The sequence below is a fragment of the Amblyomma maculatum genome, chromosome 5, assembly GCF_055883805.1.
Source record: "Amblyomma maculatum isolate TAMU_Amacu chromosome 5, ASM5588380v1, whole genome shotgun sequence".
Taxonomy (NCBI): domain Eukaryota; kingdom Metazoa; phylum Arthropoda; class Arachnida; order Ixodida; family Ixodidae; genus Amblyomma; species Amblyomma maculatum.
This window is the reverse complement of record NC_139348.1, coordinates 56,920,038-57,064,216: the sequence shown is the minus strand read 5'-3', so window position 1 is coordinate 57,064,216 and position 144,179 is coordinate 56,920,038. Positions and strand designations below refer to the sequence as shown.

Here is a 144,179-nt window from a genome sequence, read left to right as displayed (position 1 = left end):
TTCAATGAATGCCGTGAGTTCTTCAGGCTCCATGGTCATACCCTCACTTAATACAGAAATAAAAGTTAGGACAATTCACCAGACTTCTTCAACAGCTGCAGAGCTAACGGCTCTTGGTGTTGCAATTAGGCATATCAGTCAGCAGAGTCCCCAGCGGTGGTTTATTTCAACAGACTGAAAAGCAGCCCTGCAAGCAATAAAAGCGGCTCTTCACCGTGGAGCTCATGAACAACTCGTTGCGGAAATGCGACAAATTCATCATAGTGCAGATAATGGAGGACATGACATCATATTCCAGTGGCTTCCAGGACACAGCGGCATAGCGGGCAATCTTCGGGCGGACGAAGTCACACGAAAAGCCCACCAAGACGGTGATTGTGTGTTGATTCCCTTTTCCAGGGCAAACGCAGCGGGCAGGCTTCGCGCACTTGCGCGGGAACACACACTCTCCGTGTCGAATTCTGGCCAGTTTGCGAACTGCCGCTTAAAATCCCTGGACCCTGACCTGAAGCTCCGCCTTCCACCTGGCATACCCCGACGCGAAGAAACTTTTCTGTACCGCCTGTGGGTGTAGCATTCACAGGCGGTATAGCATTCACAAACTCGTATTCTTTTATGATAGGCATGGCATACAGCCCTACATGTACAAACCTAGGATGCGACGAGTCTATAGGCCACATTCTTTGTGAGTGCCCGATATACAGTGAGGAAAGGAAGTGTCTGTGTCGTTCGCTGGAGCATTTAGATTGACGCCCATTGAGTGAAACTAAGATTTTAGGTCCCCGGCCACGGCGATCGTCTGCGGCGAAGGCCTCCCAGGCACTGCCCCGCTTTATGAGAAGCACAGGTCTAATCGAAAGACTATGCGTTTGCTATGACATGACTGTAACGTGATGTGATGTGGCGTGTCTGGTATGTGACTGCATTAACTTCAACTATCCATCTCTCACAACTTTTATATCCACTCATAACCCTCCCCCAGTGCAGGGTAGCAAACCGGTTGCTTTTACTGATTAACCTCCCTGCCTTTCCTCCTCATCTTCCTCCCTCAAGGAATAACACTGGTTGTCAACAGCGTCAGCGCAGATACCTCACCCGATCTCACAGTCACCGAAAACATTAGCGATGCCGACTGGCCCACACGAGAAAGACACCAGGGAGCTACCTATACATAATTTTACAACATTTGAGGCATTTCATAAACTGCACCACAAGTGCACGGGCATCACCGACGGATAGGTTCAGACGCTGACAAGAGCAAACTGCCCCAGTCAGACCAACAACCTAAAGGAATGGACTGGTGTACTTAAGGAAGATGTCAAGATCACCATGGGCAAGGCGTCGACAGAGCAGCCGCCCCAGACGAATTACAGCGAACTCATCCACAAGTGGGAAGCGCCTGCCAGCCTCCTAAAACATTAGAAGCCACAAAACCATTCTATGCAAGCTTAAAGCGCATTCTTTGTGTTGAGCGATAAATTATAAATGTGGTCCCGGTCGGATTCATTGAAAATAGAACAGCTTTCTCCGTCCGCGCGACGCTTGCCGCCGCGTTTATTCTTTTCGGCTTCAGTTCATTTTTGAGAAAATAGCCTCCACCTCAGTGTCATTGACAGCCTCTCCTCTAAGCGATTTCTCAGATTTTCGTGGGTGGAAGTTTTATTGACGCGCGGAGAAATAAATTGCATTTGTGTATTCTGGTCTAGGGCTCGTTTCATAGAAAATCTCTCCAGAAAACACTGTGTTCTGAGCAACGACGCCGTAGCATCTCCCCGCGCTTTCGGCAAAATTATGGTGCAGCGTATGTGTGGGAAGTTTACGTCACCTGTCCGTTTAGGTGAACATTTCATGCTCGCGAAGAATCGACTTCAAATTCCATGCCGTCAGTGTGAAACTGCACAGCATGTGCGAGACGAATGCTGTCCTAACACTGGAGAGTGCTTAAGGCCGTCAACAATTATCACGGTCAGCCCAGGGGGTCATTCTATAGGTCGACTCCTCGAAGATGAGACTGAGGAGTGTGTGTGTGCGCTTGGCGCGTGTTCGGGGCCCGAATCTCTGGCAGTGGTCGCTGTGTGCTAGTGCCAAGTTCTGTGTGAGGGCTCCAGTGTTTACGTGGTGTGAACGCCTCCTGCCGCGTAACAATTCTTTCCAGATAAATGTGGTGAACAAAATTAATAGAGCCGGTTCAATTGCGCGAACACATTGATATACGATGCAAAGTGTGTATGCCGTTTTTACAAAATAAATACACTCTACCGCGGGACGACGGCTGCGAAATAGACCATCAGCTATACTGCTCAGCATGCCATTGAATCTAGCTTGGGCCGTATTAGTGGTTAGAACGTGAATGCAGTTCGGTGGCGTGGCGGCCTTAGTACTCAACGATGTTGTTCTACATTGGTCTACGTAGTATGTTTCGCCAGATTTGACAATTTATCTCGCAGGCTAATGTCGAAAGTCTAGTCTGCAAACATTTGCAACGCTAATATACTCGACTTTCTCAGCTATAAGAGGTGCAAAAATTATTCCTTTTTTTGTTTAAGGGACATCGTTCCTGCTGATTGAAGATTTATATTATGACAACTCATCATTATCGCTGCAACATGATAAGTTAGATAGAGCGCTGTAGTACTGAACCTCTGGCTGTTCTAGACTCGCCTACTCTGCCATGTGCTCTCTGCATAAGACAAGGATTCATGGTTGTCTTTGATTTGTACTGTAGGGCATGCCATAGCTTTGCTAACATTATTCTAGTCGGTAGATTATAGCTACAAGATTTTAGTACAGATCTTTTGCAAATCTTGCCCAGCACGCACAGGCACAAATACAGCTTGTGCCTGTTCTTACACATGCATTGACCTCGATGACTGCAAAACGCGTTAGTTTGTGGTTATCTCATGAAGGGCCACCTTTTGTTCCCTGCATGTCATGCCATTACAATTATTGCTACAAAATGGACACTCCACAAAATTGCCAAAGCCTAGTGTGTCTGTAACATTCACATTAAGTGCTTTAACAAGGATTTTTTTTTTTCAGGTTTTCCCTATACAAGTTGCCAAAACCAGGCTGACAAGCAGATATTACATGTCACTGAATGGCAAGCAAATGGTATAACGCGACAACCTTGCTAGGCTGAACACATGAACATTCCTGAATGCTAGCATCTACAGCACACCCAATAACCCAGTGAAAGAAACTCTGAATCCAAGATATAAAAAAGAAAAGGTTTTCTTTTCTAGAACATGAATTCTATATAAAAAGGGTATTTACAAAACTCTTGATACTGCTGCTAGACAGGCTACAAAAGCAATGCTTGTTAATTTTGTCTATATTAGAAGTTAATTTTAAACACCTTAATGTGCCTAATCTTTAGCAGATGGTAGCAGCAACGTATAGGTTTTAATTGCACATGGTTTGTAAAAAAAGTGCTTTTGTTCATGAAATCATCTTCATAGTACATTTTCCAAGTGTTCGTTTAGATTGATCTCTAACATATATCCGTGAGCGGAGACAGCCTTCGGGACCTCATCTGAGAGATTTTCTAAGACAAACTACGCCGATTCTTGCCATCATCCCAAAATCCCCAGGTGGCGACGCTCACAGACGTCGTCTGCCAAGAACTCCAACAGGCACTTGTCGTTCCTCAAGCGCCGGCTCCGATGGCTCCAGTGCAAGAAGTAGGAGCAATGAATTATGCTGCGGCATTACGTCATCCTGCACCCTGACGCGACCTGCCAAGCCCTAGTCGCTACCATCCTGCTCACAAAAGCCGCCCCTTAGCCACCGGTCACCAAGCCTACCAATGACCCTGAAGCTCTAGGAAGTGCGACGCCTGGAGGACTACAAACAACCGACCACGTTGCATTTGCGATTATAGTCATCCCCGCCTTACTTTCGTCGAAAAGCGTTTCGATGCCGCCTTATAAACCCCGCGTTCCTGCACGCACACACTGTCTCGAGACTAGCCACCGCGCACATCGGTGCTCTAGTGCCACTGCTAACTGCTTGAAGTGGACTTCATTTATCTCATCGCCACCCTCTGTACACGAGTGCACGCAGCCCTGGTGCCACGACATTCGGACAAAAAAACATGCGTTTTCTCCCCTATTTGGCCCTACTATATTCAGAAAAATAAGGACTGTGCTAAGAACGCCTACGAGCAGCGCGTCAACGTTCGTTAGGTTACACAGCTGGCTCCTCCGCAGCCCTCCATAAACTACGGCTATCCTCCTGTTCCAGAGAACGAGTGCTATTCCCCCCCTGGCTTCCACGCAGTAGTAGCGCAGTAACCTCCCTAGCTTCAGCAGAGTCGTGTGCTCTCCACAGTCACTCGTTTCCTAGGCGTCTTCTCCCCCGTCCTTTCGAAAAATGCTTTCACACCCTCCAGCTCCCTGCGGCTAGTTTGCAAGTGGCCATTCGCCCCCTGAAACATGATGTCAGCAGTATCGATCGCCGCCTGGATGCTCTGGAGGCTCGCATGGAGCAGCTGCTCAATACGATCGACTCCAAATTCTCAAACACAGGGAATATCAGGACTGTCGCAACAACCAGTCTGACCTTGACCGCCGCCTCCAACAGCATGATGCGGCTAACACCCACATTGGTGCCAAATTCAATAGCCTGAATACTCACGTAAAAATTCAGTTCGTCATTATCATCACCATCAGCAGCAGCCTGCCTATACCCACTGCGGGGCCAAGGCCTCTCTCTCCCTTATTCCTCTAATTAACCGGGTCCTGTGGTAGCTGCATCCACTTGACTTCTGCGAACTTCTTAACCTCATCCGCCCACCTAACCTCCCCCACCCCATGCTATGCTTTCCGTCCCTTGAAATCCAGGTTTTTACCCAAAAAACAGTCGGTTATCCTCCTTTTGCACTACATGTCTGCATCCATTGACCCCTGCGAACTTCTTAGCCTCATCCGCCCACCTAACTTTCTGCCGCCTCCTGCTATGCTTTCTTTCCCTTGGAATCCAGGTTGTTACCCTAAGCGACCATCGGTTATCCTCTCTTCGCACTATATGTCCTGCCCATTCCCATTTCTTCTTAATTTCTACTAGAATGTAAGTAGTTTGAGTTATTTCTCTGACCACCCTTCATGCTTTCTATCTGCTAATGTTACCCTACCCTTTTTTGTTCCGTAGCCTTCTGCGTTTTCCTCAGCTTAAGAGGACCCTCTTCGTTAGCCTCGTTTGGCATAAACGCATCGTTAATTGGTCTTCACCTTTCAGACTTCCCTGCAAACCATCACAGATTCTCTTCCCTCTACCGCAAATAAAAGCGATGGCTTCCCACACCGCAATCAAATTAGATATCAACTTGGAGCACCTCAATATAATTCGAGGGAACTGTCGGAATCTTAATACAAACTCCACTCTATTACACCAGTATCTTACTCTCCCCTATCTGCCCCACGTTCTTCTACAAGGTACTCGCTGCTCCGCTAACATTCCTAGCTACCGGGCATTTCACTGTATATCATCTAACCCCCTATCACTCATTACCATTCGTCGTGACTCCTCGGTAGCAGCCCTTGATATTCCCTCATCCCTCCAATCCTACCTAGTGGGCACCTTTTACTATCGTCCTCAGGCTCACCTCAGCCTGGCACTGTTGTCCTTCTACAACCTTCCCACTCACGCCACACATTCGATGGCCTAAGAAAATTTCTTCAAACATTGCCTCTCTTACAGCTGTACTTCTTTTTGCAGACTTTAATGCTTTAGGACCTTACGTGACGGTCCCTACTCCACTCTATAGTCCAGTAAGCTCACCTGACTCTCCTCAACACCCTTGAAGAACCCACTTGCGAGGGCACATACTCCTAGTGCCACACAACCCCTGATCTCACTTGCTGCTATGGTTCTGTATCCCCTCATTAGTCAGCCACTGCCAATACACTTCTTTGTAAGCGCTACATTATTTCCATCTCCCGCCCTCTTCGGATATCCACCCACAAGCAGCACGTCCGACATAGCGACTGGCACGCCTTTCGCTGCCTCCTCTTCTCTGCCTCCTTCACGCCCTAAGAGGAGTGTACTAATGCCCTTCTCCAAGGGACTTCCTCCTTTACTAGCACGGAGACCGCTGCATATCTCACATCTGACCCGGACCCTCACCTTATCAGGCTATAGAAGCGTCGGAAAAAGTTTCTCCGAAAAGCCAGACTACAACTACGCAACCTCCAATTGCAGACCTCCTGTTCAAAGTTGCGAGACGATATCGAGGCATAGGGGGCTATGCTTGAGGATTCTTGATGAAATACCCTATGGAGCAATCTTGACACGGCGCTCCAATAAAAATCAACCAGGGGTCTTTTCGGACCCTCCTTCGTACATTCCTTGCCTCTGTCCCGACTTTCGCTAAAGCCCTCCAGATGAGGTTTCGCAACAGTTGCAGATCTTTTTTCCTAACCCTTTTTTCCTTCTTTTATCCGGAATATAAAGGCTGGGTAATCAATGACCTACATGACCCTTTTACACTGCGCGAGCTTCAAGCTGCACTTGCGAACGCCACTCGGTGTCACCCGCTAATATTTAGAGGCTATTATTGATGCGCCCTTAATGGAGCGAATACTCCCAGACACCCTAACAGTGAATGGGAGTAGCTTTTCGGTCGCAAAGGAGATGCCCTCGACTTCTGTGGTAAGCTCAGCCGGAATTCAACTAACTTGTAGAGACAGAAGGGAGTGGCCGTTTGGTGTCCAGCTTTCGCCGGCTCAAGCCAGAGTAAGTGTTAGAAGTAGCAAACAAAATAAACTTTATACACATCAAGAGACGATACTGAGGAATACACGAGAATACTAAAAATACATAGACGAGAAGTTCACAGCCAACCAACGCTAAGCACGCCAAAAAGAGGTATTCAATAGCATGGAGGTTTTACAACGCAGAACAATACACGAAATTGTTAACCGAGCGCTGCTGCTGACCGACGTCTAGTGGCCGCCAAGTAAGACTAGCGCCGCTCCCTAACAGGTCTGTGGACTTGCCAGAAGCGGGTAATCCCCGGGAGTCTAGCTGTAGCACTTGTGAACACGTCACAATACTAGCTAAACATTGACTAACTGACATAAGCGACGCGACGTTCATAAAATATTCCCCTTATGCCAACCTTTTCCAGTGCCTTTTTTCATGCCCGGTTCCATTGAAATTGTTTTTTCTCACCCCTTCCCATACTATCTGAACACAGAAGTACTGCATTGGTGCCCAGGGCGAAGACGAACAGCGCCTGCTTATCCAGCAGGCCATCGATGTATTAGGCGCTAAAGTGTCGCGCTTTAATAAAGTGTTTATTACTTCTGCTTCCATTGTTTTGGGGCCGGACACATCCTTCTTCACTGTCCGTAGAGGCATATCGGCCTGTGTGGTCTTGCCATCGACACCCCTCGACCGCGTCTTGGCGAGCGACCACAAGAAGTCGATGACTTCCTGCAATGGAGAAAGCATGCGTCGTCAAGTCTTCTGTCGCGCTCACCCTAGCCGTTCTGATCCCGCTTTGCGTGGTCGGCCCAGAGCTACGTGCGAGGAAGGTCCACTAGTCCGAGCAGGGGAAACTAAATAGAATAACCTTTCTCGGTGAGGTTGCTTCACGGCAAAACCTCCTCCAGATACTACCATGTTACCTCCAGATACTACCTCAAGAAAACTACCTCCAGGTACTACCATGAGCTTAATATTGCCCCCTATATAATCCATTTCAAACCGCTTCTTCCCTGGCACCATCCAAGCTTGGAATGAGCTTCCTGGCTCACTTGGCTCTCTTCCTTTGCAATATTGTGCTGACACCATCGCACACTCACTATTTCACACAGTTAAGTTCCCTCTAGCCGTTATTAGTGTTGTTGCTCTGTTTAGATTCAGTGTTGTTACTGCTCTACTGATCGTATTGTATAATTATTTTATTTATATCATGTTCACCTCCCACTCCTGCTACAGCTTCGGATGGAGCTGCAGTATGTAAAAATAAATAAATAAAATACCTTCCGCATCCTATGAGCAGTGACACCAACGCGCGAGGTAACGACCAGACCAAGTTGACTTTGCTGCCCAGCAAAGTGATGACGGTGTACCGCGGCCGCGACCAGAGCACAAGGCGATGCAGAGATCAAACACTGAAGCCAACCTGCAATACCAGAATGCGAACAAGCGACCTTGAGGTTGCTGTCGATGGTCGCAAAGTCACTGCGCTAGTAGACAGCGGAGCTGACTATTCAGTCATTAGTGCACTGTTTGCGTCCCAGCTCAGGAAAATAACGACTGCTTGAGATGGCCCGCTGATCCGCACCGCTGGGCGCAGCATTATTCCGCCGTCCGGGAGACGCACTGCAAGAGTAACAGTGAATGGATTGAGGTATCCTGCAGCAGTGTTCTCGCGACGTCATTCTGGGCATGAGTATCGAGAAATAATTGACCTTCGCTCAAATCTTATCAAGTTCTGCACGGACAACGCAATACCTTCCACGACGATGTCGACTCATCACATCGCTCTAAATGTTCTCATCGAAGACTTGAGCATGCTGCCCCAACCAGCTGTCATCACCTGCGTGGGCAACGCAGAGACTGAAATCGCCGAAAGCACCACCGCAGCAAGCACCCAGTTGATTTCTTCGTAACATCAGTTGCAAAGCAAGAAGTGTCACCCATATCCGAGGAGGACAGACTACGTTGTTGGTGAAGACATTCACCAACGTATACCGGCATCTTAACAAGGGCACGACCATCACTTTCCTCGACGAAGACGATACGCCCAAACTATCTTAGGAGCCCAGGTTCGACATCAACATAGCACTACCCGAAGACAGGCAACATCTGATTAGCCGTCTTCTTCAAAGCTACAGCGAGTGCTTTTCTTCACCATCGAAGGTGTGACAAACTCCGTTAGCAAAGCACAGCGTTATGACAAACGAGAACGACCGGCCTCTTAGTCAAACCCCTAACGTGTATCGCCACGCGAACGCAAAGCCATCCGCGATCAAGTTTAGGAAAAAGCTTCGCGGAGATGTAATTCAGCCATCGAACAGCCTCTGCACGGCAGCAGTCGTCCTGGTGGAGAAGAAAGACGGCACATTTCTGTTCTGCGTTGATTACCGCCGTTTGAACAACGTCACGAAGAAGAATGTCTGCCCTCTCCCTCGCATCGATGAGAATCTAGACTGTCTCTGCAACGCTACTTATTTCTCGTCCATGGCAAATTGAAGTCGATGAAAGAAACCGCGAGAAGACGGCGTTCATAACATCAGACGACCACTTACAACTAAACAATGCCTTTTGGCTTGTGCTCCGAAGCAGCCGCGTTTCAACGGATAATGGACAATGTCCTGGCTGGCCTAAGGTGGCTGATTTTTGATGATACTTGGATGATGTCAATGTGTTCTTATCAAACTTTGAAGGCCACCTGAAAAGGCTGCGGAAAGTTCTGAATGCCATGAAGTCATTACTATTGGCATTAAAATCAAGAAATTGTCTCTACGCTTACAAATAGCTGTTACTCCTGGGCCATATACAGGGCAAGGATGGCGTTCGCCAGACCCGCAAAAAAACTGCTGCGATTGTCCAGTTTCCGCGCCCTACCGAAAAGAAAGCAGTGAGCAGATTCCTTGGGCTGCGTGCTTGCGATCACCATCTGTCAGGATCTTTTCGTGCGCCGGCGAACTGTTGAGGCAACCTACAGAGGCGGATGTGCGTTTCAAATGAGAAGCTTCGCAGGCGGAAGCGTTCAAGGAACTTAGGCGGCGCATTCAGACCCCTCCTGTCTTCGGGCACTTCAACAAAAATGACGAAACAGAAATAGATACAGACGCAAGCAGCGTTGGCCTAGACGCAGTCCTCACTCAGGGAACTGAAAAACAAGACAGAGATATAGCGTAGCCCAGCCGTTCGCTGTATAAAGCCGAAGGGAATTACTCGACAACCCAGAAAGAGTGCCTCGCGATCATCTGTGTAACTTCAAACTTCCGTCCGTACTTATACTGCCGACAAATCAAGGTGATAAGCGATAACTACGGGCTCTGCTGTCTGGCCAATTTAAAATACCTCTCTAGCCACCTTGTCCATTGGAGCCTACATCTTCAAGAGTTCGACATTACAGTTCAGTTCAGTCGTTCAGTTATGTCCGACTCTTCGTGACCCTATGGACCATGTCACGGCACTCTTTCCGGTCTCTCACTATCTTCCTAACATCACATAACTTCATCTGCAGTGCCTCGAGGATGCCATCTAACCATCGCGTTTGCTGCCTAGCCCTTCTCCGGCGACCCTCAACCTTTCCCAACATCAAATCTTTCTCCAGCGACTCCTCTCTTCTCATCAGATGACCAAAGTAGCTGAGCTTTAACTTTAGAATTTGACCCTCCAATGAGAAGTCATGTTTTATGGTCGACAATATCGACTGATTTGATCTTCTGGCAGTCCAAGGAACTCTCAAGAGTCTTCGCCAGTACAACAATTCAAACGCGTCAATTCTTCGGCGGTCAGCCTTTTTCACAGTCCAACTCTCGCATCCATACATCACAACTGGAAAGACCATAGCACGAGTTATGCGGATCTTGGTTGGAATTACAGTTGTCTACAAGTCCGGCCGCAAGAACTCCGATGCAGACTGCTTGTTATTATATATGTTTGTATTTTGTTTACCTTTCTGTTTATGTTCTAAGCTTAAGGTCGATGCATATATATAGAGTCGATCCCGCAAACCATTCAAATCTATTTTTGTTCTTTTTTCGCCACCCGCTAGTGTCTGGCTTTATCACTCTGATTCTGCACGGGTATCAATTTTGTGGTCTTAATATAATAATGCTCGTTGTCGCGAGACGCAGCTTTATCAGAATTTTTTTCGGGCAAGATGCTCCGAAATGTTTCTCGAAAATTCCGGCCACTCTCGTATATTTCTGCAATGTTCAAGGTGGTGCTATTCACAGTTCGCGGTTTTATCTCGATCGTTCTTTTCAGCCTTCAAATAGAGCGCTGACGCGTGAAACCGGCATTTTTTGATTGCCGGCCGCTTAGCACGATTTTTATCACCTCCCCCGAATCGCTTAGTTCTCTTGCGGGTGCAATTGTCAGCCCAATAAATAGTTATTTTCAGTGCTTCTACACCTGTGTGTCCATTTGTGATCACGGCATTGTCAACGCCACATGACAATATTTAGAAAAAAAACACGTTTTAGAGTTGATGCGGCAATTACATCACAGAGGCGTGGATCCAGCAGTTTGTTCAAGTTTGCCCGGGCAATCATGTGGCCCCAAAGCTTAAGGCGAGCAGAGCGTTTTTGTTTTCCAACAATAACTACAAAAAGTATTTGCTCTTTCTCCCGAAGGCGCGAGTGTATTCGGAAAACTAAAAAAAGATACAACAACAGACAAGAAGAATAAGCTTTATTATCCAAGGAAAAAGGCGATCTTCCCGCCCCCCGCTACGCAGTTAAGGAAGCTTGTGCCACCGCCTCAGATGCAGGCTGAGAGGTCTTGGGTTCCAGAAGCCTCGTCAGCCAGTTGCAGCTCAGGGTCTGAGCGGCGCAGCAGGGTCTCCCAAGTATCTCTACCGCTTATATTGTGCGTCCCCACGGATGAACACGGGCGTTTGCATAATATGTGATCGAGGGTCTCTCTCGCCCCACAAACATTACATTTGTTGCCCCTGGCCTTTTTGAACATGTGGTTTGCCATAACCGGGTACGGATACGTATAAGTTTCTAGCCGCCTCTGTGCGACTGCTTGTCTGTTGTTTAATTTCTGGTGTGGTTGGGGTACCAGTCTACGATAGCGCTGCGTGATCAGCCCATATTTTATCATGCGCTCTCAGCTCTCTAGGCCATCGAGGGGCCCTGTAGCGGCTCTATAGTAGACATCTTGTGCCAGCTCGTGGTCCGCGCTGGCACAAGATGAGCATTAAGGCGAGATCCTTACCTCGCTAAAATTTTGTATCGCACATTTGCTATCACTGATGACAAACTTCACTTCCGTTCTGGCGGAAGCTAACGCGACCGCAATAGCCTCGGTTACTTCCATTCTCCACTCGCGCAAAGTGGCACCTGTTACGGAATTGCCTCGGCCGCTGACGACTGCTGACACCATGAAACCGTCACCAATAGACACCGCGTCTACATAGGCCACCGCATGTTTCGAAGTTCCGCCGAATCTAATTTTTAACGTTTGGACTCGGTTTTTTTCTCCTTTTGTTATTTTTGGAATATATGCTTTTTGTAGGAGCGGATATTCAGATTTTGAATGACTTCCCTATCTATCTTCCTCTTTCGCGTGGGACCCCTATCTGGATTTATTACACCTATGGTCAAAATGACTCCTCCTATCGTCGTGGTGCTACGTCCGTCATTGTGAGAGGTTCGCTCTGCTTCCGTCAGTTTTTACTATGTAGTGTGTAACTCTAGTGCAATGAGTTTCGCTGTTGATGTGCGCATGGGCAGCCCCAGTATTTTTTTGCGGATTTTCACATTAGAGACTCAATCTGTTCTTTTTCCGCAGGTTTAAAATCTAGATAGGGCGTTGCACAGCTCGCCCGGCTTACGATGTACCCCTGTACTAGCTTAATCAAATTTCTTTCATCTACCTCTCGGCGCCTGCTGGGCACTTGTCTAATTAGAATCTGGGTCTGCAGTGCGTGATTCTCTAGTCTTTTGGCAGTCTCGCCATTTTATTCTTGTGACTGGGGAATGAGGCGCAAGATTCTGATTTGCTCGACTGTCGAACCTCCTTACCAGGCCCTTTAATTTTGATCTCCGACGATGCCCTCCAAGCACGCTAACACTCTCTCGACCGTGTAATGGACTTTAAAGTCGGTAGAAGCCTGGAGCAGTTTTCGGGCATCCGAATCACTTTCTCCGCTGACCGAAAGAGGGGTATCGTCCGCATATAGAATAAATTTTAATCACTCGAGCTGAATTGCTCAGAGATCTCCCTCCAGCCAAGTTGAATAGCAGGGTATTAATATAAACAGCGCGAACACGAAGACAAGGGACAAGATATAAGAAAGCCACAGTACAAGCGCTGTACTGGGGCTTTCTTCGTGTTCACGCTGTTTATATTAATAATGAATAAGTACCAACTCGCCCAACAAAGTATCTTGAATAGTAGGTGTCACTGCATTGATGCCTCTGGCGTACCTTACTCCTCAGCTCAATTACGGGGGATTCCAGCGTTTATAACTTTATGCAGGCAGTTCTTGCCGTGAGGAAGTCACTGATGTACCGATATGTTCTGACGCCTGCAATAATCTTGTTCTGCCCTTTCAGAACCTCCTGATGCTTCACGTTGTCGATATCCGTCGTGAGGTCCAGCCCCGAAATTGCTTTCGCATCTTCAGACCTTCAGTCTGTTATGTCATGTTCGATTCGGAGCCTGACGCCCTGAGTACACAAGTGAGATCCGCACGTGACCATCTCATATTTCCACAGATCACTCTGCTCCACGAAGCTGATCAGTCTGGTTTAGCCGACGTTCTCCATGAATTTTCCCACGTATGAAGCTAAGAAAGTTGGTCGCAATTTCGTTAATAGAGGAGGCTTCCCTCTATAATGTTTGCCATCGTTCACTGTTGTGGGAGCTTCCCTTTTCTATAAATACCTGCATGTACACAGTTTCTCCAGTATTGCTGCACGTACTACGTTCTTGAGCAATGTGTTCGTTACTGTGTCAGAGCCACGAGCCGACTTCGTATTGAATCTTATAATCTTCACTCTCACTTCCGCTTCTGGTAAGGGCGCGTCCTGCGCCTACTTAGGCGCTCTATTATAGCCAAGAAGTGGAGATCGCGAAGTTTCTCCCACGTATGTGTCAATTATTGTCTTCATGTAATTAAGATCGTTTCATTCGAACGAGCGTGCCTCGTTTTACCAATCATACCAGATTTCGTCTTAGAGTTGCCGGGGTATAACAAGTGCCGGAGGAGTGCCCACATCTTGTAATGTTCATGGTCCCCTCCATTTCGTCCCACTTCTTGTTGCAAATGTTGTTCGCATAATTGGGAAGTATAATGTTCGATAACCCTAATATGTCTCGCAATCCTCCTTCTGAGTTTACATTTCCATTTCTTCTTTTTGAGACAACTCTTAGTGCTTTGCTTAGCTTCCCTCATATTCAAAAGACGGCTGTCCGCAATCTTTCGGGCGTTATCCCCTTCAAAGGTTTTTGTCGCCTCTATGGCGTTCGATATGAGCACCTCCGCCCATTTCTCGATGTTTCTGATGGGCTCCATTTCTTGAGTCATCCCGATACCTATAAGTTTATCCCACTCAACGACGGCCGGTGCGCGAGCGCGGATACATTTATGTAGTTTTCACACCCAAAAGTTTAATCCAAAATATGCCATTCTACACCTTTTAGGTTTTTCGAGAATATAAGATCTGGAGATCTGTCCTTAGTACCGCTAATGCTCAGCCTCGTTGGACTCTCGAGGTCCGTGCGCAATGTGATCCCTGGGTCTTGCGCATCCTCCCACAGCTGTCGGCCGTTTGGGCATTAGTACTGGCACCCCCATTCCTGCCGATGTGCAATAAAGCCTCCAACTATCAAGAGTGGCTCGTTGCTTAAAATTTTTAGGGGCTTGCTAAGCTGAGCCCTGAATCACGCCTTCTTTTGCCTGGGTGGGCTTTATAAATTTAGGAGGATTAGACTAGGTTCCTTTTCTTTTCCGCCTAAAATTTCGTCAAATTCTTGCATTCTCTCCACTCTAAATTGTGTTCAATTCCTGTGATATTTCTTTTAACGACCGTCGTGACCAAGCATTGTTACCCTCTGCTACTTTGAAATGCATGATAGCCTGAAACTGCGGGCCCCCAGTTTCTTGGAGAGCGATCGCCAAGGGAGTTTGACATGATAACGAAAGTTACTGTTTCAGATTCGACCGCTTATACCGGAAGCCGCGACCGTTCCACTGCCAGGTGTAAACAGATTCATTAAAGAGAGAATTTGCTCACTGACCGAGACCACATTGAACGTATAGAGTAAATACATTATGAATGTGCTTGTGGCGTGTTGACGCTATAATAGTTGTTCAAGCTTTATGGTTATTTATGAAACATAATGAGGGCGGGGGGGGGGGGGGGGGGGTTATAGGTTTATTCCGCGCCCTATAAAAGGCCATGCCAAATCGCTTTTCTATCTGAATATCATTTCACATAAGGCTCCGATTACTCCAGGTCCTTCCCGAAGAAATCAACGTGTTTGTTTTCATGACGTATTCAAGACAAAGCTGCAAAGGATCGATACAGGATTAAAATACCAACTGACGAATGCAAAACTATGCACTTAATACCACAACAGACAGAATGAACAAGCGCCGCATTGAAAGACTCAATTTTGGAAGTGTTCACAGCCACCGGTTCATATAAAACCAAATTGCACGTCTGCTATATCCACGCTCAATCATGTTTAAAACCACGTCGTGTTGGTAGCATTCAATTTGAAATGATATCGCAAGAGGGCGCGGCTAAAACAAAAGCACCGCGAGGTTGGTCGTGTCCCTTATCCGACGTATTCAGTGTAATCAGCGCGTCCTCAGTGCTAAATGCTTCATTACCGAGTTCAACGCGATTTGGGGTGGTAACTGAAGCAAGTGATTTTTTATTCTCACACTGTACAGTCTGCGCTTAGTGAAAAGCAATACAAAATATTGCCGGGTATTGCACTACCTCCTAATGCGAAATTTGAGCATAGCTCATTACCTGCTTCAGCTTTTCAGTAGATTGAGGCAAAGAAATCGAGCACATGTATGTACAATTAGAGAGAACTTTTTTTTCACACTTATTCTATATCAACTAGTCCTCCTCTGCGAGGGACAGCTACTGGGCCTTATTCTTTCTGCAAACTACTTAACGTTAATTAGTTTCGTCGGAGGCGAAACAAAAAAGCTATCGTGTGCTGTACAATGTCGGTGCACGTTAAAGATCCCCTGGTGGTTAAAATTACAATGGAGCCCTCCACTAAGGCACCGCTTTCATTCCGCTTTGCCTCCCATTTTCTTCCTTTATAGCACGGTAAAAGTGTCCACAGAACAGGTGTGGCAGATATTGCGCATGTTCATTTCTGTGAACAAATATTATTGTTAATGGCCTAAATTATGTACCTGAATAAAAACATCAAGCATTTCGTCACTTGCACAATTTTCCCTTAGCGCCTGTCCTGTATCTTCTTCTCTTGTGTGTGTCTTCTCGTGCGCTTTACCTTTAGTGAAGTTACTCTGTACTATGGTGCCATATTTTTCCGATATACCTATTACCTTCCCTTTTACAGCGCCGACAAAATCCTGTCCACGCTAATTGCGCCTCGGCTGGAGAGATGTTTGCGAAGGACAAAGGCGTCTCCGCGAATCGCTGGAACGGGCACTAAAGAGCGGCGCTCTAAAATTCCGTGAGCATTGTTGAAACTACACTGCAGAAAAGTAAGAGCCTAAGCGTTGTTTGTGCGAGCGGTGCGTCACGTTTGCTCTCATTATTATTATCAACTTAATGCACTGTCACTATCATTGCTAATGTCATCATTGTCATTATCACTAATTGCAGCGTCATTATCATCATCCTCACGGTAGACAAGGGGAAACATGATGTGCGTTTGACGATCCCGGGCGTTGCTCAGTTGGTTAAAGCGCTTGACTGGGTATCCAAGAGATGAAGGTCAGATTTCTGGCAATTTCGTTAAAGGTAACCAGGATTTCACGGGTACTGCCCCGGTCTGTTGCTGGCCCTGCTCGATTGACGTGCGCTTGAGCTGTGTTATGGGCAGCTTCATTCTCAGGGTTGCGCGCATGAGCAGGTACCCATAGGATTTCAATTAATCTGGGTAAAGGTTTAATAGAATGAAGAAGTTTGGAAGAAACTACTCCAGTATCCGCACCCACACCAAACACTCTCTAAACTCGAGCAGGTGACCTGGCACAACTCCACTCGCGTACTTTTCTACCTCCAACGTATCTTGCGCATATCAACTCCAGCCTTTTTTCTCCTGTATGAATCCTCTGAGGGGCACCCGAAGCAGAAGTACACCACATCCTCCTCATTTGCTTTTAGCTCCAGCCACCCAGCAATTGGCAGCTAACAGACATATAGGGATGGGAGATCGCGGTGTCCGGCTCGGACCAAGCTGCACAATAAGAGCTAGTGGCCTGGTTTCTAAGAGTCGCTGAGAGTCATAAGCTTCCGATCGCCCTCGAGCCGACCTAAGAATATTGTTACGATGTAATAAGAAGGGGTGTTTATTTACAGTGCTGATGCAGCGGAACAAGATGAAGCCTTCTAGCGCCCGCAAACCAACGCTTCCTCCTCCTCTTCTGCCACACCATCACAATCCTTCATCGTCGTCAGTAGCGTGACATTTCCCTCCTACTCAGACGAAGCCCTCTGGGCGTTTTCGTGAGTCGTGCGAGGCTGACACGGCTTCAAGCGGGCAACATGACATAGTTCGGTTTTGGCAGACCGGCGACCCGATGCTGTCAGGCGGGCTATTGCGTAAGTTAAATCACTAATGCGTTTGACAACCACATATGGGCCGTCATAGTAGGCCAAGAGTTTTTCATGTAGGCCACGTCGCCGAATTGGACGCCTTAGCCAGACTAAATCACCTACTGAGTACATGACCCGCCGGTGATTGGCATCGTATCGCACTTTAGAACGTTCTTGTGAAGCACCAGACCGTAATCGGGCGATTCTTCGAGCTTCTTTGGCGAGACAGAGGGTCTCAGCCAGGCAGGGCTCTTCACGGCTTGTGAAGGGCAGGATAGTACCTAGCGAGTAGCGTGGCGGTCTGGCAAAGAGCAGGAAAAATGGACTGTACCCGGTCGTCTCATGCGTGGCGGTATTAAATGCATACGTGATGAAGGGCAGTATGGTGTCCCAGTTCTTATGCCCTGCGTCCACATACATGGCTAGCATGTTGATAAGCGTTCTGTTGACGCGCTCAGTCAAGCCATTTGTCTAGGGATGGTATGGCGTCGAGTGTCGGAAAGTTACGGCGCGTAAACGCATGAGCTCTTCAACAGCATCAGCAGTGAATTGTCGGCCCTGATCAGTGATGACAATTCGTGGTGGGCCGTGTCGTAAAATGACTGAGTGCAGCAAAAAAAAACGACACCTGATGCGCCGTAGCAGATAGAAGAGCGGCGGTTTCACAGTAACGTGTGAGGTAGTCCACGCAGATTACAACCCAGCGATTTCCATCCACGAACTTGGGAAACGGACGTACGAGGTCAATGCTGGCAACGTATTGTTCAATCGTCGAGCGCATTCTGGCCAGTAAAATCTTTCTTGAGCACGGTGCAGTGTTCGAACCGATAACAAATGCCCAGAAGTTGGATCACCATGCATAATACGCAATACGTCCGTGCACAACGTCTTGGGAACTACGAGTAGGTATCGCTGGCCGACAGGCGAATAACTTTTTTTCCATAGGAGGCCATCATGCAGACAAAAACGGCTTGTAAGTACGCTAGCTTGGGCAAAGAGAGGCTCCAGACTGCTATCATTTTGCTGTTTCGTTTTGGCAACAATCGTATCGGGGAACGCTGGCTCGAGGGTCGATATTGTCATGTAGTGGTGACGAGGTCGTTGACACAAATGAAGGGGTCGATGATTGTACTAAAGAAACTCTTTATTGGGCTGACTTGCGCTCGCAAAAGAACAAAACAACTCGGCGGCGGCGATAGCAACAAACGTGCTCGTCGGTCGTCGGACAAAGAATGCTCGTCAAACTCGGCAACGCTCAATTTAAAGGCTGCACAGAACAATCTAGATAACATCGCAAACTGCTACCAGCACGGGCTGGAAAATTGTGGAAAGACACCCGAGTGGCTGGAACCTTCGAGACAGATCTCGGTGCATCTTGCGCTACAACAAAACTGATAAAGGTGTGACTCGCGACATCGAGCATTAACAAACAAAGATTACGGAACTGATACGCGGTGCAGAATCAAAGTGATAAGCGTGCATGCCGGCTGCTGTTAAAAAACAACAAATACTGTTTTGAAGGTTTCGCGGCATTACTCCCCCTTAAAAAAACATCGCCTCGATGTTCCAGAACAAAGAAACTTAAACATAAACACTGCAAAGTTTAAACACCACAGATTCTTTAACGCGCGTAATATGGCTTCAGTCGCACAACATGTACAATTTCTGGGCGTGCGCGTCGCCGTTGTGATGCTGACGTTCCGTCGGAAATGACTTCATAGTCCAGTGGTCCGACGCGGCGAAGGAATTTGTACGGCCCAAAGTATCGACGCAACAACTTTTCACCTAATCCGCGACGGCGGATTGGTGTCCAAACCCCCACTTGGTCTCCTGGATTGTACTCTGCGTGGTGTCGTCGTAAATTGTATCGTCTGCTGTCGGTGCGCTGTTGGTCCTTAATACGCAGCCGTGCGAGTCGTCGGGCTTCCTCTGCACGCTGCAGGTAGGCGGCGACGTCAAGGTTGTCCTCGTTGGTTACGTGCGACAGCATTGCGTCGAGCGTCGTCGTGGGCTCCCTGCCATACACAAGCTTAAACGGGGTCGCTCTAGTCGTCTCCTGGACTGCCGTGTTATACGCGAAGATCACGTACGGCAAGATGGCGTCCCAGGTCTTGTGTTCAGCGTCGACGTACATGGCGATCATGTCCGCGATCGTTTTGTTCAGGCGCTCCGTAAGGCCATTGGTCTGTGGATGGTACGCAGTTGTTCGTCGATGGCTTGTGTGACTGTATTCCAGGATGGCTTGCGTCAACTCTGCCTTAAACGCCGTTCCCCTGTCCGTGATGAGAACTTCTGGGGCGCCGTGTCGCAAGAGAATTTGCTCGACAAAAAATTTGGCGACTTCTGCCTCGGTACCATTTCGTAGTGCTCTTGCTTTGGCGTAACGGGTAGGGTAGTCAGTGGCCACGATGATCCACTTGTTACCCATAGACGAAGATGGAAAGGGGCCGAGGAGATCCATCCCAATTTGTTGAAAGGGCAGGATTGGGGGCGGAATCGGGTTTAGTAGTCCTGCTGGTCTGATCGGCGGCGTCTTGCGTCGTTGGCACTCACGACACGTCTTCACGTAGTGGGCAACTTCGGCAGACAGTCGCGGCCAGTAATACTTCTCCTGGATTCGACGCAACGTGCGCGCAAATCCGAGGTGGCCTGCTGTGGGCTCGTCGTGCAACGCCTGCAGAATTTCTTGCCGAAGCGTTTTAGGCACTACGAGAAGCTGCGCGGTCTTGTTGGGTGCAAAGTTCTTCGCGAGGAGGCCATTGCTTAACGTGAAGGATGATAAATGTCGCCTGAACACACCAGGAGGGGAAGTGGTCTTTGCTTCCAAGTAATCGGCTAGCGCTTTCAGCTCAGGGTCTGATCGCTGTTTTTCTGCGAAACTGCTGGCGCTTACTGGTCCCAAAAAGGCGTCATCGTCATCGGCCTTCGGGGGAGAATCGACGGGAGCGCGGGATAAGCAGTCTGCGTCGGAATGCTTCCGGCCCGACTTATAGACTACAGTCATGTCAAATTCTTGAAGTCGTAGGCTCCATCTGGCAAGGCGGCCGAAAGGATCTTTCAAATTAGCCAGCCAGTAGAGCGCGTGATGGTCGCTTACCACCTTGAATGGTCGGCCGTATAGGTATGGACGAAACTTAGAAGTAGCCCAGATGATCGCAAGACACTCCTTCTCGGTCGTCGAGTAAAATTACTTCGCCTTTTGGGAGAGACCTGCTAGCGTAGGCGATTACTTTTTCCTGTCTGGCAGTCTTCTGGACGAGAATGGCTCCTAGGCCTACACTGCTCGCGTCGGTGTGAATTTCGGTCTCGGCGTTTTCATCAAAGTGGCCAAGTACAGGAGGGCATTGCAGGCGGCGCTTAAGTTCGTCGAAGGCTTCTCCTTGCGGCGCTTCCCATTTAAAAGGTACGTCAGCCTTTGTAAGCTGCGTCAATGGTTCGGCGATCCGCGAAAAGTTTCTGACAAATCGTCGATGATAAGCGCACAGCCCAAGGAATCGGCGCACAGCTTTCTTGTCGGCAGGCGGTGGGAATTGTGCGATTGCAGCTGTTTTCTCCGGGCCTGGGCGAATACCGTCCTTGCTAACGATGTGACCTAGGAATCGGAGTTCTTCGTAGGCGAAATGACACTTCTCTGCTTTTAGCGTTAGCCCCGATGACTTGATGGCTTCCAGCACTGTCTGTAGTCGTTTTAGGTGGTCTTCAAAGTTTGACGAGAAGGCAACAACGTCGTCCAAATATACCAAACAAATTTGCCACTTCAAGCCTGCCAGGACTGTGTCTATTACTCGTTGAAACGTGGCTGGTTCGAAGCAGAGGCCAAATGGCATCACCTTAAATTCATAAAGGCCGTCCGGTGTGATGAATGCGGTCTTCTCGCGATCTCTTTCGTCGACCTCAATTTGCCAATATCCGCTCTTCAGGTCCATCGATGAGAAGTACCTTGCATTGCAGAGCCGGTCGAGAGTGTCGTCGATGCGGGGAAGCGGGTAGACATCCTCCTTCGTTATGCTTTTCAAGCGGCGGTAATCAACGCAGAAGCGAAGTGTGCTGTCTTTCTTCTTGACCAAAACGACTGGTGCCGCCCAGTGGCTGTTCGGTGGCTGGATTACGTCATCACGCAGCATTTCCTCAACTTGATCGCAAATGGCCTGGCGTTCTCGCGGCGATACACGATAAGGGCTTTGGCGCAGAGGTCGGGCGTGTTCGTCCGTTATTATGCGATGCTTGGCCAGTGGTGTTTGTCGTACCTTCGATGACGATGAGAAGTACTCCCCGTAGCTTCGAAGGAGACTGAGAATCTGGTCTTTCCTGTTGTGGGTCAATGCCGGGTTGATGTTAAATGTGGGCTGACGGAATAGGTCCGGTGCGTCTTCCAGCGTTTGGTCGTGGAGGGAGAATACATCTTTAAGGTCCGCTAATTCGTCGAGAAAGGCGATCGTCGTGCCCTTGTTGAGATGCCGGTATTCTTCGGTGAAGTTTGTTACCAGAACCTGAGCTTGACCTCTCCGGAATTTCGTGATGCCTCTTGCGATGCCGACACCTCGTTCTAAGAGCAATTGGATATTTTCTTCGACGATGCCTTCAGTGGTTTCGATGTTGGCGCTACCTACGCAGACTGCGATACTTGATCGGGGCGGGACGTTCAATTCTTCGTCGAGGACGTTAAGAGGCATGTGTTGCATCGACGTCGTCGTAGCAGGAATGGCTTTGTCTGCAGAGAGCTTGATGAGCTTGGATCGCAGGTCGATGATAGCCCTATGTTCATTTAGGAAGTCCATGCCTAAAATCACGTCGCGGGAGCACTGCTGCAAGACCACAAAGCTGGTGGGGTAAGTACGCCCATTTACGGTTATTCTTGCAGTGCATCGTCCCGATGGAGTAATCAGGTTGCCACCTGCTGTGCGAATCAGCAGGCCATCCCAAGCGGTGGTAACTTTTCTTAGCTGAGAGGCTAACGGTCCACTAATGACTGAATTGTCAGCTCCGGTGTCTACTAGGGCAGTGACTCTGCGACCGTCGACATCAACTACAAGGTCACTTGTTCGCGTCCTCGCATTGCATGTGGGCCTTAGTGTCCGATCTCGGCTCCGTCGTTTCTTCAGGTCATGGCCGGGGCATACCGTTGTTACTTCGCTGGGCGGCGGTGTCTGCTTGCACTCTGGTCGTGTTGTCGTCGATGTCGTCGTGTGGAGCGGAGATGAAATGGTTGCGTCATCGTTAGTGGTCGTCGGCGGCGGAGGATCTTCGTCTTTTCGCCGTTGAGCAACCTCACCTCCAAAGGTTGCTGCCTTTAGTTTTCCCTACGGGGGCTTGGGGACCTTCCGCGCACACTACCATCATAGTTACGTCCTGGCGACGCTAAGCGGGCTCTGTACGGCGATGGAGACCTGAATCGACGGCTTGGTGGCGCAATCTCACCGCTACGCAGATAGTTGTCGATTTCTTGCGGTCGTTCACCTGGGCGTGGTCGTGGAGCATCGACTGCAAATCCGCGGATACCGATTCGTCGGTACGGGCAGTGCCGCAGAATGTGGCCGGCCTCACCGCAGTGGAAGCATAATGGCCGGTTGTTCGCTGTCCTCCATGCGTCGCACTTCCTGGGGCTTGTTGGTCGTTGGTAGGCTTGGCGGGCGGGAGCCAAGGGGCGGTTTTCAGGAACAGGCCGGTAGCGGCGAGGGCTCGGAAAGTCATCACGTCAGGGCGGAGGGCGACGTAATGCACCAGCGTAGTTCATCGCTGTTGCCTCTTGTGCTGGAACAGTCGCAGCCGTCGCTTCAGGAATGCCCAGTGCCTGCTGGACTTCTTCACGGACGACGTCCGCGAGCGTCGCCACCTGGGGTTGTTGATGATGGCTGCATTCGGCGGAGCTTCTCTCGCACGATCTCTTGGATGAGGTCACGAAGGTTCTCTCCACTTGCAGATGCGCTGGGGTAGTGGCTTGAGTAGTCTGGCTGAAGTAGCCGCTCGTAGTGGCGCATCCGGGTGTACAACGTCTTCTCGATGGCAGACGCTTCCGTTTCAAATTCCGCCACTGTTTTTGGCGGATTTCGGACAAAATTTCCAAAAAGCGATTCTTTGACGCCTCACATTAAAAGTTTGACTCTCTCACCTTCAGTCATGTTAGGGTCGGCGCGGCGAAAGAGGCGCTTCATCGCCTCAACGTGCGCCAGGACAGACTCGTTAGGAAGTTGCAGTCTGGACCGAAGGAGGGCCTGAGCTCTTTCTTTTCGGACGATGCTTGAAAAGGGAGTCAGAAACGCTTTCTTGAAAGTCTCCCAATCCTTCATAGTTGCCTCATGATTTTCGAACCAAACTCGGGCATGTCCTTGATGAACAAAGTAGACTTGCCTAAGTTTTGCGGCGTCATTCCAGCCGTTGAAATCTGCCACACGGTCGAAAAGGTCCATCCAATCTCTCGCACCTTCATCCGGTAGTCCATGGAAGCAGGGGGGCTCCCGGGGTTGGACGAAAATAACCGGTGCTGTAGGCTGGGCCATTGTCAGCGTCGATGCCTTCCGAGATCGAATGGGGTCAAGCAGCAGACCGTGTTCGGGTTGTAGGCCTTGAAGTCGGCGGCTGGCTCGGTGACCTGTAGTCTGGTCTTCCAGGGCGACAGGAACACGGCTTGGGTCTTCGCTTGAAGGATCAAAGGCAGCACCTCCACCAGATGTCACGTAGTGGTGACGAGGTCGACGACAAAAATGAAGGGGGTCGATGATTTTACTAAAGAAACTCTTTATTGGGCTCACTTGCGCCCGCAAAAGAACTAAACAACTCGGCGGCGGCGATAGCAACAAACGTGCTCGTCGGTCGTCGGACAAAGAATGCTCGTCACACTCGGCAACGCTCAATTTAAAGGCTGCACAGAACAATCTAGATAACGTCGAAAACTGCTACCAGCACGGGCTGGAACATTGTGGAAAGACACCCGAGTGGCCGGAACCTTCGAGACAGATCTCGGTGCATTCTGCGCTGCAACAAAACTGATAAAGGTGTGACTCGCGACATCGAGCATTAACAAACAAAGATTACGGAACTGATACGCGGTCCAGAATCAGAGTGATAAGCGTGTATGCGGGCTGCTGTTAAAAAACAACAAATACTGTTTTGAAGGTTTCGCTGCAATATATAATTGTCGAAATCGTCGCTTTCAGGTCCAGTCGTGGGTATTGGCATCCTAGAAAGACAATCTGCGTCTACATGACAACTCCCGCTTTTGTACACCACGGCAAAGTCATATTCCAGTAACCGGAGGGCCCAGCGTGCGAGGCGACCACATGTGTCTCGAAGGTTCCGCAGCCAACAGAGTGAATGATGGTCAGTTACGATAGTAAACGAGCGTCCGTACAAATATGAACGGAAACGCTACACAGCGAAAACTACAGCCAGGCATTCCTGTTCGGTAACTGTCTAGTTTCGCTCCGGCTTGCTCAGGGTACGACTTGCGTACGCAATAACATGCTCTCGTTCATCGTGCCGTTGGACAAGGACTGCACCGAGACCGATTCCACTAGCGTCCATGTGTACTTCTGTCATTGCAGTAGGATCGAAGTGGCGTAGGATGGGCTTCGATATTGAAAGAAACTTCAGTTGACGGAATGACGCGTCGCAGTCTGGTGTCCAGTCAAAAGTAGAGTTTTTGTGGAGAAGGCACGTCAATTGGTAAGCAACGTCAGCAAAGCGATGTATAAAGCGTGTAAAATACGAACACAACCCTAGAAAACTGCGCAACTCCTTCACTGTCTGCGGGGGTTTAAAAGACTCAACAGCGGCAGTTTTCTGGGGATCCGGCATTACACCATCACCATTGACAAGGTGTCCTAGCATCCGCGCTAGGCGCTCTTCAAAGCGGCACTTTTTCGAGTTTAGAACTAGGGCGGCGTTGTGCAGACAATTCAAGACACGTACTAGACGGTCATTGCGTTCTTGAAGGGATTTCCCAAATATGACGACCTCGTCCAGATAGCAAAGACAAATGTCCCATTTTAAGCCGCCAAAACTGTGTCCATAAAGCTTTCAAATGTGGCTGGCGCATTACAAAGCCCGAATGGCATAACATTAAACTCATAAAGGCCATGTAGCGTTACGAAGGCTGTTTTTTTCTTATCCGCAGGGTCCATTGGAATTTGCCAGTAGCCAGATCTGAGATCAAGACAAGAAAAATAGGACGCACCAGAGAGGCAGTCGAGGTCATCTCATCGTCTATGCGAGGAAGATGGTAGACGTCCTTTTTCGTAACAGAATTTAGCCGCCGATAATCGACACAGAATCGCCATGAACCGTCTTTCTTGCGTACAAGAATAACAGGGGTAGCCCAGGGGCTAGATGACTCCTGTGTCACCTTCTTTCGTAGTATGTCCTTCACTTGCTCCTGAATGACTTTGCGCTCAGATGGGAACACTTACAGTGCTGATGTAGCGGAACAAGAGGAAGCCTACTAGCGCCCAGAAACCAACGCTTCTTCCTTCTCTTTACCATACCATCACAATCCTTCATCGTAGTCAGCAGCGTGACAATATAGACAATAATAAGGGTCAAGAATGCATGATCGTTTTCACCCCCACCTCCGTTCCCCATGGAGATAGTGTTTTATATATTTTATTTATTTATGGAGGTGGTTCCGAGGGAGAAGCAAACGGCGACGCCGCTATACTCAGGAACGGGCTTCAAAGAGGTGCTCTCTAAAATGCAATGAACAATTATTCGAATGCGCGCCAAAGGGCGAGCGCTGGAACTGTCTGTTTGCTATCCCCGACCAAGGTGGCGCCACCGTCGGCGCAAGAAAGACGTCGAGAGGAGGAGCGCCGGCACAGAAGGAGGAGAGGAGATATCGCTACTTTTAGTGCATTCAGGGTTTTAGGAGGAGACTCGCTGCGCGCGCTCTCTACCGGTCTCCCACGCTGCTTGTAGGAAACGTCAGGGCGTCCTCGCTTCCACGAAGCCTATCCGGAGCTTCCTTGGGGTCGCGCCATCGCTAGCGCACTGATCATCTAGCATTTCGCAACAACCGCCCCTGGTGCATGTAGGTGACCGATGGTTCCTTAATATAATGGCGTGAATTCCTCATGGTAAAGGATAGTAATGAAAAGAATTTAAGTTTTTTGGGCTATTACACGGCAGAGTCAATAATATTGTTTGCCGGATTCCCCTGAAGACTCTCGCTCACAATATTTACTTTGTGACCAGTCAATTGATCAATAATTTATTTGCGCCTTTAATACCCATACCCGTTAATATAACATATTTTTAATGGGGCACATTGTATACAAAACGGTAGGCATAAGACCTGCTTTATCCAAGGCGTACGCGCGAGCCTGTGAGGGCTATGAAGAGATGTTCAGCTGGAGATGCTCGATTCTGATCTCACCCTCTGTTATGAAAGGTAAATGCAATCCGTCTTTTGCGCGAGTTTTCTGCGCATGCGCGAACTCGTAGCGGCGACCGATGGAAACGTATTAGACGGCGTCGACGGCATTTCTCGGCGCCGCCAGTACACGGGGGCTGGCGCCACCGGGCGGCACGGTGACCGTCACAGGCTTTGCAAAAGGATGCCAACCACATCTGCCGCGTACGGTTGCCACTTTCTAGGCGTGCCGGCATGCAAGACGCGGTTTTTCAGGTTTCCTTTGGCGAGCCGCGACCAACAACGACGGGAAGCTTGAATTAGGGCCACCGTAAGTCAAGATATGAATGGCCGATCTTAGCAACCGACTGCGTACTCTCGACTGTGCGAAAAACACTTTGTTACAGGTATGTATGCGTCTAAAGGAAATGTGCATGACGAAAAGTATCTACTGGAGTTTGCACCGAGCCTCTAACGCACCAGTGATAGCCGCAATGAGCAATTTGTTCAGCGCGTGCTTGCTTTATGTGCGACGGAGCCTGATGGCGATGTATTTTGTCGTTTGTTTTCTTAATATGCAAAGGGGCCGGGTAGCGCAGATATCACAGGTGGCTGCTAAACCGCAATATTTAGCATGTTTTAGCATGTTAAAAAAAATGGACGTTCGTTGTGATGCACCGCCGTTCGCGAGCCGAGTGGTTGAGCTGGTCATGAGGCTCGCGAACGGCAGTGGATTACAACAAACGCCGTATTTTTTTTTCTTGTTAGTCAGGTGGCAATCATGATAAAACATGCTAAATATTACGGCTTAGCTCACACAGCCACTTGTGATGTTTAAGCTACCTAGCCTTTTCACACATAAAAAAACAGAAATGACAAAATACATTGCCATCAGGACTCGCCGCAACTAAATCAAACGCGCACCGAAGAAATCCTCATTCCAGCTATCACTGGTGCATTACAGGCTTGATGCAAACTCCAGTAGGTACTTTTCATCATGCATGTTTTCTTTAGTTGCACAGATACCTGTAGTATCTGTGTTGTTTCCGCTCGGAGCATATGACGCACTTGGCACACTTGCACGACGCACAGTATTTTTTTGCACGACGCACGACGCACAGTAAAGGCTCGCCTTCGTGCTCGCCGAAGCATTCGAATTTTTCTTGCTTTGGTGTACGGAATCAGATGCACCTCGTTACGGAGCTTGATAATCGTCCTCTTCGTCCAACCGTTTGCAACGGCAAAGAAAACGCCCGGCACAATTGAGTCTCCTGAAGGGTTCATGCTTGTTCACTTGCTGAGTGGATCGCGCTGGACATAGAACAGCGTTGGTTCGTGACCGAGATGCGCGTCCGATATGTGGAGATATGCATGTGTCACCTAGTCGTTGATTCGGCAGAAATCGCGGCGGAGGCAGATAGGTTGTGGATTGTTTCACAACAGAATGGCCATTCTCTGTGCACCGAGAACTTTTTCACCACTGCGACCACATCTCGACTGATGGCAAAAATCGGCTTGCCAGAAAAATGCCGCTAAAAATGCGTTGCCAGAAAAATGCCGCGCGTTTCTGCAGGTGTGCATTCCGGCTGGGACAATGGCCTTTTCAGGGGAGTGTATAAGTGCCTCTCTGTCAAGCTTCGTAGTTGAAATCTTATAGCTGCACGCATTGAGATGACGCGATGAGGAAGCGACGCCCATTGCGCCATGCCGGCGCCGCGGTGACCGCATTGTGCTCGGTAACTCAAGACACCCCGCGCATATGCGCCACTCGTAAGTCACAGAACACGATTCCACCTACCCCTGCAGCATCAAAAAACCCCTGGCTGCTTTGACCTTTCAGATCCCTCTCTATCTCTCTCTCTCTGCTCTGCGCTCTCCTGTCTGCCAAGAACATGCACGCTGAGAGCGTCTCATTCTGCCACGTCCAACACGGCCCGCGCTACACGTTCTCACAATACGAAGACAGTATATGTGTGCGTTATGAGCGGATTGTGAAAACGCTGTAGCATTCCCCCGTACTGCGTGAACATGATATACTGCAGTCACTCTCACTACTTTCCGCCCCGAAGCCAAAAAAACGGGAGCTTTCGCTTTCTACCTGCGTTGGCGTGGCCATTTCGTACGGTGCTCTTTCGCGTCGTCTGCTACACTGCCGTCCTATGTGTTTCTCGCCCTCTCCAACATGATGGCACCACATCCTCCCGCAAAAGACGAATTGGTAGCGCCCAACCGCTCAGCCATGTCTCGTGGTTTGATTATGACAAAATCCCGATGACCAGTCCGTGCTCCGTCATGTCTAATATCAACAGCCGAGGGAGGCGCATGGTTTTTCACTCACAATACCAACACCATTTTTTTAAAGAACTAGGGCTAACCCTGTACCGTTAAAGTACGATGATTGAAGACTTCAGAAACACTACAGATGCATAAGCTACAGGCTAAAGGCACACTGCGCTGCTTTATAAACATCCTAAATTCGAACAAAGTATCCGCAAAGGAAGAAAAAAATTCAAAAATACTTTTGCGGTGCTTTGCCAAATAATTTTGTTACCTTCTCCGCCGGAAAAAGCTATTTACACGCTCAGCTCCCCGGTTACTGTTTAGAGCATATAAAACTGGAACAAAATCGGGAAGGTAGCGGCATTGCAATTGAATGAAAATTTTATTCGTATTCAGTTCAGTTCAGGCGTTCAGTCGTGTCCGACTCTTCGTGACCCTATGGACCATGTCACGCCACGCTTTCCGGTCTCTCACTATCTTCTTAACATCACATAGCTTCATCTGCAATGCCTCGAGAATGCCATCTAACCATCGCGTTCGCTGCCTACCCCTTCTCCGGCGACCCTCAACCTTTCCCAACATCAAATCTTTCTCCAGCGACTCCTCTCTTCTCATCAGATGACCAAAGTAGCTGAGCTTTAACTTTAGAATTTGACGCTCCAATGAGCAGTCAGGGTTTATGGTCGACAATATCGACTGATTTGATCTTCTGGCAGTCCAAGGAACTCTTAAGAGTCTTCGCCAGCACCACAATTCAAACGCGTCAATTCTTCGGCGGTCAGCCTTTTTCACAGTCCAACTCTCGCATCCATACATCACAACAGGAAAGACCATAGCACGGGTTATACGGATCTTGGTTGGCAGACTAATGTCTCTGCTCTTTACTAGGCGGTCAAGGCTAACCATTGCTCTCTTTCCCAGAAGCAGGCGTCTCCTAATTTCATGGCTGCAGTCTCCTTCCGAGGTAATCTTGGCGCCCAAGAACAGAAAATCTGTCACAGCTTCCACTTCTTGTCCATTGATGCTCCAGGACTTGATAGGGCAAGAGGCCATGATCTTCGTCTTTTTAATGTTCAGTTTAAGCCCAAACTTCTCACTCTCTTCTTGTACGCGCATCAGTAGTCTCTTGAGTTCCACTTCACTTTCTGCCATTAAAGTGGTATCATCCACATATCTAAGGTTGTTGATACGTTTTCCAGCAATCTTCACTCCAGCTGATGACTCGTCCAGACCGGCCTTCCTCATGATGCACTCTGCATATAGGTTAAATAGGCAGGGCGACAGTATGCAGCCTTGCCTCACCCCTTTCTCAATCGGAAACCAATCAGTAAGACCATGCCCAGTTCTGACTGTGGCCTCTTGCCCTTAAAGGTTCCTGAGGAGACAGATGAGGTGAATTGGAACTCCCATCTCTTGGAGAGCTTGCCACAATCTGCTGTGATCTACGCAGTCAAACGCTTTCGCATAATCAATAAAGCAGAAGTAAATGGGTTTCTGGAACTCTCTTGCTTTTTCCATGATCCAGCGAAGGTTGGCAATTTGGTCTCTAGTTCCTCTGCCCTTGCGAAACCCAGCTTGCACGTCCGGAAGCTCCCGATCCACATACTGCTGCAGCCTACCTTGCAGGATTTTTAACATCACCTTGCTAGCATGCGAAATAAGCGCAATCGTACGGTAGTTGGAACAATCTTTGGCACTGCCTTTCTTTGGAATGGGGATGTAAACTGACCTTCTCCAATCCTGTGGCCATTGCAGGGTTGTCCAAATCTTTTGACATAATGTATGCAGTGTGTTAACAGCGTCGTGGTTGAGGTTTTGAAGCAACTCAGCTGGAATACCATCAATTCCGCTAGCTTTGTTCTTAGCAAGGCTGGCTAAGGCCCATTCAACTTCACTCTTCAGGATGCCCGGCTCGACATCAGTAATCACAACTGTCCTATGTTGGGTTTGCACATCCGGGTCCTTCTTGTACAGTTCTTCTGTGTATTCCTGCCACCTCTTCTTTATCTCTGAGGCTTAAGTGAGGTCCTTGCCTCGTTTGTCCTTTATCACGCCCAGCTTAGCACAGCAGATTCCTTTGATATCCTTGATTGTCTTATACAGAGCTCTTGTGTTCCTTAATTGGCTGTTGTCCTCAACTGCTTGACACTGTATGTTCAGGAAGGCATTCTTATCTCTCCTTGCTATTTTCTGAAAATCTGCATTGAGAACCTTGTATCTTTCTCTTTCCCCCATACCTTTTGCCATCCTCCTTTCCTCAGCTATTTGCAAAGCCTCTTCAGATAACCAGTTTGCTTTTTTGCATTTCTTTTGCTTTGGAACTACCTTAGTAGCAACTTCTTGTATTATATCACGAACATCAGTCCACATCTCTTCGGGCTCTTTGTCTTCTAGATCTAATTCTTGAAGTCGATTCCTCACTTCCACAGCATATTCTAATGTAATCTGATCCAGATCATACCTGAAAGGCCTTCTAGTGTTCTGCGTTTTCCTCAATCGAAGCTTAATTTTGGCAACAAGAAGCTGATGATCGGTGCCACAATCGGCCCCAGGCCTTGTTTTTACTGCTTGTATAGCGCTTCTCCATCTCTGCCGGCAAATACTATAATCGATCTGATTCCTGTACAGACCGTCCGGTGAAATCCATGTGTACAGGCGCCTCTTGTGCTGTTGAAAATGAGTATTCGCTATGGTCAGGTTGTTTTCTTGACGGAACTCTACTAGCTTCTGCCCAGCTTCATTTGGCTCACCAAGACCGAACTTGCCTGTAATTCCGGATATTTCTTCACTCCCGACCTTAGCATTCCAGTCTCCTATGAGAAAAACGACGTCTGATGATGGGGTGCGGTCTAAAAGGCATTGTAGGTCCGCATAAAATCTCTCAACGTCAGCTTCTTCAGCAGCAGTGGTCGGTGCATAGACTTGGATAACTGTTATGTTGAAAGGGTGACCTTTGATCCGAAGTGAAATCATTCGGTATTAAAAAAGGCCCATAAGTCACGCCTGGCACGCATCCAGAAAACGTTATTTTTCCCTGGCGATAGAACTTACCTCACTACATTCGATATTGCCAGCCTTCTGGACCAGCAATTACAAACGCACGATTATGAGGCGCACGAAGCAGGGAAGGAAGTGAGCGCCCTGATCGAGCAATATTAGGAAGTTGCCAAGAAACTGCTGCCGCTGGAATAGATTGCATAGGCTGAAATTAACTGCCCCGCGATGGCACGTCTATGCAGGAACGACAAGATCATTTTCTTTTGTACAAATTTGTAGTTTGTTCTTGAATACTTAGTAAATTTCAACGCTCTTGGTGTACTTCACCAGCGTAAGGTGCTGCCTTCAGTGTTTCAAAAGGAAAACCCACTCTGAAAACCTGCAGCTCTAAAAGGCCTGTTCGTTTATTGTACAATGATACTTCCGGTAACGACAAAAATTGCTCATGTTATTTTTAATTGGGTACATCAATTTATTTCATTATCAAAAAACAATTGAGTTCAGCATATCATTTTTTAATCATAACGGGTGTAGCATATTACCAGGCACTGAGAAAAAGCATTGCATAAAAAAGTTATGATCCGCACGGTAATCCACAATTCATAGGTAGGCCTTGGTTCGCAATATTTCCGTTCTTTCATCATTCCTTTTTGCATGTGCTTCTTTCGGCGATGCTCTTCCTGAATAGGTCAGCCAAAGGTATGTCGATGATGCATGTGATTTCGCCGCCCCTCTTCATTTGAGAAAGCTTAGGAAGAAAAGAGCAATAAATATGTTTTTAGTATTTTTTGAAGCATTTCAGTTTTTTTTCCAAGGCGAATATTTGATATGTGCAGGGGAATTTTCGATACAAAATTCTATTGAATACCGTAAGTACTAAGTTTCAAAGACAAGCATATATGGTTTTTAGTCAATGTATTTCAAAAGCAACAAACAAAATGTTATTATGCAAGCAGCAATTACAGAGTGGTTGATAGAATAAAGGAAGCAGGGAAATAATCATCCAGCAGAAACTGTGAAATCAACCGGTGTTTTTTACATATCCTAATATTTCTATAATCAGAGTTTTCTGAGTTTTAAAGCATAACGATATATAAACATGTTCCACATCATGCGGCCAATAATATCTGCCTTGAAACCACCAAAGTTTCCAAGGACTGCGAGTCCAAATGTTCAACGCGTGCAGTAAAATAGATTTTTTTTTAAAGCAGCTTGGTTATATAATATGTCTTGCTAAATACGAAGCTTTGATGGTGCACTACATTGAGCTAAGAAGAAAAATATTAGGTCCTGCCAGCTCCACCATCCATAATCTGGTATATGCAGCTTTTTCATGCCTTAAGCTAGTGGCGTCGTACAATGCCTAATAATTGAAATATTTCTCAAGTTAGATGGAGCAGAGAGTGGAGAGTGAGCTGTTAATTTGCGATTTCTATCTGAGCAGTTTTATCAGGCTGAGCAAAAACATTATTTATTACAATTGCCTTAAAGTTCAGCAAATTCGGTGCACAACATTTGCAACATTTGCACAAGGGCACAACCTTTCCTTGGGTACGAACACAAAGCGAAACCTCAATTTAGAGTGTGTTGATAAAGCAGACTAAACATTTTTATTTATCTTTGTATATTGTAAATGCATTAGCCATGAATGGTATTGTAAAATGTAAAATGCCGTGTGCTATAGCTGCGTCTGATTTCAGAGCGAGTAAGCAAGCAATTGATCCGAAAGAAGACATTTTTGTTGTGCGTGTAGCGTTGCAGTTGTCACTACGTTTACTTTAAGAAGGCGCAAGACGAAGAAATAGGAGCCCTTTCCACTGACATATATCCTTGCAGTAAGAAGGTTTCAGCAGCATTAATTTTTTTATCCATCTGTGGTTTCGCGTCTAGCAAATTATGTACGTACAGTTACAATTAACTATAAAGTTTTTGTTAGGCACCCGAGTTGTTCATTTAATAATGCTGCTTACTTAAAATTGGTTTATCCCTTGAGGCGAAAGTTCAGGTGATGAGACGGGTCAACGTGCATTATGCACTAGAGACTTTTAGCACAACAAAGACACCCTACCGAAGACATGCAATGGATTACCGGGTGCTTGGACCAGGTGTGAATACGAGTGCACAGGAGTGGTCTGGTAACCGGTATACTCCTATGCTGGTACCTCCGTGCTCTGCCCTGTTACTACATGTTACTCACGAATTATTGACATCAAACTTTTTTGAAGTGAAAGCTTCCAGAGCGTCGTGCAGCGAGTGTCGCCGTTGCACACCGAGTAACGTCAACGTCATGTGCGGAGCAAGTAGCCGGAGCTGGGCGTCTCCGCAAATGACGGCGCGCCAACGCGGCGTTCTCGCTTCATCTTGTGTTGCTGCGTCACGTCTAGTTTTAACACCTGGTCCTTTTTCTCACATCTCGCAAATTTTATTCCTACAGGCAGATATTTTGACAAATACACACCATTGTCTGACAATGCTGTACAATCTTCTAGTTCCCTGTCTACCCTTTCTCTCCACCGCCAACTACCCTTAAAAATGCCTACGATAGTCTCCCTGTACTCTCGATACGTCTATGGTTGCTTTGAGGTACGAAAACTGCCTTCGAGGAGTCACAAGCTGGGAGCAGTGCTTGGGCTGCGTTTTCTTTACACTCGCAGATATCCATCTAAGAGCTCAGTAAACCGTGCCTGCCCATGGTAGGTGAACCTCCGTTCTGTAAGCTAGGCTATCAATATGAGTTTAACCTGGCTTAACATCACAGCATACTCAAGTGAAACAAAGGTCTCTCTTGCATAACGTGGCTTAGCTGGGAAGAACCACATGGGAAGAAGCACAATATTGGTCGAGAGCTCTTAAATCACACATGAAGCGGTGAATTTGAAAGCTAAGTGAATTTTGCTGGACACAAATATATTTGAGGTGACGTGCAAACTGATCCCGAAAGCATTGGGTGATACTTCAGGGGCGTGATGTCTTGATGCATAATTCTAATTTTAGCGTTAATTTGTGGGTATCATGAGGTCTTTCATATATTGTGTTTCACTGAACGAGATTTGATACAGCACCGTAATGGGCCTTAGTGTGCTTGAAGCACCGTCTTCGAAAAATTGACAGAATATGCCTAAATTATCGCTTTTGTCCTTAAGGGCAGACAGAGTGTACTTGCCTTCAAGTGGCGAGCGTATCTGAACGAGATCAGCCAGCCAAGCAACAATCATGAGGCTATAATGCTGATTGATCATGCCCATTAAAGCGAATTATAAGAATTCCCCAAAATTTTACCACCTGTGCTGCCTGCCACGATTTACACGTTCAATGTGGAGACTTTCTGCCTGCTAATTCAGAATACACCATAATAGCCTCTACTGAGCCTTTATCATACGCATCGTTTACCATAGGCACGTTCCTGCACTACAAGAGCCATTACGTTCGCTAGCACCACGCTGGCACATCCGTAATCCTTCGCAGAAAAGTCAATATTATGCACTTAAGCAACATTGTTTTCTTTAAATTATCGCGGGAGCGGTGACTGCATGGCACAGCTGCGCTAAGGCGAAACAGTGTAGTACTCTGGGGAGGAAACTGGCATATGCGCCTCTCATGCTGCTGGAGCCAACGCCGTCTGTGTGGCTGTTGTGCGAAGCAGCCCCGCGAAGCAGTGCTTACGGTCTGACTTCACAGGAGGAGGATCTCTAGTCTTATGAGCACTGGTGGAAAAGAATATAAAGATAAATTAGCCTGCTTGACATGTAGTTTTAGAGGAAGCTTAAAATTTACTTTTTCCACCTTAGATTTTAGAAAATATATGTTAATTGTTTTTTATAAAAACTCACTGGAATATAACCGAAAAAACAAGGAAGAATTGTTCTCAAAAACACTGACGAGAAAAATGACGTCAGCCTGTTTCTTATTCTTAAGAGTCCTTATACAATCAAGCAAGGGGGTTTCAGACCCCTGTAGATTCTAGTGGGCGGTCTCAAACCCCCCTCCCCTCCAGAGACTTTCCTGACTTTAGGCCCTACCGCGAAGCAAGCTTTATGCTCCAGCACGCTTGTTTCATTTTCTATATGGGAGTTGGTTTCACCTTGATTCATTTCCTCATGGGAGTTCGCAGTGAAGTCCCACACAGCTGTGAGCGCCAGCTGCGCACATCAGTTCCGATGCCTGAGCTGAGGCAGACCTGGGTGCACTTCGTGCATCTTCTATGCTGGACTCATAGAATCTGGGAGAAAACAGGTACAAAGTGCCCAGAATGCGAAATCTCCCCGGTCACCGACGCGGCGCTTTCCGGTAAAGCTGATACCGGGTTCTCGCGGAGGGGGGGGGGGGGGGGTTATAATGGTGGCTGGACTTCAAAGGTTACCTCGGGGAATTGGCCTTATCGGCCAGTCGCGCGGCTTAGGCGTCCTTGCAGGACGCCGAGGAAAGGGGAGCCTAGTAGTTGTCCAAATATGATGAAACACCTGCCGAGTTAAGGGAGTAACGGTTAGTAAGCCCTAAATTATTTGACTGAGCTCGGTTCGTGGTTGATTTTCCCAGCAGCCAGGCCATGAACACTCGCCCCTCAGTATGTGTTGAGTAAGCTCAGACGAGTAAATAAAGGCAGGAGGATGGTTGGTAAGCTCAACTGATGTCCATTGGTTGAACCGCGGTGCCTGCGCAAGCCCGCGCCTGAATTGGCAGCATCATCGAAAATTTAACTTGGAGCTGGAACCCGTGAAAGCACTTGGGGGGCTAAGTAGCCGCCGGGGCGAGCGATCCCACTGAATTGACTGAACTAACAACCCGGCCCCGCGGTTGGTGCGGGATATGAAAACGGGTGTATTCTAGAGGGGCCCCAGATTCACCGCCTCAACGTTAGGTTTTCACCTGACCCTGCGTCGGTGCCCGGGCGTGCCTGGTGAGTTAGTGGCATTCCCGCAAGTCGAGGCCGCACATACAAAGGATCTTGGGGCTCTACCTCTCCTGGCCAGACATGCCCTAAGGGGAGCCAAGAAATATCAGAAAGTGATGGCAAAAACTCGCTGTCCCCAGTTTCCGTCCAACTATCGTATCCATCCCTAACTCCCATTGCCCATTCTCCTATAAAATTCCGTTACATCTCTGGGGAGATCAGGGGAGTCTACTCGGGCCCATATGCCTGGCTTTGGGTCACTGTAGTTGGCTCCCCTTTTTTATTTATTATTTGTATATTAAAACTTTTGTCCGATGGACCTGCTCATTTATATCGCCAATTCAGGAGCTTTCTCTACCCGCGATGCATTAGCGGTGCGGGAGAAGTCTGACTTTAAACTCCATATTGCTTCGTGTCTCATAAAGAATACAAGACACTGGAGGCGTACAGAAAAATTCATAAAAGACAAATGGGGTGAGCCGCAGGGCCCCATATACTAAGCTGTGTCATAACGACATTGTTTAGAGAAAAACATAAGTGCAATACAAAATCTAAATATGAAATGTACTTTGTAAAGGGAAATCAGTTATTACTGTCTGAAGAAAGCAATATTCTCTGAATGCAAATGTAGTGTAGAAAACACTTCCCTCAATATGGCAAAAATAATTACTTATGCCACAAGAAATAGCCAGCGGTTCTGGGCGAAATAAACAACCAAAATGCAATTTCACTCATTCAGCAAAAATCATAAAATACAATAAAAAACAATGAGGTGGTAAAAATGAAAATATTTTTTGTGATATCAAGCAAGGAAAGACAGATATTTTTCATTAACAAGGAACACTACTAAAACAACGAGGCTGGTAAACTTCCAGGGCTGGAGGATGAGGGACTCATCCCGAAAGCAGTTCTTTTAACTATATCAATAGGCTGATATGTAGGGTCCTCTACAATTATTTTCCTTAAGTAACGATGGAAGCTGATTTGTAGGACGTGGTAAACTGCTAATCGGCAACCAGTCGTCTTTAAGATATCAACCGCCCTGTATGAAGCCGTAAAAGTTGTGGTCGAAACTCCTTCAGACCCGATACATAGGAGCCGCTTATCGCCAGGGTTGTTCCGCACTACTCAAAACAGTCTAGCTGAAGACGCTCATTCCAGGGGGATAATTTTTGACGAGCCCTTTTTTCTGGCCTGTTCCATTATCTCTTTCGTCTAGGGCAGCAGCACCTTCCAGTCGATGTTCGCACAATACTTCTAAAAGAACCACCGAGTGTGTCTCCTCGTGTTCTCAATTATACTCCACAGCATCTATTATGCATAGCGTCTGTTCATTAATATTTTCAAGCCTTTCTTCTAGGAAAACCACTAAAATATAGTTCATGTCTGGATGCTGAAATAGCGAAATTTCGTGCCACAGAGCTCACTTCTTTCCAATCCAGAAAAACAAATATTTGATAGGTACTGTTTGGGCCTGAGCATTCACATGGGGCATGTACTGCACTTCCCTTCGTGCCGATACTAAGCCACACGGTTTTGTTTTAGGTAAATATCCACGTATATAATAAGACGCTGTTCATTCGCATACATGACGGCAGATAAACCTCTTACGAATCGCATGTGGTACTAATCGCGCTCAGTTTTCGTCTTGATCAATCATGGGTTACTTCGCGCGACCGCAAAAAAGAAATCACAAAACTGCAGACCTTAACTGAGCTCAGAAATAGCCTAACCGAAGCAACATTACAGCATGAAGGAAATATGCAGAAAAAACTGCACATAAATGTTGCGCGCAAAACATAGCTAGAAAAAACAAGCACCGCAAGGGTAAACATATCCCGACACAAACACAATTTATTTGGGAAAAGTTAGCGTTATACAACCCCACTTTAAGAGCTATCCTTGAAATCCTTCAGCCAGTCATTGTATTGTTTGCATGCACTTACCATGCGGTTGAGAGAAGAGAAGCAGAATACTCCTTTGTGTCGGGTAACGTACCACTTGCTGTGGTCCTCACGACTTGAGAACACAGCGGATCCTTTAGCTGTTTTCACGCCAATAACAGTGACGTCAGTGACACTGTAGGTCTTCGAACAGTGCTTAGTTTGGGCACCGCCAGCGCCGTTTTGCCACGACTGGACAACGATGCTGTCGTTCATCTGGCGACCGAGCTCTTCGGTGTAAATATCTGAAATGGGCGATTTTGCAACATTGTCTGTTGTCTTCATCTACACAACTTAGCCCAAACACAGCCCACGGCATCAGCACTGTTTTGTGTATATGCCGTGCGTACCAGCTAAATTGATTAAATTTTTTCAAATAAAAGAAGCATCCCGCTAAAGCGGAAAAAATCCGAAGCTGCGGGAATTGCCTCACAGAAGCCTGAAGTATTAAAATACTTTTTTCTACAAAATATATGACTAATAACTATGTGGGGAAGTAGACAATAGACATATATTCTACGAAAGTTGCGGCTTACTGATAAATAGAGGACAATATGGTGTTTCTCATCATACACACGCTTTTAATTATTTTTATTGTGATCATTACAGCATATCAGACATCTATACTACAGATATTCAGCGCACAAGAAGGCTACACTCTCAGACACAATAACCATTCTTCTGAGCACTGCTTCCCGCAATGGTACTTGACCGAGCTTTATTATCCCGCGACACCACACCACCTTCTAGATAAAATCTTTCGAAATACGTTTCTAATACATATTTTTTAAAGAAACATCCTGTCTATTTTCGAGAAATCTTGTTATCTCATTTCTTTATCTCAAACTGCTCTCTTCAAAAAATATTTTTCTTGTTTTGAAAATGAATACATTACAGTAAACCGTAAGCGGGCTGCTGCTATCTACAGCAGATTTTGGCCTCAATACCCATTTTTATTCCTACTTGAGAAGAGCGTATTGCCGGGCTAGTTGGTGATCCATTGGGTAAAAAATTGCGCAAAAAAAAACACAAAGGACAAAGAAGAACACACACGTCTTATGTGTTCTTCTTTGTCCTTTGTGTTTTTTTTTGCGCAATTTTTTACCCAATTATTCCTACTTGCAGTGCAATTGTGAAAGCTGCAACACGTGCTTGAAGTCCGGAATATAACATATATAAAAATATTAAGACAAACAATATATCTTCATGATCAAGCAAGAAAATATTGCCAGGGGGCGCTCGGAGTGAAAGACGACGTTGAAGTGAATCGGCTCCGGACTCGCAGGCCGTACCTAAACCTTGGACCGTGTAATTCTACCTTTACCGGCTCTGTTAACCTAGCCCCAGTCGCCAAGACCGTGACAAATCTGGAGGAGGTCAGGTCTGATGTCCCGTACCCCTACGCTAAGCAGGAGTGCTGGTCATATATTCGAGGAAACGCCCGTTCACCGCACTAGCCGCAGGCAACGAGGCCTACCACCTGAGTTTTCCCCCTCGGGCATGACTACCAGTAGCCACGGCGTCGTCGCAATGCCTGGCGTGACCCCCACCTACGTGACGTTGCAAAACCCCCGCGTCCCAAAGACCTTTCACGGGGAAACATATGAAGACGTCGACGACTGGTTGCAGCACTACGAAAGGGTAGCTACATTCAACCTCTGGGATGACGCCGCACGGCTTCGAAATAATGTATATTTCAGCCTCGAGGATGGCGCTCGGACGTGGTTCGAGAACCATGAAGAGCAGCTGTCGTCTTGGAGCGAGTTCAAACGTCATCTTGCGGCAACTTACGGAAGCTCAGATCGCCACGAACGGGCCGAACGCGCTCTACACACTCGGATCCAAATGTCTAACGAAACCGTCGCGGCGTTTATCGAAGACATGACGCGCCTGTTTAAGCGTGCGGATCCTACGATGTACGAGGACAAAAAGCTGCGCTACCTCATGCGTGGCGTCAAAGAGCAGCTTTTCGCTGGCCTGGTGCGCAACCCGCCGAAAACTGTTGCAGAATTCTTTGCGGAAACATCCACTATAGAGAAAGTGCTTCACCAGCGAGCTTCGGCACGGGATCACACCATCCACGCCGCCTCCGTCTCTGCTGAATTCCCATCGCATAGCATGGACACATCGGCGCTACGGGAGCTCATACGTTCCGTTGTGCGCGACGAACTCCGACTGATGTATGGCACACCTCAACCAGCTCCTTCCTCCAGTGCCAGCGTTGTCCGCGACGAGGTGCAACAAGCGCTCCGGCCTCCATTTCCAATCGGTGAACCTCGCCCTACTCCTCCTCTTACACCACCAGAGTGTCACCGCCCTACATACTCCCAGGTGCTGCAATCCTCTCCGCCCTCGTCGCCGTCCCTGATTCCTCCGAACGTAGCTGGGCCGAAAACAGCAGCCCCCGTGATCCAGTACGTCACAGATTCTCGACCGCCTACACGGAAAGCAGACGAGTGGCGTACCCCCGACCGACGGCCGTTATGCTTCCACTGCGGCGATCCGGGTCATGTCTATCGGCGCTGTCCCTACCGTCGACTAGGTCTCAAAGGGTTTTCCGCTGATTCTCCGCCGCCTCGCTACGGCGAACGGCCTCGAGCCGTTGAAGATTTCGTCAATGATCAGCGCCGGATCGTTCCGTCTCGTCTGCGACCATCTAGATCAACGTCACCCAGGTCTCGCCCGTCGCCATCTGCTACGAGTTCCTCATGGGCAGCGCAGGGCCGCTCGCCCAGTCCCCAGAGGGAAAACTGAAACCAGCGACCTTCGGGGGTAGGCTCGCTGGACATCGCGGCGCGGGAGACACCCTATTGATGCGGACACGGAAAGACTACGCATCGACATTGGAAAAGTCCGCGGTTACCAATCATAACGCCACATCGACGCCACCACGACGCACCTGCAACAACGACGAATTGCCGGTGGAACCGACGACGAAACGACGCACCCGAAACGACGACGAATTGCCGCTGGAACAAACGACGCAACCACGCACCCGCAACAACGACGAATTGCCGGTGGGACATATGACGCAACAACGCACCCGCAACGACCACGAAATGCCGGTGGAACGGACGCTGCAACAACGCACCTGCAACGACGACGAATTGCAGGTGAAGCAGACCGCGTACACCGACGCAGAGCACTCAAAGACTCAGAAGCCTGACATTCGCGAGCACATTTCGTTGGACATACCCGTAGTACTGGATGGTCGCCATGTTCTAGCTCTGTTGGATACTGGCGCTGATTATTCTATTTTGAGCAGCCAGTTTGCCGCAGTTCTCAAGAAGGTTTTGACTCCGTGGGCTGGTACAAACGTTCGCACCGCGGGCGGTCATCTGATTACTCCTCTGGGCATGTGCACGGCCAGAGTTCAAATTCAAGAATCAACATTTGTGGTAAGCTGCCTTGTTCTGAAAAGCTGTTCGCGTGACCTGATTCTGGGCGTAGATTTTCTTCGTGAATATGGCGCAATTATTGACCTCCGAAATTCTAAGGTGTCGTTTTCTACTGAGAAAGCAGTGGTCCTCAGCGGTGCAAAGCGACCACTCAATGAGCTTCGAGTTTATGAGGACAGTGTCACTCTTCCACCCCGAACAAGCACCTTCATTAATGTCAAATGCAATGCCCTTAACGATGGTGACGCAATAGCCGAAACTAACGTATCGTTACTGTTGACACAAGGGGTCTGCGTGGCCCGCAGTTTGATACATCTTCACCGTGGTCAGTCCAAGGTACTTGTTACAAATGTTTCGCACGAGTATCGGCACCTTTTTCGTGACACTTCCGTAGCTATCGCCGAACGCATCTCTGATGTCTCCGAGTGCTTGTCCACAGAAACGGTGCCACCGCCCACATCCCTCGACAATCTCGATGTCAGCTCAGAGCTATCGGTCAGCCAGCGTGACCAGCTGTTTTCATTGTTACTTGAATTCAAAGAGTGTTTTGCATCGTCGTCAAAAGTGAATCAAACTCCCATCGTCAAGCACCAGAGCGTGACGTTCGATAATGTGCGCCCAATCCGCCAGCACCCCTACCGCGTCTCTTCGACCGAGCGCGAAGTTATTAGGTCACAAGTTAAGGAAATGCTCGAAGATGAGGTTATCCAGCCTTCCAATAGCCCGTGGTCCTCCCCGGTCGTTCTAGTTAAAAAGAAAGACGGCACGTTACGTTTTTGCGTCGATTACCGCAAACTGAACGCCGTAACCAAGAAGGATGTCTACCCCTTGCCGCGGATTGACGACTCTCTCGACCGCCTTCGGCGTGCAAAGTATTTTTCGTCCATCGATTTAAAAAGTGGCTACTGGCAGATTGAGGTCGATGAGCGAGATCGTGAGAAAACGGCCTTCGTCACACCCGACGGCCATTACGAATTTAAAGTTCTACCTTTCGGCCTGTGTTCCGTGCCGGCCACATTTCAGCGGATGATGGACACTGTCCTCGCCGGCCTTAAATGGCAGTGTTGTCTAGTCTACCTAGATGACGTGGTGGTCTTCGCAGAATCATTTGCACAACATCTTCAGCGCCTGCGGTCAGCACTCGAAGGCCTTCGATCCGCTAACTTGACACTTAAGCCACAGAAATGCCACTTTGGCTACCGAGAGCTTAAATTTCTCGGCCATGTCGTCAGCGCCGCCGGCGTGAAGCCCGACCCTGACAAGATTACTGCTGTCGCGGAATTTCCGATTCCACGGGACAAGAAAGCTGTTCGCCGATTTCTCGGCTTGTGCAGTTACTACCGGCGTTTTATCGATAACTTCGCTGATCTCGCTGAACCGCTGACTGAGCTCACCCGGGGAGACACCCCTTTTGTTTGGACTCACGAACAAGAAGCTGCTTTTGCCGAGCTGCGTCTCCGTCTCCAATCGCCGCCTGTTCTAGCCCATTTCGATGAGCAGGGGGAGACAGAAATACACACCGACGCCAGTAACAGTGGTCTTGGGGCGGTTCTCGTGCAACGTCAAGAGGGTGTTGAACGAGTCATCGCCTATGCCAGCCGTACTTTATCCCGCGCCGAGATGAACTATTCAACTACTGAAAAGGAATGCCTCGCCATTATTTGGGCTGCTGCGAAATTTCGCCCCTACCTTTATAGTCGCCCATTTAAAGTTGTCACTGACCACCATTCTTTGTGTTGGCTGGCCAACCTGCGTGACCCATGCGGCCGCCTGGCGCGATGGAGCCTTCGCCCACAGGAGTTCGATCTCACTATTGTTTATAAGTCCGGACATAAGCATGAATATGCTTACACGCTCTCCCGCGCGCCTGTCGAGCTCGCTTCACCAGACACAAATGACACTGGCAGTTTCCTCGGAGCTGTTGATGCTTCAGATATGTCACATCAGCAGCGTGCCGATCCAGATTTACGAGCACTGCTTGATTATTTAGAAGGTCAGCCAGCCACCATACCTAAGTGCTTTTCTCGGAGCCTCTCAACTTTCTGCCTGAGAGGTGGTGTGCTTTATAATCAGAACTCTAGATCCAAGTCGAGAACCTACCTCCTCGTCGTACCCACAGCTCTGAGAGAGGAAATCCTTTCCGCGTGCCACGATGAGCCAACATCTGGCCATTTGGGCTATTCTCGCACACTTGCTAGGATACGACAGACATTCTACTGGCCCAACCTTGCCACTGTTGTTAAGCACTATGTCAAGAGCTGTCGGCAATGTCAGCGTCGGAAGGTTCCGCAATCAAAGCCTGCGGGCCTCCTCATGCCCATAATACCACCACGAGCACCATTTGATCAAGTCGGCATGGACCTTCTCGGTCCTTTCCCTCGATCCTCTGGTGGCAACCGTTGGATAATCATCGCCACAGACTATCTGACTCGCTATGCCGAGACCAAAGCGTTACCTAGTGGTACAGCGTCTGAAGTTGCCCATTTCTTTGTACACCAGATCATACTACGGCACGGTGCTCCTACCTGTATTATTACTGATAGAGGGACTGCCTTTACTTCAAAAATGATGGCCGAAGTCTTTCATCTCAGCGGTACGGCGCATCGAAAAGGTACTGCTTACCATCCGCAGACCAATGGGCTGACGGAAAGTCTTAATAAGACCATCGCGGATATGCTGGCGATGTACGTCGACGCCAAGCACAAGACTTGGGATGCGATCGTACCATATGTGACGTTCGCATACAATACGGCAGTCCAAGAGACTACACGTTTCACGCCGTTTCGCCTCGTTTACGGCAGGGAGGTTCGGACGATGCTGGACGCAATGCTCCCTTACCAAACAGATACCGAACTTTGTTCTGACGCCGAGCAGTTTGCCCAAGATGCTGAGCAAGCACTCCAGCACGCGTCCACATCACCCAACAACAGGACAGGGATCCACGCCGGTACAACCTCCGCCACAGACAAGCTTCCTACAACACCGGGGACCAGGTGTGGGTGTGGACTCCTGTTCGACGCTGCGGCCTTTCAGACAAGCTAATTTGCCGCTACTTCGGACCGTATAAAATCGTGCGACGCATCAGTAACGTCAATTACGAGGTGCTCCCGGATAGATCAGAGCACACAGGCCGTCGGCTACCTCGTCCAGAGACAGTTCATGTCTTGCGATTGAAGCCGTACTTTGCACGGCGACTGACAAACTACATCTACAAACTTTTTTTTTGAGTGGGGAGGTTGCTTTCGTACGCTTGTGTGCACGTGTAACTGTGTGCGTTACGCTTAAGGAGGGAGGAATGCCAGGGGGCGCTCGGAGTGAAAGACGACTTTGAAGTGAATCGGTTCCGGACTCGCAGGCCGTACCTAAACCTTGGACCGTGTAATTCTACCTTTACCGGCTCTGTTAACCTAGGCCCAGTCGCCAAGACCGTGACAATATACTATAACTGTCCAGGATATATCCCAGAAGTAAGAATAGCAAAGCAGTTAGGGGGTCATGCATATGGGTAAAACATCGAATATAGACTTTTTGTGGCGTGAACAGCTCAGTAGGATAAGGTGGGGGGGGGGGGGGGGCTGACTAGTTTGAAGCGCTATTTTGGTCATACGATTGGAAAAGTAATTTCCCAAAATAGGGAGAATAAATTGCTCCGCTATAATGGGCTGTCACATAGGGAAATGAAGGGTGCTGACATTTTTACTGGTATGCTTTTATCTATTTAAAAAGAATGAACGTTTGGCGAATATAACAATAATCTTCGTCTCTTTCAGTTCCATGCCAAACGCTTTGAGAAGAATGCGATTTTGGCACATTACCAGTGAAGTGTTCTCTGCCGAGGTAACCAGTGAAGAAGCGCCGCTGAAAACTCCAATTTAGGTGTATGATGCAGCCACAATGTATATATTGTTTATTGCTAGCGGTGTTGCTCTTTTTGCTAACTTGGCGAAGCACTTACAAAGAACTTTGCACTATATTTGGAAGAAGCATACATATAAACATTTCGACCCGTGATTATAGAACACCATACGTCAGCAAACAACATGTATTTGCTCCTGAAAACGAGTGGTGCATCTTATTATTGGACTGCGCCCAGAATGAAATTCACACCGAATGATCGAAAATACTTTAGCACTCTTGTCAACTGACTTGTATGACTAGAATAGTAATTAAACCATGTTCTTGTAGCGAATGCAGCTGTCCAGAACCTCGGTATCCTTTCAAATTAGCTGATGTTATCAGTAATTGCATCCTATATGGGAGGTATTATAATGTTACGCAAGCGTGGTAATGCTGAGATCAGCGAGTGAAGAGAGTGATATTGTACTTAAATTACCAGTTTATTGCGCTGTGTTGCACTGGCAAAAAAGTTAAGCAACTCAGCAGCTACAAGAACAGCAACAGCGTACTCGTTTGCCGTCGAAGTAGAAAAGACCGTTCACCTCGGCAATGCTCAATTTAAAGTCTGCAAAGCAGCATCTAAATAAACGCGCTAAAGATGACCAGAACAACCTATAGTCGTTTTGGAAACTGACCTAAGCCACTAGAAGGGTTCGAAATATATCTAAGTGCATCTTGCGCGAAAAACAAACGATAAAGCCCCATCTCGGTAGCACGGAGCCTCAAAAAGATCGTTCCGCGCGTTCCAGTAACGGTGATAATGCCAACTGCTGGTGGATGTTGAAAATAACAACCAATATAAAGTTTTCAATGCTTCTCGGCACTACTCCTTCTTAAAATTGATCGACCCGATGCTTCGCAAAACGAGCAGAAGGTAAACGCCAACTTTAGAAATTAAAACGTCAAGAGCATTTAACGAGCGTAATAATACTTCAGGCGCTCAACAAGCATGATTTTCAGGCGCATCCGGTTCCGCTCAAATATGGTCGTACCGCCGGCGATGACATCAAAGTTCAGTTTCCCGTGGCGTTTAAGGACTTTGCGGGCCAAATTACCACATTAAAAGCATTTCACTCAGTCCATAACGGTGAATCGGCGTCGAAAACCGGCTTGGTCTCACGACTTGTACTCAGCATCGCGTCATCAAAATTACAGCATGAGGAGTCGGTTTTTCTTAAATTTTCTCTTTGTCCTATAACACATCGAGCAAACAGACAATACAAATTAGACTCATATTTAATAACCTCAGGTCGCATGTTAAATCGCACCTCAGCCTATTTCAAAGCAGCTACGCGAGAAGGGCTGTGGGTTTGATAAACTTAAGATAGCAATATTAAAGAGTGGCTTCAAAAACACTCGTGAGCGTGAGCAACGAGATTCATACTTTATTTTTAAGCTGAAGACAGTGTAAAAGGGCATAACCTCAAGCCATGGCCTTCTATAATCTCCTCTAGGAGTAGAGAATTACAAAACACTAAGCCCCATTGCCTGTATCGTCCGAAGTCATGCCCGATTTTGCCCTTTTTATGCCAAGTTCGGGAAAATACTCCGACCCCCTTTACGCTCATGTTAATGTCTTCCAAAGGATGCAACCTGCCACCCTCATTCCCCTGATTTTTTTTCTTTTTGACAATTTCCCTTTTCTGGCCGCTCTATTATCTAAGGCTCCTTACAAAAAACGGCACATCAGGGTTTCTTTTTATTCTTAATTTTGATGGGGTCACTCTCCCTTCCCCCTGCCCTCTAGATCGGTTGGAAGTGACAACGCTCTTTATTCTTCGACTGATGTAGTTTCGATGAAGCACGCTCTGCAGACCACCTCCGCTGAGCGCGACAGGCCTGTCCATCAGCAAGCACACCGTAGCAAGCAAAAGAGGAATGACTACCGGACCTTTTACATCCCTAATGCTTATGTTTTCACGGTTTGCATTTTCTATGCATTTATGAACCTATCTCCGTCTTATCTTTGCGCTCGCCCAACTACTATAAAAGAGGGAAGTTGCAGCGAAAACAATCCACCCTTAAAGAAAATCGGTATTAGGTCGAACCGTCGTGTCAAAGAAAAATGTTTTCTTTCCTTCTATGAATAGTGTACCTCGCTTCGTACAATTTTAAATATACACTATACATATTAAGTATACATATTTTAAGGAAGACAACGAAAACACAGCTCCACGACATCGATATCGCCATCGCTTGTGTCCGACGTCCATCCCTCGCGCTGAAGCTACTGAAGCTGTGCACTGTGGCTGGGAATTCTACACTGTTGTGTTCGAAGTACTAGCAGCGTTAGACGTCGGACCAAGTCATAAAATCCTATTTTCACTTGGTGGAGGTACGTGCGAGGTTCCCAGTACTCTTCTCTCCCTGGAAACTGCAGCCGAACGCTGATCGATCCAATGACAGTGCCTACCCCATTGTACCCAGCTCCACCCGTCACCTGCACTGGTATCCTGCGTCAACGGGACTTCGCTACCTTGAGTGTTGGCAACGATGACGAATTCGACGATTAGCGGTCCGCCTACGAACGGATCAGCTGTCGCAATAACTGGGACGACAATCGCTACATTAACAACATCATCTTTTACTTGAACGACGTAGCCAATCTAGTTTCCAAACTACGTGTCAGACGCTACCCACTCGCTTAAATTTAGGACCATATGCTCTGAGGTCTTTGGCTCCCCGCCCCCCCCCCCCCCCCCGCCACTCGCATACTCCGCGCGGAACAACACTTCGGTTGAGAGGGCAACTGACCTGTGAACTGTTAACGATTACGCTCAGGGCATTGTTGACTCGTGTCGCCGCGTTTTACCTACCTTGACGAGGCCGCAAAAAAACGTCATGTCCTTAGAGGAATCGATGGCGGGCCTTCAACATGCTCATCGCAAAAGGTCCCAATCTGGTAAAGGAAGTCTACGAGCTCTACCAAAGCTACGACGGCCTCCTCAAGGAGCACGTTTTGATTCGCCGCACGCCTGACACGTCCGTCACTGAACTGGCCGCGGAGCGTGAGCTACCTGGACTCTATGCTGAAATAAAGGCTTTTGTACGTGAGCTGGTCGCGCGAAAACAGTCTCTGCTGCCATCCGTGACACAGTCACCTAATGAGTTTGCTCCAGAGATTCACCGTGCAACCCAACCACATGTCTCAGAAACCGTTCCTAATTGCGGTCTCAATCATCTCCAGTTGCAACGTCACTGCCGTTCACTGCGCCTACAATTCCTTTTTCTGGCTTTGCGCCACTGAGGTACGCTCCAGCATTCGCGCAGGCCCCTGATCAGGTAGTGCGTCGCACATATGCCGAAGTTACTTCAAGTCCACCTCCAACGGCTTTATATGCCTATGCTTTGCCCCTATGAGGGAAGCAAAAATAGCTTTTGCTCCTTCTTTGCCTTAGAACTCATCCCCAAGGGGCACTTTATACGACGGACCTATTTGGTATGCCTGTGGCATTCATGTACACAATGCACGTTACTGCCAGCACCGTTTTTCTATGGCCTTTTGGAGCGCGTCCTGCGCCACCTTATTTTTCCTCCATGTTTTCAGTACTACCGCATTTCCTTACAGTAAAACTTGATCGTCCGCACGTCCTCTCTCGTCGTTCACCTTCACCACATAGCCGCTTCGTTTCGCCAATGTGCGGACAACCCGTTATCGAGCCAGACAACTATCCGCCCTAGATCGCAAGGCCCAAACTGCGTATTTAAAGAACTTTAAAGTTCTGTTCTTCCTCCCGTCAGTAATACTGCTGCCATCGTTGAAGGCGCCGTATTCTTGTGATTCTCGATACAAGTGCCGCTGTATCATTCACCAGCTAAAAACTCTACAACACCCTCCAACATGTAAGAACGCCTCTCGCGGAATTATCGCTTTGTAACGCATCCGTTCACATTATACAGCCGACAGCTGTCTGTTTTGTTCACGTAGTCATTGTTGGAGACTTGTACCTGATCGAATTCGTCATACTCCCTAAGTGTTCTCATGACGTAGTTATCAGCTGAGATTTCCTGTCATTGACTGCGCTGGTCCTGAACTAGAGCTCCTTGAACCTAGTGATGCACATTCTGATGCCCTGCTCCACGAGACATGTCCTAGTTCTGCGCCCAAACGCCTCGTCGCTTACAGCACAATATTCCCACCCATTAGTGCTGTTCTGGCTCCCCTCACTGCCTCTTCTGCCACCAACGCCACAAACCTCCTTGTGCCCTCCAGCGTTGTCTGCCGATGCCTCCACGTACCGTTGTCGTTTGCCGTTCTTGACACGAACAGCGGCTCAAGCACACTCATGACTGTTGTACATCTCGCGTCCCTCGCTATACTGTTTCAAAGGAATTGCATTGGCCGCATCGAGCCCGTGGACCTTCTGTTCGCCTTGGATGATTTCTCATTCCCTGTTTGCCAAGTTGACGTTTTTACTTCAAATCTTGCAGACTGCTATTCACTGCAGCGGTAACGTTTTGGCCGTTCTTTGGACAGTACTCTAGAGCCACGCCTCCACGAGCACTTTCTTGACATTTTACACCAATTCCCCTCCTCATTCGTCACCCCACTATCTTCCTTGGGCCGCACGACATTCGTATCCCATCTCATCGACATTGGCGCTCATCCACCTCTACCTCAGAGGGCCATATCTTGTGTTTCCGACGATGCGCTGTGTTACTGCTGAACAATTCGGTGGTTATTGCATCTACTGCACAAAATACCTAAAAATCAATTCTGAAATTGAATTCTCCACAGAATAAAGAAGGAGCTTTTGCTGCGATTATTGAATGTAATTTATCTGTATCATAATAGGTACTACTGTTAAACATCCCCTTATAATTATAAACTACCTGCCTGTCTGATCCTTTCCATCACAAGGCGGGCCTGGAGTTTCGATTCAATCCTGCTTCTTAGGGACTGTGCTGCTGACTTTAATATACGCTGACACACCATGGCCATTTCTTCGGCCAATCGCTCGGTTGTGAGGTTTGGATTTTCGAGTGCCTCTCATGAAGATATATTTCTATCGTGGCAGGCGGTCGTTTAGGGAACGTTCCATGTACCCTGCATGCCAGCGTTCGCGCGCGAGCAGACGAGAGTAGGAGTTTTGAAACCGCTTTGGTACCTGCGACAAGCCCCCTTTTCTTATCTTCTACACTAGCTCACTTGCAAAGTCCTATTGTTTACAGATTTAGTTATCAGGCTCTGGTTAGTCGGTGGAAAAAGTGTTTTTTTTTTATTGCGAAACAATACTAAGTCAGGCCTAACCACTGGTCGCTGTGTGCCGTGTTGATGTACGTGTACGTGTATGTGTCCGTCTCCGTGTTTGTGATTCCCGAGCCAGCGTTGCAACAGACAAGAGCTGCCAACTCGGGTCGCTCCTTTCATATGAGAGGCTGATATCAGAACTAGCCTGTCACAACCATTCGCATTCTCGTTACTCCTATGACACGCTGACATATGTCCATACAGCCTGGTCAAAGCGTGGCTTTATATGTAGGCTGGTAGCTTACGCTCTCTCGTCATAACCTTAAAGGATGAGTTTAAGTGTCCCAAATAATGTAGCACCTTACACTGATAGGGGGTGATAGGGGAATAATGTAGCAGACAAAAGAAGCTGCCACCGTTGCTTTCACAATTTAACTAGAATGAACCAGTGCTAAACAAAAAAATTGTATGCCTGTAGTATTGCGGAAATTTTACGCAAACCATTAACTTCTGCGGTGCTTCTCGAAGGTTGCCGTGAGCCTGTGATGATGAACGAAAACTTTGGCCTTTCGTTCGTTTTAACTATCATACGTAATCATGATCGTCGCGAGCCTGATGACTTGAACTGCAGGGCAAGGCCTTCCTCATAGCCTGTTTAAAGACCAAGGATGGCCCATAATAACACTCGCAAGAAAATTTAAATGTCAAGTGAGAATAGCATTGTTGGTGAACTAAAGCAAGAAGGGGACAAACACTGTATGAGGCAGGTGTCTAGGCGCAGTTATACAAAACCACTGATTACTTCGCCTTTATTTTGTAGAACGCGCCAGACCCTCCAGGGCCACGTTTGCTTGAAAATCGATATCTTAATTGAAAATATAACTTGCTCGTTTTCCTCTTCCTCCATTCTGTGTTTCACTCAAATTTCAATCACCTTTACCTTTTAAAGTGAGAGCGCTTTTAATCCCAAATCAGAGTATAACAGGTTTTAAAGCAAAGAGATAAGACAAAACATGAGTTATGAACCTCACCTTTTGGCCAATTTGGAGGCTTTGCGATGGCCATGACAAGTTTTCTCTTGTTCGTCAGCAAGAAATCCACTCTGAGGTCTTTTGGGGTTCTCGATGGGTACTCCTTGTGAAGTAGTTTCCAGAACTCCGGAAACTTTTTTGCCCAGTCAGGGGTATTTGTCTGGTAAACATTAGCCGCTTGCACAAAGAGGTGAATGGCTGCAAGGCAGTAGATATTAGAGTAAACTAATCGGCTAGGTTCATGGAAAACCGTGTTGGCTATTGCTTGCCACTAAAGCGAAATTTAGATAATACCGCACGAATCACAGTGTGAGCCATGTGCCTGCCATGCCTTCTCCATTGACATCAAAGATCTATTTTTACTTTGCCTAACAAGCTCATCATTGAGTGCATTGAACATTCCATTGACAAATATAGCTTCATCGCGTTTCAAAATACCGCAGGGTCACAGTTGGGGTTTTTTTTTAGAACTTTTAAACTTTTATCGTAGATCAACCTAAATAAAGTTTGACACCACACTTGCAAAAGCAAGGTATATGTATCGGGTCCTGCATTGTCCGGTTCTCAGTGACCTTCTGCTAGCTCATTTCGATCGCCATCTTATCGCCTCCCTGATGGAGAGCAATATTATTAAGGTTTTTCGTTATGCAGCTGATTTTTATTTGCTTTATAGACTGTGACTCGTAGGTGATTCAATGTGTTAGCGGTAATGTACTGGCTGCGTTCGAATCGACAATGAACCCTCCTGGTTTCTAGATATTAGGTTCCACTTTAACAATGATGGTATCTGCTGGTGGTATGAACCACGCGCCAACAAACCACTTCTGTCGTTCACTTCCTCCCACTTGAAGCTCGTTAAACGAGCTATTGCAATGTCGTGCCTCAAAAGCGCTCTCGGTAAAACTTGCCCGCATCTTATATCAGCTGCGGTTGACCGTCAAGCCATAAACGGCAGAACGCTGGGTACCCTCTCCACCTTCCGGTTTTATTGCTGAAGGCCTCCTGAAAAAGATGCGCAGTAGGACACAAACGTGCGATGCCCGCGCATAGGGTAGGCAAAAGATAGCAGTGACACCATACATACACACACCGTCGCATATTCTGCCCAGTGTTACGACCTGAAAGTCCTGTTCTCTGCTAATCACAAGCTGTCCTAGCTTTGCAGGATAACTGATCCGAAGGCAACCCAGCAGCGTGGCTTTGGCAAAAACACAGGCGGCCTTTTGTTGAACGCGCACTAGGTGTAGCTTACCAAGTTTCCTTAAGTTGTCGAGAAACGTATGTTGGGCAAACTGGGAGATGCGTGAACAAAAGGTTACAAGAGCATGCCAGGAACGTCAATAATGCGCGCAAGGGAAACGATTTTGAAGGTTTCCTCTTGTAACACTGTCTTACCTGCCAGGACTGTTCACCTGCACTAGATAACACCTCGGTAACTAGAAAAATTAAACAGCGCATCTCAAAAGAAATCACAAAATGTGAACAGATATGTAGTCAGGAAAGGGCTGTATCAGCACCGCCTCTATCACCCTTTCCAAAAAGCGCTGAGCTATTTGCGCATGCGTGAGCGATAGCCATTGGCTGTTCAAAATGTATACAAGCGTGCATTCGTCTAAAATAAAAACTTATGTAAGTTCAGCGCCCGTCCTTGTCATCTCGTCCTGTCCTCGTATTTTTGCGCTGCTATTTTCTAAAAGGCAGGTATAAGCTTAAAAAGGTGTTTAGGAAAATATCTAAAATATCAGTGTGCAAGACATCACGGCTAATTACATATTACTCTACCAATTTACTTTACGGTTGCATTTCTAGCCAAGGGGTCTCTGTTGTGAGTTCTTCTCCTCAATCTAAAGACCTTAGCACAAATGCTACAATTGTAATACCGGTAGCAACGGGGACCCCGAGGGAACTAGGTCCGAGATTATCGTTTTTTCGTTTTCTATTTCTGATGCCATAGCGGAACATTTGTGTAGCGGGTTCAATTGATGCCATCTGGGCCGAAAGGGCCCTTGTTGCCCTTAAAAATGGATGAATGAAAGGTATAATTTTTCTAGTCTTTTATAGGATCAAAACACACATAATAATCGACGTTTGATCTACAACAAACAGATAATCTTACAGACCAAAAGATATGTAGTAGATCACGATCAATGCAATTAGAGTGCAGTGCGTTTCTCAAAAAAATGTGTAGCATGTGTGTAGTTTAGTGCCAGAGAACGGGTATTATTTCAACGTGGATGGAAAAAATTAACTTAAAAGCGGATGTTACTAAGGAGAGAGTTTAGAGTGCTATCTGACCGTTTAAAATTGCAATAATTGGCTGCTAACATCAACGTTCTAAGTGCATCACATCGCCATATACGCAGGGGTCTGTGATCATTGCATAATTGGTCATGGATTAAGCGTCGGTCTGCTTGAGATTGCATATGCCAAGAGCTTTCATCACAAGCATCATACGACGCTCAACTAAGGCAACTTATTAGCTGAGCCTGTGTTTAAAAGCCCGGGCCTATGGTCTGATTCAAGGCTTTTGCCTGAGCTGTTTATTTCACGGCTTACAAAAACAGCGTTAAAGAACGTGAGCAAACGAGCACACAGCACAGTACACACGCTGAGTATCAAATCTAATTTTTCGTAAAACATTCACTGTAACTATCACTCACACTGGATCACGTGGGTAAGTGGGAGGATCCGACCATCATCCTGGGCGTAGTCAGGCTGATGTTCTGGCTGGGTGGTTTGGACAGACAAAACCTACCAATGTTTTTCTACAAGTTTAGGATAAGAGTAAACCCAAATGTATCATCCAGTGTATTCTATTATTAATACCGTCTTCTCATTCTTACTTGAAAAAACTTTTTTTATCCTTCATTCAGAGCGCGAGAGTCCTCTAGGGGCACGCACATATCGCGGCTACCGATTGCGATTAGGCAACGTATGAAGTATATAAGAAAGCATTAGTGTACTCTGTTTATGAATTTCTATACCGAGGCAGACTTTACTTACTTTTAATCAGTGAAGTTCATGTGAACTGGCTTTTCATTGTTAGAGGTTATCACAACAGGGCTGCGAATATTTAGTGCAAAAGTTAGTGCTAAAGCTCACTTACCAATTATGTCGGCAAACTTCACATTTGTCGAGATGCAGAAAAAAAGCTGCCCATTCTCTCGCCCGCTTTTCGGATACTCGTAACCATTATCAATATTTTCTATGAATCTGGGCACACTGTGCTGGAGCCAAACTGTGCCAATTTTGTCCCCGATTCCAGCCATCAAAATTCCTGTACCAGAAAAAAGGACATATTTCGCTGTTTAAAGCCATAAAGTACATTCTCGCAAAACTATCCTCGGCAGCACGTCAAATATTTGCCTACATCAGAGAATAAATATACCAACTTCTGGTAAAAAAGAAATTATCCATAAAGTTGCACTCTCTAATCACAGCTTTCTATTTATAGCAACGCATATATAAGTGTTTCCTTCACTGCAAGCCTGCGCGGAGAGTTATGTGCTCTCTATACTAAATGATGGTGTACTCCCAAACCTCGGTCCACATTGGTGCCTCTCTCTTTTGCAGTGTTTTGGGCTGCACAAAATGTGTCCCTAAAAAGCGCAAGGTTTGGTTTGGAATGCACACAGTCAGATTCGCCTTTGTATCTACTTCATCCTACCTCTATGCTGAGAAAGCAACATTGCTATAAAGTCAACTCAGTATATCTCTCTGCGTAAGCGTATTGCTGCAAAAGTGGATTGCTGAGTCATTTTTCTAAAGGTACCGTCTTTGCCAAAAGTAACCAGGCTGCTCCGAAGGCTGGCGGCGCAAGCACGCGGCCGTGTGGCGGCGTTGCGCTTGCTGTAGCTTATCGGTGCTCGTCAGCTTCGAAGGTACAATAGCTAACGTAACTTAGCACCCTCACTCTCGCCTGTTGGATGAGAAAAACTAGGCGCTGCGGCTTCAGGCGTGCGAAGCCTGGTTGTGCCCAGCGAGGGCGCTCAGTATAGCGACGGGCTATCCGCTCTGCTCGGCAACTGCGGAAAACAGAAAAGCAGGTGATAGTAGACACGGTGCGCTCTTGTTCGTTTCTAGGACGAATATGTGCTAGGTTTGCCAGACAGTGTCGCCCTGAAATAAGGGTTCCGCGAGCGAGAAAGCAATCATGTGCATATAATGGGTAAGCGTGAGGAAGGTTTCATTTTAGTTCTTTACTTAAACCAAAACTTACCTACAAGCAAACGCAAAAATTGGCTGCAATCAATCATTGCACGTATTTTTAAACAGCTACCCCGACGGGCTGACACAATTTCCAGAGAGATAAGGTGACTTGAAAGGGTTCACAAGCTTTCCCTAGATACGACCCGTAATGTGGCATTACGCAAGGCACCTTGAAGAAAGCATATTGAAATTTTGAGGCGCGCTCCAAAGGCGTATCAAACACACAGGAAAGCGCAATTCTGCTGGTACGTTTCAGTAGCGGATTACAGAACACAAGCACGTATAATTATACAGCGAGAAACGCGACATATTATCTGCTTCAGGGCAGTTGCCATGAAGAGCGAATAGCCTCGTCGCTATACTGAGCGCCCTCGCTGGGCTCTACCAAGCTTCGCACACGTGAAACCGCAACCGACACATCATACGCGCATAGTTTTTATCATCCAAAGGGTGAGAGTGAGGGTGCGAACTTACGTCAGCTATTGTACCCTCGGAGCTGACAAGCACCGACAAGCCACAGCGAGCGCAACGCCGCCACACGGCCGCGCGCTTGCTCCGCCAGCCTTCGGAGCAGCCTGGTTACTTTTGGCAAAGATCGTACAATATTATTGCAGGCAAACAATACTACATATTATAAACATAAAAGAATAATATAGCAGAACGACCTCATATTTTCATCAAAATAACTTATTCCTTGACTGTCAGCATGGCTTTAGAAAGCTTAAATCTACAGAAGCGGCACAGGATGAACTATAATAAAAGCATTTAGACACAACAATCTATCCGTGGGTATTTTCATTGATTTTATTAAGGCGTTTGATCTCACCGATCTTAAAGTTTTTCTTTTCAAAAATAGATATGAACTATGTGGTGTAGCATTATATATACTAAAGTGATGCCTATGCCAAGAACTTCAGGACGTGAATATAAATGCAGCAACTTCTGCCATTCCTGTATAATCTGGACTTTCTGAAGCAAGTATCCTTGCTCCGTTATTGAGGAATACGCATGTTGTATCATCACGAGTCACTAGTGCTACCGAAGCAGACGGGAAAAAAACAAACAAAAAATGCATTTATTGAGATTATAATTGTCCTGAAGTGAATTTGTTGTAAATAAATCAGATAAACAGCCAAATTAATTTTATACGTTCCAAAGGGTGGGACATTAGAAAAAGCTTTTATTATTATATACAATAATCAGCCTGCAAAGTTTGTCGAGCCTGTTAAAACACTGGGTTTACCGTCTTCCTTCACTTTAATTTGGAATGCTATTATGAAACAGATTAGGTCACAATTTGCCGCAGCTCTTGGCCATATATGCACAATTAAAGCACTTTCTTCAAGTAATGGATAAATATTACTTTTAATGCAATAATACTTCCCATTTTGAATAATTTATTACTGTTTAGAAACCAACACATTTAAGAAATCTTCACAAATTGATGTGCCTTCAGTAAACCGCAAAGCGATGTATTGGAAATATGCCTTTCACTTCTCCAAGCAAACAATTTTTCATATTATATGACATTCTTCCTATATTCGTGTTATAATATTGCAAAGTTTAGATATGCTATAAATCTTACTAATGCCCCCCCCCCCCCCCCCCGCCCCCAATAATAAGCAGCTCGCTTGCAGAACTTAAAGAAAACACACGTCGTTGTGACAAAAGACAGAGACATTTTGTTTACACCAATACCAAGAGCATATTATATACTCTTTTCGCTGTACTGTGCAAGGTAAGCTAGGACAATTTAAATATATTTTGTGCATCAGGGCTTGTTATTTGTGATTACAGTTGAGACTAGGTTTTTCTTTCTGAACTTCATTTGTTGTTTTCTTTGCTGTTTTTTGCGTCACTTTCATTGTTTTGCCAACAAATTTGTTGTATTGCTTAGTCGTTTTTTATTATATTGTGACGTGCATAATTGACATACTAATTGTTCGTTCTTGCGCATTTTCAACTTGAATCTTGCATTTCTTATGTGGTAATTTGATAGGCGACATAAATGTAGATTTTTCCATAAAATCTTGTGACATGTTTAGAACCAGCTTTTTTCACCATTAAACTATGTAATGGGGTGCGACCGTCTTTATCCTACTGTGCTGCAACTTATCAAAAGGAGCGTCAACCTTTTCGTCAAGCTGTTTGCAACAGCCTTTAGTCCCGACTCCTCCTTTGTAGGAAACGAAAACAAACTTCCACTTCAACTTCAAATATGCCAAGTACAGCTTCGGGGGTTAGAGACTCAATAGATTAATGAGTGCTTCCTTGTTATTGTCTATCTTTGCCAGCTTCATTACGTCTTTCCTTGCCATTTTTACGATAGACGATTTTTACGTCATTTTTACAATAGACAAGCTTGATTCGTCACTACAATCGGTTCATCTCTCCCTAAAAAAAAAGCAGGGCACGTTGCCTTTTTTTTCGATACCCCCCCCCCCCCCCCCCTCCAACAAAGAAACATTCTTGCTTGCCTTCTTGTTTGCTGTACAAGCTGTAGTAGACATCCACTACAGAAAAGAAAGCAAGCTTGATGGGCACTGGCATTGCATCAATGAATATGGCCCCTCCGAAAACAAGCAAAACAGCCGGTTCTACACGGAGCGTTGGCCTCTTCTCGCGTTGCAACTTCCGCCACTGCGGGCAGGCGGAGAATGCTAAGGAGAGAAGGGAGGTCACATGATCGTGGCGCGCTGCTCTCGACACGCAAAGAGCGTTCCCGTGGGAGTTGCACCCACGCTCGGCGTGCTCCTGTACTCCTCTGTACTGCTCGGCGCCTCTGATCTCGTCCTCCCAACCGAATGCGCCATTATTTTCAAAAATCTTATTTCGTACTGCCTTCTTCAGGGATTTCAACTCCCTATCGGCACTGCTGCCTAACTTAAATATCGATTATGCTCGTGAGGTTGCTTGAATTAGTTATATTTATAAATTATAACGAGCTTTATTGTAGAGCGAGCTCACTTTGTAGAGCTAGGTCAAGGTAGGCGCTTGCAGGTCCAGGCTCGAACAGCTGGTGCTCTCGTCTTGTGCCGGCGCACTGGAGTCCAGTCATCTTCTTTACGATCACGGATAAGAGGAAGCCCCAGGATAAGAGGCAGCCATTCTGGCAGCTTAAAGGGACACAATACGCCAGGGTCGTAGCAGGGTTTTAACCGAGACATGTACAGTGTCACACCCACATTGTCGAATGCCTGGCAAAGGCGTGACGTTCTCAAGATTGTAGTTGACCGGTGAGGTGCCCTCAAGATAAGGTCCTTGTTACTTCAATACCAGCTTGAAGGAGAGGTCAGGCGATGTAGAAGGCACGCGTAGTCAAACATGGGCTTGCGGGAGAAAGCTGTCGGCGGCGTGAGCGGCGTCAAAGCGATTATTATGTCGGACCTTGTCGAAAGACGTGCACGAACCGGCGAGCTTCCTGTACTCCTCAGCGTATATAGAGGCGTCAGACATGGTGATGGCTTCAGAAGAATTGGACCGGTAAGGAAGTATGGTGTCGATTGGTGAGAATGGCAAAAGTCCATATGATAGAAAAAGGCAAGAATATCGTTGTGGTCTGCATAGCGGTATTGTATGGATACATGAAGGATGGGTAGCAATGTGTCCCTCTTGGAATGGTCGGCACCCACGTACATTGAAAACGTGTCGCATAGGGCTCAGTCGAAGGTTTCAGCAAGACCATTAGCGTGAAGGTGGTAGGCCGCAGTAGTGCGATGTGCGATGTTACATTGCTGAAGGAGGGACGAAACCACTTCAAGTAAAACTAAATGACCACGATCGCTCAGCAGTTCCAGCGGTGCTTCGTGACGAAGGATGAAGTGGTGTAAGATGCATGCGGTAACGTCGCGTGCCGTAGCAGTAGGCAGAGCGGCGGTTTCAGAGTAGGGGATCAGATGATCTATTGCGACAATGACGCAGCGGCTGATGGCTGTAGTGTAGGGAACCGGTCCTGAAAGATCAATGCCTAGTCGGTCGAAAGGCCTGGACGGAGAAGGAAAAGGCTTCATGTGGCTGGTGGAATGATGATCGCCAAGCTTGCGGCGTTGACACTTAAGGCATGAGTGGACGAACTTGCAGATGCAAGTGTACATTCCGCGCCAGTAGTGACACAGGTGAAGCCTAGTATAAGTCTTAAATGATCCAGCGTGAGCGGCTTGCAGGTCAATGAGAAAGGAAGCCCAGATTTCTGAACGCAAGTGTCGAGGAATGGCAAGCATTGATTTGTGGCCAGAAGAAAGATAATTTCGCAAAGTCATGAGAATCCGCCCTTCAGAGCCACGAAGAACAAATCCAAAAACAAGTTATCCGTCAAGCCCAGGTCGCCGCAGGAAGCCAACTGATTCCAGAGGACGTCAAGGGGGGAAATAGACGGTGAAAAGGGGAACTCCGTCTCACCCGATCATCCATACTCTCTGAAAGGTGAAAATAAAGTGTTTTATCTCTCTCTCTCTCGGCGGTATAAGAGGCCATCGCGAATTATAAAATGAGCAGCCTAACAGCGAATTGCACGAGACATCGAAATGGGCGAACGGTCTGAAAGGAAAACTAGAAGGGACGCAATCCAGGGATCTGAGCACCTCGACGGTCATTTTCGTCAAATAAAAGAAACTGTAGTCGATAGAAAGCGAGAAGGGATGCCAACCAGTGACCTCTGATCTGCTCGACTGCCATATTGGTGGAAGTAAAGGAATTGCAGTCGACAGGGAAATTGCAAACACTTTCAAGGGGTGCCAGCATGAACGAGACAACGCCTGCCGATGCTCCGCCCATCCACGTCACTCGTGCCAGCGACACTGGGGAGCCACGTCACGTGGCTTTGAGCCTGGTCATCCACATTGCATGGACAGCTGGTCTGCATGAAGTGATGGAGCGGAGTTCGCGATTATAAATCGCTGACGCTGCCGCAGACAACCTATCGCACCTACGACAGCTGCTTCTTTTCCGTCTACGCGATTGAATTCTGGCTGAAGAACACTCGCGACGAACAATCCAGACGAGGAAGACGAAGCTGTGTCAGCTGAAGCGTCGGCGTTTGGTACAAATAAATTCTAGAGCACTATAATCACGTACAAGTGGACCCGGCCACACCTGCTTTTACTAGCACAGTAATATCCGGAATGCCTGTCAAAAGGGACGAAATGTTGGATGTTCTTTGCATGCTTTCAAACGAAGAAAAGTTAAGAGTGACGCTGAAGCATTCAGCTAAAGGAGGACTCATCACTGGCGCGAGCGCAATGGCAGCTGCTGTCCTCATGGGACCGGTTGGTTTAGCTGTTGGTGGTTATGCTTCCTTCCAGATCGATACACTACCGAATATTATATTCTTTAAGCCGCAATGCCCGGTGAGTGAGTCGGCCAGTGGGACCTTTAAGGGAGGACAGCCAACAGAGGCAATGTTGGTTCGTAACGACTCGAAGGGTCGGCCGTATACTTAAGGGCGGAATTTCCGTATCGCCCAAACTATGATTAGGTACTCTTTTTCACTGTCTGAGTATTTTAGCTCCGGATTCGTCAAGGTGAGGCTCGAGTAGGCGGCAGCATGCATCAACAACAAATCCGGGTTTATGTTGTGCTAGAATAGCACCGATACTTGTGCCACGGGCATAAGTGTGGATATCAGTGGGAGCATCAAGGTGAAAATGCCACAATATGAGCTGTGAGGTAGGCAGTCGGCACAGTGTACTGAACGCTCCGTCACATGCAGAACACCGGCTGGAGGGGTCGTTGATTTCCGAAGGGGGATTTTCAATTGGACGATGAACGAAGCAAAATTGCGGATGAAGCGTTGGAAGTATGAACAGAAGCAGTTCGTCCTGGATGGTTTCAGAAGCGCAGTGACAGCCCGAAGATTAGCTGGGTCGGATAGCACACAGTCTTTAGAAACAACACGGCCCAAAATTGTCAATTGGCGAGCAGCAATGTGACATTTCTTAAAATTTATTTGGATGCCAACTGCAGTAATGCATTCCAAGACACGTTTCAATCGAGCGAGATACGTCGTGAAATCCGGCGAGGAAACAAGTTTGTACAAGTAGCACAAGCAGGTCTTCTATTTCAGGCCGCGCAATATGGTGTCTGTCATGCGCCGACATTTAAAGGCATTTGACGGCAGCACGGTCAGCATCGGCCAGCTGGACTTGCCAGTACCCGGAACGGAGGTCCAAAGATGAGAAAACGTTCTTGCAAACAGTCAAGGGTGCCGTCAATTAGAGTCAAGGGATAGACGCCCCTGCGGGTGGTTTTATTCAAGTGCCGATAGTCAACGGAAAAGGGGATGGAGCCGTCTTTTTTGGTGACAAGTACGACAGGGAAGGCTCAAGGGTTGTGCGAAGGTTTAATGACTCCATGCACACGCATGTCGACCACTTGCTCGTCGATGATTTGACAATCGGTCGCGGAAACGCGGTAAGGTCTTTGGCGCAGGGGCAACTTGGTACCGGTGTCGATCCGATGGGTAACAACCGATGTACATCATAAACTATGATGTGACAAATTAAAGAAGTTGTACTGTGATAGCACTTCAGCCATCGACATGCACCAGTGCGTTGTGCGACAAAGACAAAGAAGAAGTACGCTGGACTCGCCGTTGCAAGGTCCTTTCCTCACAGCTCTCCATCTGAGCGTCAATAAACGCCCTATTACAATTGGTGGAGGTGCCGGAAAAGATCCCATCCAAACTGCAACTGCGAAGCCGTACACTACCCTCTACAACCGCCATGCAAGACGAGTCCACTTCTACGCTGCCGGCCGTTCCACCCACGATCATGTGTTCTGGTGTCGTGCGCCAACGTGACCCTTGCCTCTTCAGTGGCACGGCCGACCAAGATGTCGATGACTGGCTGTCATCGTATGAAAGAGTAAGCAGCTACAACAAGTGGGATGACTCATACAAGCTCAGTAACGTCATATTCTATCTGACGGACGTGGCGAACCTCTGGTTTCGCAACCATGAGGCTGACCTGTCATCTTGGTCGACATTTAAAAAGAATTTCGCGGAAGTGTTCGGCCGCCCGGCAGTGCGTAAGCTTCGTGCCGAACAACGTTTGCACGATCGTGTTCAGCGCGCTGATGAGACCTTTACCAGCTACATAGAAGACGTCGTTGATCTCTGCAAACGAGTCGACCCGGCCATGCCGGAAGCGAACAAAATCCGCTACATCCTCGAGGGTATTTCTGAGGACGCCTTCTAGATGCTGGTAGCGAAAGATCCCACCAGCGTTAGTGAACTCGTGCAGCTTTGCCAGAGCTACGACGAGCTCCGCAAGCGGCGTGCTTCTAGGCGCCGCTCCAGTGTGTGCGACGAAGGCGTATCCGCATTAGCCCTGGGTGGTTCGCCAACTTCTGAAGGGAGCCCGCTGAATCAACAGATCAAAGATTTTATTCGTGAAGAGGTCGCACGTCAAATCTCACTCCTTCCCCATTTTCAAGACTCGGGCCGCCTCGTTCCTGAACTGGCTCCATCTTTGGCCCCTACTATACGCCGTGTCGTGCAAGAACACGTCGCTGATGTCTTGCCGTCCAACCCCGTGCTGCCGCCTGTGACGGCACCTCTCACGTATGCCCAAGTAACGGCTAGGCCACCACCTTCGCCCACGTCTGGCTCCTATGTGCAGGTCCCTGCCTACCGTTCACCGCCGCATGCTGAGCCTTCGTTCCAAGCCCCACCCTCAAGGTTCCGCCCACATCCTATGAAACCTTGGCGTACTACGGAAAACCTTCCGATTTGCTATGCCTGCGGTCGGCCGGGCCATGTTGCACGCCTTTGTCGCCAGCGCCTCCAACCTTCACAGCATGACATTCGACTTTACCCGTACGATACCGACTCACGCTCGCAAATGATTCCGCCCGGTTCTCAATTTGTCTCACAAGATCGCCAAACCTATGCCACTCGTCGATCATATTCTCCTCGGCGCCGATCGCTTTCTCCAATGCTGCGACGTTCTACTAGCACCGTTGAGGGAAACTAACAGTCGCAGTTCCGGGGGCAAGAACTGCGCTTATTTCGAATTCCTCAAGTCCTCCGTGTCGTCCCGCTAATGTTATCAAAGTTTCTGTAGAAGGCGCCACAGTTCTCGCTCTCGTCGATACCGGTGCAGCCGTCTCCGTCATCAGTGAAGCGCTCTGCCGTCGAATTCGCAAAGTGACCACTCCGATTTCCGACTTTTCGCTCCGCACCGCCTCATCACAGCGCATTCACCCCTCCGCATCTTGCACAGCCCGTGTGCTCATTCAAGACGTCTTGTACCCCATCGAGTTTGTTGTTCTGCCGAACTGCTCGCATGATATCATCCTCGGATACGATTTTCTATCGACTCATCAAGCCGTTATTGACTGTGCTCGTGCGCAAATTGCCTTCGCCCCACTCTGTGATGCCCCCTTCTGTGATACCCCTCCCCGCACTGCAAAACTTCTCGTCGCCCATGACACCGACATTCCTCCGTTCTCTGCTGCCCTCGTACCACTGTCTTGTGAGTGGGTAACTCCTTTGACTGCAATTTTTACACCTTGCGAAGCCGCCTCCCGTCATCCCTGCCTCCTTTTTCCGTTCGCAGTTCTCGAAGTTCAAGACGGCAAGAGTGCACTTTACGCCTCGAACCCATTTTCTTGCCCAGCAGTCCTGCTCCGTAGCGAATGCATTGGACATCTTGAAGAGCTTGATCCCGGTCATATCACCACTCTTGCTGACTCAACCCCCTCCTTCGACGTTAGTCTGTGCTCTTACGATGTTGCGACCGCTTCGGCGCCCTCCGACGTTTTCCAACATGCTATTGATGCTGATCTTCCACTTGCGCAACGTGATCAACTTGTCGCCCTCTTGCAGAACTTCGCTTCTTCATTCGACCTTCCTCAAACTGACTTGGGCCGCACGTCTGTCGTAGAGCACACCATCGACACCATCGACACCGGCAAAACCGCACCTTTGCGCCAGCGCCCCTATCGTGTGTCGGCTTCGGAGCGCCAAGTTATTGCTGATCATGTGGACGACATGCTCCGTCGTGGTGTCATTCGGCCATCCCACAGTCCCTGGGCGTCTCCAGTTGTGTTGGTACCTAAGAAAGATGGCTCCTTCCGGTTTTGTGTCGACTACCGCCGGCTCAACAAGATCACGCGCAAGGACGTCTATCCTCTGCCACGCATCGATGACGCACTGGACTGCTTGCAGGGCGCCGAGTTTTTCTCCTCGTTGGATTTACGATCTGGCTACTGGCAGGTGCCAATGGATGACGCTGACCGCTCTAAAACTGCCTTCATCACACCAGATGGATTATATGAATTCAACGTCATGCCCTTTGGGCTTTGCAACACCCCGGCCACATTTGAACGCCTCATGGACACTGTGCTTCGTGGATTCAAGTGGCGAACCTGTCTTTGCTATCTCGATGATATCGTAGTCTTTTCTACCGATTTTCGATCCCACCTGCTCCGACTGAGGACGTTCTCACTTGTCTCGCTTCCGCCGGCCTCCAACTGAATCTGAAGAAGTGCCGCTTTGCTGCTCGCCGACTAACTATTCTAGGTCATGTCGTTTCTAAAGATGGCATTCTTCCCGATCCCACCAAACTTCGTGCAGTTGCCGAATTCCCACGCCCAAAATCACTGAAGCAGCTACGAAGTTTCATCGGCCTGTGCTCCTACTTTCGCCGCTTCATCTTAAATTTCGCCTCTATTATTGCTCCTCTCGTCCAGCTCCTCTCCGGCAGCTCCGACCTCTCCGCTTGGACACCTGCTTGTGATGATGCCTTCAACACTTTACGCCGTCTTTTGGTTTCGCCTCCCATCCTCCGCCACTTCGACCCGAATGCGCCAACTGAGATTCACACTGACGCTAGCGGTATTGGAATAGGCGCCGTCCTCACCCAACGCAAAGCTGGTATCCGAGACTATGTGGTGGCGTACGCAAGCCGCACCTTGACCAAGGCAGAGTCAAATTATTCTGTTACGGAAAGAGAATGCTTGGCCATTATTTGGGCCATCGGCAAATTCCGTCCGTATGTCTATGGTCGACCATTTTATGTGGTCACTGATCATCACGCTCTGTGCTGGCTGGCGTCCCTCAAGGACCCGTCCGGCCGCCTTGCTCGCTGGGCTCTTCGCCTCCAAGAGTATGACATTCGTGTCATATATCGCTCAGGCCTCAAGCACACTGACGCGGACGCTCTTTCACGCTCACCGCTGCCTCCCTCTTCGTTGTCTGATGAGATCTGCGCCTACGATTTGTCTTCGCTTGCCACTATCGACATGGCCACGGAACAGCGGCGCGACCCGTGGATATCTACACTTCTGGACTTTCTTTCAAGTCACTCTCCAGGTCGTTTGTCTCGGGCGCTTGCCCGCCAAGCTCACCATTTTTCAATTCGTGACGGGCTGCTCTATCGCCGCAATTATCTTCACGACTGAAGGAAGTGGCTTTTAGTCATCCCCCGTCATCTCCGCGCCGAAATTTGTGCTGCTTTCCATACTGATCCCCAGTGCGCCCACGGCGGAGTGTTGAAAATCTACACGCGCTTGCGTCTACGCTTCTTCTGGCGTGGAATGTACCGCTTTGTCCGCCATTTTGTCCGCTCTTGCCAGTCTTGCCAACGCCGAAAAACTCCTCTCAAGTCTCCTGCTTCATTGGAGCCGTTGCCCTGTCCTGCCCGTCCGTTTGATCGTGTCGGCATAGATCTATACGGTCCCCTTCCTACAACTTCAGCTGGCAACCGCTGGATTATCGTGGCAGTGGATCATCTGACCCGCTACACTGAGACATCATCACTGCCCTCTGCTTCCGCACGCGACGTGGCTGCCTTTATTCTGAAAAACCTGGTTCTTCGCCATGGTGCCCCTCGCGAACTGCTCAGTGACCGCGGACGCGTTTTCTTATCAGACGCTCTTGAGGCTCTCCTGAAAGAATGCCGCATCATATACCGCACCGCTACCTCGTACCACCCTCAGACGAATGGACTGACAGAACGTTTCAACCGCACTCTCGGTGACATGCTGGCTATGTACGTGAAGACCGACCATTCCAATTGGGACCAAGTTCTACCGTTTGTTACATACGCATATAACACCGCGGCACAGACCACTACTGGATTCTCTCCATTGTTTTTCCTTTACGGGCGCGAGCCACCCTGTACCATGGACACACTTTTTCCCTACCGCCCTGACCTTTCCGAATCTTCCCCGCTATCCGATGCCGTCACACACGCAGAAGAATGCCGTCAGCTCGCCCGCTCTCTCACAACAGAAAATCAGTGGCAACAAAAATACCTCCGTGATACCGGCGAAGCTTCGCCATATCTCCTGAACTCTCTGGTGTGGCTCTGGGTGCCCTCCACAATCCCTGGCCTTTCAAAGAAATTTCTTGCTCGCTACCACGGGCCATACAGGGTCCTCCAGCAAACATCTGCAGTCAACTACGTAGTTGAGCCCGTCACGCCCTCTGCGGACTTGCGTCGCCGTGGTCGTGAAACAGTTCACGTGAACCGATTGAAGCCATTCTATGACCCCGCTGTGCTTTCCGCGCCATAAGTCGCCAGGATGGCTCCTTTTTTTTACCCGGGGGAAAAATGTACTGTGATAGCACTTCAGCCATCGACATGCACCAGTGCGCTGTGCGACAAAGACAAAGAAGTACGCTGGACTCGCCGTTGCAAGGTCCTTTCCTCACAGCTCTCCATCTGAGCGTCAATAAACGCCCTATTACAAAGTGAATGTGTCAAGCAGGGAAAGAACCTGTGTCCGTTGAGTGGCGCGAGCTTATTTTCAGTAGAGATGGCGAATATGTCTATTAGAGATGGATCAGCAGAGGCAGAAATAAACGCAGCAACCGGCATGTGGCAAGGGGTATCATCGCAGGTGTCGCATTCCAGCATCGAGGCAAAAAGCTTTACGTGTCCTAGACAGTCACCACGAAGGAAATAGAACGGGCAATTGAAATGTTTGATGGCGGCAATTGTGCTGCAGCCAGCTTGAACAGTAAGCACGGCAAACGCAGGGGTGGACAGTGGCGATGCGTGAAACTGTTGGAAGGCGTGAAGATGACAGACACGTCAGAAAGAGAGCTAGATAAAAGAGACGCAAGGCGGCAAAACATTAAAGAATTGAAATATTTTCAGCCACAGTGGCCTTGGCTCACGTAGTAGAGGTGTCCGTCGTCGTGGCACAACAGAGGGGAAGCACCTCTGCTTCAGCATGACTACAGTTGATAGCGGCCTGATGCTGAAATAGAAAGTCCCAGCCCAAGATGACGCCGTCAGAGCGTGATGAAAGGATGACGAATTAAATGATGTAGAGAGCGCCCTAAATACGAACCCTTGCTACGAACTCGCAGTGTAGATACGCTGAAAATTAACGGTACGAAGCGAAAAACCATATAGCAGCGTTGTCACTTTGTGCATCTGGTGGCGCCGTTTTTCGCTAAGCGCGGACACAGCAGCACCGGTGTCAACTAGGGCAAGAGCATCGATGCCCTCCACGGATATATCTCATAATTAGGGGGTGAAAATCGAGGGCTTATATCTTCCGTCGAAAACGCTATTCTTGCCTCAGCAACTGCGATCACTAGTTCTCTTGCGGCGGGGTTGAACGATGGTGCATGGGAGACACCGAGCGGCGACGCGGAGGTGGAGAGCGGCGACGAACCGATGGATGGTATTCGGAGTCTAGGGGCTCGGTAGTCGGGCTCCGGTTAAATGCCGAGGAGGGTCTTAAGCGTATGTTCGATGGTCATCTTCGTCAAACGAGGTCATGACGCGGCGACGGCAGTTACGCATCACGTGTCCAGCGATGCCACAGGAGTAGCAAATCAGCAAGTTTGTCTAGTATTGGCCATGGTTAGAAACGTTGGGGGCGCGGCCGGGCAGCAGGAGCGGGAATGACTCGAGAGGGAGATGAAAAACGAGTAAAAACTGATGGTGGCTGTCGGCCTATTTAAGCGCACGTAAGCGGCCCTGCAACAGGATGCATAGCAACAGGAGGCGCTGCAGCGGAAGGCACTGCTACGGGAGGCAGGTGACCAGCTGACGGCATGACCTTGGATATTTACTCCCGGATCATGCGTTGAAGTGCCAATGGCGGTGGGGAAATTTCTTTCCCAGCGGATGCAGATGAGCGACCAAAATGGCCACTTAAACGACGGCCGCTATTCCTTAATGAGCGGCGGCGTTTTCAGCCAGCTGGATGAACTTTATCTGTGTCCTCGGGTCGGGGCTGAACAGTAGGTCCTCCCAGTGATCAGAGTAGCGTATGAAGTGACTCCAGGGTAGTGACTGTGGGCGTTTCGAGATCATATGATTTGGATTGGCTTTGCAATCAAAGTTTTTGAATTTGTCTGAAAAGAGTCTTTCTGTATAGGCAACATACCTGGTGATTTAGATAGGTGTTAGTCCTAGATAGGTGTTGGCCTGGCGTTTGCAGAACGTTTTGCAGGGCGAATCTAAGGCCGGCAAAAGTGTAATGCTGCCGGATTTCTCTATAAGCAAACAATCTGTCCTTGCCCTACTTTAGAGTTGGTCGGCTGCATGACCCAGCTCGGCGGGACAGCTATTGAGCTATATTGTGAGCCGCCTCATTACCAGCAATGGAGGCGTTAACTGGATACCCGCTGCTTGTGGGGAGATTCTTTCCAACGTGTAATTGCGTATCGCCAGTTTTGAATAGCTAACTATGGTTTCTGACGAAGATCCCGCAATGGCTAGAACAATGGCTGCTTCGTCTCCAACATGTTTTGGTTGAGTACGCTGAAGGCTTCGCCTTCAGAAAATGGGTCCGCGAGCCATGGTCTCGCCCGACGAGTGACAATTAGTCCCAGTCTCTTTTCAAAACACTGTTTTATTTCCGGATAAACGCAAAAGCATTCAATAAAAGGGACAAACAAAAGAAACGCCACTGCGCTGGAGACATGATGCTGTCGTGACGCTGGGACTAAGTTGACCCGGCCTTCACTTGGTAGCATGCAGAGACTCGGGATTGATGAAGGATTGAATCTTCGAAGTTGGTAAAATATATACAAGCAGGTTTAATGGCACTTTGAGAAAACTTATTTACATGATTATTTACATTAAAAAGAAGGGTATATTAACAAAATGGCAAGCGTAAAGAGCTCATAGCGAGAAGCGTCTGGATGAGCCGTTTACCCAGGACTCAGAGCGTCATTTCGTGCTCTGCAAGGTCCTTAAAACCCCCTATGTCCAGCCCCTCTCTGAAGATGCTGACCAACCAGTTCCAGGGCACGCCCCTCAGATATCGGCATCCAATCGAACACATCACTGCATTGATGGTCTGATGCACTGACTGGTCCGGCATTGTTTCGTTGGGCGTGGTCACTTGTTGGCGGGAAGAGCTTGGGAACGGCGAGGAGGTACATTTATATTCTTCAGCAAAGATCCGGTATGCTGGTTCCGGTAAGTGGATTTCCTTCTCAGAAACCCAATTGCACGTGCGCGCCACATACTGCTCCCAGAATTGTCCCTTTCCTACAATTGCAAATCTTTCCTGCATTCCCGGGAAATCCTCTAATGGCCGTAATCCACTAGCTCCTTTCTTGTCCTGTACGTCAGCGGACGTGTCACTGTGTGGTCTCCTTTGGACAGTAGGCATTCCTCACTGGACAATAGCGCTTCTCGACGGGAAGGGTGAACAATTGAACGAAAGCACTTCCGGCTATTTCCCGCAGGGGGACATCTCTTTGTATTTTTCTAGACGTTTCCTTGACAGGGCCAATTTGGCATTTGCAGGGTCTCCACAAAGCAAAACAGGCTTACACAAAAGGATTCATGGAAACAGGCTCACTTAGCGCCATTGTACCAACAGCACATATCCACAGCACTTATCCATGCCCACAGGCGAACAATAGAACACGCAAGTGCGGATGATGCACGGTCATAACGGCCTCCTCCCCCGCCAGAAGAGTCACAGAGGGCAGCAGTCGCAGCTGCTGCATGAAGAGACGACTTAATGGCCTGCACATGAATGCTTGAAGCTCGATGCTGCTTGTCGCGTTGTCTTGATTGTCGTAGGCCAAATTGCTTGAGCTGTCTGAAACTCAACCACATGTCCAAGCAAGCACTCGGCTCCCGTCTGAAGAGACCAGGTGAAAAGAAAACTGCCATCGTTGTCCGAGAAAAGCCCACACTCAAGACGTTCAGGACCTACGTATGCCTGGAAAAACAAACGTGCTGCTTTACATAGTCGCACATATAAAAGCACACGAAAAAAAGACCTGATTATCAATTTGGATACATGGTGAGGAACACCTCGGACCGATTAGAAACAGCGGCTAAGCGCGTCCGCATTCCCATTTAACTTCCCCCTTTTGCATCTTTTTTCAAAATTGTACTGCTGTAAAATGAAGCTCCACCTCAGAAGGCGACTGTTCTTCGATGTCGCAGTTTGCAGCCAAGCCAGGGGACAATGGTCCGTCTCTACGGTGAATTTGGCCCCTCCAAGGTAGCACTGCAATTTTTGAATGGCCCATACAATGTAAGCGCATTCTTTCTCTGACGCGCAATAAGCCCTCTCTCTAGAACTCAGTTTTCTGCTCAGGTAGAGCACGGGGTGCTCATTACCGTCGTCATCTCTCTGGCAGAGAACAGCACCTAGCCCTCGATCACTGGCATCGCACTGGACCGTGAATTCTCTGTCATAGTCTGGAGCTCGCAATACCGGATGGCCAATCAGCACAGCCTTCAGGTTTACGAAGGAGGCTTCCTTTTGTTCGTCCCAGACTACATTTGTCGGTTCTGTCTTGCGGAGAGCGTCGGTCAGAGGGCTGGCTAAAGCTGAATAGTTAGGGATGTAGTGATTGTAGTATCCAGTCAGATCCAGAAATGCCTGAATTTCCGTCTTCGTGCTCGGCCGCAGGTAGTCTCCTACCGCAGAAATCTTAATCTCGCTGGGTTTCCTGAAACCTTGACCTACATTGTGACTCAAGTAGTCCACGGTCGCCCTTGCCAGGCAACATTTCTCGGCTTTTACGGTTAGTCCAGCTTGACGCAAAAGGCTCAGTACAGCTCTTAGATGTACCATATGCTCCGCCCATGAGTCGGAAAAAACCGCAATGTCATCTAAATAAGGCACCGCGAATGTTTCACACCCCTTTAAAACCCTATCCACGAGTCGGGAAAAACAAAATGGAGCATTTTTGAGCCCGAAACTCATCATTGTTGGCTGGTAGCTGCCCGTCGGAGTGACGAAAGCCGCGTATCTGCTGGCGCGTTCAGTGAGCGGTACTTGCCAGTATCCTCGAGTAAGGTCCAGCGTAGTCACATATGCCGCTCTACTGACCTGTTCTACTCTCTCCTCAATATTCGGAATAGGATACACTTGATCCCTGGTGAGAGAATTTAGCTTTCGGTAGCCTACCACAGGCCTAGGGTCTTTACCTGGAGCTTCTACTAAGATCATAGGCGAAGCATAATCGCTTTCCGAGGGTTTTATTACTCCCAATTCCAGCATGCGAGTTACTTCCCTATCCAGAATTTCTCTTTGCCTTGGAGAGAATCGGTAGCACCTTGATCGCACTGGCACGTCTGAAGTCAGCTCAATATCGTGCTCAGTCAAATCAGTCCTGCCTGGCCTGTCCACGAAGCAGGCCTCAAACGCTGTTATTATCTCGCCCAGATCGGACAGCTGGGAAGTCTTTAGTTCTCCTATCTGCTCCGTCTTTTTGAGAAGCTCCTGTATCTTGGGAGCATTGGCTAGCTCCATAGCTAAGTCCTCTCGGGTTCCACTTAGAAGTCTCGTGAGATTACTAGACACTGGCGGCAAGAGGTTACTCTCAAGAACGTCCTCATTCCGTGTCTTATCAAGCTAACTTTCAAGTTCACTTATCTGAGATGCCTCGCTCTCAAAGTTTTCTGACCTGCTATCTTCCGCATCGACCACTGTTTTAACTGCAGTTTCCTCCACTGTGGAATTTTCTGGTATGAGCAGTGTAGCTAGTTCTCGTGCCTTTGAACGTGTTAAGGCTTGCACAACTCTGTCTCTTAAAAGGATGCCCCTCTTTCGCAGTAACATGTCCGATTTGTTGGAAAACAAATACGGATAGCACTTAGGAAGCTTTCCTGAAACGGCAGCCTCGGTTGTTAACTCGCCGAAAGGGCCCTCGATGACCACGTTCGCGATTGGCAAGCACACACTCTGTTCCTCCACTACCTGGCGGATCCATGCACACTGTCCTGTATAGTCGGAAGGCGACACATACGCCGGATGGACAACATCCACCGTTGCGGCCGAATCGCGCAGTACCTTGCAAGGCTTCCCGTTGACTACTAGGTCATGCAGGTAGGGTTCCAAAAGCTGCATATTTTCATCGCAGTCACTGACATACGAGAAAGCAACTTTTTCTTTCCGGCAGTTGACGGCAATGTGACCCTGCTCATTACACCTAAAGCATGTGAGCGGCTTCCTAGCCCCGAGCTTGTTCTTTGTGTTCTGCGGGTTGGTCACTTCCCCACATTTCTCACTGCCGTCCTTTCTAGGGAGTTTGCCTGAAGAAACCTTCCTTTTTTCTTTTCCAACTCTAGCAAAGTGCCTTTCCTGACAGTTATTCACACTCAACTTGGGATTGCAGGGCCTATCCACTGCTGGGTTGCTGAATTGTCGGCGCGAAGCATACTCCTCAATGAGTTCGGCAGCTTCAGTTGCCGACTTAATTTTGCCTCGGTCCTATAACCAATTTCTTTCTTTTTCTGGGAGGCAGTTATAAAACTGCTCCAAAAGAATTCGCTCGACTACAGCGCCCCTATCACTGCAGGAATCAGTGCTCTTTAGCCACTCGTCCAAATTGACTCTTAAATCGTATAGGAATTCAGGGTAACTCTCGTCCCTGGACCTAGTAGCGTTCCGAAAACGTTGTCTGAACGCCTCGGCGCTAAGCCTATACTTTCTCAGAAGGCAAGCCTTGACCTTTTTGTAGTTGTCCGCGCCCTCCTTGCTTAGCCGCGCGACAACCTCCGCTGCCTCGCAGGGCAGAACCGTCAATAATCTCTGAGACCAAGTGTCTCGCTGGGAGGACAGTTTTTTGCAGGTTCGCTCAAAGTTAGCCAAATACAGACTGATATCCCCTGATATCACATATGGCTGCATGTACTTTGACATCTTGAAGTCTGCCTCCTTGTTGAGAAGAGGTACCGCTGGCCGGGGACAATTGCCCGACCTCTTGCTCAACTCTAGTTCTAATTTCCGGAGCTCAATTTCTAGCTCCAGCCTTTTTGCTTCTCTTTCAATTTCAATTTCACGCTCACGCCTCTTTTCCTCTTTTTCCCGCTCTTTCTGCTGTCTGAGCTGTTCCTATTTTTGACCGATGAGGTTCCATGCTTCACTGAGCTCCTCATCATCGGTTCCCAGATCAGTGATTGCTTTTATAATCAAGGGTTTTCGTGCCAAACCACTTGTATCAATTCCCAATTCCTCACACAATTGCAACAGTTCCGGTTTCTGCAGCTTTTCTAGGTCCATGATCGCTCCGAGTGTCGACTACTTCCAAAACAACTGTGCAAACTACCAAACCTAAAGGCGTTTCAACACTCTTTACCAGTTCTAAAATCTAACCCTGTTCTAGAACCTGGTCCACATCAGAAGAAAAGCCAAGCACTCACCCACACCTGCGATCGATGTTCCGAGCTGCTCTCTTGTTGGCCGATTGTTTCTCCTGCTTGTTGCTTGAGATGCCACCTCGGATCACCAGATGTTGTGGCTTGTAACTTCAGATGCCACCTCCGATCACCAGATGTTGTGGCTTGTAGATTTTGATCCACCTTCAATCACCAGATGTTGTAGCTTGTAGATCCAGATCCCACCTCCAATCACCAGATGTTGTGGCTTGTAGATTCAGATCCTAACGCTGGTCACCAGTTGTCGCGACGCTGGGACTAGGTTGACCCGGCCTTCACTTGGTATCATGCAGAGACTCGGGGTTGATGAAGGATTGAATCTTCGAAGTTGGTAAAATATATACAAGCAGGTTTAATGGCACTTTGAGAAAACTTATTTACATGATTATTTACATGAAAAAGAAGGGTATAATAACAAAATGGCAAGCGTAAAGAGTTCATAGCGAGAAGCGTCTGGATGAGCCGTTTACCCCGGGCTCAGAGCGTCATTTCGTGCTCTGCAACGTCCTTAAAACCCCCTATGTCCAGCCCCTCTCTGAAGATGCTGACCAACCAGTTCCAGGGCACGCCCCTTAGATATCGGCATCCAATAGAACACATCACTGCATTGATGGTCTGATGCACTGACTGGTCCGGCATTGTTTCGTTGGGCGTGGTCACTTGTTGGCGGGAAGAGCTTGGGAACGGCGAGGAGGTACATTTCTATTCTTCAGCAAAGATCCGGTATGCTGGTTCCGGTAAGTGGATTTCCTTCTCAGAAACCCAAGTGCACGTGCGCGCCACATACTGCTCCCAGCATTGTCCCTTTCCGACAATTACAAATCCTTCCTGCATTCCCGGGAAATCCTCTAATGGCCGTAATTACCTAGCTCCTTTCTTGTCCTGTATGTCAGCGGACGTGTCACTCTGTCGTCTCCTTTGGACAGTAGGCATTCCTCACTGGACAATAGCGCTTCTCGACGGGAAGGGTGAACAATTGAACGAAAGCACTTCCGGCTATTTCCCGCAGGGGGACGTTTCTTTGTATTTTTCTAGACGTTCCCTTGACAGGGCCAATTTGGCATTTGCAGGGTCTCCACAAAGCAAAACAGGCTTACACAAAAGGATTCATGGAAACAGGCTCACTTAGCGCCATTGTACCAACAGCACATATCCACAGCACATATCCACAGCACTTATCCATGCCCACAGGCGAACAATAGAGCGCGCAAGTGCGGATGATGCACGGTCATAACAATGCAAACGAGCACGACAATACACTGCCAAGGATAAAACCGAACGAGGGTCAGGGTTTCACCGCGGCACACAAAACACACTGCGCCGGGAACAGGGCGAGCGATGGCACCAATGCACTAGCTGTGGCACACGCGACATTGCTCCTCGCGTGGCAACAATTGACGCGAATACGCCTAGGGCAATTCTACAGGCACCCCTTCCATTTTCCTGTCGCCGCTCTTCTTTCCGTCGTCCGTGCACACCCCGCTGGCTCGTGACGCTCGCTGGCCGCCCCGCGCTAGCCCCTCCCGGGGGCAAAATGCCCCGCGCCTTGCTTCCGACGCGTTTATCTACCCTCGTCTCTTCGCCGCTAGCATCCCGCCTCCAAGGTTAGCTGCTCGATCATGCACACTCGCTCTGCCCTCGGAAACACGATACAAATAGGAAAACGCGCGCACAGTTTAAAACACTTGAAGGGGCTGCGGAGCCCCACAACATATAGTGCCCTCAGATACGCCTATATCATGTTCTCTGTTAACCCGAGCTACCATCTTTGCATGCAAGGAATCCGCTGCATCGATTTACAATACATATATATATCAGTAAAAAAAGTTTGGACAAAGATTTGGCTCTCTCTGCGCGAGGTTCAGCGTGTAAATCTGGCTGCATGATCATCGGTGGGATGACCAAGAGCTCTCGTATATGTTTGGGAAGGTCAATTATCAGTCCTCCTTTTCGTTCGTAATATATGCTTAGTGTGAGCAGAATCTATCTGCCTGTTGATGCGCCTGATAACAGTTCGTATTGCGAGTTTGTGATCGTGACCTCACTTAGCTTGTTATAAGCACCGAGGCCGGAGGCTCTCTCTGTCGCTTTGTGAACGGGAAGCTACAGTGTTTGCTTGACGCATTTTCTTATCACGGCCTCCACTTTTTCCTTTGTGAGCTGACTTTAGATGAGAGAGAATATAGAGGCTATGCGACTGACCACAAAGGCTTGTACTAAGCGGAGAGTATTTTATTCTCTCAAGCCGGACTGGCGGTTGCTAATGCGGCGGATGAGTAGCATAATTTTCTTCGAGGATCCTTGAAGCATTTGAATTGCATCACCATTGAATTCGCGTTTTTTAAGTTTAAGCCCAGGATTTTAATTTTGGGTACTTGAGGAATAGGGACTCAACGAATATGAGTTTGGTGGTGGTGTTTGCGCAATTAATCTAGTTTTGCGGAATGCGATAATTTCAGATTTAGCCGGGACTTAGCCCCTGGGGTCTAAATAATTCACTACGATATCAATGACACGCTGTAGTCTCCCCTCGATCTTGGTATTAATGAACTCTTCGGTCCACAAGTTGTCATTCTCATAGAGGCTGCGATGGAGCTGAGAAACCTGCGCTAAATGGTGTGGAAGTTTGAGCATTGCGATGAAGAGAAAGGGCGAGAAGATCGATTCCTGTGGGGTGCTTTTTTTGCAGACGGTAAAGTCATCCGAGTGGAGATCTCTTACTCGAAAGAAGGCCTTTCTACCTGAGAGAAAGTCTTTTCTATAGTTGTGTGTAGTGGCTCTGACCCCGAGTTCGTGGAGGTTCGTTAAGATGGAATCATGTCCCACATTATCAAAAGGCTTTTCTAGGTCTAGTGAGAAAATGATTTTGCTGTCCCACCTTCTCGCATCAATTATTATGTGTTTTAGCTGAAGCATTACGTCCTGAGCGGAAAGTTTGGCTTTATCCAAACATGTTGGGAGGGGGGGGGGCGGTTACAGCTCTTCCTCCTCCGTAAATCTGTTGAGGCGGATCTAAACATGTTCCATGAGCTCACCTACACAAGATGTGAGTGAAATTGGCCTAAGATTTTCAAGGCTGAGGGGTTTTCCTGGTTTTGAAATTAGAATTATCTCTGCCGTTTTCTATGTATGTGGCATTGAGTTCCCTGACCCCGATTTCAGCATGTACTTAGTTAGGGAGCATAGAGTATCTTCGTCCAGGTTACGAAGTATATTATTCTTTACCATATCTGGGCCGGAGGCGGAATCGCAGTTTAAAATGGCAATTGCTGCTCTTACCTCAGACAGAGTATAGGGCAGTCGAGCTGCGGGTTTTCCACACCGATATAATCTGGGAAGGCTGCACTGGAGCATGGTCACTATATCTGTCTTTCAGTTCAAGAAAAAGACCTTCTTAGTGCCTGCATATGCATGTAAGAGATTTTGTTCGCTCGGTCTTTGAGAGGTAGGGTCATGTAGGGTCAAGTAGATGACAGAGCGAATTTGAGGCCTTAGAGACTCCGATATTGCAGTCTATGTGGCTACATATGAAGTGTCGGTGTGAGATTGTGAGATCTCATGTCGGGTTCGAAACAGAGGGAAGCAGTTGCAGTTGCCTGGCGACCTCCTCACGGACGAACCGCTGGATCTGGATCATAAGAAAGCTCGTTGACTGCTGTCTTCACGTCGATGTTGTTAAGAGTCTTGACCTCTGGGCGGAGGGCAACCGAGATAAGACGTCCTCGAAGCAGCTCATCATACCTCTAGCACAGATTGAGAATCTCGCTGACGGAGGTTGGTCTCTTTGCCGCAAGTATGAGAACGGCGTCGTTTTCAATGCCTCGAGCACATGATGTAGGGGGTCAAACTCAGTTATTGATGCACTGCTGCGCTTGCATAGCTCGAGGGCGTCTTCTATATGACTCCTGAAGTTTTCACTGACGTGCTGAGAGCGAAAGCAAAGACGGTGCTCAGTGCGAAGCTTGCCCACGGCCGGCCGCCCGAAGATATCAATAAGGGCGATCTTGAATGCGGACCAGGTGGCGAAATCTGATTCGTGATTTTTGAACCAGTGTTTCGCAACATCTCTCAAGTAGAAGGTAACATTTGCCAACTTCATGCTATCGTCCACCGGTTGTGAGCGCTCATCCGGGCGTAAGAGGCCAGCCAGTCCTCCACATCGTGGTTGTCCATAATACTGAAAATCGAAGGATCCCGTTGACGAAGCTCACAGGCAGGTTGCTGGTGGCGGTGGAGAAGCGGTTGGTTGGACGGCATCATAGGGCATCCTGGTACCAAGGGTAAAACTGCATAGCTCTAGAATTAGTCCTCGCATACTCTACCAAAATTATAGCGAGCTTGATTGTAGGGCGAGGTCAAAGTAAACGCTTGCAGGTTTTGGCTCGAGGAACTGGTGATCGCCAGGCCATCTTATTTACAGTATATATATATATATATATATATATATATATATATATATATATATATATATATATATATATATATATATATATATATATATATATATATATATATATATATATATATATATATATGTGTGTGAAGGAAAGAAGCCAACAGTCGGCGAGGCCACGGAAAGCGTTGGGGATGGTACTTTATGTCTTTTTTTTAATGTTTACTTGGATAATCACAGAAATTAGTAATGTAATCTCTTTAGGGGAAATATAATTAAACACAAAGTAGAAGGAAAAACAACGTGCCGATGGTGGGAACCGAACCCACGACCTCCGAATATGGCGTCCGGAGCTCTTCCAACTGAGCTACATCGGCCGCTGTCCCCCCTGCTACTTGCTTGGGTGTTTATGTTGTCTGTATACGAACCTTAAGTGTGTTCACCAGCGCCACCCTCAGCCATAGCGGCGGACGTGGAACGTCCTTTGTTACCGCCAGCGTCACGTGGCACGTGTTCAAGAGCGAGGGCGAAAGCTGTGCTAGAACCCTTTTACGCTCCTATGGCTTCAAGACTGCCAGAACCGAGACCCCCGTAAGCTACAAGCAGATCAATTGAGGGGAAATGAGGGTGCTCGTTATAATACATGAAGGAAAGAAGCCAACAGTCGGCGAGGCCAAGGAAAGCGTTGGAGATGGTACTTTAAGTCTTTTTTTTTAATGTTTACTTGGATAATCACAAAAATTAGTAATGTAATCTGTTTAGGGGAAATATAACTAAAAAACAAAGTAAACAAAAACAAACCGAACCAACGACCTCCGAATATCGCATCCGGTGCTCTTCCAACTGAGCTACATCGGTCTCTGTCCCCCCTGCTACTTGCTTGGGTGTTTATGTTGTCTGTATACGAGCCTTGAGAGTGTTCATATATATATATACATACATATATAAAATTTTTACTGGGGACCAGCCTTCATGATGAAGCTGATGAAGGCTGATCCTCAGTTGAAGCGTCAGTAAAACCTTTTCATGTTTTTAGGCATGTGTCACTTTTCTTTATAGGCCTATAACTTCTGGCTCATAGTGCTTTTTTGAACGGCTATATATATAGGGCGTAATATATAAAATGTACCAGTGCGTAGCTCCAGAATTGGTCTTCGCATATGCCACCAAGACAATAACGAGGTTTATTGTAGGGCGAGCTGGCTTTCTAGGGTTAGGTCAGGGTAGGTCCCTGCGATCCTGGCCCGAACAGCTTGTGCTCGCGACTAGTGCCGCAAATGGCATGAACGTTGTCAACACGTTTTTACTTATTACGTTTTTAAATATCTCAGTTCCTTGCGTCGCCCAAGTGTGAGGGTCACAGCTTTGAATCAGATAATGGCATACTATTGTGAAAAGCGAAAAAAAACTTATTTTCTAATGCACTACAGCATAGGAAATTATGAATTTAAATCTTTGTTAAGGCTTGAATGGCAAAAACGTATGTCTGAGCACCTTATTTTAATTCTTTTTCACATAACCTAAGCAACTCCTTATTTTCTAGCTCAGAGTTTTGCGAAGCAGAATAATCTCCATATTTGAATATAATGATGAATGCTCATTTCAAATCCTACTGCAGTAGAGCTAAAGATGCAAAATTACAATCCTTTATATCTGGTAGCTTCATACATAAATAAAACGAGTTGGTATGATGATAGGTTTGTTTCATAATCACTAACTTAATCTCAAGATAGAGTAAACAATTATTTTGCGAAGTTTATTGCCTCAGGGCATAAAAGGAATGTTATGATGGATGAAGGGTGTGGTCAAATAAATGAAAAAAGGTTGGCTGATGCAATGAAATCGAGGAGTGAACGATAATGCGGTCCCAGTGTCCAAACAGCATATGACAGCGGATTATGGGGGGAGAGGCCAGCTGCCACCAGGTGCCGAATCCGCGTTGGCTTCAACGCTGGGCAACCCACAGTAGGTGATGGATGTCAGCTTCTATATTTCTAGACTTGCAGATGGGGCACCCAGGGTGTGGATATAAATACCGAAATTTTACCACTTTCGGATCACCGCTGGAGTTCAGGCCACCCCAACTCTAATCCTCCGAAGCGCCACCTCCTCTGCACGGGTTAGACCGCGGGGGAGGCTTACCGTACACGGAGGTATAAGAGCACGTGTACGGCGCCGGAGGTGCTCCTTTCTTGTTAAAAGCAGGGTGACATTGTCCAATTTTATGAGGTTTGGCGATGTCGAGGTTGAGTTTGAAAGGCGGGTGGTAGAATCCACTTGGCTTTGAGCACTTAAAAGGTCACGCGGGGTCTATTCAATACGAATTGGATTTGGTATGCGAGCCGCTAGACTGTGTATGTTCTGGCAGATCTCCGGGCTACTATTAGCGCGTCTAAGTTGCTTTGTCACCTGGAGGGCATCTGTACGTATGCTAATACGGGCCGTGGGAAGCATGGGAATGGCGGTCACAGAGCGAAGCGCCTCTTGCACTGCAAGCAGTTCCGCACAGAAAGAAGATGGAGGTTCCTGTAATTGAAATGTTGACGTCTTGTTGAATGAAGATTTGCTAGGACAGTAAACTGCTGTTATCACTTCACAGGCTTTGATGCTTGCGTCGACGTAAATTATAATGCAACCATGTGGCAAGCGGGCGCCTTGTTCCATAATTCGGTCGCGAAGTGACGACGCCGTTTCCCCTGTTCTTGGTCGGCGTAAACCAGTTGGCTTGTTATCGCTCAGCTGTACAAAACGCCAAGGAGGAAGAACTGGCAGTGGCGGTAGTAGTAGTGAATGTGTCGTAGCATAAGCCTTCAGAGCGCACGTTGCGTGAGAGAGTGTGGCCTTAAGCTTGCGTGCATCACGTCGTTGCTGCACCAGTTCATCAATTGTGTTTTGTTGTGCGTTTTCTTGGAGCGCCACGATTGGTGTAATGCGAGGGAGGCAGGTGATGACCCTCATTTCCTCTCGATTTATAGCCTCAAGTCTATCCCATTGTGCCCTTGTCAAATGCTGGAATTGGGCTTGATAAACAAGGCGCGGTTGCACAACTGCCCGGACCAACTGTCTAGCAACATCTGAGCGAGCGACGCCCATTTTTGGAGCAATGCGTCTAATCAGACCCAGTGTCTGTAACGCCTGTTTTTTAGCGCCAGACAGCCATGCAGTTCCAGTTCCTGACTCATGAATTGTTAAGCCCAATATTTTTACTGTTGAACTTTCCTGAAGTGGGATTCCGGATAGATGTAGACGAATAGGTGTTGCCGATAGTTTACGGCGGCCCCAGCGGTTGGCGACTGATATGAACGTAGTTTTACTGGCGGAAAGTTCAAGGCCAATGGAAGATGCATATGTGAACGTAATATCTAAAGCTGATTGCAGGGCCGATGATTGAGTCAGTAGGTCGTTGTGAGTGCTCCACACCGTGATGTCATCAGCGTATATTAAGAATTTGACATCAGAAATTTTATGTAACCGCCATGCAAGTGAGATAAACGCAATATTAAATAATGCTGGGGTACGCTGCGAAGAGGGACAAATGATCCTATGGCCTCGCTACTGAGGCGTATTGGAAATTGTCTACTTTCAAGGAAAGATTTTACAAAATTGCGTACTCTGAGCGGTAAATGAAGCATGTCAATAAAGTCCAGAATGGCAGCATGACTGATATTATCGTAAGCCTTTTCTACATCCATGGCGAGGACGGTGCGTACATTGTGGCGGCGTGTTGATGATAATACTGAGGACGCCAAGACAAGTGATTTGCTGATATGCAAAGAACAACTTTTCCATGCTCGCAATCCACATAGCATCTGTCTTTGATTCTTATTTCTTTAAACAGTATATATTTTTTGGATGCAGATCATTGGGGGTTTTTTAGTACATTTCATTGTACAGTAGTTGCAAATATGATTTATATCCTCAAATGATGCTACAGAACTCATAGATAGAATATGTACCCGGGGCACTGCTATTTGTTAGATCTTTTAAGGTTTTTACTTTTTCTAATTCCATCTTTTTGCGGATCACAGGTTTGTAATATAACACGTCAAACACCAAACATACGGCTATGATATGGGTTGCTCGAAATATTGTCAGGCATGCGCACAGAAGAGGAGAAGGAAGTGCAAAAAGAGGCTCTCCGCAATAGAGAAAGAAGAAGAAGAAGCTCACCATCTGTTACTTAGCACATCAGGCTAAGGTGCAGAATCGCTCTGTAAATAAACCCTAACAATTTATACACTAACTAAATATCAGCTCCACTGATGGACGATGCGTAGGTGGAACGAGGTTCTTCATTCTTACCTTTAGTATGGCCTCCTCTTGTTCCCTTAAAGCCCTCCGGAAGTTGATCGTTGTAGGCCGCATATGCGACGTCCTAAGGAGGTAAATGCTTAGAATGAGATAAATCACATGTTTAAGCTCAATGTGGAATTAGTAGCATAGGAAATAACCAAAATGTATTGGATATTGTGTATTACGTAACTGAACATTTAGAAGATTGATTTAATTTATTAATGAAGGAAACGAACCTAAGCACATTTATGCACTGTAATGAAGACTTGAGTGAATATTTTGTTCTAGTGAAATAAGTTTTAACCGAGCTGTCATAAATCAGAGAGAGAGAGAGAGGAAACTTTTAATGAGCATAATAATCAGTAAAATTCGCAGGAGCTGGGTGGTCGGTGCCCCTTGTCCAGGGCTACGCTGGCAGCAGCTGACTTGCGGACTAGCTGGATAATCCAGGCTTGCTGGTCAGGGCCGCCTCCCACTGCTCGTGTGTCGGGCATGGCACTATTAACGTTGGGTCAGGTTTGTCCTGGCATTCCCAAGAGATGTGATAGTGTGGGGCTTGCACCGCACCAAGGACAGTGACTCGTGTATTTTGTTGGGCTTATCTTATCTAAAATTTGAAGATTAGGGAATGTGTTTGTTTGTATTTTTCTCCAGTCTATAACGTCCGAGGAAGGAAGTTGTTTGTGTGGTGGTGAGAAAATTCTTCTTTCTAACCGTAGGTGTTCCAGCCTGTCGCCGTAGGGTCCTAGGAGAGGGGTGAGGTAGGGATGGGGATCTGCCCGGTTTGTGAGAGCTCGGGCTAGATCATTCGCTACCTCATTTCCTTCTAGGCCTTCGTGTCCAGGTGTCCATGTAATTGTGTGCGTCTGGGAGATGGAACGTAATGTTGCACACGCTTTTTTGTGAGGTTTTCCTGCCAGGTAGTCCCTGCAGGCTGGTTGGGAGTCCGTCACTACGTGTGAGGACGTGTGATGGTGACGGCTATTGCCAGTGATTCCGCTTCCGCATAGATCCTTGGCATAGATCGAAGCCTAAATAATTGGCCTCTTCTTGTGGTCAACTGCAGCTATTGTGAACTTGCCAGGTTCGCCGTAAGCCCCTATGTCCACGTAGACAACTTCCGCGTCTTTAGACAATTGTATTTCCAATGATTTGACTCTGGCTTTCCTTCGACCCTTCTGTAACTCATGGTGCATGTGCTTGGGTATCGGGTTCACATAGATGTTGTTTCTTGTGGATGTCGGAATTTGTGATTTGATCTCAGAAGTTCTTAGTGCCTGGCATAGCCCTAGTTTTGACAGGATTTCCCTACCCGCCTGCACTGTTATTAGGCGTTGTTTCTGACTCTCTAGAACAGCCTCCTTGACCTCCTCGTTGTTGTGCACTCCGAGTGCCCAAAGAAGTTCCGTTGATGTTGTTGGCGGGCGGTTTAGGGCTGTTTTATAGGCTCCGTTTATGATAGTGTCAATGGCCCTTTTATCAGTGAATCTAATTTCATGATATGGGAGCCCGTAGGTAATCCTGCTAACGACTAGGGTTTGTACAAGGCGGAGGGTGTCCTCCCCCCTCATCCCTTTCCGGTTACAGGTCACCCTTCTAATCATTCTGGAAATTTGGTTGACTGGTTTTGAGTGTTTTGATTGTATAATCCACTTTCAAATTGCTTTGCAACCACAGCCCCAAAACTCCGATCTTGTCCTTCTCTTGAATTATCTGGTCTCCTAGAGAGAGCTGAATTTTTCCTGGGGACTTGTAATTTCTTCTGTGTAGCCTGATAAGTTCGGATTTTTCTGGGGAGCATTGAAGACCGCTCTCCCCGGCAAATTCCTCGGCTAGGTCTATAGCGGCTTGCAGACCTTCTTCTTTTTGCGCCAAGGATCCCTGAGTAGTCCAGATGGTGATGTCGCCCGCGTATAAAGTGAAGCCAATATCAGTGAGGGTCAACAGTGTTTTTGCTAAATTTATCATTGCTATGTTAAATAGGATTGGAGAGATTATACAACCCTGCGGTGTACCTTTGTTCGGCATGGATACTTTTGGTGATCGGATCTCTCCAATTCCTATGGTGGCTGTGCGATCTGAGAGGAAAGCCTTCACGTATTTGAAGATTTTCTCCCCGCAGTTGATATTGTTTAATTCGTGCAATATGGTTTGGTGGCCAATGTTGTCGAATGCTCCTTTGAGATCTAGTGCCAGAATGAAATTTTCGCCTTTTCGGGGTATGGTGTTGATGACTTCTTCCCTAATCCGGAGGAAAGCATCTTGCGTGCAGAGTCCCTTGCGGAAGCCCAGCATGCAGGAAGGAAAGATGTTGTTTTCGTCGATGTGATTTTGGAGCCTTAGGTGGACTACTTTTTCATAGAGTTTTCCCAGGGAAGAAGTGAGGGAGATAGGACGGAGACTCTCCACAGCCGGTGGCTTTCCAGCCTTTGGTATGGTGATGATGTCCGCGTGTCTCCAAGCTGATGGGACCTGTCCCTTCTCCCACAGTTCTTCGTTGATGTACTTCGTTAGGTCTTGCAGATGTTCGGTGCTTAAGTTCCTAATCATGGCGTAGGTGACTTTGTCTCCTCCAGGGGCAGTGTTTCTAGTAAATGTACGGGCGGCTGAGTAGACCTCCGCCAGTGTTATGGGGGAGTCAAGGGAGAGGTTTGGTTGACCCGCATATGAAGTTTGGCAAGCCGGAGTAGGGTCTCCTATGTATTTCTTGTGCATGGCGGGGATCAACTCTGCATCTGTGCCCGGGTATTTATGGGCTATGGTGTGGAGGGTTCTTCTTGTGGCCGTTTTATTTTTTGAGGTGTCTATCATGCTTCTTAATATTGAGCATGCTTGAGCCGTGCTTAGGGTACCTTTCAGCGAATTGCAGAAATCTGCCCAGTTTTGCTTGGCGAGTTTATAGCATACTCTTGTGCTTCAGCCGTAACCTGTGCTATCTTCATTTTAAGTTTTCTATTTAATTTTTGCATTTTCCACAGTTTCAATAGACTTTTTCGGGCATCCCATAAATGTAGAAGATGTCTGTCTACTTCTGGGGCTTTTGTCGTTGTGTTGATGGTCTTGGTCGTTTTTGCATGAGCATCCTTCAGGCTTTGAACCCAATCTTCAATTGTTTTGATGCCGTCGTGTGGCGGTCTAATTTGTCTGAACTTATCCCAGTCTGTTATTGTAGTAGAGCCAATGTTCCTTTTCATACGGGTTGTCATTAGGGATAAGCTAAGGATTTTGTGATCGCTTCCGAATGTTTCTTCTAGATTGGTCCAGGTGCAATGTCTTATGTTTTTGGTGAAAGCTAGGTCTGGGCAGGTGTCTCTGCTTACACTGTTTCCTATTCTAGTGGGGGACATGGTGTCCGTCATAAGACAGAGATCCAGCTGCTCAGCCGCTTCCAACAACTTGGTTCCCTTCGGGGTGTTCTTGTGGTAGCCCCATGCCGTATGTACAGCGTTTAGGTCCCCCATAATAATAAGGGGGTTCGTTCCCGCTATGCGTGTGCATTCCAGTAAAAGTGGCTTGAAATCTTCCTGCGTGTTGCTTGGAGGACTGTAAAGGTTTAGGACAAACACACTCTGCTTTCTTCTTTTTTGAGAGATGATCTCGATGAGAACTTGATTAATTTCACAGAAGGGATGGTCGTGCGGTATGACTGTTAGTGTGGGGGCCACTAGTGTAGCTAGTGTAGAGAAAAGCGGCCAATGTTGCAGATATAAATTCTTTGACAGTTTAATAAGAAGTTTGCCTTGTGTGTACCCTTTGCCTACAATAAAACAATAAATTTCTGGCTTCGAATCAAAGGCTTCGGCTACGCGACATGGCCGAAGGCTCTTGAAAAGTTTCTGGTAGAAAGTTCCACAATGTGTTCATAAGCGTCCTTTTTCCTAAATGTTCGCAGCTGGGCTCGTTTGAAATTGTGGAGTGCGAAATCGATCATGCAGCTAATCGTTTCTGACCAACAGAACAAAATTATAGCGAACCATTACCCGGATTGAGCTCAAATACCCTTGTAGGTCGGTTCAATTTTTGTATGTCCATTCCTGGTTTTTCGACGTCTCAAAAAACCAGTAGTACAGCAGTTGTTTAGTGACTAGAATTGTTTACTCTGCTAGATGCTCATTAGCGCTCACTTTCTACCATCTATTTTTATGCATACAACAAATATATATGATTTACTTAGGTTATGATAATAAATATGCTTGATGTTTCTATAAAATGTGCTTCATTTATTTATTGGGTTTATTATTTTCATTATTTGTGCATTACTTGTGTTTTCTTGAGTTGTATGTTGTAGTTTTTTTTTTGCCGTACATCTTCTATTCAAGTCACAAGAGATTTATTATTACTATAAAACTCGAAACCTTCCATGATATTGTGCACAGTTCTAATTTCAGGACTGTACATTCTAGTGTAATTTTATATGCTGTTCGTGGCCTACATAAACATTTCTTTGTGCGCGTCAGGTAGAGTGCTCTAAACTCTATATTGGAAGTCGTCGCACGAGGCTTCATTGCATATGAAATTAGCGGGCGACATAAACGTCAATCTGACAATCTCGCAATAATCCACATATTGGTACTTTTCAGGCGCTCCGACTACAAAATATAATGTTTAGCATAAACGTCACTCATGCTGCATATGTCAAATATAAGGCTGAAATGAAAATATCAAATGTGAGCCCATATAAATCAACGCCAAAACGTTTTATGGCCAGAACAGGTCAACTTATAATGAAAGAGCTCAAAGTAGCTGTTCAAATTTCTAGCTATAGCTTCAGACGCTGGCAGAACAAGGTGCAGTTATTGCTAGGTGTGTGAAATATGCGAACCATGGTTGGTTTTCTGCTAACGCTTTTTCATAGTCCTTTTCTTATTAGAGAGCGTACCTATGGTCCTTCATAAGATCTCCAATGCGAAAATGTTGCTGCGTTTGCTCGTCGTCATTATAATTAGCCGGAATACACCACTCAAGCCTAAAAACTTCTAACACCCCCTCCAGTCACCTAGATCCTATTTAGTTCCATCACGCGAACTCTCCCAAACCTCTAAATCTCACCCGCCTACCATACTTGCTGCCGCTTCCTCCTCAGTTTGCCTTCTGCGGAATGTCCAGACCATTATCTTTGACGACCATCGGTTATCTATAGACCGCATTACTTGCCTTGTACCTGTATATTAGTATTCATTGAACGACGCACACAATAAAATAGCCAATTTGGCCCAATACAAGCGCCAAATTATGTTTCGCATGAGGAGTGGGTGGTACATGGCTATAATGATGGCAGAAACAGCAACGAGGTATATACGCAGTGTTGAACCTCACAGTTTACTTAACTCATGCTACGAAGTAGAATGCTAATGAATCACTTTTTCCCCCTGCTACTGTGTTTGCTTGTTTTTAAATTTGTCTCATATAAGTTGTTACTCATCTCTTTTTATTTCATTTTAAAACTCCTATGACTTCATTACTTGTTTTATTTTGCAAACAATAACTTTCGCAATTTCTTTTCATCTCTGCCGTGTTTTCAAAGAATGCCATTCAATAAATTATTACTCTTTTAAAGTTATTAAAGACCACCTTTTTCTTTTAGGCCTTTTAATATCACGCTTATTAAATATACCCAATATAGGGAAGGTAACATTCTGGGCCTCAAGTTCTGTAAAATCTCAAATCCTAAAGACATCACTCTGTGTCTTCCCACCCAAGACTCCTGCATACCAATCAGCGCGGCATTATGAAATTGCGTAAATGGCCTTGTTTTTGAGGAGTTTTATTTCACTTACAATGTACACAGAAAGACAACCACCCATATCATCGCTTCATCATCATCATCGTGATCATCATCAGCCTGACTATACCTACTGCAGGGCGAAGGCCTCTCCCATATTTCTCCAAGTAAGCCGGTTCTGTGCTAGCTGCATCTACTTAACCCCCGCGAACTTCTTAAACTCATCCGCCCACCTAACTTTCTGCCGCCCCCTGCTAAGCTTTCCTTCTCTTGGAATCCAGTTTGTTACCCTAAGCGACCATCGGTTATCCCTTCTTCGCACTACATGTGTTGCCCACCCCCATTTCTTCTTATTTTCCACAAAAATGTCAGTAACTTGAGTTATCTCTCTGATAGACTCTGCATGCTTCCTATCTCTTCATGTCATCCCTACGATTTTTCGTTCCATAGCCCTCTGCGTTGTCCTCAACTTAAGTAGAACCCTCTTAGTTAGCCTCCCCGTTTCAGCCCTATAGGGGAGTACAGGTAAGATGCAACTGCTGTATACTTTCCTCTTGAGCGATACCGGTAAGCTGCTAGTTATAATCTGCGAGTGCTTGCCAAATGCGCTTCATCCCAATCTTATTCTTCTTGTTATTTCCTTTTCTTGGTCCGGATCTGCGGTTAGTACCTGTCCTATGTATATATTTTCGCTTACTACTTCCAGTGCTTCGCTACCTAACGTAAACTGCTGTTCCTTCCAGAGGCTGTTGAACATTACCTTAGTCTTCTGCATATTGATTTTCAAGCCTGCCTTTCTACTTTTCCTGTCTAGGTCTCCAATCAATATTTGCAGTTCATCTCCTAAGTTACTTTGCAAGGCATTGTCATCAGCAAATTGCAGATTACTGAGATATTCTCCATCTACCCTTATTCCCATCTGCTCCCATTCCAAGTCTCTGGACACTTCTTCTAAGCAAGCTGTGAATAGTACTGGGGAGATTGTGTCTCCTTGCCTAACACCTTTCTTTATGGGAATTTTGTTACTTTCTTTATGCACAACTGTGTTTTGCTGGGCCGCCGCTTCATATATCCTCCAGCACTTTCACTTACTCTCTTATACCCCCGGATTTCGCAATTCCTGCATCACCGCCGAGGTTTCTACTAAGTCAAATGTTTTTCCGTAATCAATGAATGCTATGTATAAGGGCTCGTTATATTTCAAGCATTTTTCTATCACTTGGTGATGGTATAGATATGATCGATAGCACAGTACCGTTTTCCGAAACCCTGCTTGATGCTTTGATTGATTGCTGTCTAAGGTTGTCCTCATTCTATTAGCGATTACCTTAGTAAACATTTTCTAGGTAACAGACAGTAAGCTTATTGGTCTGTAAATTTAAGGTCCTTAGCGTCCCCTTTCTGGCAGATAGGGTGGCAGGCCTCGTAATTAAACTTATTAAGTGGTATAAATTGAAGGTTGTACAGGCCTATGCACGTACATGCAGTTATGATGACCAGGCTGTTAAAAGCTTCTGCGAAGATGTAGAATCGGCAGTGCGGAAAGTAAAAACGCAGTATACTGTACTTAAGAATAACTTCAATACCAAGATGGGAAAAAGCAGGCAGGAGACCAGGCGGTAGGTGACTATGACATTGGCCCTAGGAATAGCAGCGGGGAGTTGCTAGTTGAGTTTGCAGAGTGCAATAACCTAAAAATCATGAATACCTTCTTCAGCAAACGGAAGAACCAGAAATGGACATGGAAAAGCCCTGGCGGGGAAACTAAAAATGAAAGTGACATCATACTGTGTTCAACTCCCGCCATTATGCAAGATGTAGAGGTAGTTGGGAAAGTGCGATGCAGTGACCACAGGATGGTTTGGTCCCGAATTAGCCTAAATCTGAAAACAGAACCCAACAGGCTAGTAAGAAGGAAGTCCATTAACGAAATAGGGGTTAGGGGGAGGGAAGACGACTCTAGGATCTCGCTACAGAATAAATATTCAGCTTTAACCGAGGATGGTGGCATTACCCTAGAAGTAATAAACAATAATTTTAGAGCTACCATTACTAAGGGCGCAGTAGAAGAAAGCGGTAGGATAGTTAGATATGATACCGGTAAGCTGTCTAAGGAGACGAAAGATTTGATTAAGAAACGCCATATTATGAAAGGTTACAATCCAACAGACCAGATAGAATTGGCAGAGATATCAAAGCTAACCACTAAGCGCAAGTGGCCGATATAAGGAAGTATACCATAGAGAAAAATGAGCATACTGTAAAGGATCGCGGAAACCTTAAAACGGTGAAGATAAAATTAGGCATAGGCAAAAATCAGATGTATGCACTAAAGGACAAGGCGGACAACGTCATCACGAATATGGACAAGATAGTCAATGCAGCCGAGGAGTTGTATACTGATCTCTACTGCAGCCAAAGTAGTCAGCACCGTAATGAGATTGGGGGTAGGGAAAAACTGTCAGACGTTTAACCAGTAACGAAGGACGAGGTTAAGAAAGCAATATAAACTATGAAAAGGGGGAAATCAGCTGGAGATGATCAAATAAGTACAGATTTGTTGAAGGACATGGGGATATCGTGCTAGAAAAACTGGCTACCCTGTATACGCAGTGCCTGGTGTCATCGACGGTACCGGAGCCATGGAAGAACGCAAACATTATCCTCATTCATAAGAAAGGGGATGCTAAGGAACTTAAAAATTACAGACCAATGAGCTTACTGTTTGTTACGTGTAATGCAAATATTAAGGTGATCGCTAATAGAATCAGGGTAACCTTAGACTGCAATCAAGCAAACGATCAAGCATGGTTTCGGAAACGGTACTCTAATATCGATCATTGCCATACCATCAATCAGGTGATAGAAAATTGCTCGGAATATAACCAGCCCTTATACATAGCCTTCATTGATTACGAAAAAGCCTTTGACTCAGTTGAAACCTCGGCGTTGATGCAGGCATTGCGAAATCAGGGGGTAGACGAGCCGTATGTGAAAGTGCTGGAAAATATATATAGTGGCTGCACAGCAACCATAGTTCTGCATAAAGGAAGCAACAAAATTCGCATAAAAAAGGTGTTAGGCAAGGAGACACGATCTCCCCTATATTATTCACATCTTGCTTAGAGGAAGTATTCAGATACTTGGGATGGGAGCAGTTAGGGATAAGGGTAGAGGGAGAATACCTCAGTAACCGGCGATTTGCTGATGACATTGTCTTGCTAAGTAACTCAGGCGATGATCTGCAAAGAATGATTGGTGACCTAGACAGGAAAAGTAGAAAGGTATGATTGAAAGTCAATATGCAGAAGACTAAGGTAATGTTCAACACCCTCGGGATGGAACAGCAGTTTACATTAGGTAGCGAAGCACTGGAAGTAGTAGGCGAATATGTCTACTTAGGACAGGTAGTAACCGTAAATCCGGACCATGAAAAAGAAATAACAAGACGAATAAGATTGCGATGGAGCGCATTTGGCAAGCACACCGCACATTATGACTAGCAGCTTACCGGTATCGCTTAAGAGGAAAGTAGACAGCAGTTGCATCTTACCTGTACTCCCCTATAGGGCTGAAACGTGGAGGGGTAACCAAGAGGGTTCTATTTAAGTTGAGGACAACGCAGAGGGCTATGGAACGAAAAATCGTAGGGATGGCATGAAGAGATAGGAAGCGTGCAGAGTCTATCAGAGAGATAACTCAAGTTACTGACATTTTAGCGGAAAATAAAAAGAAATGGGTATGGGCAAGACATGTAGTGTGAAGAGAGGATAACCGATGGTCGCTTAGGGTAACAAACTGGATTCCAAGATAAGGAAAGCGTAGCAGGGGGCGGCAGAAAGGTGGGCGGAGGAGGTTAAGAAGTTCGTGGGGGTCAAGTTGATGCAGCTAGCACAGAACCGGATTAATTGGAGAAATATGGGAGAGGCCTTCGCCCTGCAGTGGGTGTAGTCCGGCTGATAATAATGATGATGATGATGATGACCCGCTATATACTTATTGGGAAGAAAACCTACTCCTAGTTCTCGCCGTTCCGGTAAACCTCGATAACAGAGCACATGCTCAACTTTCAGTACAGTATATGCTTCATTCACCCTCCTAACCTCACTAAGCCCTATGACATCCCATTTCATATCCTCTGGTTCCTCTAACAGCACTGATAAACTAGCTTCTCTAGCTAGGTTCTAGCGTTAAACGTTGCCAGGGTCAGTTTTCCATGGCGGCCTGTCGAATGGAGCCGGAAATGTTTAGCACTCCCTGCTGCGTGACAGGTCTGACCGCCGCCGTGGTCAGTTTTTCTACAGCCGCTGGTGACTGAGTGCGTGGTATTATAGGACTAAGCATGGGAGTTTGCGGCCGATTTCGGCACCAGGGTGGCCAACTCCTGTTTTGGTGAGGGAGTGTGTTGCCGGAGGTGTACACCGGCATCAGGTCGCACCCCAAGCCTGTTTATGTAATTCCATCGACACGCGGAGTGTTGTTTTCTTTCCGGTGGAGAATTGCGCGGTGATAGGATTCGAACCACGGTCCTCCTGCATGCGAGGCGGATGTTATACCGTTACGCCAACACTACACTTTAAATAAATATCATCACCTAAATTTTCTAAATTTCACCTGCAGCAATAGGAACAAGCGAGTATTGTTGACATCATAAACGTACTTGTGCTCCTATATGTTATAATCGGAAACAACGCTTATGGACCAGAGAACCAATTTTTAATTCATTTTTTTGGCTATAAGCGGCAGAGAATAAATCTTTAAAGGCGAAGTCCGAGAATTCCTTTAACAATCGCTCATGCTTATAACACGTTTATTCAGGTCTTTTCATATTGGTGCATTGTAGAAAATAGGGAGGCGTGCATCAATAATTTGAGCATTACTCGATTATAAAACTGGCCGTTTTCCTGGCATCAGGTTGATTTTGAAGCGCAACACTGCGTTTATACCCATGTTACGTTTATACCACCATTATTGCCGCATTACTCCCTCCCGCCCGTGCGAAGAAAAATTGATGCTTGTATTAGGCATATTACCTGCCGTATGGTATGCGTCATAATTTCCAGTCTCTATATCCGCCATCTAGCGCGCGTGTGAGTGTTTACCTAGCAATGCATAGGACCTCACCGATTCGTCAAAAGGAACGCCGTTTCTGGCCATTGAGCCACTTTCGGTTTTCTGGTTTTCCTTTATTGAACAGCCATAATAGAATATTACATTTTTTGTTTGTGTGTGTGAGAACCAGGGTACTCTAGATTGCATTCGATGTATCAGTGTAGACGTTTCTAGCGCGACCTAATACGTAATGAAGTCTCATATAGATTAGAATTTATATTCTTTCAGAACCTAAAGATCGTATTCTTTTTGAGAAGGTGGCAGCAACCTAATAAAGAATTTAATTGGTATACGAATTGTGCACAAACGCTTTTCAGCAGGAAATCCTCCTCAGAGAACCTTTTACACGTGTACCTCTACATTAATCATTTTTACTGTCAAGACAAACAGAAAAAGCATTGTTGTTGGCAGCTTAACTGCCTAGAAGCAGTAGCAAGACCTTTTGAAGACGCCAATCTTAAATTTAATGTATGTCCCTGCCTTCGGTAGCATTTTAGAATTGGAAAACACAAACCTTTTCTTTCCTATATATTGGATCCAACGTTTCTTTCACTGGGTTATTGGATGTGTTGTAGATGCTACCCTTCAGCAGTGTCCATGTGTTCAGCCTAGAACGGCTGTCGCGATAAACCATTTGCTCGCCATTAAGCGACATATAATCCCCGCTGGTCGGCCTGGTTTTCGGTAACTTGTATAGCACAAACCTGAAAAAAAAAAAGTCTTTATGAGCGCTCAATTTGAATGTTTACGAATGCGCAAGGATATAAAGGATTTGCGAATATAATTAAATAGTTCAAATGCAGTGTTACCATTCTAGCAATAAATGTAATGCAATGACCTGTAGACAACCACGAGATGGCCCTTCATCAAATAACCACAAACAACCGCGCTTTGCGTCTATCGTGGTTAATTATCAGGTACGCACGAAAAGGCGGATGGATGTCATTGTGGATGTCTTTATGCACACAATAAAGTTTGGAGCCGTATGTACTACAGTATACTCGCTGAAGATTTTTATCGCGAAGAAGGTAAAAGCTCCGTTGGCTATAAATTCCACCGTCAGCGTGTCAGCGGTCTGCAGCAGGCATCGGCGGTCGACGATTGGTCACAGGTCCATGAGAATCCAGATTACCGCATTGCAGGGGCAATTTTAGAGTAGCTGCCAACTCAACCGCTTCTGCTAAATTGGGCTCCTCTCCACATTGGCGATTGGAAACTTGGAGGAACCGGACCCATCGGGGTCCTTGAAGCCTTGGATTCCGAGACACTCGGGCTAATCAAATGTAAGACACGCACGTTTTAAGCTTGGTTAAATCAAACGCCAGTCGGAGAGTCCATATCATTAAACCATTTTTCGTTCTCAGACTCTGTCGTTTTTCCTTTTCCCTAATTGCGTGAAAGAGACCTTAAAACTGGAAATTTACCGTCTGCTATATAAGCATGAAAGGTGGCATTTCATTCTGCTTCTAAATGCCACAACCGGCATATAGGTGCCGCCACACCGACTACGCTGACCAGGAATCCAGGAAGAATCCAAGAGGGCCCCCTAGGACCCCCGTTTTATCAATGACACAAAACAAACGAAGAGTGATGAATGCTAGTAGCAAAGTGCAGGTACACACGTACGTAGAAATCGGAGGGACCACGCGTTTTGATAAAACTGCATGCCAGATATTTTCCGGTGGTGAAGTGGCTACTTCCATGTTATGCACTGGGCACCCTCACCAATATGCTTTCCATCTTGCCCAAGCAGATTTCTCAGGTGCATCTTTTTGTACAGAAAAATAATATTTACAGTGATTCACATGGTCTATCCACTTTTGTGCAGTGGTGTACACTCACGATAATTCACACTGGGAGCCGGAAGACGGGAACTAGTACCATTGTGGAGTCATGCCCCTAAAGGTGGTTATGACCTACCCCCCAGTAAACCCTACTCTTAGGAAACTACTTGGGTAGATAATTAGTAGGATAAATTATCTCTTCAGCCTATGTACAAGTATTCGTAAGTCGATGAGCGATAAACGTTCGTGTTTTTGGACATGTTATAATAGGAAGCGTTTAATTTAAATGGTGACTTTTATGCGACCATTCAACGACTCCAAAATTAGGTTCATAGCGTTGATGAAGGGATCTGATGGCAACACAGTTTCAACTGTCCGAACGCATTTCCCCTCAATGACACAATAATATAGGCGTGAATTATAATGTACTACAGCTCAATTCCGGACCCAAAATGTTATCAAAATAAGTATACCACTCTGAGCATGAACATTCACGATCATAACACAAAAGCGCAAATTAGAGGGCATGCATGATTTATAGTCTCTCTCAAGTTTAGGTTCCTTGCAATTTCTCACCCTTTAGAAGGTCGCTTTAGGACCCAGTGGAGGTGTACCTAGAAATGAGGACATCAACTGCACCTTCAGTCTTCTCCCAAGAATTTCGTCTACGTGATCTTTATGTGGGGAAAAAATAAGCGACACTTTGCCTCTAATAAACTATTTACTGTGATGTCTTCATTGATAAGAGTAAGAAAGCATAAGAGTTGGCTGCAAGCCTAAATGTTGTTCACGTAACGGTTGGAGGAAACTAAAAAGCAAACTGTCTCAGCAAATACCACATTTTATACTTTTCTTTCTCAAATGAAAGGAAACTGTTTCGAAGACAAAATGATGTGTTCAATCTAGCATAATGATCATACGCGGAGTAAGTAATCTTCATGAACGAAAGTACTTATTTCTTCTTGAAATGCTAAGTGGAGGTTTAGTCTATGAATTCCGGCTGCCATCTTGCTACTCATCAAAACGCAGGGAAATTTCTGAACACCTGAGGTAGTTGGTATCATGAATTCGCAGCGGGGCGTGCAGGGCATCGCGATGGCGGGTAGGGTTTTTGAACACATCTGCGCATACTCTGGGTAAATTCATATTTTTTTAACTACCGCATATCAGGAACAGTAAAACAGGTGAGTAATGTTCTGGAATATATTACTAGTAACTATCACCTTCCTATACACATACCTACATGAAATATAAAAAATGCGAAATGCTAGGTCAATTCATAATGTTCGTTATTGTTTCCTGCGAAGAAGACGAGGGCCAAGGCAAAAGAGCGATTCATGGCTAACAGCTCAACGTGTGCAGTCGTGTACTGTCTTCATCGTTTTCAGTTTTAGGCATGCAAAAAATCCCCGATTGCATTTTTGTTCCGCCCAGCCTGCATAAGCACTGCTTTCGCGCCTGTCAGGAAAACTTGAGAGTTAAGATTACCGGTGGTTATGGTTAAGCTAGATACCGCTGGCCAATAAAATAATGATAATGGACTAAAGTAAAATTAAACTTCGCACAGCAAGATCATGACAATTTCAGAATTATTCCGCTTTAATAAACGTTGGACACACATATTGTACACGCAAAATACATGTTCAAAGGCAACAACACTTGAATTGCAGAGGTTTTTCAATAAACAGCAGCATGACAACTGCTCCCTAAAAGCAGATGAAATAATTTGCCCTTCTCGACTTTCTTTCCCTCTTTTATTTTTTTATTTATAGTGCACTCAATGATAACACGAATACAATTGTCATTCTTGTTATACGGTATTCCTTGTGTTGTGACCTTAGAAGTGGTATATGACAGCAACACTATATTCCTAGTAAAAATGCTGACCTTTGTTCAGGACAGCTCTAAAAAGGCATTGCTTGATTTTTCCTTTTTCCCAAATATTACGTGAGGAACGTTTAAACTTACAACCAATTCTAGTGATTTTCTGCGCTTCTCTTCTGAAGACAATCACCCAGAAAGATATCTACATCATAACTTAAAACATGATGGGTGCGGTAAGGACGAGGCCACGATAAATGATATTTCTTATTCAGATAGTTTCTCGCCCACTGCGGTATATTCCAAAATCTGTACATCCCCTCAGGTGTTTCAAGAACTACTGCACAATGGCAGTATCCGGAAGACGGGACGACATGAAAGCATCCCACTATGTTTTCCAGAATGCTCCGACATTGCTTTTCAGGTCTTGAAGAAGGACAGCTGGCATAGCTTGTTGGTGTGTAGTAAAAATTGGTAATTAGTGCCATCACGGACGGTACAACACAGACAGAAACTTAAGTTGTTTATACACTCGATTATATTAGGTGTAAGCCTTAAAATCTACATTCAACCAACAATACATAATAGTTATGTATTGTTGAAGTTATGTGATGTTAGGAAGATAATGAGAGACCGGAAAGCGTGGCGTGATATGGTCCATAGGGTCACGAAGAGTCGGACACGACTGAATGACTGAATTAAACTGAACATAATAGAAGAAGTCTCTGTTCTTAGGCCACAAACAAAAGAAATCGTGTGCATGCTGCGGCCAACATATTTGCACAGCCCTGTACGCCAGAACGGCGCGACCAATTCTATGTCATTAATGGTCCCGGTTGTCCTCAGTTGCAATCAACTATCTATTATCTTCCTCTTTTTTTCTAATAACCACTGTACTGTGAGTGCGTTACATGTCCTGTTATCCAGAAAACCCGTCACTCCCTGCGAAAGACAAGTATGTCTCTGGGAAGTTTTAGTTGGCAGGTGATATAAATGGCTCTCATTAATGCAGTTTAAGTGATGTTGCAATCGCATAAATCATAGTTGAGTTGGCAAGAGCTGCAAAATCGCGTTTTAAATTGAAAGTTGAGATCAGGATTGAACCAGGGACCCTTGGATCCACAATCAGATATGCCACTTGTCGGACACGCAAGCATTTTCACAGCTTGCTTAAAGCACGTCTTTACGAAACTACCGAGAAGCTTCTATTGAATTTGAGAGCTATAGAGTCTGCCAATAAATGTGTGTGAGATAACATGGAAATAAATTTGGTTTATCAGTCATTATGCGCATGAGAAAACGAAAACAATGATGTAACGATGATGTAGTGGATGGGAAGCCATTAGCAGTGTGGCTGCATATCTCTGAAGCCGAAGATAAAATATTGCCCCGATTACAGTGCCTAGAGCTAAGCTAGGATATGATTCGCCTCTATTGAAGTGAATTATTATGCTTTTTCAATTCTAGATGCTCTCAAATATCCTCCTTAAAGCGGAAGCTTCCCTACGCCAGCCAGCTCAAGCCTTCAGCGTCGGTATCGGTGGGTGCCTGAAAGAGCGCCAACTCGGGCCTCTCCATTTATGTGAGAGGATGACATTAAAATCAGACTGCCATGACATTTGAATTCACGTAGCCGCTATGCAACGGGCAGGAGCTACCAAATCGGGGCACTCCTTTCATATGCGATGGTGACCTTAGAATCAGGCTGTCAGATCCTTTGGCGTTTACGTTACCTCTTGGACACGTAGGCAGATTCATATGGCTTTGGTAAAGCGGAATTTGATATGTTGGCTGGTAGCTTACCTTCTCAAGGTGTATCCTTAAAAGCTGAGCTTAAGTGTCCCCAATAATGTAGCGCCCTACAGAGACAGGGCGGAATAGGGGAATAATGTAGCAGGAAACGAAGCTTGCGCTTCTATCCAGGTTAAAGTAGAACTAAACCACAACTTAAGGTTATAGCTGGCTACCTTGGACGCAGTTTACTTTATTACCTGCCATTATACAGTACGTTTCTGTAAACTGTCTAAATAGTTACATGATTAAACTTTTATGTCTACAACATTCTGGGGAAACACAGCCGTATTTTATTGGGAAGGCTCGAGATACCTTTAGCAATCGTTTCCCTAAACCGTAATGCGTTTTGAGCCTTTAAGAAGTTGATTAAAGAGTGATCGACGCAGCAGTGATGCTGAGCAAAGGACGAAAAAAGGAAGCAAAACATGCGTTGGAACCGCTCTCCATTAAATAGAAAACAACTTTCTATGAAAGGGATACGTTTAGCGCGAGACAAGTAGGAAACGGACTGAACACAAGAGACGAAAGAGCGCTTCGTCTCTTGTGTTCTGTCGTCGCCCGTTTCATACTTGTCTCGCGCTAAAAGTATCCCTTTTCAAAGATGAACCAACTCGCCCCGGCAGCAGAAAGTTTTATTGAACTTTCTATACGCGAGCTTTTGAGAAGCACTTACGAGCGCGCCGCCGAAATGACATGAGGGGTCAAGGTGCGCTGCGTTATAGTTGTTACGAATCAGTAAAGCAATATTTGTAACGATGAACGGTGGATTAAATCTAAAAAGAACCTGGCATCTACTAAGATAATTCCTTGGTCCCTAACCGGTTTCTTTTTCCACGTTTGAGATACACGTTTGATTACTTTACTGAATTTTAATGAAATTTATGCAAGGCACGGACGCCCGTACTTTTCAGTTTTGCGATCTCTGTATTTTCATTCCTTACCCAGATTTATCCTGCCATCACCGGCACATCTCATGTAATACTCAATGAGGCGCTTTCTCACCGGAACCTCGACAGGGCACGAGAAAGGCTGTTGCGGAAAACAGTCCATGGTAAGGTAGATATTTCCTCATCCGAAACCTTACACAGAATGACCGAGATCCTTTTCTGAGGGTCATAAACTCGACTCGAACGAAGGTACCCTCCCGACGTCTTGGAAATTATCCCTTACAACCCTACTAACCGCAAACAGGCAAAATGCCACGCTTGAAAATCTGCGCCTTATCACTTATCGCCTATGAAATACCATTGAAAGGATTGAGCACAAATGCCGTCAGGCACATCTTCGGTCCACGGGTTTCTTCCCTTAGTGAATTCTTTTTCGAAAAGGTGTCTATACAGGCCTTCGTTTGTTTTCCTTCTCAAACACATATTTTTATCTCCTTCCTTTGCCCTGCGCAGAGGCATATTTCTCCTTGATGCGCATAAGGTATTTCATAACATCCGCTAGCCGTATCTCTATCCGATCTTTTAACTTCAGGGGTCACTGCTGCATCGCTGAAACTTTTCAGCTTCCTTTCAAGGCGTAGTTTAGGCTGAAATTGCCATCGGGGTAATTAATTCGTACAGCCTATTCTCGGGTTTGCCTCGCTTATTTCACCGCGATTCCCTTTGTTTGCAGACATGCGATGTTAGTCAACGCAAGATCCGATGATTTCTCCTATTCATGTCAAAAATTATTATTCTTGGTGCTTTTTCGTCCCATTTCCAAAAAGTTGCCAATGGGCCGGTGCTATAATGACAAGAATACATTCTAGGAACTATACCGGTGCTATGTCAAAGCCAGTCTACAAGACCGCATGCAATAAAACTGTAAATAATTATCGCCACGATATAAATGGAAATACTTTTTATTCTACGTTTGAACACCCATCGGTATCAATAAACTATCAAAAATTTTGACCAAGTTGTTCATTGCATATTTTACTTGCGCCCCCCTCCCCCGTAATTTAGATAATGTTTTGGATAACTGCGACTGCGTAAGAATTTCTAAATAATATTATCTACACCTCGAGTTACTGAAAAGCCAAAAATTGAACGATTAGAATGCTAAGATAGTATCAGAACGAAATACGAGACGTTTGCTCAGCTCACGAGCGGGGGGGATGACTTCGCTGGCTACGAAGTATGCAGCCGCCTACGGCGGAGCGGGTCCACTGAAGGATCGCGTAAATACGGAGTACGGACGGTGTGATTCAATAGACGGCGCCACAGCTTACTCTCATCTTGGCACCGCCCACCGTACACATGTGTTGGTACCCAGCATTGCAGATCAGACTAAATTGCGACGTTTTTTTTTTAAGCACGCGCTCTAAGGAAGGTGTGTGTATAAATATATATAAAGGCTATATACGAGGATAATCTAAGTATGCAGTGAGAACTACGAGCGCGAGCCGCCAGATAAAGGGTCTGCCTCGTTGGCTTGTTAGCGAAAAAAAAATCTGTACTCGACTTGAAGCTTTAGGCTAGGAATCTTTTCCAGGGACACTTCTTCAGTCGCAGCATGCCTGCAAATGTAAGTTTTCAGAAGTGACAATCCGTTTCATATAATGTTCAAATATTTCACATGTCCAGAGTATAGCTTTGCTTTCGGGAGTATAGATTACTTGATTAACAACACTACTTCTGCAGTCTATGCACCAACATTATCTATTTAATGTCCAAAGGGTTAGAAATTATAGAAGTCCGGTTTCTCGAAGCAGGTTTTATGCAGATTGGGCTTGCCAAACCTCACCTATGCGGATTGTCTCCCCCTTCTAGAGCCACTTTTCTTTCATCAAAAAAAGAAATATTATTGCAAATAAAATCCTTTGGATCATCGTCTAGGCCCTTTTCATAAAATGTGGTATTCGTTAAAAATATTTGCAGCGTACCATAGGACTCAATTCCCAATACAAGATGTACGTGAAGAATTGCTAAGTTGCATTTCTTCAAAACTGTGCCAGTTCTTTAGTATATTGGCGAAGCCGGGAACGCTCACCCTGGAACTCATAATTTTTTTAGGAATCACCTGCATTTATACTTCACCGTGTTCACTTGCTTTAGTGGAAGTTTCGTTGTGTGCGGAATGCCAATTTTTTTGCAGTCCACTGGTCACTGTGGTCATTTCACATCATAACGCTTACAGCTCCTTCAGTCGAAATGATGTCGCCATCGCCATAATGCAGAGCTAAGAAAAACGTCTTGTTCTATAAATTAAATTTGTCGACATTGGTGTGAGAACTGAGGCCCTCTGCGTGAGAGGTGGGAGGTCGTAGGCCCAACCTGTGTCGGATGAACTCTTAATTGAAGCCTTGTGATGCGTATTACTGGCTACGATGGATCTTGTTTGGGTAGGGATGTTAAAGCAATATCATTTTCAACATTTGCATTATAAACAAGGCAATAAGAGATCTTGCGATGAAAAGGCAGTGTCAAAGTGTTATCCCATCTATTCTTAAGGCGAAGCTTTAGCGTAGCTCTTGATGTGCTGGAAGGGAGCTGAGGTGAAAATTTATTTGATTACTTCTGAACTGGCTCATGTGAAGCTCTTTTTATGGGTACCGCGAAATACCTGACCCGTTGAGCAATTGTTTTAGGTAATGACGTTCAGGGCTGTCAGCGGCTCGCATTGTCACAGGTACTGGCACCAGAGATGGTGCTGGTGCTTCTGCCATAGTCATATTTGCATCCAGCCATGAACATTATTGAGCTGTTGATTAAGGAGAATAAATTATTGGAAGGATGCCAACTAAAGGTACCTTACCTAGATTATCATAAAACCCCTAACAGATCTAAAATTGAAAATAAAAAGGAATATCATACAAAAAATTCCACTTGCATAGCGGTCGCAGCCTTGGCATCAATTAAGGTGGGCAACTTGGTTTTGCCACTTTACGCGTTTGGGCGGTATTGCTTTTTCTTTTTCTGATGCAGATAATTATTTTCCTAAGTGAAACCAAGGGCACGGCATTTGCCTTTAGCTTACCTACTTTCAGGCTTTCTCTGAAGTCATCTCCTTCAGCTCTTCAGACCTTCGGCTCTACGCTTGGGAATTACATATATCAGAATGGTTTCATCATCATCAACCGCCCTATACCCGCTGTAGTGTGAAGGTCTCTCCTAAATTCACTAATGAACCCGGTCCTGTGCTAGCTGCATCTACTTGATCTTCCAAACTACTTAACCTCATCCACCCACCACGAATTCTTCCGCCACCTGCTATGCTTCCCTTCCCTAGAATCTAATTTGTTACTCTTAGCGACCCCACTGCATACACTGTCCATACCCATTTCTTTTCTTGATTTCCACTAGAAATTCTGTATTTGAGTTATTTCTCTGACTCACGAAATCTGCACGCTCTTCTCCGCCACATTTACACCTACAATTTTTTGTTTCATAACTATCTTCGTTTTCTCAGCTTAAGTAGAAGATTTTGTTACCATCCACGTTTCAGCCCAATAGATAAGTGCATGTAAGATGTAGAAGTTATATACTTTCCTCTTGAGCGGTACCGGTAAACTGCTAGTTAAAATATACAAGTACTTGTAAAATGCACTCCATCCTAGTAATATTCTTCTAATTTTTTCCCTTCCATGATCCGGATCGGCCTCTATTACCTGTTCTATTAGGTACATTCGTCTATAAGTTCCAATACTTCACTACCTATTTTAGCTGCTGTTCATTTCTCAGGTTGTTCGACATTTTAACTTTGCCTTTGTCCTCCGCATCATAATTTTAAGGCCTATCGTTATGCTTTTAATGTCTAGCTCTCAAACCATTATTTTCAATTCGTTGAGCTAGGCAATGTCATTAGCAAACAGCAGATTATTGAGGTATTCCCCAGTGTTATTAATCGGCCAATATCACAAACGGCTCCCATACCAAGTCTCTAAATACTTTCTCTAAGCAAGCTGTGAATAGAAGTCGGAACATAGTGTCACCTTGACAACTGCTTGTGAGAACTGTATTGCTCTCTTTAGGCAAAACTATAGTTGCTGTGCAGCCACTGTCTGAAACTTCACAGTCGGTGAGCGGGGAAGGTTTAGCTAATCAAAATTCCGTCGGGGAGGACTTAGGTAGACAAACTGAAGTTTAGGACTGGGAGAGTGGTGCGATTCTGAGATACGTGTGTGATGAGGTGTGGGAGGATGACGTGACGCTGCAGGATGACGACGGTAATTGGGCACGCCAGGTAGTCTCCATCGGCCACGGGCGGGAAAGGGCACATAGGAATATAAGCAACAGTTTCCGGAGGGAGGCGAGTTGGCGTGGAGAGGTCTTCAGAGCAGAGGGAAAGGTCCAAGCGTAGAATGCCGGTTGAGCAGTCAATAAGGGCTGAGTAAGCGGTCAAGAAGCCAAGGCCAAGGATCAGGTCATGGGGGAATTCTTGGAGCACGGTGAGTAAGACTGGTGTGTGACGACCAGCAATGGTTAGACGGGCGGTACACATACCAAGCACGGCAGCAGGGCTGCCATTGGCGACACGAACAGTGGGCGAAACCGCTGGCGTCATGACTTTCTTCAGGCGACGACGACACGAGGAACTGAGGACAGAGAGCTGGCCACCAGTGTCAATAAGGGCAGAGACAGGAACACTGTCCACAAAGACTTCGTTAAGGTTAGATTGTGGAGCAAAGTTCAACAGAGGTTTTTAGTCCGGGTCGCGAATGCAGCAATATTTTTCGTTACTTTAACATACGCCTCATCTATACCCTGATTTCGCAATGCCTTCATGCGGCCGAGGTTTCGGCTTAGTCAAATGATTTTTCTGAATCAGTGAGGGCTATGTATAAGGGCTTATTATATTCCAATAATTTTTCTATCACCCTGGTGATAGCATGGATATGAAGATAATACATTACCCTTTCAATAAAGCTACTTGATACTTCGGTTGATCAAAGGGTAACGTTGCCCTCATTCTGTTAGGGATTACGGTAATGAGTACCACGCACGCAAGTTCTAGCAAGTTCGATGGTTTTGTAGTTTTTAAAATCACCCGAGCCACTATTCTTATGAATGAAGTAGCGCTTACGTTCTTCAATAATTCCCTTACAGTCGATGTCACCAGGGATTTGGTATGGAAGGTGGGAAGTTTTTCAAATTCGATATCCAACCGTCCTTCAACAAATTTGTAGTTGCCTGATCCTTTCCAGCTGCTTTTCCCTTTTTCACAGCTCCTAAACCTTCCTTAACATCGTACTTCATTACCTCCCGATAATCTGATTCCTTTTCGCCTCTGTCAATCTCATTAACGTTTCGTCTACTTCGGCTACTGTACGCTATAATTTAGTATTTAACTCCTTGGCTACTATGACTTTCTTGGCTATATTAGTGATGATATTGTCAATCTTGTCCCTGTGTGCATACATCTGATTTTTGCCTACACAAAATTTCCTCTCTACCGCATTGAGACTACCACCATTCTATAGAGCATTTTCGATTTTGTCCATGGTATACTTCCTTATGTCGGATACTTTGCACTGACTGATTAGCTTTGATAGCTATGGCACGTCTATCGTGCCTGTTTGGTTGAAGACTTTTGTAATTTGGCATTTCTTAATGAAATCATATATGTTCCTAGATAACTTACCGGCATCCTATCTAACATTTCAATCGCCTATTTCTATAGGGCAATCAGTAATGATATATCTGAAGGTAGTATTCACTGCTTTTACATTAAGATAATCTGCCTGGGTTCAAGTTGAGTATCTATTCTGGTGCGAAATCCTGAATTCTTCCCTTCCTTTCGCCGATAATGAGGGGACGGACTTTTACCTTCCTAATCTGTTTTGTTCATTCGTGAAATATTGATTTAATAGAGACTTTACCCTAAGCAAGTCATTGGATCTCGACTGTCCGATGGCCTCATCCTTCATAGTGCCTAATTTATAACACTCTACGAAGTCAATTCAATTTTAGCCTTTGGTTAGCTCTTTCGTTTCCACTTGTGATTCTTCAGTTAGGTAAAGAGGGTGTTCGTGATTCTGAAGTTATTGGGCTTTGCAGGCTAAATTATTAACTCCCCCGCTATTGATAAAATCAATCCCATAGTCAGTCATTTTATTGTCTCCAGCCTGCTTTGCGCCTACCTTGGCATTGAAGTCACCACTTAGTACTCTATACTGTTTTTTTTTTTAATTTCCCCATTGCCGATTCTACATCTTCGTTGAAACTTTCGACAGCCTGGCCATCATGACTATATGTATAATAGCGGGTATGCCTGTTCAGCGTTCACCTTATACCTCTTATTATGCTTAATTCCTCTTCCTCACACCCTCTCATTGATTCTATAGAGCTCATCTATCTTGCCATCTATATGCGTTTCCACAGGAAACCCTACTCGTTCTGGTCTATCCGGTAAAGCTCGATAACACAGTACATGCCTATTCTTAGATACAGTGTATGCCTCATTTGGCCTCCTAACTAACGTCACTAAGCTCTACGGCTTGCCATTTCGTATCCCCTTGTTCCTCGAAGAGCCCTGCTTAAATAGTGTCGCTAACTAAGGTTCTAGCAATAAATTTGCCAGGGTCGGTTTCAAATGGCTACCTGTGCGAAGCTAGAGATTCTTAGCACCGACTGCTGCTTTACAAGTCTTTACCGCCTTACTGCTTTACCGTGCTTTACAGTGCTTTACCGCCGCTATGTTCATTTGCTTCGTACCCGCGGAGTCTGAGGACGGAAGATTCTTGGTTATTACTAGGATGTTGCGCCTAATTACGACGTCAGTGTGGCCAAATCCTGTTGTGTTAGTACTCTTCAGAAGGTGTTCACAGGCGTCAGGTCGCACCCCAAACCTTTTTATGCAATTCCATCGACACGGCAATTTTTTGTTAACACGTAGAGAACTGAGCGGCACAGGTAATCAACCGCATTCCCCTTGCATGCGATGCGGACGTTCGACCTCTACGCCACCGCTGGGCCATCTGCTGTATTATGCTATACATGGAATGATTTACAGGAAGGATGCTCAGTATTGGTCACATTTCTCCATGCACACCTGTACCGCGAGCTTTAAGGGAAGGGAGTGAAGGCGGGAGATCAACCAGAAAGAGACTGATGCACCGTAATGTAGGGCTGTAGATATTATTCGACCGCCTGGGTATCTTTACTATGCACTGACATCGCACAGCACATGGAAGCATCTCCGTTTCTCTTTATCGAAACAGCCACCAGTGGTCAGGTTCAAACTCGAGTTCTTCGATTCACTAGTCAAATGTTTTAACCAGTGAGCCACCTCAGCTTGGCATGTGTCATACTCTGTTACATTTTTGGAGCAAAGCCCCGATTCTCGAATCGGGAGGTGAACGTCGAACAAGGCTTGCAAATGACCTCTAACCGGCGGCGCGCCGCCGCCATGGCTGTGCGCTTCGCAGTCGTCAGTCGCTCCAACCTCTCGCTCCCGTAAGTTGGGTCATGTGGTTGACACCCTGCCTCGTAGGGCACGGGGTGCTCGCTGAAGAGAGGAGTACGGTGGTAGCGCTATGTCAGCAGATGCAGGCGACCGAGAGGAGAAAAGGAGCAGCGTTGTGTCTGCACTGCGCATGTGCGTGCCGCCGTGGAGAACGGACAGAACGGAGCGGGAAAGCGTCTGCCGTCTCCGCATGCGGAGGGCATGAAAGTGGGTCCTGCCTAGAGCACCCGTGCACATTATTGCGCCGCTCGGTCACCCAAAGCCAAAGCTTTTGCTCCTTATTCAGTTTAGCAGGGTTGAACCCCTCCAATTTTAGCGGTAGCCAGGAGTTCATGATGTTTTCTCGTGTCTTGCAAATTTCCGTTGATTTCAATGCAGCACGAATAGAGAGCAAAGCCTCAAAAAAAATCTAGGATACGCGCTTTCATAATTTGAAGATCGGCGCAAAAATGACGGAAGAGTAAACAAAAAATGCGGCCATAGAGAAAGCGTGTACGACTGAAAAGATATCTGCTGACTGGTATGCATTCAATGGTAAGCATCAACGTTTCACAGGTACTTTACGACGTCAGAGCTAATTAAAGGTATCTGAGGTTGTCATAGAGTTCGTTCTGCTTGTCACAAAAGTTTCTTGATATACTCGGTCGCCAATTAAGTAACGAGAGAGAGAGAGAGCAGAACTTTTTATTTATTTCAGCGGATGAAGAGGCTCCGGCCCTCCGTCGCTTGGGATGGATGGCGGGTGCCCCGCCTCAGACGCAGGCTGACAGATTTGTTGGCCGGCGGCGTCCCAGGCCAGCTGATTGGCGGCTAGCTGGAGCCCAGGGTGCGAGCAGCGCAGCATGGTCTCCCAGAGTTGCAGCGTCTGATTTAGACCCCTCCCGGGAGAAAAGGGGCAGTCCTAGAGGATGTGTTCGAGGGTCCCTCTCGTGTCACAGTTTGCACAGAATTCATATCTTTCTCCTGGGAGCATATGGCTCACCAGGAGCGGGTGTGGGAATGTCGCAGTCTGAAGGCGACGCCAGGCGACGGCCTGCCTGCAATTTAGAGTAGGGGCTGGCGCAGCAGCCACCCGTCTACGGAGTCTATAATGCTGCAGACGTTCTGTGTAAGATTTGGCACACTCTATGCTCCCCGCTCCAAGCCCCCCCTCTCCGCTGCCGGCTCGGTGGCAGAGCCCTCGAGCCATGGCATGGGCGGATTCGTTGCCGGGAGCGCCAGTGTGCACTGGAGTCCAAATCAGCTGTATAGTTCGCGAGTTTGGTGATTGGGGTAATATTCGAATTTCCTGGGGAGCAATCAACCCACGACTGTAATTCCGTATGGCAGTTTTGCTGTCGCAGATCACGAAACGCGCCTTTGTCTGGGCGCAGGCTAGAGCTACAGCCACTTCCTCAGCTGTCTCAGGAGATCTAGTTTTCAGGGTGCCAGCGGTGATCGGTTTACCCGCCCATTCGTTATCGCTGCAACCATAAAGGGGCTTGCCCCTCCGGCAGCATCTACAAAGTCTACTTCCTCCGGCGGCAAGCGGCTAAATTTCTTACTGAGCATTTGAGCTCGTTTTCCCCGACGCTCCGTATGGTGTTAGGGATGCATGTTTTTTGGCAGCGGAGGTATCCATAGCCTGTCCCGTACCGCCATGTCTATTTCAGATTTTGTCTGAGCGCCTCCCCAAGTGTCGATGCCCAGTTTTTCTAGAATAGATCTGCCTGCGGCGGTTAGGCGGAGCCGTTCTACGTGTGAAGTGCGCACCGCTTCCGCGATCACAACCCATGTGTTATGGATGCCCAGTTGCAGGAGGCTAGCGGTGGAAGTACAGCGCGGGAGTCCAAGGGCTCTTTTAATACTTGTGCGGATGAGGCTCTCTAATTTCTGTCGTTCTGCTGCCTTAAGGGGTAAGTATGGCGTAGAACAGCTGATTCGACTAATGATAAATGCCTGGATTATGCGCGGAAGATTCTTTTCCTTTAGTCCTCTGCCTTTAATCGAAACGCAGGCGGATGAGGCTAACTGTTTGAGATACATGCCGCTCAATCAGCTTAATCGTTTCTTCGTTTTAGCCATTATCTTGGAGAAGGAGACCTAGTATACGGATCTGCGATACCTGGGGAACGTGATGTCCTTGTACCGAAATCTGTATATCCCCTTTACGCTCGTTCCGCATGCACCGTGGATTGTAAATGAAGAGTTCTGATTTTTCCAGCGAGCATGCAAGTCCACGTTCTGCTACAAAGCGCACGATCGTGTCCACCGCCTCTTTTAGCGTGTGTTCAATTACGGCTTCGCTACCCCGGCTGATCCATAGTGTAATGTCGTCAGCATAAATACTAAAATATAAATGAGGGTAACGTCGTAGTTGTTCTGGTAATTTTGCCATTCAACATCATCAGCCCTACTATACCTACTGCAGTGCGAAGGCCTCTCCCATATTCCTCCAATTAATCCGGTTCTGTGTTAGCTGCATCCACTTGACCCCTGCGAACTTCTTAATCTCATCCACCCACCTAACTTTCTGCCGCCCCCTGCTACGCTTTCTTTCCCTTGGAATCCAGTTTGTTACCCTAAGCGACCATCGGTTATCCTCTCTTCGCACTACATGTCCTGCCCATGTCTATTTCTTCTTCTTAATTTCCACTAGAATGTCGGTAACTTGAGTCATTTCTCTACCCACTCTGCCCGTTTCCTATCTCTTAATGTTACCCCTACTATTTTTCGTTCCATAGCCCTCTGGCTTGTCCTCAACTTAAGTAAAACTTTCTTGGTTAGCCTCCACGTTTCAGCGCTATAGGTGAGTACACGTAAGATGCAACTGTTATATAATTTCCTCTTTAGCGATACCGGTAAGCTGCTAGTCATAATCTGCGAGTGCTTGCCAAATGCTGTCCATCCCAATCTTATTCTTCTTGTTATTTCTTTTTCATGGTCCGGATCTGCGGTTACTACCTGTCCTAAAGTAAACATATTCGCCTACTACTTCCAGTACTTCGCTACCTAATGTAAACTGCTGTTCCTTCCCGAGGCTGTTGAACATTACCTTAGTCTTCTGCATACTGATTTTCAAGCCTACCTTTCTACTTTTCCTGTCTATGTCATCAATCATTATTTGCAGTTCATCCCCCGAGTTGCTTAGCAAGGCAATGTCATCAGCAAATCGCAGAACTGAGGTATTCTCCATCTACCCTTATCCCTAACTGCTCCCATTCCAAGTCTCTGAATACTTCCTATAAGCAAGCTGTGAATAGTACTGGGGAGATAATGTCTCCTTGCCTAACACCTTTCTTTATGAGAATTTTGTTACTTCCTTTATGCAGTACCATTTTGCTATTGCTACGTTGAAGAGAAGAGGCGAGAGTACCGAGCCCTGAGGAGTACCCCTACTGCTCAGAGGGAAAAGTGATGATGTGCTGTCGCGGAAATTAAAGCGGGCACTACGTCCACTCAAAAAGTTTTTGATATAGTTATACGTTTTTGTCCCTATATTCAATGCTGATAGGCCGTCCATGACTCCCTGGTGCGAGATATTATCAAATTCCTTCTTTAGATCGAGGCCAAGGATGGCCTTAGCATATTTACTCTTGGTCCGGATAATGTCAGGTTACAAGTGGACCATGAGGTCCTGAGTCGAGAGATGAGAGCGGAAGCCTATCATTTCCCGCGCGAAAAGGTCGCGTCTATAAATATAAATGGTGAGTCTGGTTAGGATAACATGATCTAGTAGCTTTCCCAAGCATGATGCTTGGGATATTGGCCGTAAATTGTCTATCCGAAGTGGCTTACTAGGCTTGGGTATGAGAATAATGTCAGCCGTTTTCCACTGCTGAGATATTTCCCCTTTCTCCCAGCACTCCTGCATAAGCTGAGTTAGTGCGGCTACCGATTGGTCATCTAGGTTTCGTAGTATTTTATAAGTGATACCATCTGGGCTCGGCGCCGTGTTGGTTCTAAGCCGAAGAATCTCTGTTCTAACTACTGCCGTGCTAATAGGGGCATCAAGCTCATCATTGGCGTCCCCTAAGTAATCTGGAAGGGGCCTCCGGCTCTTATCGCCAACATATAAATCTTGTAACTGTCAAACGAACTTCTTGTCATCTCCTGGAAAGGAGTGTCTAATCTTCATAAGGTTAGTGCTTACTTGAGCTTTCGAGCTCTCAGGTTCCAGAAAGTGACGAAGAAGTCCTCAGGTCTTAGGCATGCTCATATTATTCTCCATGTTTTCGCATCAATCCCCCAAGTTTTGCTCGCATAGCTTGAAAGCGTAATCTTCAATGGCCTTATTTAGTAGATAGAAGATGACTATCTACTAAATCTGGAGCATTAGCGTCATCGAGATATTTAGTCACTGCCTTGACGTCGGACTTTAGTTGTGAAACCCACGTGTCAAGGTCGGTTATTTTGCCTTCATTGTCGCCTGTCCTGTTGTCCCGAAATTTGTCCCATTCCATTATCGCCGGCTTTGCACGACGTTTGGGGCCGGGTCCACCCCCAAGTTCAAGTGCGATTATGTAGTGGTCGCTACCGAAGTTCATGTGCGTGTTGTTCCACTGGGGACTGAGGGTGCGCCTAGATAGTGTGAGGTCGGGGGATGTATCGACGCTAACACTGTTCTCACTTCGTGTCGGACAGGTAGGATCTGTATGTATAGTGCACCCTAGGCCTTGTATATCCTCCAACAACTGCCTCCCTTTTGGGCAAGGCATACAGTATCCCCACGCAGGGTGTCTTGTATTGAAATCTCCCATAATCACTAACTTATGTTCCTCGCTGACATGCTCTGCTTTTCGGACCAAAGTCCTGAATCTGGCCTTGAGCTGCCTCGGTGTGCTGTAAATATTCAGAAGGTGGATACTGGCCCTAGAACTGGTTTCCAGGATAATCTCTACAAAAACATTTTGTATCTCTGGCGATGCGAGGTCGTGTCGCGATGCTGCCATATTTCTTTTAACTAAAGTTGTCACTGCCGCCCACTCCCCCTTATTGCTCTGGAATGCTTGATATCCCGACAGTTTAGCCGGGCCCCCGGTTTCCTGAAGTGCTAATGCGAGAGGTGCATGTTCTATCGTTGTGAGGAACTGCTGCAGCACCGGCCGTTTCCTTCGGAATCCGCGACAGTTCCACTGCCATATCTCATACTTAGCCTTGCGAGCCATGTTTACTCGCAAGGGTCTGTGTAAGGCCGCGATGGCCCTTTCTTTAATGTTTCGGCGCGCGCGCCGCAGAAAACGGCGATGGAAGGTTCTCCAAGCTACGAGAAATCGACGCGACCGATTACGTCATCTCGGCTTTAACCTCGGCCACCGCGCTGCGCCTCCTCCCACTCGTCGCCATGCGCGGAGTCAAGCGTGCATTCCCCCGCATGGTCCCGGCCCTCCTCCTCGCTTCGCGCAGAAGGGCTGCGCGTGTTAACCATGTTCGAGAAAGTTCGAGGCCTCTCCAGAAGGCCATGGGGGGAAGGCATAGCTTTGGCAGCGCTAAGCTGTTTTTCGTTCCTCCTCCGCATCTAAAAGGTTCGGCGCTGGCTTTTTGAGAGCGCCGCGCAGGCACCGACGGTTCTGTTTCTGATGCGATTCTCGCTCGGAGAAGACAGCGTAGCAGGCAGGCCCCGACTGAGAAGTCGTTAAACAGAGCGACGCGCTCGTTTTGCTGTTAGTTTTTAGCTCAGTCTCTTTTGTAAAGTGTGTCGCCTTTCTGTCTCGTTTAACTAAGTTTTCTGTACCCTGCGCTTCGTGTTCTTGTTATATAAAGTTTATGTGCGTTTTGTTACTACAAGTTCGTTGGCTTTCGTCTCAGTGTGTTGGCGTGTGAACTGCACGTCGCCCGCCGAATCGAGGAGCACCTTGCAGATGTGTGGAAGATTTGAAGAAGAACCTCGTGATTTTTACTGGCGCAGTCGACAGTACGATTCGGCAACTGCAGCACTCCGCAAGCCCACCCCGTTACTCGAGCCGTCGCAACGTTATCGGCGCTCACCGAAGTCTGCCGGCCCTTCAAGGTGGAAGAGCTTCGCCGCGTGCAAGGACCTAGGGACCCCAAGAGAAGACGGTCAGAGGCAGCGGTGAATAGGAGTGCCCACCAGCGAGGAGCGGTGCGGCAAGGACGGAGCAACCGTTGCTGAGGTGCTGAGATCTCCCGGTCGTTCGGGGTAGGAACTTCATCGACGCGTGCAAGGACCCAGGGACCCCCAGCGGTGACGATCAGAGGCAGCGACGATCGGAAGTGCCCCACCGCGAGGAGCAACGCGGCGAGGAAGGCGCAACCGTTGCTCAGATGAGCGGGATTTCTTGCGTCCGTTGGTGTGCGTGGCTCAGGCATTAGGAGCGGGAGGTGCGCGGTGTCGACGTGTAGTTAGTTAGGTTAGCAAACATGAACACCAGAAAGTCAGTGTTTTCCGGATGGACCAGAGTGTCCGTAAGAGTCCCCATAGCCTCACTGAGACGGAAGAATTGCGTAACAAAGACGAATAGTAAGGACCTAGCGAAGCGTCGAGAGCCAGAGGCGAAAGCAGAGACAGAATTAGAAATTAGAAAGACGGAGATAGAATTGAGAAAGATGGAGGCAGAATTGAGAATTTACGAACTAGAAACTCAAAGAGTGATAGCGGAGGCAGAAGCTCGAAAGGTACGAGCAGAGGTCCAAGTATTGGAAAGGAGACGAATGCTTCGTGGTTTCCAAATTGAAGAGAGTAAAGTAGAAGAAACTAAAAAGAACCCTTCAAAAGAGCGGCCCCGAACAGTACTTGTAGGGAGCGTGTCAGGTGACGAAGCGGCCTTGCCGGCCGACACTGCCGCGAGCACTACGCCGGCGGAGACAACCTTCGCCAGAGCGAGCGATGCTGTCGGCGTGCGCGGTGCGTTGCCGGCCAGCGAAGTAAACGACGCCAAAACATCGGCCGTAGTCTTCCCAATAGTAGTGCCCGAGTGCGATCAAATTACCGAGGGCGTCAGCGTCCCGTCAGGTGCACCGGAAGGCGCCTGGCAGCAGGAGACCGAACTCAAACCCACGGTAGACGAGGTAATCGAAGAACGTAAAGCTGCGGCGTGTTTACAAACTGATCCTGACGCGTTAAATGCCGCAAATGCGAGTGAAACAGCGGCACCGGGCGTGAGTGCTTATCAAGAACAGGGCGCCACAGTTGATTCAGTGACAGCGGTCGCGAGCCATGCTATCGGCGAGATCAGCGACCATGCTTTGACCGCAACAGATGCTGTTTGTAGGGCCGCAGTCCCAGCAGCTGTCGCAAACATCGAAGTCAGCACCGCAACAGTCGCTGAATTTGCTACCGCTAGCACCCGTGAACCCGAGACGCTCAGTAAAGCGACGAGTCTATCATTCGAAGGAGAGTGTTTAGCATGCTGCATTTTTGCAGACCTACACGAGCCGCATGATGCCGCGCCCCTCCCTAGCTCTAACGAGTGCCGAGATGAAACAAATTCTCCACTTGAGCCTGACCAGCGTCGCACCGGCGGGCGTGAGCGGTCCTGCTCACCTGTGCATGAAAGTGCGTGCGCTCGCGAGCATGGGGTGGCAAGCGAAGCGTGTAAAGAACACTTCTCGGACTTGACCACATATGATGTCTGTGGACCTCCAGGGTTTGGGACCTATCGTGAACGCTTTGCATGCTGTGCAGTGACTGTGCGCGAGAAAGGTGCTTTTGAACTTTGTGCTCGTAAACTTTGTGCGCCAGTAACTGCGACTGGCTTTGAACATCATGCATGCCGCGAAGCGACTATGAACAGAAAGTGTGCATGTAGACCGTGTGCCAGCGGACGAAGGGCCGCGGCTTTTTGTATGTATTCTGTTTGACTGGGCGAAAAAGCCCAGCAATCCTCTTATGGTGGGGCGTGTAAGGCCGCGGTGGCCCTTTCTTTAATGTTTCGGCGCGCGAGCCGCAGAAAACGGCGATGGAAGGTTCTCCAAGCTACAAGAAATCGACGCGACCAATTACGTCATCTCGGCCACCGCGCTGCGCCTCCTCGCCCTCGTCGCCATGCGCGGAGTCAAGCGTGCGTTCCCCCGCACTGTCCCGGCCCTCCTCCTCGCTTCGCGCGGGAGGGCTGCGCGTGTTAATCATGTTCGAGAAAGTTCGAGGCCCCTCCAGAAGGCCAGGGGGGGGAGGCATAGCTTTGGCAGCGATAAGCTGTTTTCCGTTCCTCCTCCGCATCTAGAAGGTTCGGCGCTGGCTATTTAAGAGCGCGCCGCGCAGGTACCGACGGTTCTGTTTCTGATTCGATTCTCGCTCGGAAAAGACAGCGTAGCAGGCAGGCCCGACTGAGAAGTCGTTAAAAAGAGTGACGCGCTCGTTTTGCTGTTAGTTTTTAGCTCAGTCTCTTTTCTAAAGTGTGTCGCCTCTCTGTCTCGTTTAACTAAGTTTTCTGTACCCTGTGCTTCGTGTTCTTGTTATATAAAGTTTATGTTCGTTTTGTTACTACAAGTTCGTTGGCCTTCGTCTCAGTGTGTTGGCGTGTGAACTGCACGTCGCCCGCCGAATCGAGGAGCACCTTGCAGAGGTGTGGAAGATTTGAAGAAGAACCTCGTGATTTTTACTGTCTGTTTGATGTTCTACTGCCAGGCATTGATGTCTAGCAGCTCGTTCCGGAGTACTCGAGACTCCTCAGCTTGTTTTTGCACTGCCCCCACAAGCGCCTGGAGTTGGGAAGTGATTTAATTTAGGGAGGCGGCCATCGAATCTAGCGCCCCCTCAATTCAGGTCACCCTTTCTTCTACTGACGTTTCCTTGCAGGGATCCTAGCGTACTTTCTGTTTTACAGGTGGAGGGCTTGCCGTGTCAGTGAGCATGCTATCATCTTTAGCGTTCTGCGCATTGGGCCTGAAATTGAGATTAGCAGCTGGGCCAGATTTCGACTGCCCCTGCTGTTGCAGAATTTGAATTTGACCTCGAAGGGAATTTACTACCCCATTAAGATTTTGTAGCATGCTTCTAAGCTGTCTATTTTCATCTCTTAGTTCTGCCGATTCCTTCTGGGAGACCATATCTGCGAAACTCACCCCCTGCTGCTCCTGGCTGCCGCTCCGCCGCCAGGCGTCCGCCGGGTCCCGTGATCTGGAACATTCCACGAGTTCCGTCTTCTTGCCGTCTAGCCGGGGAAAGGATTCGTCTCTGGCCTTGAACTCTCGCCCTTGCTTGCTCTTTGATCTGCTGCGCCGACCCGTCGGGGGTTGGTCTTGAGCTTGCGGCTGTTGATGTTGCTGCTGTTGCTGTTGAGACAGCTTGTCCCATGCCTTCTTCTTAACGTGATGTGGGGTGCGATACATTTCCTTGCACTTCTTGTCTCCGAGAATATGGTGTTTCCCACAGAGCATGCAGTTTGGCTCACAGCGATGCTCCTGTGGTGGGTGCTCCATGCCGCACCCCCTGCATCTTGTGTTGTCGGGGTCCGGGCAGACATCTGAGCGGTGTCCAAGTCTGCCGCACGATTCACAAACTTCATATTTCTTGCGATAAAGTTGGCACTTCAGAGGCATGCCTCCATAGAAGATCCATCGGGGCACCTCCGCTTGCTCGAAGAGTATAAGCACCGTCTTGGAGTCTTTTCCAAGCCTCCGGGCACAAACTACTGGAGGATTGTTGAGGCAATCCAACTTATCCAAGATGTACTCCACGGAGTGGTATAGAGGTATGTCATGTATTACGCCTTTCCCACAATTTTCAGGAGACACTAAGTAGGCAAATGTGTCGATGCGTTTTTCTCCGCATGGGATGTGGGTAATTTTTGAATACTTTGCCATCATTTTTGGCTCCGACCAACCATAATCGAGTTCTGCTTGTGGTTGAGTATAACGACGTCGTCCTTATTTTTGAAGGGATCGAGTCCTGCCGCCATCTTCACCGCGTCTATCGCGCTCACTTCTCCACCCTGTAGCAATTTAGTTAGGCCGCCTCTCGGCCGCAGAATGATTTTGTACGTTCACGGCGGCAAACGCGTATACGCAGCGTCTCTATTGATTGGCGTGCTAAGCGTCTGCCTTCCTTCGTCGTAGATGTTTGCTTCGTGTCGCATTTTCCTTCGTCTGTTTGCGCCTCCGCGATCTCGAGTGGTAGCGCCTTCGACTTCATCACGGTGAACTCTCCGTCAACGATCTCCATGTTTGTCATTTCCTTAGAGTCTGCCCTACTTCCCGCGCCGTGCCGTAGATTTGTGGCGTCGGCGTCAGTGACTCTGCCGCAGCATTCGCCGCGGCAGCTCGGTAATGGCGGCTCTTTAGGGTTAGCTGGTCGACGTGGTCCGTGAAAACGAGAAACCGAAAAATCGGCGGGAAACAAAGTTCACTTGCCGAAACAGGTCACTCCACGTGGTCCTTGTAGTTTTCTTCGTTCCCTGACGAAGAATCTTGTGGGTAGCTGGTCAATTTCCGCGACAGGTGGCGAAAATTCCCAGAGCTCATGAAAACTGTGTCCGCAATCGGCGGCCGCTCGCTGCGCTCAATTCAGTAGCGAAGAACTGTTGGCACACGCCCGCTTGATTTGCAGAGCGGAACGCGTCAGTACTCTACCTTGGCGATATATTTCTAGGAATAGGAAGGCTAGCACGTGTCAGCAGCAATCGAGTTCTGAGATTCTTGCTAGCAGCAAGCATAAAAGCCATCAACACAGTGCACAGACACGCACAAATACACAAATACCCAAGGCGCAAGCGCTCCTACTCTGCAAGCCCGCTGCTGGGGTTGGGGCTCTTAATGCAACTGGTGGCGCCGCGGAGAGCACCATCGGTGTAGGGAACTATAGGATATCGGGGGCTACGAAGGCCGCGCTAATAAAGAGGTGGCGAAGTATTAATGCTTGTATTGGCTTAGTCAGTTTCGGTAACAAGGATGTTAAATATTGCTGGCTACATAAGCATCGAGGAAAAGACTAAAATAACAAATTCGCATTAGCAATATTGTATATAACGCGCGGATCTTTGTATTCTCTAGTGCATGCTGCTCAATTTTAGCAGCTTTACATTTTGTAAGTAATGTATAGCAGAGCTTTTCATGCTCCTCTTAATATTAGCAATACTATAATAGTTCTGATTTCTGTAAAATCTGTCACAAAAGGCTGTGTAATGCTGCCTTTCTAGCCAATTTTATTATACTTGAATACACCAAAAGAACTCAGAATTTTAAACAATACTATTTTCATTTAGTTTGCACTGCCTGGTTTTCTACCGATACAAGTATAGTAATGGTTCCAAGTCAGAAGAAATCAGTACACACTAATGGAAAGAAACCATATTATACAAAATCCATTTGCTTCACTTTATCTTGACTTGAAAATGAGGTATTCAAAAACATTATATTCAACTCCAAGAAGATGAAATGTGAAACACGGTTTACGGCATACGTTTTAGACAAGGGCATTAAAGTACTGCACATTTCTTAGAACTCCGGATGCTTACTTTAATAATCTTTTCGTCTCATTCTTGGGATATATTTCCTTCATATCATTTTGATTAGAAATCATATCTTGCTTCAATACATATATGTATAAACCTTCACTGCGATACCATATACACAGTGTCCCTGTATGCTGCGCGGAACTACAAAACGTTGCAAACAGTACATAGCTAGGCATGAAGATAAAATATTCCTTTATGTGCCGTCGTGCTTTGCAAGAACCTGAGTTCCCTTTGACAGGGTTTTGCAGCCCTGTTTTTGCAGAAGCATTTATAGTTGCTGTATGTAGCAATTGATTGGCTTCTTTGGCAGATCTTAATGTTTCTTTTCCTCCTCAGTACGCTCTCAGCAGGAACAGGCTAGTCAGCTACAAAGAGATTACAGAGCACTATCGACTAAACAGGTTAGAATACCCACCGGCAGATAGGACACTAAAAACGATTCAAGAAAGCATTTGGAGGCGCTTACAAACAAGGACTTTTCCGAACCCAGCTACTTAAAACGATTCAAGAAAGCATTTAGAGGCGTTTACAAACAAGAACTTTTCCGAACCCAGCTACTTTAAGTCAGTGGTACCCGGAGCAATTCTCAGATAGGTGCAAACTATGTCAGGATAAGGCGGATCTGGTGCATATGATATAGACATGTCCAGAAATAAAGAATATAAATAAACAGACAAGAACGGAAGAATTTAGGGAGAGACTACTGTTGAGCTCACACCCTGAGACTCAGCTATGTGTAATCCGACTGGCCAAACACGCCGCCTGGGTCCAAGGGCTCCAGGCCGTCGTGTAGGCGGGTAGTTTGACGCCTATCATGTGTTGGAAATAAAGTTTTTACCACCACCTCATGAAGTGTATATTTTTACAGCATGCATATGTTATGCGAAACCATATATAAAATGATTTATTTATGCAAACCAACGCTTCGACATATTGTGAAAAACAATTTTTGTTCAATGACAGTTACATGCTCATTTAAGCATGCCTCACATAGCCAGCATTTTGCCATTAACTCCTGCGCCTTCCTATATAGTTTATTTCGCAATCGAGAAAAAGTTTAAATCACTCTACTCTAAATTTAAAGTGACCGTGACCTGTTTCTTCAGTTTTCGGTTGGGAATACACATGAGAGCACAGACACTTATTGTACGGCAGCTGTCGCTTGCAAGGGAGTGCACAAACTCACCAGTCCACATCCTTTCCTTTATCATCCTTGCATGATATTTTACCCTTACCGAGAACACATTGGACATTAAAGCAGGCAACTGCAACGAGAAAGCCTACGGTCCTCAAGATTAGCACCATTGTTGTTGGTGTGCCGCAACGAAAGTGGCTAAAGGGGTTGACCTGAAGAGAGCTTAGCGCTTTATACAATTTTCGCACTGTCCCATTCTTTGCGATAAGAACCTTTTGAGCAAAACACAATAAAATTTGCACAATAAAATAAATACACAAAAAAATCTGAAGGTTGCGAAAGCAACCTTCTGATTTGCCCTTTACACGTTTGCACCTTTGGTCAATTTCGTAGAAAGTCTGCTTTGACGCATTCGCATCGTCGGATGCTTTTGTCATAGACGCCCTTGATCCGCTGAGCCATCATAGGTCAGGGTTGCTAAAATGTGAAAGGTGTCATCAATTTTTAGGCCTTAGAAGTTTTATTTCTTGGTATAAGCAGAGTGTGGTAATGATGATAAAGTTAGGAAAACACTGGGTTCAACATATAACGACTTGAAGCGGCTTTCGAGCTGCTTATGCCAAAGCGACCTTTGTAAGGAAAGATACTCAAATGCCATGTCAGCTCTTCACGCGTTGTGAAAAAAAGCAAGAGAAGGGAAGCGATGATTTGTGCAATGTCAGCGCGTCTGTACCTTTCTGTACGGTGTTGATACTCCACAATGAGTGAGCTGAAACCGTTCTGAAAGAGAGTCGCTTTTTCGATAGAATCAGATTTTCCCGCCATGCCAGTGCACCAAATCATGCACCGTAGGATGCGGGTTCACAGCAACCGAAGCGACCGCGTCTTGATTAAACCTGAAAGCATTGCGCCGACATGCTGTGCACCGCACGGTAAAAACACAACGTTGTGAAATCACTGGGGCGTTAAAATAAGATTTATCTTAAAGCCGACGCCACTTCACAACTGTAGTGCTTCGAGTGAAATCAATCGTGCACGTTTGCTGCTCAGCTGCTCTTTGATTTATTTCCCTTTTGCAAATAAGTTGACAGTGACGGCTTGTGCAGGACTCCTTCCAATAATTAATTTACCACGGTGTTGGATATTCCTTAGAATTGGTGGCATGATCTGCGCAGGTACCGTATTTGCACCATGTAACTAAAACTTAGTTACTCTCTAACACATAGAGTAGGCATCTGTATATTCATGAGCCTTACTGCGTCAACTCTATGACAAAGTCACCTTTGTTGTTTCATTTCCAGCCATATATTCAAGCTGCGATTAAGCTATATACGCTAATTTCAAAATGTTATCCGCTCATCAGGCATTCTGTCGGTATCTCTTCGTTTCATTTAGCTTGGAATCCAGTTCGTTCTTCCTTAAGCGTTCGTTTACTTTTCCGTCCGAAAGTATACCTAACTCATGCCCATTTGTTTTAGTAATATTGAAACTCTAAAATACACGTGTTTCTTCACAGACATTTCAGTGTTTTATCTTCAAATTAACATGGAAGTTTTTTAAACCCAGCGTTTTCGCCTCACAGGTCAGCGTCTGTTTAACAGCCTGCCTGCACTTTTCTCTTGAAGTAGGATGGTAAACACTGAGCTGTGTTATAAAATTGCCTTTCAAATAGATTCTGCGACACCTTTACCTAGTTAATAATTTCACTATGTTGGTACTGACCCCAGTTGAAGTAGATGATTTGTATTTATAAATATTTATTATTCACTTTGGGGCCACCTGCGTTCCATCAAGTTGTGAAAGGGGTTCGGAAACAATATAACCAGTCTCTAAAAAAGTACGTACAGTTTTGTCAAAAGTGAAGAACCCAGGAGGTGCGCTTCTGAATCGCTTCGTGCGACTTGTAATGCCTTTTCTATGTTGAGGTTCACTTGATGGCATTAGGATGTTTTTTCCTACGCTCAGCATTAGAAAGAACTTCCGCCAAAGCTAAATCAGCGCCACCATATGGCTCAGAAGCAGGCGCCCTGGTCTCTACACTTTTGATAATGATTCTACCGTTGTCATAGCTTTTTTGAGATTTGCTTGATGGCAATAAAATAATTGTTCTACGCTCAACATTGGGAAGGACATCCGCCAAAGCTAAATCAGCGCCACCACGTGGCTCCGAAGCAGACGCCATAGTATCTACACTTTTGAAGAAAGCTCGCAAAATATAAAAATTGCCGCGTGACTGCGTCCGTGCGTTACAATGCTGTAGTGCTACCACTAATGTTTGAAGAACGAAAGGTGCGCGGTGGCCATGCCCAAGTGAGCGGCCGCCGCTCATTTTATGGACGGCACCTTCACACAAATAAAAAACATCCGATTCTGTATTGAACTATTCGGCTTGATCGGTTTCTCTTCCCCTTTTATTTCGTTTGTTTGCGAGCTCGATAAACTCTCCGTCCAAGATGGCTGTTGGTGGCCTACCCATCGCAAATGGCTGAACGTGGCTAGGACTTTTTGTGCACCGCAAAATATACTTACGCAGTTCCGAGACAACGCTGATAGTTGCGCTCGTCGGCAGCTCATTTCTAGGCGGGGAGAGAGCAGGCTTCTTTCTCTTTCTCTTCTTTACTGTCACAAAGTGTCACTATCCCCTTGGTAAAGAAGAGAAAGAATAGAAGAAAAGAAAGAAGAGATTGGTCACCGCCATGTTTGGACAAGGTTATGGTGTGCGAGGAAGAGTGTGACATTTTCCCCTTGGCAAAGAAGAGGGAGATGAGAAGAAGAAGAAGTTGAGACATGCCTGAGTGTAGAAGAGGAAGTGTTTTCCGGTTCTTACAGTTGGTAGTGTGCGCGTGTGTTGTGGATCTTCTCCTCTGTTTGTCTTTGTTTGCGCCACATATCTGAATAAGACATCTGCTCCATTGTTTGTTTTAGTGAAGGCGTCATCTGTGTTGTCAATATTTTGTTTACCCTCCCCTTCCGTTTGGCGAAATGTCCGCAAAAGTTTTTGAAAAGCCCTATGTTGTATGCATTATCTATGGTACGTTTACCTGTTGCAAAATTTCAGTTCATTTGATTAGGAAATCAGTATTCTAATTACCTAAATAAGCCTGCTCACCTCTACAGTTTTTTTCGTTTTGCACCATAGTAGCTACAAGAAATAACACAATTGTTTAGCTGCAAATGATGTGTTCAGTAAAATATATATATATATATATATATATATATGGGTCAGGGTGGCGATGGGGAACACTCTCAAGGTTAGTATACAGACAACATTAATACCCAAGAAATTAGCAGGGGAGACAGCGGCCGATGTAGCTCAGTTGGAAGAGCACTGGACGCTATATTCGGAGGTCGTGGGTTCGGTTCCCACCATTGGCACGTTGTTTTTCCTTCTACTTCGTTTATTTATCTTTCCCGTAAACAGATTACATTACTAATTTATGCGATTAGCTAAGCAAAATAAAAAAAAACATAAAGTACAATCCCCATTCCTTTCCTTGGCCTTGCCAACTGTTGGCTTCTTTCCTTCATGTATTATAACGAGCACTCTCATTTCCCCTTCATTTATCTGCTCATAGCTTAAGGGGGTCTCGGTTCTGGCAGTCTTGCAGCCATAGGTAGCGTAAGAGGGTTCTAGCACAGCTTCGCCCTCACTCTTGATCACGTTCTACATGACGGTGGCGGTAACACAGTACATTCCACGTCCACCGCTATGGTTGAGGGTAGCGCTGGTGAACACTCTCAAGGTTCGTATAAAGACAAAAAATACCCAAGAAAGTAGCAGGGGGACAGCGCCCGATGTAGCTCAGTTGGAAGAGCACCGGACGCGATATTCGGAGGTCGTGGGTTCGGTTCCCATCATAGGCACTTTGTTTTTCCTTCTAATTTGTTCAGTTATCTTTCCCCTAAAACGATTACATTACTAATTTATGTTATTACGGAAGGAAAAATTAAAAAAAGAAATAAAAAAGGCACTAAGTACAATCCATAATGCTTTCCTTGGCCTCGCCGACTGTTGGCTTCTTTACTGCATATATATATATATATATATATATATATATATATGTGTGTGTGTGTGTGTGTGTGTGTGTGTGTGTGTGTGTGTGTGTGATATCGAACGTTTTCAAGGCAACTGATAAAAAGTAGTATGCTAGTGCCGCGAAACCTTCAAAACGGTATTTGTTGTTTTTTAACAGCCGCCGGCATACAGGCTTATCACTCTGATTCTGGACCGCGTATCAGTTCCGTAATCTTTGTTTGTTACTGCTCGATGTCGCGAGTCACACCTTTATCAGTTTTGTTGTAGCGCAAGACGCACCGAGATCTGTCTCGAAGGTTCCGGCCACTCGCTTGTCTTTCCACAATGTTCCAGCCCGTGCGGGTAGCTGTTTGCGACGTTATCTAGATTCTTCTGTGCAGCCTTTAAATTGAGCGTTGCTGAGTGTGACGAGCATTCTTTGTTCGACGATCGACGAGCACGTTTGTTTCTATCGCCGCCGCCGAGTTGCTGAGTTATTTTGCGGGCGCAAGTCAGCCCAAATAAAGAGTATCTTTAGTGCAATCATCGACCCCTTCATTTGTGTCGCCAACCTCGTCACCACTACGTGACATCTGGTGGAGGTGCTGCCTTTTATCCTTCAAGCGAAGACCCAAGCCGTGTTCCTGTCGCCCTGGAAGACCAGCCTACAGGTCACCGAGCCAGCCGCCGACTTCAAGGCTTACAGCCAGAGCACGGTCTGCTACCTGACCCCATTCGATTTCGGAAGACATCGACGCTGACAATGGCCCAGCCTACAGCACCGGTTGTTTTCGTTCAACCCCGTGAGCCCCCCTGCTTCCATGGACGACCGGACGAAGATGCAGAAGACTGGATGGACCTTTTCGACCGCGTTGCAGAATTCAATGGTTGGAATGACGCCGCGAAACTCAGGCAAGTCTACTTTGTTCTTCAAGGACATGCCCGAGTTTGGTTCGAAAATCATGAGGCAGCTATGAAGGATTGGGAGATTTTCAAGGAAGCGTTTCTGACTGCCTTTTCAAGCGCCGTCCGAAAGGAAAGAGCCCAGGCCCTCCTTCAGTCAAGACTTCAACTCCCTAACGAGCCTGTCTTGGCGTATGTTGAGGAGATGAAGCGCCTCTTTCGCCGCGCCGACCCTAATATGACCGAAGGTGAGCAAGTCAAACTTCTATTGCGAGGCGTTAAAGAGTCGCTCTTTGCGGGTCTTGTGCGAAATCCGCCAAGAACTGTGGCGGAATTTGAAACGGAGGCGTCTACTATTGAGAAGACGTTGGCCACCCGAACGCGCCACTACGAGCGACCACTTCAGCCGGACTGCTCAATCCACTACCCCAGCGCATCTACAAGCGGAGAGAACCTTCGGGACCTCGTCCGGGAGATCGTGCGAGAGGAGCTCCGCCGACTGATGCCATCATCGCAACAACCGCAGGTGGCGACGCTCGCGGACGTCGTCCGTGAAGAAGTCCAGCAGGCGCTGGGCGTTCCTCAAGCGACGGCTGCGACTGTTCCAGCACACGAGGCAACAGCGATGAACTACGCTGGTGCATTACGTCGCCCTCCGCCCCGACGTGATGACTTTCCGAGCCCTCGCCGCAACCGTCCTGTTCCTGAAAACCGCCCCTTGGCCCCCGCCCGCCAAGCCTACCAACGACCCCCAAACCCCAGGAAGTGCGACGCCTGGAGGACTGCAAACAACCGGCCATTATGCTTCCACTGCGGTGAGGCCGGCCACATTCTGCGCCACTGCCCGTACCGACGAATCGGCCTCCGCGGATTTGCAGTCGACGCTCCACGACCACGCCCAGGTGAACGACCACAAGAAATTGACAACTATCTGCGTAGCGGTGAGATTGCGCCACCAATCCGTCGATTCAGGTCTCCATCGCCGTACAGGGCCCGCTTTGCGTCGCCAGGCCGTGCCTATGATGAGAGCATGCGCGGAAGGTCCCCAAGCCCGCGCAGGGGAAACTAAACAGAGCAACCTTTGGAGGTGAGGTTGCTCAACGACGAAAAGACGAACATCCTCCGCCGCCGACGACCACTAACGACGACGCAGCCATTTCACCGCCGCTCCACACGACGTCATCGACGACATCACGACCATACTGCAAGCAGACCACGCCGCCCAGCGCAGTAACTACGGTATGCCCCGGCCATGACCTGAAGAAACGACGGAGCCGAGATCGGACACTAAGGCCCACGTGCAATGCGAGGACGCGAACAAGTGACCTTGAAGTTGATATCGACGGTCGCAGAGTCACTGCCCTAGTAGACACCGGAGCTGACTATTCAGTCATCAGCGGACCGTTAGCCTCTCAGCTCAGAAAAGTTACCACCGCTTGGGATGGCCCGCTCATTCGCACCGCAGGTGGCAACCTGATTACTCCATCGGGACGATGCACTGCAAGAATAACCGTAAATGGGCGTACTTACCCCACCAGCTTTGTGGTCTTGCAGCAGTGCTCCCGCGACGTGATTTTAGGCATGGACTTCCTAAATGAACATAGGGCTATCATCGACCTGCGATCCAAGCTCATCAAGCTCTCTGCAGACAAAGCCATTCCTGCTACGACGACGTCGATGCAACACATCGCTCTAAACATCCTCGATGAAGAATTGACCGTCCCGCCCCGATCAAGCATCGCAGTCTGCGTAGGTAGCGCAAACATCGAAACCGCTGAAGGCATCGTCGAAGGAAATATCCAATTGCTCTTAGAACGAGGTGTCGGTATCGCAAGAAGCATCGCGAAATTCCGGAGAGGTCAAACTCAGGTGCTGGTAACAAACTTCACCGAAGAATACCGGCATCTCAACAAGGGCACGACGATCGCTTTTCTCGACGAATTAGCCGACCTCAAAGATGTATTCGCCCTCCACGACCAAACGCTGGAAGACTCACCAGACCAATTCCGTCAGCCCAAATTTGACATCAACCCGGCATTGACCCACAGCAGGAAAGACCAGATTCTTAGTCTTCTTCGAAGCTACGGGGAGTGCTTCTCGTCATCATCGAAGGTACGACAAACACCACTGGCCAAGCACCGCATTATAACGGACGAACACGCCCGACCTCTGCGCCAAAGCCCTTATCGTGTATCGCCGCGAGAACGCCAGGCCATTCGCGATCAAGTTGAGGAAATGCTACGTGATGACGTAATCCAGCCCTCGAGCAGCCCCTGGGCGGCACCAGTCGTTTTGGTCAAGAAGAAAGACAGCACACTTCGCTTCTGCGTTGATTACCGCCGCTTGAATAGCGTAACGAAGAAGGATGTCTACCCGCTTCCCCGCATCGACGACACTCTCGACCGGCTCTGCAAAGCAAGGTACTTCTCATCGATGGACCTGAAGAGCGGATATTGGCAAATTGAGGTCGACGAAAGAGATCGCGAAAAGACCGCATTCATCACACCGGACGGCCTTTATGAGTTCAAGGTGATGCCATTTGGCCTCTGCTCCGCACCAGCCACGTTTCAACGAGTAATGGACACAGTCCTGGCAGGCTTGAAGTGGCAAATTTGTTTGGTATATTTGGACGACGTTGTTGTCTTCTCGTCAAACTTTGAAGACCACCTAAAACGACTACAGACAGTGCTGGAAGCCATCAAGTCATCGGGGCTAACGCTAAAAGCAGAGAAGTGTCACTTCGCCTACGAAGAACTGCGTTTCCTAGGTCACATCGTTAGCAAGGACGGTATTCGCCCAGACCCGGAGAAAACAGCTGCAATCGCACAATTCCCACCGCCCGCCGACAAGAAAGCTGTGCGCCGATTCCTTGGGCTGTGCGCTTATTATCGACGATTTGTCAGAAACTTTTCGCGGATCGCCGAACCGTTGACGCAGCTTACAAAGGCTGACGTACCTTTTAAATGGGAAGCGCCGCAAGGAGAAGCCTTCGACGAACTTAAGCGCCGCCTGCAATGCCCTCCTGTACTTGGCCACTTTGATGAAAACGCCGAGACCGAAATTCACACCGACGCGAGCAGTCTAGGCCTAGGAGCCATTCTCGTCCAGAAGACTGCCGGACAGGAAAAAGTAATCGCCTACGCTAGCAGGTCTCTCACAAAAGCCGAAGTCAATTACTCGACGACCGAGAAGGAGTGCCTTGCGATCATCTGGGCTACTTCTAAGTTTCGTCCATACCTATACGGCCGACCATTCAAGGTGGTAAGCGACCATCACGCGCTCTGCTGGCTGGCTAATTTGAAAGATCCTTCCGGCCGCCTTGCCAGATGGAGCCTACGACTTCAAGAATTTGACATGACTGTAGTCTATAAGTCGGGCCGGAAGCATTCCGACGCAGACTGCTTATCCCGCGCTCCGGTCGATGCTCCCCCGAAGGACGATGACGACGACGCCTTTTTGGGACCGGTAAGCGCCAGCAGTTTCGCAGAACAACAGCGATCAGACCGTGAGCTGAAAGCGCTAGCCGATTACTTGGAAGGAAAGACCGCTTCCCCTCCTGGTGTGTTCAGGCGACATTTATCATCCTTCACGTTAAACAATGGCCTCCTCGTGAAGAAGAACTTCGCACCTAACAAGACCGCGCAGCTTCTCGTAGTGCCTAAAACCCTTCGGCAAGAAATTCTGCAGGCGTTGCACGATGAGCCCACAGCAGGCCACCTCGGATTTGCGCGCACATTGCGTCGAATCCAGGAGAAGTATTACTGGAGAAGTATTATGTTCAAAGAGTCATATTGGAATACTTAGAACATATATGTTTCGACGTTTTGGATATATATATATACATATATATATATATATATATATATATATATATATATATATATATATATATATATATATATATATATATATATATATATATATATATATACTCCTTTGTCGGCACATTTTTATTAGAAGCAAATAATTGTAATTGCATATATCATTTAGCATACTACTAGATATTCAGTTCTTCCTGCATTTTATTTGTTCTTTCCCACTCCGTTTTGGTCCGAAATTGAATATTGTTGTCTAATAATTTATATTTATTTCGGTGTCTAAAATGGCAGGACTTTGCAAAACTATATCAGTCAGCACTTCCACGTCTCATGAAAAAACTTTTTAAAATTTGATAAGACACTATACTGCAAAGAAAAAATAAATTTTATTGATGAGCTATTACTGCTGTATACAGAAAAAAAAGCAAAAATACCAGTAACGTCATTGCTCTTAAAACTGAGTTCTTTAATGCAAGCACTGGGCTGAAACATAAAATATATAATATGTGTTTTCAGCGTTTCCAATCTAGTAATTTTCGTTCAGCTAAGGAAATGTTCTCAACCGAATTTCTCACTTAAGGAAGATATTTATGAAGTCAGGCAATTGCTTCAAGTGCACGAGTTCTCACATGATTCTGACACACGTGATAAATTCGTGATAAATCTGAATTTCACATTTCAGATTTATCACGAGAGTTATTTTCCTTCTAAATGATAATCATTTTAAAAATAAATGAAATATAAATGTCCTTGTTCCCAGGCAGTACATATTCTTTGTGGAAGTGGACATATACTCTGCTCCTTAGTAAACGGCGGGAACTTTGGACAGATGTTTCCTGGCTTTAAAGGGCAACCCGGCGATTTTTCTGCCGTACTGAGGTAATGATTGATTTATATTGTTGGAGGCTTAATCATCACAGTACCCGAATGCATTTTCTTTACAATACACATTCAATAACTTTGAATAATCAAAAAATCAAAACTGAAACTCCCGCACGGGGCCCATGGATCACTGTTTTGTGTGACCGAGCCACGTACACCTGTTGCCGTTCTGCCGAGCTGTGTGAATTTTGAATGCTGTCCCGTATGACACCATGTGACACATACTAATTGATGTCGGTTTGTCGTGTTTGATGTCATCGGGCAGTGAAAGCTAAGATTCGTGATTCAAATGAAATTAAAAACATTATCAATATTTGGCATGCATGGCTTACGAGATAAGAATGAGCGAGGGATCTTGAATGCAACTAAATTGCCAATATTTTGCATTCATGGCTTATGAGATCAGAATGAGCGATCGATCTTGAATGGAACTAAATTATTGCCGTACGAAACATTTATTCCCTAGAATTTTTAAAGTGACTTGCGCACTCACAAACCTTGATGCAAATGGCCGGCATACGTGCGGGCAGCCGTTCGCTACTACAAAATCCCATCATTTTTCTGGATATTGACGTCAAATCGGTCTCGCTGCGAGTATCCACACGGCAAAGTTCCTGCGGCATAGAAATTTTATTAATATCATTCCCACCGAATAGCGTTTATTCATTTTAATGTCATTTTTTCTACGCACTGCTATATTACCAAACCTAATGCCTTTTGCAAATAATGGCAATTGTGTTGCATAAAAATTAGAGCTTACACAAAATTTTGTAGGCTTTTGACATGTTTGAAAAATGATTACGCTGTGGGTGAACTCAGCTTTTAAGTTCATCTTCATGTGATACATGCCATACGTAACCAACCTGCTGATCACGACTATCCATTACGAGCTTCGACAGTGCTTGCATTTGTTTATTCGGAAGGGTACGGAAGGTGCGCTGAGCCCAGGTGCAAAATTTTAAAGCGCACAGGCTGGCCATGTAGTTCCAGCTATGTACATTTCGCGTACGTTTCAAGAGCGACGAGCCATATAGACATTGCCATGTGTGCCGTCCGACGGTTACAACCTTCGATAGTAAGCGCCCAACGTTCGGCGCAGCATATAGCCCCATGCCGCCCTCGCAGGATCGTTTGCTCGATGTAACATATGTTAATTGGTACATCGAAAAATGGGTGATCCCATTTGCATCAAGCAAGTACACGACAAATTCGCGACACTTGCCGCACTGAAAACAGCGAGCTTACCACAGCAGTGCTGCCCAAGAGAGGGGCGGACAACGACTCTCTGACCACGCGCTGCGCCCTATTCGTCGCTAGGCCTAAACTGTGTCACACCAAAGGCGCAAGTAGCGGACGGCGCTCTGGCATCAATCAGCACTGCAGTGAATGGTGTGTTCATGGAACAGCCGTACTGTTAACCCAACTGTCTCAGTGGAAAAAAAAAATTGACGACGAGTATGGTATTTCTGAATTCGAAATTTGAGCGCAGCTTGTCAGTTGTTTCAGCTTTTAGATAGATTGAAGTATTGGTTTTGTCTTGGACGGCAGTGCACATATCGAGATCCGCGCCACCGATCCGGCACTTTGACTGCGCCAGATAGGGGTGGCATTAGAGAAGGAGCGAAGAGAGCAATTAAGTTATCGGGAGGTCGCGGGAAGTAGCGCATGGGCCCATAAAAATTTTGCACGGCAAAGAGATAGAAGCGCCTGACTGATTCCGCTGACGCCGCAAGCGAGTCAACATGGGTCTGCTTTGCAGTTTCAGCTTGGGATGCATGCAACATGATCTTGTGATGCCGAGCCAGCGCTTCAGCGGCCGGAGAACACCGTCGCCGCCATGAAGGAAGAGGTGGGGTACACGCGGTGGCAAACGATGGTGGGAGGAGCACGCACAGCAATCGAAGACCAATCGCGCGGTCACATCTATGGAGGGAGAGGGAGGGGGCAGTTTACATGTAGCGGCAAACGGTGGCGGCAATAGCGCACGCAGCAACCGGAGAACACGAGGGGTAGGGTACGCGCAGCGGCGAACGGTGGCGGCAAGAGCACGCGTTCCCTACGGAAAAATCCTGTAGAACATTCGTACAGGAAATCGTATACAGGTTTACTGTACAGGATCTAGGATACAGGCTTGTGGGCTACTTCAGAAAATTCCTGTGCTGCCCTGGAAAGTGCGGAATGAATCCGCGCGGAGCTCTGATACCGGAATGGCCTGTATGGTTGATGGCCCTCGTTTCCGGAAAGAAACGCGTCGCCAGGGTGTGAAAAACATGCTACAATATAAAATAACACGACTGCATTTAAAATAATAAATAAAATAAAAATAAAAAACGCTACCAAGTATGAAATCGAACTTTGGTCCTCATGGTCTTCAGGCGGGCACCTTAAACACTACTCTTTTTTTTCTTTATTGCCTGACTTTGGCACAATACACAAAACCACTTACAGGGCACAATGAGCATTCATTAATACAACAATCAGCCAGGTGGGTTGTGGCGTCGTTATGCTAAAATTCTCGTAGAGTCACTAATGGCTCCAATCTTCCGAGCCACTCGGGAGCTTCAGGAGCAAGTTTCTGAATTTCAATATATCTATTCATGACTTCCCGAAAATAGATCCTTGCTGGCCCTGCGTCAAGATTGCAATGGTATCCTGCCATTCTCGAGCGCCAAATACAGTGGAGGGCCATTAGCATAATAAGGTCAAATGGCACCCCATCCTCATTCTCTCCTGGCAAGTATTCCACGGCGGGTTGTGGTTGCACTGGTTATTATTCAGTATATGTAGCTAATTTTACTCTTTCGTACATATGTTTTCCTTGGCTGTAGAATGTGTGGCTCTAATTCAGCTATCGCCCTTTAAACACGCTGAATCTTTTTGGAAGCTATCACGAGGGTTTACAAATGTCGCGTATGTTTATAATGCGTCGCTTTATTGCAGGTAAACCTCAAGATATCATAATTTACTAGTGCTGATGTGTTTTTCATTGTCTACGAACACTTGTAAGTTTTCCTACATACAGAGATATCCGGTGCACTAATACTTGTAATACTGGGCGTTTTAGCTTCACGTGCTACCAGCGGAGCCGCGACGTAAATGAATACACTTCCGACTGAGCGGTCTCAATATGTAAACATTCGAGAACGCGTCGACCGGTGTTCTGCTATCTGCGCATCATTCGATGGTCAGCGATGTTACTTTACTTTTTCTTGAACAGTTTTTTTTCATCGCTAGCGAAACGATACGTTCGTGCTTCCACTTTCGCGTTGAAGGCGGCAGACCTTCAGTCGGAGATATCTAGACGCACCGGAAGTACAGTGGCTAGAATAGGTACCGCAAGATCGTACGAGCTGCAGCGACTGTTGTACTACGCCCAAAAGCGACGCGACGCGCGTATATGCTTCCTAGCGCACACTTCAACGGCTTCGTATTTTCGAGGTACTTGTGAAACGAAGCGTCCTCTTTATATACAGAATTGTTGTATAATATGTTTGGTATCATGCTTATTTAGTGCGCTGGCGTGTCCGGCATGGTCATTCTGGCTGAGTTTTATGCTGAATTTTTTTTCCTGGCTATCACGAAGGGTTATCCGTGTCCCGCATTTTTACAATGTGTCGCTTTCTTGCAGACAAACCTCAGAATGTCACAATTTACTAGTGCTGATGTGTTTTGTCATCGTCTTCGAACGCATGAAATGTTTGCGACGTATATATATATATATATATATATATATATATATATATATATATATATATATATATAACAGGCAGTATTACAAGCGTTGGTGCACCGCATATATATATATATATATATATATATATATATATATATATATATATATATATATATATATATATATATATATGCGGTGCACCAACGCTTGTAATACTGCCTGTTTTAGCTTCACCTGCTGCCAGCGGAGCCACGACGTCAATGAATTTACTTCTGACCAAGTGTTTTGCATACGTAAACACTCGAGGAATCGACTCCCGTTGTGTGGCTGACCTGTGCATATTTCGATGGTCAGCGATGTTTCATTTATTCTCGAGCGTATCTTATCCTCGCTAACGAAACGCTACGTTCTTGCTTGCACTTTCGCGTTGAAGGTGGCAGATCTTCAGCCGCAGATATGAAGATGCACCGCAAGATCGTACACGCTGCAGCGACTGTTGCACACGCAAAAGCAAAACGCGATGCGTTTTGTACTTGCTAGCGCACACATCCACGGCTTCGTACCTTCTAGGTATTTGCGAAACAGCGCGTACTCCACATATACAGAGAAGTTGTAAAGTATAATATGTATGGTTTCATGCTTATTTAGCGCGAGGGCATGTTCCCACGTGGTCATCCTGGTTGAGCTTCACGATCCGCCCGAATTGTGTTGAGAAGCGGAAATGCTCTGTCCCGCATCAGTTTCATTCATATCGGATTTGTCAGGTTTCTGTTAAACCGGAAATGACCTGTCCTCCATATGAGCTCAATACAGGACTGGTCCACCCTTTTTCATATCCATACCGGACTGGGATGTAATGTATGAGATGCATACTGGAAATGGTCTGCTCTGTATTAGTTCTATCCCGGACCGGACCGTCCGGATTGAGATTCACATCGGGCATGACCTGTCCGATATAAACCCGTTTAGGCTTCATTTAGGGCTGGTCCCACCGATATGAAATTTATACGGAATAACACAGGACCCGTTCAAACCCGTTTGTCGCGATTGGGATTTTTCACTAGGGTTGCCCCGGCTGTGGAGCTGGTTATGAGGGACAACGGCGATGGCGGACGCGACACAAAGGAACGGGCGCCAAAGAGCTGCCCTCTAAATTGTAATTTCGGCAACCCCTTAGCAGCGGAGCCAGAATATGAGATCAGATGAGCTAAGCCACATATATCGGCAACTGAGGGCTGCAAGAAGAAATTTGCTTGTACTGCAGTTATTGCCAGTCGCCCGTTGCAGATCAGCGCTCCGCAGTAAGGGAGATTGTTTGACAATAATTTATCCAATAGCGTAATATTTAAGAGACCGACAGATTTTAGCATGTTTTTTTTCTGAAGGTTGCGTGCAAAGTTCCGTCGTGCAAGCTCCAGCGGACGTGGTTTATGTCGCGTGCAGAACGACTGTCAACGCAGCATTCGATTTCAGCCATCGCCTAGTGCTCGCAAGGCCAAACTCTTGAACCATCCTCTGTTCGTGGCAGTCCCGTGTGAAATGTTCCGAGCACATATGCGTTATGAAACACAGAGGGGACACTGGATCGCAGGATTCAGTTTTTTGCGAAGCCTTTCTTTCTCTGGAAATCAGTGGTAAATCACGGTGTTTTTTTTTTGTAGAATAAATTTCGCAGCCCACAACACAACACCCATCGCTGCAAAGGAATTCATTAAAGTGTGAGCTGAAACTACAAGGGGGTGATTCCACGATCTATGCTGTTCCCAAGCAAGCTGTCGGCCACGTCTGCGTCATGTTATTCTGTTTCTGAGTAGTGCGGCTGTTGCCCTGCCCTGTACCATAGCATCTCATAGGATAGTACAGGCGACATCATCCCACACAAGCCATGCATAGTAAGGCCGCTGCATTTTTGCCGTCGCCTACTCGGCAACCCCTGCACGACTGTGACATTATAAAGCAGTGTTGGCCATAAGAATTTCTGTCTGGCAGCGCGAGTCATTAAAATTTAAAAGCGCTATCTTAAAAATTACTTTTGCGGGAAAGCTGAGTGCGCTCAACTGTTCTTTTCGGAACATGTAATCTTAATGTTGAAAAGAACGTCTGATGCAAATTTCGTAGATATCTTTGAGCATCGAAAAATTGCTGGAGCTGCAAACAGCTCGCACTTGCTATCCTTTCCCCGTCTCTATTTTTTTTCTCATGAGGATAAGAGACAGTAGTATTAGGTAACCAATGTATCCATTCAATACCCCTCTCCGAGGCCCCTTCGAATGCCAACAATGCGGCAGTATGGAGCATGTTCTGTTTTTATTAATTGAAACTCTTAGCTGTCAATAAAGTTTTAGGTTAATTTATGACATTCGGTTGTTCAACATGAGAAGCGTCTCATACTGTAGGTACTTCTCTTTATGTTATGGTACTTGCCTGCTTCCTTAAGCAGAAGTGTACCGGCCTTATGGAAAATAGAGGAACTTCAGTCCTTTGCCAATTCCCTCTGTGACCTGGCATTTATACATTTTGTCACTCTGTCAGCTGGACCTCTTATGCTCAGTAAATCAAACTGTAGTCTTAGTGAGCCCCAAAAACTGATAATGTTTGCATCTGATGTTTGTTTTTTTGGTCTCATATTTATTGTCTTTAATAAATTAACCTGGGTTTAAAATGTGCCCCCATATAGTAGGACGACGCAGCGGAGGCGGAAGGATTCGGCCGAGCGGTGGGTAGATTGTAGGCTTTAACTTTCATGTGTAATGTTTGTATATAATCTGTATTGTACTGAATAAATGTAGTATCTGGAGATTGGCTTAAAGCACAAATCTGGCCAACGCAGCTGCCCGCCAACTTGGTTGTGAGCCACACTGTTGCCGCGTTATGGAAGCACACTTTACTACGCATAGGTTTTGAAACAAAAATAAGTGTCTTGAGATTTTTACTTCTGATATCGCATGCTTGTGAAGTGCGGTGTGTCTGCACAGCTAATTTCAAGCTTTTATTATGTAGCTACGTTGAAACATCACTACTTGATGCAAAACTATAACACCAAAATTTAACAATTTTTCTGTTCTGCGAACATTCAGATGAATTTCCACGTACTGCATGGGTTAAGTGTAGGGAATGTGTGCAATACGTATCTGCTGTCTGTCTAGAGAAATGAAATGAAAATTAGCTTTATCAAGAAAAACATCTGTCCACCTAAATTTTAGTTCACGTGTCTGAAATGCTTTGTGAGGGCAGAGCAATGGAATGCATCTACAAAGAAGAACTGCCATGGTATTTCAACGCTTGCTGGTTTACAACACCGTGTAAATAGGATTAGATAGGTTTAGTTGTCTTGTTTATACACAAAAGCGTATAGCACCAAGTTTGGCTCCAACCTAATTACTCGATTTAAACGCTCTCTTCGGTTGCGCCGGGGGCAATAAATAAGCCAATGTCATCCTGTTCATAAATGATGGGCAAAAATTGTCATCAACCTACAATTTCACAGCATGGGGAAGTTACCACAACTTGTATTCTTATTAGCTTCTCCATTCATAAGACCAGTGAATGAACTGCATTGATGTGTGGTGCTCCAATCAGTGCCAATGAATGCAAAAGAAAATCAGACTTGAAAAACAATGTTGCTATGCATTGTTCCCTGCTTAGGTTGAAATATGTGGCAAGCATCGTCTTAAAAGCATGGTCTATCTGAAAAACAGCGTATGATACTTGAAGGCCTAAAACGACGAAAATGACACGGCCATGCCTCAGTCACAGCACATGTGACTTGAAACAGCCGTTGTTTCTGGAGCAGCCAGCCAAAATTGCGGTATTTACTTTAGGCAAGGTGGTCTAGATTTAATTGAAATTCTACCAAATTACCAGAGATTGATTGTATGTATGCCAGAGCAATTACGGCACAGTCGTTTTTAGCAATGTGAAAACAACCAAACTCAAACATCGATGAAGATAAAATGGGGTTTTTTGTGTTTCCAGAAGTGACATATGTTTTATTCGAATCAAGCGGCAAATGCATCCTATAGTCGGGGCTCACTCACATTTTTGGCTTAAGCGTGGCTGACGTTTCTCTCTGAAATGTTGTGTGGTCACTAGATGAGTTCCAGTAGATTACTGCGCAGAGAACTGTCAACGAATGCTGGTTTGGTTGATGACATACTTGGCCTTAGTATTTACAGCAAAATACTGCTTATTCCCATAGGGGATTGACTATCTCAGATTGGTTTTTAAATGTTCTCAACATTGACACTAAAATGCCATGTAAGCCTTCACTCCGAATGTTCACTGCGACTTCTTCCTGTCCATCTCGCAATTGCTCACACAAATGCACGAGGAGGCTAAAGAGTCTAGTGCTCGAGAGCAAAGCTCGAGCTTGGGATTAGTTCCAACAGGCGCACTTTATACTTTGTTCTTACCTCAGATGGCTCAGATCATAAACGCAAATGATCACGATGTCATATTTACATTTGGTACAACAAGAAACGCCATAGTATGAAACGTAATAAAGCAGCACACAAATGAGAAGCGATACAATCTATCATACATGTCGAGCTGCATGAGTCCAGATAGATCTACCACCTCTTTTTTTTTCTACGGCTATTGCGGCATCGAATACGGAGGCGCCTTCTCATTGTAACCAAGCAACTGCGAACACAGCACAGCAGCGTGCTTTTGTGTTCATGATAATTTAGCCACGTTCAGCTACGGTAACTGCATCCATCTTAGTAACAGAGTGGTGCGACGGCCGCTAGGAGCACTAATGGTGCAAGGAGAAATGCACCACAGGCTCTCTTTACTAAGCAGCATTTGAGAAATGATTATGTGCTATGCGACAGCCTCAAACTGCACTTGTGGGTATATTACACGGCTGCTCTGAAACTATATTGAAAATGGAAAATCTGAGTTTGTTGTAGCCTCCTTTTAACGTGATCTAGTTTAAAAAATTGCATTTACTTTCCGGGATTTAATGGCAGCAAAACACAGAGCATTCAAGAGAGAGTGGAATAGAGTGTTTATTACAACTGCTTTATTTTGTAGCAAAAGGGGCACATATAATCCTAATCTTCAGATATTCTAAGACCACATACATTCATCAAGTACAATATACTGACGTTTAAAAAACGTGTGTGTTGCCGTTTACAATATGATGGAAATTTTGCTTACAGACTGCTTATTTTGATGATATAGAAGAGCACGAAGTTAAGATGAGCAATGGTTTTGTAGATTGCACCAAACTTTAAATTGCTTAACAATTTGTTTATGTGCCTCGATTTGCTCACTGACATTACACCCAATTTTTGCTATATAAGAAGGAGCTTACCAGAGGGGAGCTCATCTACTAACCATTCAGCTCATCTCTAGAATGGACATTGAAGCTTTTTACCAGAGCCTCTTTCGTTTAGTTGTACTTTTCTGAAGTCAGAGGAAAAGCAACCAAGCTTCAGAGGCACTAAAAAGACGAGCAGAATGCCATGCCTGCTCACAACCTTACCTACATTATTAGATGGCATGTGCAGGTATGTCACTACTGGTCTTGCCTTTTCTCTAGGGTCATCTGCACCAACCTCTACAGCCCCTCACTTCTGGGTGTCTTTTGTCGACCCCTGTCAAAAGCGAACAATTGGCCCCAGCTGAAGCCAGCCTAGCCAATTGAAGTTCAAACTAGAATGCAGCTTGGGGACACATGACGTCCTCATCGCAGATTCACTGAAAAATAAATCAGTCGCTGATTCCCTTCACTAAATTTTATCTCTTTGAAAATCAATTGGAAGTAGCCCCTTTCTTAATGTGGAACAAAACAACCAGCATACCTGGTTCATTAGGAATTCAGTGGTTTCCTTAAAAAATAAAAGCTATCAACTACTGACATCAGCAATCGTGCGTCAGCCTCCCTCACCAGCATTGCGTCGCAGGACCCTTGAGAAAAGGCGAGACTGGCAGTGATGCAACGTGTGCCCAAGCTGTCCCACAATTTGAACGTTGCTGAGAGCATGCATGACAGTCCGCTTGTCTTTTTATCTCCAAAAGATCCAAATGAAAGAAGTTTTGGTACCAAGAATGAATTATTATTCACAAAACATGCAGAAATGGTAGTATGCGCGTTTCACTGTGCAAATGAGGGAGCCTGAAAACTTCAGCGAAATATTGAGCAAAATAAAAGGGTCTCTAATTTACCACAGCATATTGGATCTTGTCCTGTGAGGTCCCATGAGACATGTTGTGGTGATGTGTACTTAAGTTATGAGCAGGAATACAAAATCACAGAAACTGATTGAAGCCTTCTATATTAGCAAGAAAGGTAGCCTGTGTGTCTGCAGAGCTTATCTACCTTGTTTTGAGCATTCACTGTTATGTCATACTTGATACATTGATGCGTTCTTTGCGCATGCGATAGCAAAAGCATTTAATGCATACATTTCTGCAAAAAGAGTCATTTGTTATCCGCGCTCTGTTACAATTTATTTCATGTGGGCTGTGAGGTTCGGTGCTTTTGAATGCTTGAGACGAATAACTAGCAGTTTTTCACAAATCGTCATAGTTTGCAGGAACCCTTATCTTAAGTACTGCTGAATGTTTCAAATTAGAGGAAGTTGTGCTCGCATGTTGCACTTAAAAGCGAACATCGGAAGCAGCAAAGCTGTGTGTATTGCTTAGGTTATGTCATTGCATTTGGATGTCATATTCTTTTACAGAAGTGCCAAAACCGATTCACTGATGATTGAGCCTTAAAAGGAGCAAAGCTGCGGTTTATTTTGAGTGTATGGATTTGATACCTTTACTATTTTATAGTTAGAGGCTGGAGCTTTCGGTTTTTATTTTCTGAGAATTTGGCCGACTTTTTTCGGTGTTTATTTACTAACACATATTCCGCTTTTTTTTCGGTTCATAGTAATTTTTGCTGAAGAAATATCTGCTTCTTTAGGTGAGATTAGAGGCATCAGTGTACAGTTAAAAATGACGTAGTGTTCATTTTGCCGTTTTTTCTTGCTCGTTGTTTTATACACTTTCATTCATTGCACAGTTGTTCACATATACAGCTAAGCTTGTGGAAGAATATGCTATTGAACGATGAAAATTACCGTTATGACAAAACACATATGTTAAACATAAATTCACATTATATACAAAGCAGTAACTAAAATATTATTTATTACGATCAAATTTTTACATAAACCAAATCACTTAAAAAATGCGCTTCTCTTCGGTTTGTGTTTGAGGAATATGTCACTTGGCAAGACACTGACGAGTTTTGGTCTTAGCGATTTCCTGCTGGCACATGCGCTGTAAATGCTCTTGTATGTCCTTCGCGCCTCGAATCGCCTGCTTTGGCACAGGCGCACCTCTTCGGACACATGATATGTTAATGAGAGGGGGGAAGCACGGCTGCCATTCTTTCCCCATTTGTGAGGCCATTAACAATGCCTCAAAGCACTCAACCGCTGTACTTAAACGAACGATCCCACACACTAACATCATGCTTCTGGATTGAAAACAGTTGTAATTTTCTCCACCCATCAAGAGTTCGCTGTGTGCGTGAGAAGGTAATGAGCTTTTTCGGTTTAAATTGAACCTGTTAATGCTTTCGGTGTACCTTTATTGGCGTTTTTCGGTTTGAACCGAAATGTCCAACTCCTATTTATAGTCATTGGTATTATTATTTTCCAGCAATTATCGATCATCTGGAGGATTTCGTGTAGCAGAGTTGGCTAAGGATGCGGGAGGAATTCAGCTTCGAACATTTAGAAAAGCACCTGCTGAGTGCTCCGGAGTTGTTGAAAGCAGCAGGAATTGGTAAAAATCAAATAAAGGGGTTAGTGTTTTGTTGCTTCCTAATATTTGGACTGTAACAATCAATATTGAACCCATATTTTCAAAAATGTGACTGTTCACACTTTCCACTCTGCTGTCCTTGTCTTTAAAGTACTGCTTTTCTATAGCTGAGTTTTCTTAGTATTTTCTGTGAAATGACGTGGTAGTTAACGAGGCCAGTTGTGTCCAGATATCAGCTCAGGAATACTAGGCCAGTCACACCCAAACAATCACAGCAGTACTTTCACATGTCTCTATTTCAGTACCGCTAAAACATCAGAAGTGGCTTCGTGGATGTCTTGACAAGGAGAGGCTGGCAGTGGAAACAGGTTATCAGAATGTTTACTCAGGTCAGTGGGACAGGGACGAAATAAATGTATTTATGTCTTATGGCCACACGACGTGTTGCCCGTTGCCATCATTTGCATGGTACTGCTACAGTAAACAAAAGCATTGACAAAGGAACTTGACATTAATAATCCCTGCATTCATAAACGCGCCTCGACTCAACGCTCCACCTCCACTCCGTGGAGTGGAAAAAACAGCTGCTCCTCCACCCCAAGGCCCATTCATATTCATGAACGCCTCTCGGCGTATCCTTCGACAAGATCTCCTCGAGAATACGCCTTCCACTCGGAGCAGTGCGAGTGTATATGGGAACTAGATTAAGATGAACTTTTTGCCCGAAAACTGCGTGCTGAAGAGTGTAATGCTCAATTTTATATCAAAATAACGGCTTGAGAGGCTAGTTGGTGCATCTGAATTCAATTTTATATGTCGAGTCTTGTAAACTTTCGCAAGTAATCGCAACGTTAACAGCGTATTAGAATTTGTTTTGCGGGCTGGATGAAAAAGGTAGCCGTGAAAAATTACAGAAAATGCTTTTGCATCTGGCATTAGTCGCTGCTGGTGACGAGTTTACGTAGAACTGACGGAAGCTAAGAGAAGTGGTGTGATTACTTCGGTTTGTTTGTTTGGTGAAATATCTATATTCACCTTTTGCCGCTTTTTTATTTCCAGGCTTTCACAGATGTCAAAAAACATTGCAGGAAAAAAGTAACAGCTGCCAACTCCTACAAGTATTCCTCGAGCCTTCAGATTGCTCGGGGGAGAGCAGTGAAAACAGGCGTGTTTCTTCGCAGCGTGTTGCAGCGCATGCACACTGAATTCGGCTCTGCAGAAGCAAATACCTGCGGTTTCCAAACAAGCTGGGAACCATAATTTAAAACTTGCTTCAAAAGCCATACCCTTCGGTGACTGCGAATATGCCTTCACAGCTTTTCATTCTCTGTGCCGAAAGCAAAGCTTCTTCCCTGTTTAACGACTCCAAGATTTGGATTTGTGCTGCAAAGTGCAGTTTTTTTTGCCTGTGAACTGCTCCAAATGTGGATTTTACATCTCCAAAACTTAAGATTTTGATGCTCCAAAAACTGCTACAAATCCAATTTCATTTGTTGCACCCCTGCAATAGCTGTCTCAGCTGTGCTGTTCTCTTTCTGATAGCTTTCTTTGAGGTGATTACGGTCGCGGCACTCGATTTCCCATGTATGCTCCAGCTACCGGTGCTGTGCCTTGGCAAGCTGTTTATTACTTCCTTCAGTCTCATTGCCGATTATTGTGGGTTGCAGTCCTCCCCGAGCTCCCACAGCCACATATCAAATTCCATAGCTTTGTACCAAGGCTTTTGGCTCGAGCACAGCAGAGACAAGAAAGAATGGGGAAACTCACTCAGAGGTAATGCTGCTGCACTTGTGTTCGTGAGTAGTGTCACTTGCCTCATCGTTGCGATGCCCACTGTGGCCAGTGCACAGATATGAGGCCTTCCGGTGGCGTCTTCCCGGTCTTGAGTCATCGGTCGCTGATCTCTCCTGGTTCCGTTAATCGTCTTTGGCGCCTCAGATCCTGATGCTTCACGCACCCTCTGAAGTCTTTGGTTCTCGGTGCCTGAAGCTACACACATCTTAATTCGCTTGGTTCTACTCCAGAGCAACAATCCTGAGGAG

The 144,179-nt window shown here is 46.7% G+C and overlaps 1 protein-coding gene and 1 non-coding gene across 2 annotated transcripts; both read right to left on the bottom strand.

Moving 5' to 3' along the window:
- Window positions 1–32,520: 32,520 nt before the first annotated feature.
- Window positions 32,521–121,296, bottom strand: LOC146188366 (cell-death-related nuclease 7-like). Its single transcript, XM_084603751.1, has 7 exons — window positions 121,131–121,296; window positions 95,273–95,462; window positions 83,934–84,006; window positions 55,534–55,704; window positions 52,428–52,625; window positions 38,914–39,155; window positions 32,521–32,824 (listed from the first exon to the last, which is right to left on the bottom strand). The coding sequence occupies exons 1-7, from the start codon at window positions 121,247–121,249 to the stop codon at window positions 32,717–32,719; spliced, it is 1,101 nt and encodes a 366-aa protein (XP_084459877.1). The 5' UTR covers window positions 121,250–121,296; the 3' UTR covers window positions 32,521–32,716.
- On the bottom strand, window positions 79,936–80,008 carry TRNAW-CCA (transfer RNA tryptophan (anticodon CCA)). Its single transcript has one exon. It is a non-coding gene; the product is annotated as a tRNA-Trp (tRNA).
- Window positions 121,297–144,179: the final 22,883 nt, after the last annotated feature.

Bases quoted from the DNA above. Each gene is read 5' to 3' on its own strand.
- LOC146188366 (XM_084603751.1), bottom strand. From the start codon at position 121,249: ATGGTGCTAATCTTGAGGACCGTAGGCTTTCTCGTTGCAGTTGCCTGC. The intron at 55,705-83,933 runs GTAAGAATGAAG...TTTCTGGTACAG, and splicing joins AAGAGGAGGCCATACTAAAG to GAATTTTGATGGCTGGAATC. The intron at 52,626-55,533 runs GTAAGTGAGCTT...ACTGCCTTGCAG, and splicing joins GAAGTTTGCCGACATAATTG to CCATTCACCTCTTTGTGCAA.